Source organism: Archocentrus centrarchus, chromosome 13 (assembly GCF_007364275.1).
Source record: "Archocentrus centrarchus isolate MPI-CPG fArcCen1 chromosome 13, fArcCen1, whole genome shotgun sequence".
NCBI lineage: Eukaryota > Metazoa > Chordata > Actinopteri > Cichliformes > Cichlidae > Archocentrus > Archocentrus centrarchus.
The window spans coordinates 29,897,629-30,025,396 of record NC_044358.1 but is presented as its reverse complement, the minus strand read 5'-3'; the positions used below and the strand labels follow the sequence as shown (position 1 = coordinate 30,025,396).

General features: G+C 39.3%; 1 protein-coding gene across 2 annotated transcripts; it reads left to right on the top strand.

Annotated features, from left to right (window-relative positions):
* The first annotated feature begins 6,104 nt into the window (after nucleotides 1–6,104).
* gria4a (glutamate receptor, ionotropic, AMPA 4a) lies at nucleotides 6,105–123,336 on the top strand. 2 transcript variants are annotated; one of them, XM_030743849.1, is made up of 18 exons: nucleotides 6,105–6,288; nucleotides 10,740–10,898; nucleotides 52,405–52,644; nucleotides 57,576–57,628; nucleotides 57,893–58,024; nucleotides 61,329–61,382; nucleotides 62,186–62,344; nucleotides 67,502–67,669; nucleotides 69,461–69,565; nucleotides 70,432–70,542; nucleotides 83,974–84,180; nucleotides 85,406–85,621; nucleotides 88,169–88,329; nucleotides 101,134–101,332; nucleotides 106,181–106,428; nucleotides 111,576–111,690; nucleotides 113,309–113,446; nucleotides 119,733–123,336. In XM_030743849.1, the coding sequence occupies exons 1-18, from the start codon at nucleotides 6,195–6,197 to the stop codon at nucleotides 119,895–119,897; spliced, it is 2,724 nt and encodes a 907-aa protein (XP_030599709.1). In that variant the 5' UTR covers nucleotides 6,105–6,194; the 3' UTR covers nucleotides 119,898–123,336. The 2 variants fall into 2 exon arrangements, with proteins under 2 accessions (XP_030599709.1, XP_030599710.1); XM_030743850.1 differs by lacking the exons at nucleotides 83,974–84,180; nucleotides 85,406–85,621; nucleotides 88,169–88,329; ... (3 more) ...; nucleotides 113,309–113,446; nucleotides 119,733–123,336 and adding an exon at nucleotides 74,082–74,173.
* Nucleotides 123,337–127,768: the final 4,432 nt, after the last annotated feature.

Genomic DNA, 127,768 nt, shown 5'->3' with positions numbered 1-127,768 from the left:
ACACTGTACCTACTGTGAAACATAGAGGAGGCTCACCTATGTTCTGGAGCTGCTTTGCGGCATCTGGCAGAGAGTGTCTTGAATCTGTGCAGAGTGCAATGAAACCTGAAGACTGTCAAGGCATTCTGGGGTGAAATGTGCTGACAGTGTCAGAAAGCTTTGTCTCAGTCGCAGGCCATGGGTCTTCAACAGGATAATGACCCAAAACATGCAGCTAAAAACACCTAAGAATGGCTAAGAACAAAACATTGGACTTTTCTGATGTGGTCTTCTATGAGCCTTGATCTAATCCTATTGAACTTCTGTGAAAGGAGCTGAAACAACTGGAGCAGTTTGCTCACGTGGAATGGGCCAAAATACCTGTTGACAGGTGCAGAAATCTCACTAAGTGTTGCAGAAATTGCACAACTAAATATTAAGGGCACAATCATCTTTGTCCAGGCCAGTTTCATTAGTTTGTTTTATGAAATAATTCTGTTGAACCTCAATTCAAAAGCAATGCCTAATTTTCATTCATATTCATATTTTTGTCAGTTTTAAGTTATTTCAGTGACCATTCTGGGTCAATTATGTCCATGCCTTTATAATCTCTCCATCTTATCCTGGGTCTGCCTCAGGGTCTCCTTCCAGTAGGACATGCCCTAAACACCTTAGCTAGGCAGCATCTAGGATGCATCCTAGTCAAATGCTCAAACCATCTCAAGTGCCTACTTTTGATGCAGAGGAGTAGCAGCCCTAATCTGAGTCTCTCCCAAAAGACTGAGCTTCTCACCCTCTCTCTAAAAGAGACCCCACACACTGCTCAAAGGAAAATCATTTGCACTGCTTGTATCAGTGATCTTATTTTTTACTACCAGTATCTCAGGCCATAGGTGAGGCTGGGAACGTAGATTGCAGCCTCACCTTCACTCTCTACTCTCTCTTCACCACAACAGACCATGACAGCATCCTCATTACTGCAGACACTACACCAAACCTTCTGTCAGTCTCTTGCTCCACTCATGAACAAGATCCCGAGATATTGAACTCCTCCATTTGAAGCAACGGCATGTCCCGGGGGTTACTCCACCCTTTTACAGCTAAGCACCATGGCCTCAGACTTAGAAGTGCTAATTCTTATATACTCAGCTTCAAACCTCTCTAGTACAAGTTGGAGGTCAGTGCTCAATGAAACAAACAGAATCATATCATCCATAGCAAACACAGATGAGATCCTGAAACCATCAAACCCAAGACCCTTCATCCCTTGGCTGTACTTAGAATTTCTGTCCATAAAAGTTAGAAACAGAATCAAAGGGCAGCCCTGGTGGAGTTCAACACCCACTGGGAATGACTCTGACTTATTGCTGGCAATGCCAATCAAACTCTCACTGTGTTTGTACAGGGAACAAATACCCCATAACAATGGGCCCCATAGTCCCAAAGCACCCTCCGAGGGACACGGACAAATTCTTTCTTCAAGCTCCTCCCCCACTCCTGATTCTAGGAGTGGGGGTTGGTCCAGAAACCTCCCCTCTGTATCCCTGATCCGGGCAAGATTTTTGGACTCCTGGTTTCATAGTAGTCTTTTCAATCATACTTAGTCCAGCCTCTCATCCAGGACAAATGTGCCTTGATAGATCCTACCAGGGGCAAATTGCGTTTGACTGCATAATTCTTGAGATCACACAGGCATGCAAACCCCTCCACCACAATAATATGGTGATTCATGAACTTTTGCATGTGTAAACTTAAATGTTGCAACAAATATTTGCCAGCAATTTCAGGTGCCCATATAAACTCTGCAATAAGATCATGTAGTTTATGCATTAGCAGTAACATTTGTTTTTGACAGCAAAGTGGAGTGATGAACTGATGGTCTTACTGAATCCTACAAAAGATGTTATTTACAAAAAATAAAAATAAAAAATAAAATGTATGCAGGGTTAAACAAAACCTTTTATTCTGAACATTTTATAACATAAGCACTGATATTGTGTCTCAGTCATGATCTATTTTCTACATTTTGAGGCACAGGAAAATGTCAGACTCACTAAATGGGCAATACTAGAGATGCAAGGTTTCAACAGACAAACCAAATTCAAACATTCTTCTCTTAAGTGCATCAGTAAATATAGTTTAGTGGGTGTTGGTTTGCTTGATAACATTTTTTTTATTCTTAACAATCTCACTCTTTTGAAAAAAAAAACATTTGGTCAAAAAAATAAATAAAAGCATGTTTTTATGTAATATACTGTTTGTATTTGGCATACTTTTCTTTGGATACAGCTCACTTCAAGTTTATTTCATCTTTGATCTGCTGCATCAGTTGGCCAGGTACTAATTTAATAAATTAATATTCAATTGGTACAGCACTTTGATTCAGCAGCTGGTTTGTTTTGTTTGATTGTTTGCCTTACACACAAACAAAGTAGCTCATACTAACCCCAGTCTGGAAATTTTTGTGTGAAGGTTTTTTTTTCCATAGTTTGCATTTACTAACAAAACTTTACAGAAACAGATAAACACATTTTAAATCCTTATGCATGTGCACATGCATATGATAGTGTTTACAGTTAGTAAACACTTTGGTTCTGTGTTCTACTGCCAGCTTTGCCTTCTGTATAAATAAATAAATGTTATTTTAAGGTTTCATTTATCATTATTACTATTAAAGATTACTAGAGCAATAATAGGAAAATGTCAAGTGCTTGTTTTCTAAGCCAAAGTTGACTTCTAATGGTACTGTGCAGTTGCAGAATGTGAGTTTGCAAGTGACAGTGGTAGAAGCCATTATTACATTTAGTGAGTTTTAATTAAAAGACCCCATAATTTTACATATGCAGTGATTGTGTACAATAAATTTCTGTTACCATCCAACAAATTATTGGACAAATGGCTTAGTCCTGGACTGAAAACTCTGAGAAAATGTCTTCACTTTGGGTTCCCAGCACCACATTCTGTACACTCTGGCAAGTGACTTTTGTACAAAGCAGCACAATGGATCATTGGATCTGTTATGGCTGAGGACTTTCTTATACTGTGTCATTGGCACAAATTTGTAATAAGTTGCAACTAGGTAAAAGGTTACATTCAGTACAGTATATATCATGTTTCTACTGGGATGCATTTGTATTGTTTGCAACACAGTCAGAAAAATCCTATAGATAGTCCACATATACATGAAATGGCATGTAAGCCATCTTAGAGTATTGTATTTCTGATGAATGAGATGCTTTTCATTACAGCCAAATTGTAAAGTTTGGTGTATTTATGCATGTGCTTCAGTTCATTCAGGTGCCGTTTACACGAAGCCGTTTTCACTGGAAACGGTGTCGTTTTGATGCGTTTCAGCCTTTCGTTTACACGATGGCGTTTCAGAAACGATCCGCGTTTACACGAGGACATGTGAAACGATGAAAACGATGTAGTTCCCATGCCAGGCCACAAGTTGGCGTTGGTTTTCTCTTTGCAGTTTGTTTACGCAAGACGCGCATGCGTGGAGTGACACAGTAGGTAGTGCGGCAAATTGTTCATTACTTACAAAACGGCCAATGTGAGAGGTTTTGTGTGGACCGATGATGAGGTTGGATCGCTGCTGCACACAACGCTGAATTACAAAACGGTAAAAACACAGGAAGAGCATAAGAAGCACTCGTGAATCCGCGAGTACTGTTTATCAGTTTGCGCGTGCGCGAAAAACTGGCCGTCGCAACCATAGTGCGCATGTGCGAGTCGAGCGTTTTCAAATCACCCCGGTTTCAAGTGTTTACACGAAAACGCAAGCCGGTGCGTTTCTGAAACGCTCCACTCTGGACCCCGTTTCTGAAACACATCGTTTTCACTCTGTTGTCGTGTAAACAGAAGGGCGAAACGCATCAAAACGACACCGTTGTCGTGTAAACGCAAGGCCGAAACGCATCAAAACGACACCGTTTCAAAATGAAAACGGTCTCGTGTAAACGGCACCTCAGTTTACATCAGGCTTTATGAAGTAAATTACTAGAATTTGCATACTTGACTAAATTTAAATGTCAGAAACTGCACTGTACGTATACACAATACAGCAGTGCATGTCATGTGACATACACAATAATAGCCATCCAGGCCAAGTACAGCAATAGCCACAGTAGGAGGTAGGTACTAATTAGCACACCTTTATCCAGAGGGAAGTAACTCATCACCATTATCTTCTGGTATGGTGATTGTTTTCGGCGATACCTGCAGATTGTTTGCTCTCAGCGACACATGGTGTGAGAGCAGAGACGAGCCAGCCTGCCTGCAGCGCAGTTTGACTTCAGCACCATGGATAGAGTTCGTCAGTGCGGTGGAGGAAGTTGAGGCTGACAGCAGTTTTTTTTAAACGGTTCGACACTGGACGCTTTTCTGCTTGTGGATGCTGTGTTGTTTTAAAGAACTCTGAATATATATATATATATATATATATAAATATATATATATAGACAGAGAGAGAGAGAGAGAGAACCTGGAGCATTAAAGAGACACATGCGGCCACATGGATAAGTGACATGTTATGTAGTCCTATATCTCAGCCCACAAGCGTGTAGGATTTGCATATAAAATGCTTACATATGACACTGCCCCATGGGGGTAAACAACCAGCCAAGACCACCGATGCCACCCTGTCCATTTAAGCAGACTTCTAAGGCCACTATAAGTTACAGTGTTTTGGCTTCTATTTAAAATCTAGATTTCATTGAAATAAAATCATTTTCATGCTGACACATTGTCGAAGACAAATCGTAATCTTAAGTGAATTAAGGTTCCCAGTGGGTAGAGATGTGTCGTGGAAAATGTAAAAGATGTTGAACTCGCATTTTTCCAGGCTGTTTGATTTACTCGCATGCTCTTACAACCGACCGGGAAAATCCTTCAAAGATGGACAGAGTACATCTTTCACTGGGACAAGCCGTGAAGCAATCCTTGCGTTTTGCCATCTGGAAAAATGAAACTGTGCTCTCCACCGTGTAACTACGCGATCCCAGACCGTCTGTCAGTTTTACCGACCTGCTACCGGCAGGCTAGATTAAACGACTCTGAATGGGATACGGCATTAACATAATGCACTCTAACACGGTGTACTCCAGGCTATGATTATTTTTCCACCGTTTTATTTCCTTATTCTAAGCTATTCCGACTCTCATTATTTCAAGCTTTTATGAGTCGGTGTCCATGAACAGTCGCACTGCCTTTCTTGTGGTACTGTTTTTTTCCCCTTACCGCGGCCAGCTGCTTGCGCTCACGGGGTCGTGACGTTGAAATAACGGGGATTTTAGCATGTACTCATGGCAGGCGCCATCAGCGTCCCGCGGTCAAAGGGAGTTCGAGGTACTTTGTCAGGTGGCCTGAAAGCTGCTGCATAGGTTAGACACACATATTCCGCTTTGACAGCGAAGTGGAGCGCTGCGTGAGGATGGATTGGGTTCGTAAAGCAATTAGTTATTTACAAGCGCGCGCTTTCTGTTACTCTGCATCACTTTGGTCTGCTTCGCCACTTAAACAAAATGCCAAAATACCAGCATGTTATACGTTCACACACACACTTTGCATTTCTTACTTTATGCCATGTGCGGGCACACATTCAGTGAATCATTCATTCACACACAAAATGTGAGTTCTGTTCATGTGCGCGTAAACATGCACGTACACTCATAGGGATTCTTTTTTGTTTGTTTTTCCTCTACACTTAAACCGTCCAGACCTTACCGTTTGGGTTACAGCAAAGTTAAAGACTGCAGGAAGGAGAAGTTGAAGGTGTAGGGGAGACGATGAAACAGTCCGTCTAACTATGGGTGAGTGAGTGAAAGAGAGAACAGGGGAGGGTGTTTTGGAGTGTTTGAGAGAGAGAGAGAGAGAGAGAGAGAGAGAGAGACTGGGCGCGCATGTCCAGTTCTTCCATGCAGACTGTTCTCCCAGCTCGCCAATCATTCTGCGAGTTTCCCCTACTCTTTCTCTCTCCCTGTCTTCACATGTGCACCGGACCCACAGCGTTCTCCTGAGTGGACACTGCAGGGAAAGAACCTACCGAAACCACCATGGAATAGGAATACTACCCGGGAAACGGGGGAAAATTAAACCTCTCTTATCTTCTTCTCTTTCCCCCCTTTTTTTCTGGCGCCTTTCTGTCTTTTCGCATCTTCCCCCTCTCCCTCGATGTCTCTCAACAGTTTCTGAAGGGACTGAATGAAAGAAAAATGAGGATTATCATTTTTTCTTGGCACTTTCTCGGGGTGTATTCCGCCCTTTGGGGGCTGGCGACAGGGGCTTTCCCCAGCTCAGTGCAGATAGGTGAGTTGGAGGATTACTGATTTTACGCACGGACACTCAGATCAGACACGCTACACGGTATTTTAGTGGATTTTTAGCGGACAGCAGTCACTATGAAAAAAAGGAGTACGAGGACCCTCCAAACCATAAGATACTGTAAAACACGAGAAATTCACTTAAGAATGATGGAACAGAAGAACACATAACTACAGAAAATTTTCCTCTGTGGTGCAGCCTTTCTCACTTTTTTTTTTAAAAATCCAGGATAATTTACAGCTGGGCTGTGACTCATATGGTTAATAAATGCGCACAAACGCTTTCACTCTGTCCTTCTACTGTATTTGCGTGTATTTTAAAAGCTGTTCAGGTCTCATGAATGTTTCAGCGAGCTTTGTTCCCTTCTAGTCTTCTTCAGTGTTTAGACACTGCAGTATTCTCTCTCTCTCACACACACACACACACACACACACTCACTCTCTATCTCTCTCTGCCCTTTTCCAGTTACCCCGTGTCAGTGCGGGATAAGCCTGTATTTCAAACCATCTAATAGATCTGAGATGAAGCTAACTAAATCTGAATCATGGATTTGCTCATGTGGACCACACATGCATGGAATCTCTTTCTCCCCTTCATTTCTTCACATACACACATTCAGTCTGGCATGTGTGTGATAATGAATGCACTGCATCACTCCTTGTGGGGGGCAGGTGGGAGGTCCTATAATGAGATTCGGCTCCTTGACTCTGTCTTTCTACAGCTGCCAATAAACTTAACGCGCTAAATATTTTCTATTTCTTTCATACGCAAACATACACACACACATATTTGCACTGATGTTCAATCATGGATGTGTACACTTACACTGTGCATATACAATTATATTAATGCACACTTGGTGTATTCTGTGCATCTGAGCACTTACAAATGTTAAGCATGCAAAAACACATGTTCAGACTGAACATGCTTGCATGCCTCTACGTACTGTATAAAGCATACACGATCATGCTGAAGCACACATGCAGTCTTCCCTTCCCTCCCACTGACCAGCCTCCTTAAACACTCCAATATACATACATGATCATCCACTTGGCTCTCTGGCTTACTTGAGAAGTCATTTGCATATCTCTGCATTGCACACAAGTGTAATGCCAGTGGAAGCACTGTCTAGACCATTTCTTTTTACATATATATATATATATGTGTGTGTGTGCGAGAGAGTGAGACAGAGAAGGATGAAGATGGGAATATTTGTAAAAATTGTCTTTGAGAACCTGCTGCAATGATGTCCTCACCTAGTTTAAGTATGTGTTAAGTGTGTGTGCTCTCAGGTGGAATTCTACCCTATAACTAAAATATATTTTCATCTTTGGACAAGACATTTTGAATTTTTAATCATAAGCAATACAAGAATTCAGTTTTTCTCTGTTTATGCAAAATAATTTCTTGTCAAATTTGCACACTTCCCACACATACTCCAGCTGTAAAGTTTCTGTGTGTATAAATGTGTGTCTTAATATTTGGCTGTGGTTGCTGATTTATATCTGGGCTTCATATAAAGAAGAAACACATACACAGAGAGAGGGAGAGAGAACCTGGAGCATTAAAGAGACACATGCAGCCACATAGATAAGTGACATGTTATGTAGTGATAATTGCTTCGTTCAATATGCTCTGCCTCCCAACTCCTCCCCTGTCATCCCTCTCTCAACACCCCTTCTCCCCTCTCTCTCTCTCTAAAAGCAATGTCAAGACTTCACAGTCTGCTAGTGTAATCCAATTCAGTTCACTTAAGACTCACTTTAAACTAATTTGCATCAGTTTATTTCAATTCATAAAGTTAGGCAGAATTAATTTATGTCATTAGTATTACAAAATGTATTGATAACGCAAGAGCATGAAAATTTACCCCCCCCCCCCCCCCAAAAAAAAAAAAAAAAGTTTACATTTAAAAAGTTCCTAGTTATGTTTGGAAATAATTGACCTGCTTCAGAACCCCTTGCAACTTTGCAAGGTAGGGGGATTCTTACAAGATAGCTGAACCACAAACAGCTTGGATCTACTGGCCAATAAGCTCACAGCTACAGGTGTGTTTAGGTATGACATTAGATTATTTGTACAATCACTTACTGCATATTTTAAAAATATAAGAAAGTGATTGCCTGTAAATTCCTTTCATACATACAATTTTCTTACAAAAACAACAAGAACTATCCAACACAAGACAAAACTGCTCAGGTTGTGGCTTGTTTTATCTTCTGACTGCCAAGTACTTTTTGAAAGGGTAATACATTTCTAACAGTTTACGACATCCCAGATGGTTCTGTCGAAAAAACTGCCTTGCTCATCAGGTGCCATAAGCATTGGCTCTCTTCCATGGCATGTCTTTTGTCCTGTCTCCCTCCCCTCAGCCACAACTGCTCAGTTGACTGCCCCTGCCTGAGCCTGGTTCTGCTGGAGTTTTCTTGCTGTTAAAAGGGAGTTTTTCCTTCCCACTGTTGCCAAGTGCTTGCTCATAGGGCATTGTTTTGACTGTTGGGCTTTCTCTGTAATTATTGTAGGGTCTTTACCTTACTATATAATGTGTCTTGAGGTGACTGTTGTGATTCGGCGCTATATAAATAAAATAGAATTAAATTGAATAAGCCAATGTAATTTAGTCTAAGAATTTTAACTTTTTTGTAGCAAATTTGTATCAAACATAAAATACTGTTCAGTCGAACCAATTTTTAGAGATATGTTTTAAAATATGTCTGGAAGGGATTTGTAAATGTTATGTAAAGATTATTTTACAAGTCCTCCAACAAAACTCGAATAAAACTGCACGTTGGGCAGTTTACATCTAAAGTGCTGAACAAGCCCCCAGAAGGAAGTAGGTTGAGGGGAGGTGGCATAAAGACTACATTCACATTCACATAAAGACTTACATTCACTCACTCATGGTTTGATTAAAATGAAGAAACTACTTAGTACAATCTTAACTCATGTTTGGTAGATTTCCAGGCTCCCAAGTTCCGCTTCATCTAATGGTGAAACTGGTGCATAGTTTAGTTATTCTCTGGATATACAGTGGGAAAAAAGTAAAAAAATAAAATAAAATAAGTATACCCTTATTGTTTCCATGGGAATTAAGAGGGCAAGTAGCAGCCAGGAGCTGTTAATTAAATGCACTTGAATTAAATGATCATCAGCAAGTGAGAGCACTGTAAAAGCAGAGGTTCTGGCAGTTGACACAATGGCACAAAGAGTGGACCACTCAGAAAATAGTTGGAGAAACTGCAAAAAGAAAACCAAAAACCAATCAAACAAACAAAAACAAATCAGAACAGAGAAATACACCTCATTCTCTACAGGCTTTGGTTAGCATGTTAAGTTTATTACAGTACAGTTAGAAAAAAACTGAACAAGTATGGCTTCATCATTGCTATAAAGCATTTTCTCTTTAAAAGAAGAACATGACAGCGTAGCTTAGGTTTGCAAAGTTGTATCTAAACATATTACAAGACTTCTGAAACAAAATGTCCTCTGGACAGACAAGACCAAAGTGGAGATGTTTGGCTATTATAGCATCATCATCAGCATAGCATCATAGTTGGTAAAAACAAAAACAAAAGAACACAGCATATCGGTACAAACACCTCATACCAACTGTCAAGCACAGTGAAGGAGGGGTGATGATTTGGGCTTGTTTTGCAGACACAGTGGTCTATGAATTCCTCTGTACATCAAAGTATTCTAGAGTCAAATGTGAGGCCATCTTTACTACAGCTAAAAAATCTTGGCTGAAATTGGGTCATGCAAAAGGACAATTTCGTTTCTTTTACTCTATTCATACAACTACCTTTACTGTTTCTTATTACCTCTTCTTCCCCTTCTCATTCATTGAACTGCATGGGGGGATGCTCTCATTTGTAAAAGTCAGTGACTTTCAGCACTTGACCCCCCCCCACCGCCCATCATCACTCTCATCTGTGGTTTTTCATGGCCTGTTCTCCTCCTTTTTATTTGACTGACCCCTTTTGATCTGTTTTCTTTTATGTCTTCTCAGACTCATTATCTCTTCGATGGCTTTCCCGACAGCTCAGTTGTTTCGCTTTTCTTCTCCTTTCCTCTCCATCTCTCTTTCTTTCTCAGATTTCATCAATGCAATCTGCAGTGTGAGCCTCCACAAACGTGATGGTATTCATGTTTGTGTGCGTGAGACAGAGAGCGAGGATGTGCTAAAAGACAAATTACCTTTTATAACAAAGCTAATGAAGATCTTAGCTATCTTCTCACTTCTCCCCTCCTCTGTTTTTCTCTGCCCTCCCCATTTATCTTTCGTTTCCCTCATTACTCTTCTACCTGTCACTCTCCCTCTTTCACCACTTTTCCCACCCGACCTCTCTCCGCCTTACAATAACTGACTTCCTTTCTTTTCAGTCATGTTTCTTACCTCCTTGGCCTCTCTCTTCTTTCTTTGTCCCTCTCTCTAGGTGGATTGTTCATTAGGAATACTGATCAGGAGTATACAGCTTTTCGACTAGCTATCTTCCTTCACAACACCAGCCCTAATGCTACGGAAGCTCCCTTTAACCTGGTTCCACACGTGGACAACATAGAGACTGCCAACAGCTTTGCAGTCACCAATGCATGTAAGTACTTAGCTGGTTGAAAAAGAGATTGCAACACATGCATACAGTATGTTCTCCCCTTGTCTTTCTCTCCATCTCTACTGTGCCCTCTCCAATATTTGTTTAAATAGTAACTCAAGTAGTCCAAAAGCTCAGACTGTAGCCTTAATATTTTGTAATGCAGGGTACAGCAGCTGAATGGTGGATTTTGGTTTGGAGCTTTTTTTCGTAAAAGGTTTCTCGACAAATTGGTGCTTTGAAGACATTGTAAAATAAAATGTAACAGTCATAAATACTGAAGTCATTGCCGTGTAGCATTTTGAAGCACTGTCAAGTGGTTAATTCTGTTGGCAATTGTTACCCAGACTGATTTTTCCATTCGCTTCTATTCACATTATCACTCCCATCTGTAAAAAGATAACATAACCCATCACAAAATATTGCAGTCTGTTACAAGTATAAAATTAGTCTGGGAACTGTTGCAGACAGTGTTTAATATGGGTCCTTTGTGCTCAGAACAGAGGGGAACAGTTGGTGCTTGTGTCCTCTCTGATCTTTTGAAAGATGACAGCTAATCTTTCACCATCCCTGTCTGTTCTTGAGGGGATGACATCTAATCCTTTACACTCCCTGTCGACCTGGAACCCTACAAGAGAGATGTTTGCGCTGGCAAGTTATTGTTAACAAGGCTATATAGGCAGCTAGTTGGCGACAGGTCAAAACTGCTGCATGTAGTTTCACCACATGTAGTTTCCTTGATGGAGTTTTGCCGATTACGATTTTCTTTCTAAGAACTGTGACAGCATATTCAAGTAAAAATAAACTTTTCTTCAATGCAAAATATTATTTACATAATAAAATAAATGATTCAACTTTACAATTTCGCCTAGACTGCAGGAAGTTACAGGATCTTTGATCACATAAGGACCTGAAAATAAAGGATCCGCTACTGGAAAGAGGAGCTGAAAATCAGCCGCTGACATATTTTACATTACTGAACATAATCAGGTGCAACAGGTTTATAGAACAAAACAAATATCATTTAATTACATCTTTTTCCAATATGTTTATAACCTCAATAGATTGCTGGACATCCATGCTTTTCCCTTTTTCACACATCTCTGCTTTGATCCTTTTGCTCGTCCTTTGCTATAGCTTTAGTCACTGTTCCTTTGTTAGCTTTTTTTTTTTTAACATATCTGTCACACTTACATGTGTAAGATCATAAAACAAATCTGAATATTAGACAAGTAAAAGAAATGCAAAATTAAGTTTTTAAATCATGATTTCATTTATTAAAGGGAAATAAGCTATCCAAACCTACCTGGCCCTGTGTGAAAACGTAATTGCCCCTTAAACCTAATAATTGGTTGTGCAACTTTTGACAGCAAAAACTGCAATCAAGTGTTGGGGATTGAGCCATTTAGAAGTGGACTTTCTGGTGTGTTTTGGTTAACTTTTTGTCTCATCAGTCCATTTTAAAAATTACCATCTTAGTTTGGGTTTATTTTTAATTAGAAAAACAATCAATTTCTACTTATCCAATTTTGTTTCTTACACAGTACAGCAGTGTTTTTTATAACTTTATTCCTTTAGTCTGACTTGTGCCATATCCCCAATTCTGCCACCTGTTGCAAACAGTCGAGTTTAGTAAATATGAGCTAAGTAATTACAACATCCTTCTTCCTGTTTCACGTCATATCACTACCAGATGTCCTTACTTGCGGATGTCTGTCTATTTTGTACGATAATCATTTAGTTATTTGTTTTCTACACGCCTCAGTTTCAGTTAGTTGTGTGCCTGCGCTTGTTTACAGTATGAGTGTTTGCAATTGCATGTTTGAGTGTTGTTGTGCCAGTGTTTGAGGCGGGATAAAGCTTCACTGACACTCTCAGTGAGCTCAATCTAGACAGTGGGTCAGTTTGATAAAGCACAAAAGCAAAACATTTAAGTAGAAAATTTTTTTAATCATTTAAACATCTGTCAAACCTTTTGCAAATGTGAATGTGGATGTGAATATGATGCCGAAAGCTGTTTTTCTCTCAAGGGCATCATCACATCACATACCATCATTAATACAGCTCTAAGGTCCATCCTTCCCATTTTAGGGAAATCCTCAAGAGATTGTGTTCTAATGTTTTACCTCCTTATCTCATTAAGCTTTAACAAATTGACCTCTAGGGTTATTAACTAGGTGCTGCGAACAAAATCAATATAGTATTTTACAACAATGCAGCGCTTTGTCTTCACAATATTATATCAATTTGCTTTCCAGGAACAAATAAATGCTTCAGAATCTGAAATGTTTAGAACATCACCTGACAACAGTTTTCTGTTTTCTTACACGGGTGAAATGAATTTAAAGATTCAATATCCCCTGAAGGATATAACTGCGATTCAACTGGAGTCAAATTCCAATTACATTTAATCATAAATCAAAAGTGTGTAATGCAATTTCCAAGTTTGTTTGTACACCCTGCATCACAGAGCCACATAAATGGATAGATTAGTTAATACAATTTACAATGACTGGAGAATTAATAGTCCATCTACTACCTCCCAACCATAGATTCAATCACACGCTGCAGCTATTCCTGTCCATTGTTAGGCTGAGTCAGTGAGTGGGATGGTGCACAATAAATAAACATCAGGTTGCATTCTTTTAAAGTAAAGGGAGGAGTGTGAATTTATTAATCTGAGAAAAAGGTATAATCAATCAGCATGCACATACATAAGCCTTCCTGACTTAGTGACCATCAGAAACCTTGTTCTACCCTAAAAAATGGGGAGATTTGACACTGAATATTTCAGTGTAAATATTATATGGTTGCTTAGAGAAGAGCTAACATTACATGATATAGAATTTTTATGTGATACTGTCAGAGTGGATTATTCTGTCTCAGTGTGTTAGCCCTGGGATAGACTGGTGACCTGTCCAGGGTGTACCCTGCCTCTCTTCCAGCTGGGATAGGCCGCAGCCCCAACCCCCACCCACATGACCCTGAATTGGATGGCAAATGGGAAGTGAAGGTTTTGTGAAGTAAAACATCTGCAAACGTCACACCTCTGCTATCCAGTAGCTAAAGAAGCATTCACTCTCAACTGAAAATATCAAACGCCAAATGGTGGCTGTAAATCCAGGTTATCTCTAAAGTTATTTGGATTCTTTCTCTGGATTCCATTGATGATGTTGGAACTAATTTCATGGGAATTCACATTTGTAAACCAGAAATCAACAAGCACACTGTTGTGCTGGCTGACGTTTTCCTTCTGTGCTATGAACACAGCCGCTGAAGTTTATTTTCAGTGAATCATCTGTATGCCTTTCTCTTACAAGTGTATAAACACACACACACACACACACACACATACAGATGCACAGGTATTGGCAAGAAGAGGCTCTTCTATGTCAACCATCAGCTCCTTCTCTCTCTCTCACTCTCTCCACATAACAAGCAGAGCCACTTCTTTCTCTCTACACCTCTTCCTCTGTCTCACTTTCTTGCCCACTCTTTTCATTTCTGTTCCGTCTCTCCCTCTCACCTTTGCCGGTTTCCACTTCACTGTCTCTTCCCTCCTTGTCTTTCCATCTCCTCAGACTCTTCCTCTTCATTGCGTTTTGCCGTGCCTATCCTCTGCACAGGCGTGGCGAATGGATCTCTAAATTAATCCTTGACTCTTGCTCCGGGTGGCGAGCAACACTTTGAATTTGAATAGGGAATTCTGCCTCTGACCTTGGCTAGTTCCTCTCTATTCTAGTATTCATAAAGTGTGAATGGATCATGAAAATTCTTGGTCCCATCACTTCCCCTGTTCAGCAAAGAATACAAATCATTTTCTTGTACCATTGTCACAATCCATATATCCTTGTCTGCAGTCAATCTTTGTATTTCTTTCCATATCAGCATGTATATCTGTGGAGGATGTGAATTTGTCTTACTTTGCTAAAGCTGTGTGTATTTCTGAATTAATGTGCTCCGCTTGGAGAACCACACTACTCCACTGGGCTAACAGCTTCATCTCTTTTCATGGGTTTATTGAAATCAAGCATATGGATTAGCATGATCAAAGGCTGCATTAGTGTGTGTGTGTGTGTGTGTGTGTGTGTGTGTGTGTGTGTGTGTGTGTGTGTGTGTGTGTGTGTGTGTGTGTGTGTGTGTGTGTGTGTGTGTGGATAAACCTGTGCATCACTGAGTTGCGTGACTGTGTATGTATGAAAAACAAAAAATCCACTGAGACAGAGTGTGATGAAGATAGTCAGAGAGTGATAAGGTGCATTAGGGACAGAGACGGAAGAAATTGAGAGGAAAGAATTTGTAACAATAGGTGGTTATGCCTGGTTTGTGGTGTCAAAGCTTAAAGGCATAATGATAAGTCATGGCTGTAAGTGTGATTCTATTCTATTCTATTCTATTCTATTCTATTCTATTCTATTCTATTCTATTCTATTCTATTCATTCCTGCACAGCTGTAAAGATGATTTGGTGGGATGTGTGGTTCTGTGTGGTTTGGTTGGTTGATTATTGCTGCAATGCATGACCTCATTTGCCACCTAAAGTTAATATAGATTGTCCCTATAGTCAATTATTCACAAATCAATAATTGACTGTCACAGTTTCGGTTTATACGCTGGCTGCACCTGATTATCTCAGCAGTCTGCCTGAGTCAAAGAGTTGGAGTCAGAATCTTCTTGATGTGTCTGTCTTGTTTTGTTCCGAAATGAATCAGCTAAGACCTGTGGCGGCAATTAGTCGTCTAAATTAAGTAATGATTTTTCACCTGCACATCACAAAAACCAGTGTTCACATTATCAATAAGGTATATATGAAAATATTATGAAATGTTTACACATTGGTGCAGCCTTAGCTCTGATACCAGCGGTGGTGCCACTTTTAGAATAAATTTCACAGTAACAGCATAAAGTGCCTCAGTAGGATGGAAGCTGTGCCTTGACATTGATTCAGCAAGCTTCTGGACCTTTGATGGAGTGATGAAACATCAAATATGGTGCCTTATTTTGTATTTTGAAGTTATGGTGGGGAGGGCTGTCTAATAAGTCAAATCCCTCAGCTTTTCAGTTGGTTTGAGATTTGGTTACTACGAAAGCCATAGTAAATTATTTACATCATTCTCATATTCATCAAACCATTCACTGACCCATGGTGCCCTCTCAGTAGGGGCACTGCTGTTCTAGAAGAGACCACTCCCATTGTAATTTGAATGTGTTATAGGATAGAGGTCAGCACTCAGGACAATTTTTAAACTTATCTGTAGTGATGCATTCCTGTAAAGGTGCGAGCAGACCCAGCTTTGGCTGGTGTGTCTGCTTTTTTAGTGTTGTCTGGTGCAAGGTGTCCTTTTTTGATTGTCAAAGGGTTCCCTTACATGAAAAAAAAAGTGTTGAAAAAAAGAGTTGTCTCCTTTTCAGTACTACATTTCTTGTAAAAACATCTCTGCTGCAAACCTTGTGCTCGGCACAGCTGCTGCTCTGTATGAATAAATAAACAGAAATACCGCAGTTGTAGATTACAGAATTCTCCCACAAAAAAAAAAAAAAAGCATGATGGTGCGTGCATGTAACTTTTTTTGGGCAATATTTCATGTCAAAGTAAATAAAAAGGATATGATGCAAATCTGTCATAGAAATGTACAAGTGAACTCATACGTCAGGCAACAGCAAGTGACTGGTAGCTTTAAAATGATTGCAAGTGTAATTGCCAAGGCTCCAGTTAGCTCAGGTTGGTTGATATCATTTCTGTCAACAGCTCTCAGTGCTGCTGTTTTTCAGGGGCTTGTTTCCAACATGTTTCTTTAAAGATGCCAGGTGGAAAGCAGCCTGATTTTCTCTTATTGACAATAAAATTACTGATACACTGCACTGATTTAGTTGGCGATTGCAATGGTGTTGATACACCGATGACAATAAAAGCACGTGAGCTCTGTGTGTACGCATGTAGTCGCACACCTCAAAAGAGTTCATCAATGTTTAAGTTTCCTCTGCATATCCAGGCTCAGAGCTTTGATTAAATAGATTCCTGGAACAGATGGCTACAACTCAGCACCACCCACACACACACATAAATACTAATTTTTACACAGTCTTTCTGACACGCATTGATTTCCCAACCTGTTCTTTCTCTGTGCTTTTACCTCACTTACTTCCTTCAATAAATCACTCGGTCATCTTATAAATGATTTGAGTGGCTCAATAATGGCTCTGTACCATCATTTTTTATTGGTGATGTTTTGCATGGTTATATGTCTTCTTGATGACCACACTAGGGAAAATAGACTGAAATCATATCTGAAACCCTGGCAAAGCAAGGAGACTGGCTTTGGAACAAACCTGCATTTATTCATGTTACTTGTGCTGAATCATTCTGATTGTGCTGATGTTCTCATAGCACTATCAATGCTTTTTCCTGGTATCCAGATACAATGTCAAGTTTATTGCTAATACCATGGCGATAATTTCATTTAAACATCACAGGAAGCTTCCCTGAAGCATTATTTTGTTTGCTACCAGTTTGTAATAAATGTATATTTTAAATGTTTTATGCGTTTTTATTTTTGTCCTGAGTTAATATCAGCTTTTGTTACTAGAATTGTGATGATACATTAGTGAAGAACAGCACACCACTGTACAACTCATGCAATACTGTACTTGGTGTAGTGCTGTGAGTCCTGAGGCTGTGAGCTACAGCGTGTGATGACAAAATTCTGTGAACTGTGATCATCTTCTTACTGTATGAAGTTCCAGACAAATTTCACACACTACACAATTCAGATTGGTATCCATCCTTAGATACTTTAAAATCTTAACATTAGAATCCAGCACTGACAGTCTCAACTCTAGGGGGAGGAATTCATAGTTTGGTGTTGTTCCGACCCACTGCCTTCAGACGTTGAAGTGAACTCTTCTGCTCAAAAAGGCTCAGTTTTAGCTGGAGATCCTCATCCTTCACACACAGTCTGGGTCCATTTGAAAGTGATGTCAATGTCTGCACACAAGTTTGGGGCCCAGGTGAAGCTCTAGAGTCCAAAGTGCAAATAATGCAAATTCTATTAACTACCATACTGGCCCCAGCCAAATTTATAACAGGTAAGATCACACATTGTATATACTGTACTGTAGGTCATCATGAGGTCCAAAGCTGGCTCTTGAATTAGATTGGTCTAATTTCACTAGTTTTCATTTGTTATGCTTAGAGAAATTCTCTTACATTTCACTCGACATTGGAAGCTATGACTTTGCTAAAAGCTGCTGACTCTAAACGAAAATTTAATTAACCGATTTTGATGATAAATAGCAGCTGTAACACAGTGAGTTATATTCACCATGTGTATCAGTGATGATGCGATCTAAACTGACTATGGTTCATAGTTGACCTGTGAGTAGTCAGCTGTGCATGGCTCACAGTAGGGTCAAAAAATTTTGGCGCTCACTTGTGCGAGCAGCTGTGCTGTTCACTGTTGCAAGTTGATGCGTATAATACACTGACATAAAACAGGAGGAGTTCAGTGAGTATTCAGTGTGTTTTAAGTCAGTTTATAACTGAATTTCAGTAAGAAGAGATTGTTTGGAAGGAAAGTGAACATGAAAAATTTGATTATTTTTGGTGGTTAGATGCCAATGAATCATAGAGCTAAATCCCAGATGAAGAGAGTTTGACTGCACCCCAGGGTGTCTAGAGACTGGATATAAGCGGGTGGCTGAGAGAAACTTTCAGTGCAATGCCCTGGAAAACCCAGATGAGATGGAGGGAAGCACAATAGACAGCCTTAATAGGCCGAGCAACAGGTCAGAATGATTTTAGGGAACAGGGAAAACTGAGGGCTCAGAGGAGCAGTAACATAGAAAGGTTGAATATGATTAAATTGATGATATGGGAAAATGTGAGTAATAAAAAAAACAAAGAGGAATGCAGACTGAACATGACCATGAAAGTCACATCTCCCTTGCAAAAACAGTTGCATCTTCTAGTTCAGATACTGAGTGTCTTAACCATATATATATATATATATATATATATATATATATATATATATATATATATATATATATATATATATATATATATATTAGGGGTGGGACTCGATTAAAAAAATTAATCGAATTAATTACAAGCTTTGTAATTAATTAATCGAAATTAATCGCATTTTAATCGCATTTCAATATTTAACATGATAAATATTAATTTAAGTTTGGTTGATGAATGAATCAATATACATAAGCTTAAACTTCAAAATCCATCCATCCATCCATTTTCTTCCGCTTATCCGGGGCCGGGTCGCGGGGGCAGAAGCCTAAGCAGAGAAGCCCAAGCTTCCCTCTCCCCAGCCACCTCCTCCAGCTCATCCGGAGGGACCCCAAGGCGTTCCCAGGCCAGCCGAGATACATAATCTCTCCAGCGTGTCCTGGGTCTACCACGGGGCCTCTTCCCGGTGGGACATGCCCGGAACACCTCACCCAGGAGGCGGCCAGGAGGCAACCTAATCAGATGCCCGAGCCACCTCAACTGGCTCCTTTCGATGTGGAGGAGCAGCGGCTCTACTCTGAGTCCCTCCCGGATGGCCGCACTCCTCACCTTATCTCTAAGGGAGAGGCCAGCCACCCTTCGAAGGAAACTCATTTCTGCCGCTTGTATTCGCGATCTTATTCTTTCGGTCACTACCCAAAGCTCGTGACCATAGGTTTAAGAAGGGAGACCGGAGGGTGTGCTCCAACTTTCGGGGGATCACACTCCTCAGCCTCCCCGGTAAGGTCTATGCCAGGGTGCTGGAAAGGAGGGTGCGTCCGTTAGTCGAACCTCGGATTCAGGAGGAACAATGCGGTTTTCGTCCTGGTCGTGGAACGCTGGACCAGCTCTTTATCCTCTCAAGGATATTCGAGTGTGCGTGGGAGTTTGCCCAACCAGTCTACATGTGCTTTGTGGACTTGGAGAAGGCATTCGACCGTGTTCCTCGGGGTGTTCTTTGGGAGGTTCTGCGGGAGTATGGGGTGTCTGGCCCATTGTTGCGGGCCATTCAGTCCCTGTACAACCACAGTGAGAGCTTGGTCCGTATAGCCGGTAATAAGTCGGATTTGTTTCCTGTGGGTGTTGGACTCCGTCAGGGCTGCCCTTTGTCACCGATTCTGTTCATAATTTTTATGGACAGAATTTCTAGGCGTAGCCAGGTGGCGGAAGGCTTCTTCCTTGGTGGCCTCAGAGTCTCATCTCTGCTTTTTGCAGATGATGCGGTTCTGTTGGCTTCATCAGGGGGGGGCCTCCAGCTCGCAGTGGAACGGTTCGCAGCCGAGTGTGAAGCGGCTGGCATGAGAATCAGCACCTCTAAGTCTGAGGCCATGGTCCTCAGCCGGAAAAGGGTGGAGTGCCATCTCCGGCTCAGGAACGAGTTCTTGCCTCAAGTGGAGGAGTTTAAGTATCTCGGGGTCTTGTTCACGAGTAAACTTCAAAATGTTGTTTATTTTCCCACCAGTCTGCTACACAGACCAATGAAGGGTGGAAGTGCTCCTGTGATAAGCAAACTCCTGAAATTAAAGTTAAGCATCATAACTGGATAGTTTTATTCTACATTAATGTCTCACTTAATATAGTTGGAAATTAATCATTCACTCAGCTGTATTCCTTGATGTTGAAATGCTTGTTTTAACAGCTTATTTTGAATTAAAGACTTAAAATTAAACCACAAAAAGGAGAAAAAGTTCGTTCTCTGTTTAACCAGCTGCTTTTACACAGCTGTGCTTCGCACTCACGGTTGCTAGGCGACATGAGCTACACAGAGGTGACGGCAGGTGACGCTGATATGAAGGCTAGCCGCTCACTTCCGGCCTTTGTGGTGTTCGTGGGCTGCGAAAGACGTGGGCCGGGTCCTTCGCAGGATGCGGCCCCTAATTTGGACATTGTGCGTCGATATAATCTGTATGCCGGGAACTCGCGCACTGAGAAACGTTCCACGGTGCAAAGTGCGATTAAAATGCGTTAAAATTTTTAACGCGTTAATTTCCCCGTAATTAATTAATCGAAATTAACGCGTTAAAGTCCCACCCCTAATATATATATATATATATATATATATATATATATATATATATATATATATATATATATATATATATATATATATATATATATATATATATATATATATATATATATATATATATATATATATATATATATATATATATATATATATGTCCAACTGTAAAATGTTTCAGAACTTTTTGCACAAGTTGCTGTTCTCTAACGAGGAGCTTAACTTCAAAATTCACAACAGGTGTTTGATCCTCGAATCGACCAATAAATGTCCTGGTTCATGCTGAGGATGACTGTTTAAACACCAGCTCTAATTGAACCAGGACATTTATTGGTCGATTCGAGGATCAAACACCTGTTGTGAATTTTGAAGTTAAGTAATATCATTAGATCGTGCAGTGTGTTGCAGTGATTCAGCATATTGCCACAGGTAATCTGATTTTATTTAGTGGTACAATAAAACATGCAGTCTCTCAGTGTTTTTAACTTATTTCATTAAAAAGCCCACTTTTAGGGAGCACAGCTCACTTCTTGCAACACTAGTGAGATCGGTTCTAATGGCAGTAAATTCTGTCTCCTTCAGAGTTACAGTATTTTGCCAAAAGTATTCACTCATCTGCCTTCACATTCATATGAGCTTGACTGACATCCCATTCTGAATCCATAGATTTTAAATATGATGTCAGCCCACCCTTTGCAGCTAAAACAGCTTCTGGGAAGGCTTTCCAGAAGGTTTAGCAGTGTGTTTATGGAGATTTTTGACCATTCTTCCAGAAGCACATTTGTGAGTTCAGACACTGATAGCCTGGCTTGCAGTCCCTGCACTAATTCATCCCAAAGGTGTTCTATTGGGTTGAGGTCAGGATTCTGTGCAGGCTAGTCAAGTTCATCCACACCAAACTCACTCATCCATGTCTTTATGGACCTTGCTTTGTGCAGTCATGTTGGAACAGGAAGGGGCCATCCCCAAACTGTTCCCACAAAGTTGGGCACATGAAATTGTCCAAAATTTCTTGGCAGGCAAGTACCATTCTCCTGTCAACTGCTAAACCCAGACTCCTCCATCAGATTGCCAGATGGAGATGGGAGATTTGTCACTCCAGACAACACATCTCCATTGCTCTAGAATAGGGGTGTCCAAACTTGCGGCCTGCGGGCCGATTCCAGCCACGCCCACTTCCGGTCCGCGAATTGATGTCAAAAATAACATACAATTTGGCCCTTGTTACTTTTTTGACATTTCCTTCCCCTCCAATTAAGAGGGTTAAGTGAAATGTCAAAAAAGTAACTTAAAGGGCCAAATTGTATGTTATTTTTGACATCAATTCGCGGACCGGAAGTGGGCGGGGCCGGAAGCGGCCCGCGGCCGTAAGTTTGGACACCCCTGCTCTAGAGTCCAGTGGTTGCGTGTTTTACACCACTGCGTCCGACACTTTGCATTACAATTGGTGATGTAAAGCTTGAATGCAGCTGCTCAGCCATGGAAACCCATAACATAAAGCTCTCTGCACACTGTTCTTGATCTAATCTGAAGGCCACATGAAATTTACAATTAACTCTGCAGAAAGTTGGTGACTTCTGTGCACTATATGCCTTAACAGCAGCTGATCCTGCTCTGTTATTTTACATGTCTGGGGCCTTTTTTTGTGGAGTTTGCATGTTCTCCCCATATCTGCATAGGTTCTCTCCCACAGTTCAAAGACATACACGAGTTAGGTTAATCTATGACTGTAAATTGGCCTAAGGCATGAGTGTGAACGGTTATCAGTCTCTCTGTGTTAGCCCTGCAAAAGATTGGTGACCTGTCCAGAGTGTAACCTGCCTCTGGCCTCTCAGCGGGGCCCTGCATTGGATAAGTGGAAGAGGGTGGATGGATTGTGATGGTAAATGGCCTGGTACCTATAGCCCTTTTGTACTCAATTTGAGCACTCAAAAAGCTTTCTTACTATAAGCCTCATTCACCCATTCAGACACAAGAGCTTTTTTCTATGTCTAAGAATTTTTTACCTAATGTTCACACACTCACATGCCAATATGCATCGAGGGCAACTCGGGGTTCAGTTTCTCACCCAAGGACACTTCGACATACAGGTTGGAAGAGCCACGGTCCAACCACCGTCCTTCTGATTGGGTGGATGGATGGATGGATGGATGGATGGGGTCTTTGTGTCATTGCTATCTTAACTCTTTATAGCACATATGCAATTATGATGTTCCCTAAAAATGCCTCTCAGGACATTCCATAATTGTAATAGTTGCTTATGTATCTGTGTCAGAAAGAAAAAGCAAGGCTGGGAGGTGTGGTAGACAATGTATAGAACCAATATATTCCTGATCTGACAAGAAAACATTTTGTTATAAAAGTGAAAAGGGGACAATGGTGCCACATTTGAGGAGTCATACTGATGCTAAAGCTGCACTGAAACTCATATTAATGAAATTCTTTTTTTGTGGGTCTGCAGTACCTTGAGGCAAGATGAGACACTGTGCAACATTCCTGTTGCAGGTTTTGCAGACTACTAACCGAACGGCTGAGTTAAATCCTCCCACAACATACTGCAGTATTCTTTTGTTGTTTACTTCTTGTTCAGACAAGTGATGTGAAAGCAACAATGAGAAAAATATTTCAATTAACTGTGGTTAGGCAGAGAACATCAATCATGTGCATGGACCTTCTTTTTTTTTCCTTCTTTTTTTTTTTTGTGGATGTGATTTGTGGGTCAGCGCTGTATTCTCTTGCCGTTTTGTTCAAACCCCGGTAGTAATGAAGAGTGAATAATATTATTAGACCGTGCAGTATGTCTCAGTGAATAGCAATGTTCCCTCCAGGTAATCTGACTTCTCTCGGATGAAAGGCCGACTGTGTCTCTTAAACACACACACTGACCCACACCTACACACTTGTATGCACTCACACATTTAAGAGCCTCAACTGCCTCTATCTGTCTAATGTGTTTCATTAAGATCTCTATTTTCCCAGTAGGCATGATAGCTGTGCTGTAAACAGAAAAAAAAAATGTCTGTTTCCTCTGTGTTTGTTTTTCACGCTCTGGCGTTTGGAAGATGAAAAGCTGGAGAAGAGATGACAGAGGATTTTAAGTGTTACGCGTCGCCTTAGCAAAACACAGGGGTGTTTATACTGAATGGAGACATGTTCGCAGTAATTGTCTGTGACGTCTTTCTGTTGTTCTTCACTTTCTCTGCTTCACTGCTGTTGTTTTCATGTTCTGATCAAAGGATTTCCATTTGTCGACTTCTCTTCTCTTCCTCTCACTTTGCTTTTCTTCCGTCATGGAAGTCCATAATATACACATTTGGACATAATTACCAATGTAAACACAGTGCATTTCTGTTGCCTTATTAATCTTTTTATTCTTCTTTCATTTTTTCTTTTTTTCCATTTTCACTAAGACATGGTTTCACCTCACATTTACACTTCCTATTTTTTTCCTCTCTCACTTTCTATTTCTCTCTCACGCCATCCTCTGTCTGTCATTACTCTCATTACTCATTAGCTGTTAAAAGGCTTTTGGTGTCGGACAAAAGCTGTGATGTGTCTGTAGTGTGTTTATCTCAACTCAAGCTGACACCTTAGCTGCTAAAGCCCACACTGAACCTACACCTACGTTTTCACATCATCTGTCACCTGCCACAAACTGGAACCTGGAAACTAAGCAAAACTGCAATATTTTGTAAGATGTTTATTTTATAAAGCACCGTTTTGTCGTAAATACAGTGATATATACAATAAAGTATTCATTTTTTTTTTATATCACACACACACACACACGCAAGAACTTCCTGAGACCCACATGTGTGTTTGTTTCCATGGATTTATGGTGTGGATGAAAGGAAGGGCATTAGTTAATATTGATGAGTGCTGCCACTCAGCTCTTCTCACTGAAGCTCACTTAGAGATGAGAGACATGACCTTTACATGTGCGCGTGCATACACACACACACACACACACACCAAGTTGTGATTCTTCAAATATACACTAACATTCACAGATACAAAACCACACAAAAAAGTGCATTCGCTGGTGTGTTTTTGAAGCTGAACTAGTTGCACTCCTAAATTTTTCCCACTCTCACTGTAAATGGTGAAACTTAGAGAGAGAGAGAGAGAGAGAGTGTGTGTGCGCGCGTGCGTGTGTGTGTGTGTGTGAGAAAACACGAGTGTTGCTGTCTGTATCAGTTAAAACCATGTTTCCTCATCTAGGATACTCTAACCTCAAGGCCAGTGTCGGCCTTGAACCAGTTCATATCTAATGGCCCTTTGGTATTCTGCTAGGGTAACAGATTTCTAGGTAACCAGCAGGTAATTCATCACACTTACAAATAGGAAGAGGCAAAGAAGGATGCAAGAAAGCTATTAAACTGATCAGAGGAGAGAAAGCCTCTCATGGAAATAAAGGAAAACAATTAATTATGCACTCTCTGCTGATTATCATAGGGACGAATACACATCCAGTATGCACATATCCACACAGACATACACTCACACACACACACTTTGCAATTGAGTAAAAGCAAGTCATCTAACCTTCATACTATAGAAAGACAACTACAGTGCATGCTCGGACTTGTTGATTGTGTGTTTACCGACCTTAGAGGTCAATTCTTTTTCTGACAGCATTAGTATTTATCTCCTTAAACTCAGTGGTTTACCTGTGTGTGTTCATGTGCTTGTGTCTGTGTATGTGTGTGTGTGTGAACAGGCAAGATGTGCCTGTGTTTCAAAAGTCACATCACAGTTTGCCCACTCACATTCTGGCTCTTCTGTCTGAGGAGGTGGAGTGCATCAAATAACATGCAGACACACACACGCAATCGATCTGGCCCTTCAAACAGTCACGGTGATGGATGGCCACTCCTCTGTTTCTATTTTTACGCTGGAGCACTCTGTGTGTCTGTCTTCTTCTTTTCACAATTACACAAACATAAAGAAAATCCCCGTGTCATCAATACAAACTTGTCTGTATGTGTGTACTGAGAGGGTATGTGTGATAGTCTGCATCCTTGAAACTGGCGTTTCTTTTACGCCCTGGTTGCAGCCCAGCAGGATTTTCCTGGCTGAACCAAAGGCAGGCTTCTGACTCTGAAGCAGAAGTTAGGCACAGCACCACATGGCAAAACCCACTGCCTCACACGGAGGTTCCTTTGGAGTGTTTCCTTTTCTAATCATAAAGAAACATATCAAAGAAAACCCAAGTGAAACACAGATGCAGACTATTGTGGTGTCTGGATTTGTGGTTTTAATACTTCAGAATGCGTTGCAGTGTGCGTGTGCTCCAGCTTGTGAGCATATTAGAAATAGAGAGGGATGTCTAAACCACTAAATTTACAAACACATTACATCAGCATATTGACCAGCTAACCACTGAAAAACACCTTATCAATAAATAAGGATGAATGAGGAAGCACCATTTAAGGAAATTAAATTCAAAACACAAGGCAAAGGAGTGTATTTTTAGCTGCTGTTTTGAAGGCAAATTTTATGCTTTTTGCTACACATCTACAGTTACTTATTAGTACTTTGCAAATGAAAGATTCTGGACATGGATTTAGGTGTAATTATTCAGGATATTTCAACATCTAGTCACCTTTGGTGGGTCTATAGGTACATGACACTGCATGTGATAGGTTTAAAAAAAAAGTTTGAATCCGAACTGGCACATAATTTAAACCTATCACTCTGGACGACAAGGCAAACTTAAGAGGGACTGATTTTTAGAGTGCAATTTCTACACACCCAGACAGTTCTGTCAAAAGGTCTAATTAGTTAACATGAGATGAAATACATTTATGAGTGGAATATGGTTCACAAAGACCCAAAAAAGGAATTTCTACTGTATATTCTGTACAGTAATTGCTTAATTTACAGTATTAAAAAGCTGCACAAGTTCCAAATAGTTAAAAAAAAAAAAGCAATAATATATCAAAGCTTCAGCATACATTTGAGATTGTAGATTTAATTTTTGTAATTATTCTGTAACCTTTATATGCCATTTTGAATTCATGATATAGTTTTTTATCCTGTTTTTTTATACCCGAGGAACATCTTAATGCTTTTGCCATTATGCTTTTGCTACTGATGTCATTGTTACTGCCAAATTTCCTTACGATTATCATCCATCTTAATAATGTCTCTATTGTAATTTTAAAAAAATTTTGAATATGGGGCACCAAACAAAAATTTCTTCTCTGCTGACATACACTCACCGGATACATATAAGGAACACCTTGCTAATACTGGGTTGGACCCTCTTTTGCCTTCAGAACTGCCTCAGTTCTTCTTGGGACAGATTCAACAAGGTGCTGGAAACATTCCTTAGAGATTTTGATCCAAATCGACATGATAGCATCACACAGTTGCTGCAGATTTGCCGGCTGCGTAAGTCTCCCATTCCACCACATCCCAAAGTTGCTCTATTGAACTGAGATCTAGTGACTCGATACTTAATATCAAGTTCAAGAAACTCAGTGTCATGTTCATGAAACCAGTTTGACATGATCTGAACTTTGAGTTATTCTGCAGGAATGAGCCATCAGAAGAGAAGGTGGACATAAAGGGAAGGACCAATATATAGGTATTGGTTGGAAGGACCATTGATACAAGGCAGGATGGACCCATGCCTTCATGCTTTTTACGCCAAATTCTGACTCTACCATCCAAATGTTGAAGGAGAAATGAAGAATCATCAGAGCAGGAAGCATTTTCTTCTGTAGTCCAGTTTTACTGAGCCTATGCAAACTGCAGCCTCAGTTTCCTGTTCTTAGCTGAAATGAGTGGCACCCAGTGTGGTCTTCTGCTGCTGTAGCCCATCTGTTTCAAGGTTTGACATGTGTGCTTAGAGATGCTCTTCTACAGACCTTGGTTGTAATGAGTGGCTGTTTCAGTTACTGTTGCCTTTATCAGCTTGAAGCAGTCTAACCATTCTCCTCTGATCTCTGATATTTGCCTCAGCAAGCAGCTGAACAGGTGTACCTAAAAAAGTAGCTGTGAGTGTATGTTTGAAAATGTTTAAGTTGAATTAGACGCAAAAAATCAACTTCTACTTATTTACAACCACATTTGCTCAACTGATTCTCACTAAATTGCTAATATCACAAATATTAACCATGTAACGCTGACATATTTAACACTCAAGTACACTACATCTTTTTTTTTATTACTTTACTTCCTTTTATTATTTTTTCTTACTTTACTTAAAATCCACCATGTTTCCTCTCATGGTAAAGCCAATCAAAAGAGCATCCAAACAATAAAGCATGATTGGATGAATAAATGAATGAATAATGTAAGCAGAGTGGGCTCCAACCTACTTAAATGCAGTCAAATCATTTTCATAATAGAAATAAAAATAAAAATTGTGTGTGACAAACATGCTCAGCCTGTGTTACAATGACAATGACACAGTCACAGTCCTAACTCTAGAGAGGCACTAACTTGGGAAATGTAAACTAGATGAGCATTCATTCATACCTTTTGGCAGTGCCAAAAAAGTTCAAAATAAGGTCAAAGCCTTCCCATCTGGGACCCATTTAGTTCAAGGAGTCACCAGAGGGTGTTTACTAAACACAATCACAAACTGCCTTGATGATCCACTGTTGTTGCTCCTTTCTAAAGGGAACCTTTTGCTGTCCATTACACATTTATCTAGCCATGTAAAGGCTGTGCCTGTGAATATGTAGAATATTAAAAACAAGATGTGTTTGCACCCTTAACCCATCTTTGTCCATTCATCCATTCAATCATCCATCCAGCCATCCATCCATCCCCAGTTATAGCATTCCGTACAAGCACATATATATGTATTAACCATGTCTAGCGGACAGAAACATTCCATTCTGATGCCCCTGATTGGAGAACAAAGTGCAGTTTGCAATTCTCCCATTAAAACTGTAGGAATATGGTGTGTCATGGCTGAGCTGGGTAATTTTCTTCAAAACTTTTGTTTTGTAATCTTTCTTTCTTTCTGGCAGCAGGTAAGGCTAGAAAGGAAAAAAAGTATGAAAAAGACATAGGTCAGGAATGTGTTTATATCTTCCTGAAGCTCAGGAAGAAATGTAATGCATTACTTTGTAACATGTTGCCCTAATCACGCTGTAATTGTAATGTAATTCATTACTGTACTAAATTCAGGAATTACATTGCAGTTATGATTATGCCATTACTTTCGTCGCACAAAACAGAAAGACTGCTACTAGACTACTATCCGTTGATTCCAGTTCATGTAGGAAGGAGGAACATACAGCAAGTGGAGGCCTATAAGTTCTGAGTGGTTGAGAAATGGAAATTAGTTTTATTTTTATTGCAAGGAAAGAGAAACAACCTGCATTACATTGTTAACACGTCAGCGCTTTGCAAATATCTGCTCAGACAGCATGCTAACTCAAAGCTAGCAAAAAACCCCAGAGTGATGTCAAAGCTGTGTGTGTACTGACCTCAGCCCAGCAGCCAGAGCCTGATCTTCAACAGGTAACAAAGGCAGTGATGAGCAGCCAGACTTGTAGAACTGTACCTCCATTTCTATCTGTGCACACTAGAATTTCACTAGTGATCACTCGAGAGACTCTTTGGGCTGGTTTTCATCTTTGCTTTGTGTTGCTGGCTTTGTGTTCACACTTAAATTGTATGCATGTCCTGATTAGGATAGGGATTTGTATGAGTGTGTGGGACTCATATTGTTAACTTGTAACTATGTGACAGTGCATTTCAGGACTATGCTATGGAGTAAAACAAAAGTAATGTAAATGGTAGTGAAACAAATTACTTTCTACAGGGAGTAATTACATTACTCTCTGCTAAACAGTAATAAAACAGAGCTCTTGGTTGTGGCCCCCAAAGCCCTACTTCAGAAATCCTGAGACCTACTCAGTGATATAGATGTTTCCCCCATTTCACCTTCACCAGATGTTCATGACTTGGGTGTCGTCTTAGACTCTACACTTTCATTCAAGAATCATACTAAAACAGCCTTTTTTCACCTTTTGAACATCTCTAGACTCTGGCCTTTACTTACTGATTCTATAGCAGAGACCATTATCCATTCCTTTGTCACCATCCGGCTGGACTACTACAATGGGGTCTTGTTCGGGATCTCTGGCAAAGCCCTGGACAGGCTCCAGTATGTCCAGAATTCAGCTGCCATGCTTCTAACCCGCACTAAGGTCTGGCAACACATTACCCCCACCCTTGTTAAGCTACAGTGGCTCCCAGTAAAGTCTCGCATTGTGTACAAGATCCTTCTCCTCACTTACAGATCCCTCAGTGCTTTGGCCCCTCAGTATTTGTCCGACCTCTTGCACCCATAAAAACAGCCTCGGACACTATGGTCCTCAGCCATGGGTCTGCTCTTTGTCCCTCACACCAACCTCCATACCTTTGGGGATAGAGCCTTCAGTGTGGCAGCCCCTACTCTCTGGAACGCTCTCCCTTCTCAACTTCGCAAAACCCCATCAGTGGACACTTTCAAGAAACTGTTGAAAAATCACCTGTTCAAAAAGGCATTCAATTAACAGGGTTTTTTGTTTTTGTTTTTTTTTTTCCTTGTTTGTTTTTTTTTCCTTCTTTGTTCAGTGTCCTTGGGTTTCTTGAATGGTGATATATAAATAAAGTTATTAATATTAATATAATAAATTACTTTTAGAGAAAAAGTAATACATTACTGTAATGTCTAACTTTAACCCCAACACTGCTGAGAATGGAAGAGGAGGTGCTAGAGGGGCTGCATAGGCTGAAAGAGGTCTCCTGATGCCAGTTTCAACATTAGGCATGTTGTGGTTGTACAATTTTAATATTGATTTAATCAATTGTAAATCCCTGCATTTTGTTTTTATTTCCATTTTAACAGTGTCCTAAACTTTCAGAAAACAGGTTGTGCACAGATGAATTATTGGCATGACCTAATGGGACTTAAATTCCCACTCCATCACACTCATTCACTCGACTATAAACATGCACATGCATGCTACTCTTTTTGCTCATTTTCCCACAGGCTCTAATCCTCACACAAACACACTCAGTCACACGCTCAAGGGGATGATAGGATGATAGCCTAGTACAGATGGCATACTAGAGTAATATTCTCCATATGGGAAGGTAATATTGTCAGCGCAGTCATGTAGGGAGAAGAAGAGGAAAGAGAGATTAGATTTGCAGAGGGTGAGAAAGGCTGAGCTTCTGTTGTACATGGCCAAGGGATAGCACAAGACTGCATTTGGCAATGTAGAATAACTTCTGTTTATATCAGATAATAGAAAATATAGTTACAATTAGGTCCATAAGTATTTGGACAAAGACACAGTTGTTTTTATAATTTGGCCTCCAAACAGTAGCACAGTGGATTTTAAGTCAAACAGACAGATGCACTATCCCTGACTTCCATGCAGTGTTGCAGAGGCTACTCAACTGGGGCAGCCCTAACAACATGTAGAGCCTTGCTTGAAGAACTACTCCGGGGAACATGCTACTGAAGAGTTTTTAACAACCTCGTTGACGTATTACACAATATTGGCTCTTTTCTGCAGCATGTCTTTTGTCCTATCTCTCTCCCCTCACCCCCAACTGGTCACCGGAGGTCACGTTTCTTCCTGTTAAAAGGGAGGTTTTCCTTCCCACTATCGCCAAGTGCTTGGTTTTCTCTGTAATTATTGTAGGGTCTTTACATTACAATATAATGAGCCTTGAGGTGACTTTTTGTTGTGATTTGTAAATGAAATAAATAAAAATTGAATTGAATTGAACTAAACTAAACTAAACTAAACTAAACTAAACTAAACTGAACTGAACTGAACTGAGCTAGCCCCATGGAACACAATCTTCAGCCAGACTTTCACAAACCTAAAGTTAAATGTAGAGGCTGTATATAAAACACAGATGAATTGCAGAAGTGACTTAAAACTGCATTCTTTCTGTTATCTGGTTGCAAAAAGAGGTTAATTAATATTAGTGATACTGACCCCACTTATTGCTTCATTTCTGACCTCACTAAACACTTCCCTGGTGAGTTTGTGTAAGGTCCATCTCACTGTCTTGGGAGCAGGTCTGGGTACTTCTACTCTTGATTGGTTGACTCGGTAGGGCAATCAGCTAATGCATGTCACCTGGACCTCCCAGGATATAAAAGCTAGTCCAAATGATTTAATCTTTCTTTAATCTGTTTTATCAGGCATCAGCCCACTTTGATGATGTAAATATCTTGTGTTGAAGTACACCCTCTGTCAATTTTAGGGTTTAACACCTCACAACATAAGAAAAAATTATCTAGTCCTTAGCAGGTCATACAGTTACGTAGGTAAATATAATCTCAGATGAGCAACGATGCATGACATACTACATCAAGTTATTATTTATTTAACAAAAACTAAGACAAAATAAAAAAGTAGCATGTGAAAAACTAAGTCTGCCCAATGGTCCAGTAGCTTATAGAACCACGTTTAAGAGCAATAAATTAAAGTAATCATTTTCTGTATGACTTTATCAGTCTCTGTGATTATTGTGGAGGAATTCAGGCCCACTCTTCTTTACAACATGCTGTTCATTGAGGTTTGTCAGCACTGATTTATGCACAGCTCTCATGGTCCTGCCAGAGCATTTCATTTGGGTTGAGGTCTGTAATTTTACTGGGCCATTGTAGCACCTTGATTCTTTTCATTTTCAGCCATTGCATTGTTTCTTTTTACCACAACGGAGCCAGTTTTATTTGTTTAACTTTTTTGCAGAACCAAGATGTTGCTCACAATTTCCTTTTTTCAGCATCTCCCCAAATAAATTTAAACAGTCATCGTACCAACTCACAGAGACTTGAGGGTATAGATCGTAGGATCTTTTTATAGAGCAAATCTATTTTTCATGAGGAGACACTGCATTCTGAGCTGCCTGGACTTTTGAGTGTTTGCCTGCTTTGGGTGCTACATATGATGCTGCCAACCAAGAAAAAAAAATGAAAGCTGGAAGACGCGTATGACATCAACTACAAATTCAACTTTGGAAATATTTATTTTATTAACAAACTTTCTCTTCTCTTTACAGTATTTCTGTTTCATCCTGATTTGTGTTCATGCAGCATCTCAGCAGTTGTTCACATAATGCACGTTTTTACATGTTTTTTTATTCATATTTTATTTTGTATGTTGAGTTATTTTCCATGTTTGTGGTTATCTGCCTGCAAATGGTTTTGCCACGAGAGAGACAGAGAGAGACAGAGAGAGACAGAGAGAGACAGAGAGAGAGAGAGACAGAGAGAGAGACAGAGAGAGAGAGAGAGAGAGAGAGAGAGCGAGAGAGAGAGACAGAGAGAGAGAGAGAGAGAGAGAGAGAGAGAGAGAGAGAGAGAGAGCGAGAGAGAGAGCTCTCAAATGCAGCTCCTGAAAGCTCGATGTACAGAAAGGGATTTCAGTGTGTATCTGCACATGTGTGATAATGTGTGTAAAGCAGATAAACCCAGTGGCGCATGTAAATGTATGCTTGCTGCTTTGAGGAAATTTTTGTGGCTGACCTGGGCCAGTTCATGAATACCTACTGCATTACATAAAAACACTGTTTACCATGGTGTACAGTGGTTACCACTCTCATCTAACAGCAAGGAGGTTGTGGGTTCAAATCCACCCATTGGCTGGCTGAGACCTCTTAGTGTGAAAGTAGTGTGTTCTCCTTGTGTCTGGATGGCTTCTCTGTGGGTACTCTGGCTTCCTCCCACAGCCCAAAGACTTGCAGTTAGTGGGGTTAATTTAAATGGTGATTCTAAATTGGCTGTAGGTCTGAATGTGAGCATGAATGGTTGTCTGTCTCTCTGTGATAGAGTTTTGACCTGTCCAGGGTGAAACCGGTGTCTTGCCCTATGACAGCCAGCATGGGTTCCAACCCCAAAAGAAACTGGATGGATGGACACTGTAAAATGCAAAATATTTGTTCTGTGTGTCATAACACAAATAAGCCAGTTCGAGCAGTTTGTTATGTATAAATAACAAAGAACTCATAACTGAGCATAATGACAATGGCCTTGTTCACCAGTGACAAGCATTGTATTGACATAAATAATTCTTCAACTGTATCATTAATTTGGCCCAAGTTCTTCTAAATTCATTATTTGTACAGAACTTGCAGGCAAAACTATCACCAGTTACATCTTTCACTGGATGTTAATGCATGTTCTCTCACTCGCATGTGCTTGCCACAGCTGTACTGCTAATTAAAAATTTCTCTGTCAAGGACAACTGTGCTTCAGACAGCATTGGAACTAGGACATTCTGCTGCTGTGCATTTCTGATAAACTTTATTCATTGTGTTCTTTGCGCAAATCCTCAACATCCTCAAAAACTTACTTAATTTCCGAAAAACATTGTGTGAAGAAAATTTGAAAGAGAAAGCTGTGCCTATAGATGCACAATGTGGCTCACAGCATAGTCAGAGAACAGTACAGATGTAGTGCATCACAATTATGTTCATTGTCACCCTAATCTAAGCATGTGATTACTCAACAACACTCAGGTTGTCATGACTACAGCCATTTAAAACTGCAAAAATCAGGACTTCAGTTCATGGCACTATGAACAAGCACTAGAGAATTTTTTTTTGCATTCTTACCTCCACTTTGAGTGCATGAACACTAGATCAGCTGCTTCCACAGTCTGTACTGTATGAATCAGTGAATATCAGTGTGTTCCATGTATATCTATTCTGCAAACATCTCAAAGAGTATTTCTTTATTTTTACTATAAACGATAGCTGACTCTGCCCGAGAGAATAAAATCTACATATGTTAATGAGAGATTCTGTTAATGAGAGATGAGTCTCTTCTGAGTTTCTTCTTCTGTAACACTAGCTGTCTGTGGGATCAAACCAACTATGGGAATACTGAGCATGCACTGGCTGTAAGCAAGAGGAAACAACAGTCCCCTTGCTCTTGGGGGTCACACATTGACAACCCAGAGCCTGCACTAATGTCCCACTTCAATGCCGCAGCGAAGTCTTGTGCAGTTATTAGATGTGCACATATAATAATTCTGCTGTGCCAACTGTTTAGTCTTCATATTGAATTCACTGTGAACTATAAAGTTTGCTGTTATCTGTCTTTTTCATAGCTAACATCTCCTAAATTCAGTTATAAACTGTCCTTGGCAGTACATCAAGAAGAGCCCTCGGCGTTGTTATAGTAATCTTATCTAATTAACTCGGTGGATAAATTACTGATTCTGCATAATTCTACACAATAATTAAGCATGATTTCATTATACTGCCAATTTTTATAGCTTTTTTTCCCCCCTTAATGGGTCTCTTTTTTTACTCTTGTTGAAAAGTTTTTCTACCCATGTATGCATTAATGCATTGACAGTGTGTTTGCGATCATTGTCATGCTGAAAAACGAAACTGCTGCCAATCAGATGCTTTCCAGATGGTACGGCATGGCGGATCAAAATCTGATGATACTTTTTTGCATTCATAATTCCATCAATGTTGAGGAGATCTCCAACATCACTGGCTGAAATGCAGCCCCAAACCAAGACAGAGCCTCCACCGTGTTTTACAGATGGCTGTAGACACTCACTGTGATACTTCTTTCCTGACCTCCTTCATATTGATGGTAATTTGAACCCAAAATTTTCAAATTTGGATTTAACACTCCATCAGACCTTTTGCCACTGATTTTCAGTCTAGTTCTTATGAAATTTGGCATACCTCAGCCTTTTCTTCCTGTTTCCCTTCCTTAAGAATGACAGCCATTAAAGACACACCACCAGGCTGAGATGCCAGTTTTGGGCCAGTAACTCTTTCGGAATCTCTCTTGTGTTTTTGATAGATTCAGCTAAAGAAATGGGAACAAATGTGTTTATGTGACAGGCTGCTAGTAACAAAGTGCCTAAAGATACAATTTAAAATTGGTTCAATGCAAAGTTGTCTGTTATGTGTAGATGCAACGCTTGAGTTTGGTGCCTTTTTATGCTTGAATGATTCATAGGTGAGTGTTAAGTGGCCTAACACATAAAGAAAAGCCCAGAGAATTATTGCTCAAGACCACAGGACTTTCTTATAATTTTTAAAAAATTATAAGAAAGTTCAGCTGCTTGGAAGCAAAATATTAAAGAATGAGGAGCTACGTGAGACTTTTGCATAGTACTAGAGCACACTAGCTTGAAAACTTGAAAAATAATGAAATATATTTGAAGTGGTATGTAGTTTACTGTTTTTTCTTCTTCTTTACTATGAAGTTACATTGCATTTTCTTATTTTGATTTATGTGACCCTATTTAATCATTATTTGGATGCTTTACCAATGTCTTTATGTGGTGGAGCAATAAATACTCCAAGTCCAAGTGGATAAAATATGAATTTTGATATTTTGCAAAGGTAAGCTGTTGCAGGGCATCCAGCAGCCTCAGTACTTTCAGTCACTTCATTATCTATTCAATTCAATTCAATTCAATTTAATTCAATTTTATTTATTTAGCGCCAAATCACAACAAACAGTCGCCTCAAGGCGCTTTATACTGTAAGGTAAAGACCCTGCAATAATTACAGAGAAAACCCAACAGTCAAAATGACCCCTTATGAACAAGCACTTGGCAATAGTGGGAAGGAAAAGCCCCAGTTGGGGCTGAGGGGAGAGAGACAGGACAAAAGGCATACTGTGGAAGAGAGCCACAGATTAATAATAACTAATGATTAAATGCACAGTGGGGTATAAACAGACTAAAAACACCAGGGAACACAGTTGTAAGTAGTTGGGAAAAAATGAGACAGAGAAAGCAAAACTGAACAAAACACACATGACAGAATAAAAGAGGAAGTAACAAATCATGAAAACACCTTATACAAACAGACTTAACAAGACATGGGAAACAGGATAAGCTGCAAATTCACTTAACTCAAATATAGAAACCAAAAACTCAAACACATAATCCAAAACAAAACTGTAAAAATCTAGAAAATTATAAAAAGAAAAACTCTAAACTAAGGACCAAGAATAAACCCATAACACTGGGTCAAAGACCCAGGACCATGACACTGATGAATGTGTGAATTTTATTCATTTATGGCCATGCAGTGGGTGCACACCATTATGTTAACTTGTGCTCCCTCGTGGCCTCTTTTCCCATGACACAAAAATGGTTCTTCCTGCCACCATCCTGGAGAGTCTTCCAATTCCTTAAATGCAGCTTGAGGAGATGAAGAGCAGGGAGGAGAATGTTAGAGTGACAAATCGAAGGTGTCCTTCCTTATATCTTTCTCTCACACATCCTAGTGTTAAGGAGCTAAGACATGAGGAAAAGATGTGAGCAAAGGAAGTGGAGAGACCCATTAGCATAATGAAACGCACCCAGTGGTAGTGAATAAGACAGGAGTGAGTGCATGTGTGTGCTTAGCTTTCATCTGCAGAGGCTGACTTTTTGATTGAGGACAGGGACTGTTCACTGTGCTGCTACCCTGTAGAGCGTCTGTGTGTGAAGTCTCCCAGGGGGACAGAAAGTGTAGTTACATTCTTGCCAGAACTGTGGACGCTCACAGTTTATACACCCTCTATCCTGTTCAGCTCTTCTTTATTCAGTTGTACTTGACAAATGGTTTGAAAAGCTTCCATGTGTTAAATGCAGCTACACCTGTGGCAGCATTTCTAGTGACAGGTTGAACTGGGAATCTTGTTGATTTACATCATATCAATTATTAATAAACTGCGTTATAGGTGCAAACCAGTAAAAAATTGTTGAAGACTAAACTAGACTAAATGTGGATCACCTTGTTTAGACCAAACAATGATCCCTACTGCTCTATATTTGAGTTTTTTGAAGTTATGCTGCAATAGGCTTAGGCTGCTGGAGGGCTTCCCATGATGCACTGAGCATTTCTTCTTCACTAAAATCGTTGCACTCTCAACGAGCTTAAACACCACTATTGCATTTAATCATTAGTAATTATTCAACTGTGGCTCTTTCTCCCAGAGTGTCTTTTGTCCTTTCTCTCTCTCTCTGCTCTCTTCTCTTTCCCCCCACCCCGATCGGGTTGGCTGCACAGAGTACTGTATCTCCTTGACTCTGGTTCTGCCTGGTTCTAGGGAGTTTTTCCTCTCCACTGTTGCCAAGTGCTTGCTTATATGGGGTCATCTGATTTGCAGGATTTTCATTTTAATATTGTAGGGTCTTTACCCTACAATATAGTTAGCTGAGGTGACTGTTGTTGTGAATTGGTACTATAAAGCTAGAATTGGAGTCTCTCTTGAAACATGTATCGTATGATCAAACATAACTATAGCAATATCTTACAAGAAGCAGTTCCCATAATTCAGACTGTAAAAAAGCGAATCAGTGTTTTTAAAATCAACTTTCCAGAAGGATTCCCTTATGCCTGGGGTTCATTTTAGTACTTAACAGCTACAATAGGTATTGGAGTAGCATCTCTTTACCAAACAAGATTTTTTTGCATGTTTTCTTTAATGATTAATGTGTGGGTTTTAGATTCCCAAACCTTCTGTCTCACACAGTCTGTTTACTCATGCTGGGTGTTCAACAAACACACAAACAGTAGCCACAGTGTGGCTGTTGTGAGAATTTAGTTTCATTCCCAATTTTTGACATTCAGTGACATGTTAAAATGATTTATCTTTAAATACCACTGTTGCGGTGTGCTTTTTAACAGTAGGGCCAGGAAGACTGGTCAGGGTTAAAGGAAAACTGAACGAGCTGCTAAGTAGTAAATGAATCCTGCTCCAGGGCACCCAGAGCCTCAGACTGGGCCAGAGGTTTACCTTCCAACAGTGACCCTAAAGCTGTCATTACTGGACTTCATCTCAAATCGCTTCGAAGCTGACGGCTGATCGCTTGCAGACGTTCCAGGCTCCGGCTGCGTAGGTGACCCTCTAACGTATTTAATACCAGGTTATATGTCAATCAGCTGTATTCTTCACTCCCACTGGTAGTCACTTCAGTCGGTAGCCTGAAAGTTGATAAATGTTTATCTCAGGTCCCACCATTTCGCCTGTGGTCATTTGAAGTTGCAGAATATCACTTTCTATGGTTGCCGTGAATCACTTCTAGTGTGTACATAGTTTAACCATGCATTCGGTGCAATGTAGGGGTGGGTTAAGAACAACTTACATATTGTCCCTTATTGGTCAGATCAGATCTCTGACTTGAGCCCAATAGAGCATCTCTGGAGAGACCTTAAAAGCACTGTCTCTCAGCAGTACTCATCCAGCCTGAGAAACTGCTTGAGGTAAGCTCTGCAAAGAATAATAGCAGAAAATTCCCATGAAAATTCACGTCATATGCGTTTTTAAAATTATGCTTTTGCATGTTATTAGAGGGCTTAAGTGTAGATTTGAAGGGGCAAAGTGATTTAAAACAGTTTGAGATGAGGTTCAACAAATTCTGACTACTTTCTGAATGTACTGTACTTGTTTTTGTGCTATTGAGTAGGTGGTGAGCAGGAATTATTGCACTTGCAGTGCATGCAGCCGATGGCTAGATTTAATACTGGATATATTTCTTTCCCTTCATAACTAGCTAAATAAAACTTTGTGCTGTTAAACTGAAAAATGTACTGCATATTAAGGCCTTAAAAAGTATCTCATAAATTACAGACAGCTTATGCTGAACTGATCCAACTTCACAATGATTCTGTGATACTTCTCTGAGTGCAAAATACTTTCTTTACTTCTATGTGCAGGTCAGAGACTGCAGGTTCAGCTAGGGTACAATGCCCCAGGGATTTGAGTCTCTGCATCACTGAATTGGAATAAATACAAACAAATAAGATTTGGTTCTCTTAATTAAATAGCAGTCTTTGCTCATTCTGAGACAGATATGAGGCACTTAAGACTTGTGTCGATCAAGCACCTCTTTTTTTTTTTTAGCTAGCAGCGGCACTTAGCAGATGCTTGGGGAAAGTGCTAGTCATGGTTGTGACTGTTGCTATGAGACAATATGAGACAACTCAAAGCTTAAAGCTCTTTGGGTATTTTGTTTTTACTTGAATCACATTGGCACATTGAGTAAAAAAATATGCTCAGCTCTTAGCACTTAAAGAATCAAGGATTTTTTTTTTTCTTTCCAAACAAGAAGAAAAATTGGCCAGTGAAGAATGTCACATTGCACCAATTGTGAAGTTATTTACTGCTCAAACTCACTGGAGACTTCAAATATCTAAGAAATACATCTTCAAGAACACTATTATATCAATTCCAATAAATGTTTTAATTCACAGACTAGGTTAGAGCAATCATACCAACATCTGTTCTCCACATCTCATTCATGTCATCCATGGAGTTAATGGAACTGTGGCCAACATATTGTACAGAAATAATAGGCCAGGTGGTGTTTTTGTTGACTGTATGTGTAATAAGCGGACTATGACTAATGAGGGGAGATACACTAGAATGCATCTGTCCAAAATGAATGCTTTCCATCATTTAAAAAAAAGTGATATAAGCGCTGGTACCCTTTAGGAATTAAACGCCTTGCAGTATAATTCTGTGGAATTATGCACTGTCAGGATCACCAGACTTTCCATGTAAAATTGACTTATAGTAACATCCATGTTAAACATAAAGCCACTTAACTTCAGAGCCAAATTTTACACATTACAAGCATTTTGTATATGTTTGTACATCTTTTTTATATATCAGACCTGTGATGATCTTGAATAATCTTAATAGAGTCCAAAAGCTACTGCCACCTTAAGTAGTAAATGGGGACAAAGAACACTTTTTCAAGTCAGTTTTCCTCTCATTCATCCCCCAATGGCAGCTGTGTAATGGCTGTACATAAGCAGCAAACCCATATCATGGCAGCGTGTGTAACAGGCATGCTGGTCCACCATGTGAATGTCACACTTTGCCCATCCTAGGCGTGAAATCGACACACACTCAAGTTGCATGCTTAAGTTGCAGTTCCAGAGGGGGCTTTACTTTATTTAAAGCCAACAAGTCACTACCGCCTTTTTCATGATTAGCAGCCATTTCAGCGATACTGCACTACCAAGATTACCTAAGAAAAAGAAAAGACGAGACAAATGAGACAATAGGTGTAGGGAGGCCAAATAGAAATGCATATCAGCCATTTAGCTTGTTGGCTTTAAATAAAATATGGCCCCCTGCTGGTACTGCAACTTAAGCATGCAGCTTGCATGCCTGTCCACGTCACGCCTAGGACAGGCAACGCATGACATCGGTGACACGGTGTTATTACACTCTTGGAGTAATACTGGGTTGTAAACAGACATTTGAAGATCAATTTTATGCTAAAGGACATAGGACAATAAAACCCAGGGATTAAACCAATCCTTCATTCAACAGACATCTGCTTTCCTGTTTCTCAGTAGCTACAGCCAACTTGTGTTATAAATGAGACAGATGAAATTGACTTAGTTTGTTTAGACTCGACTTAATTTGACTTGACTCATTTCAGGTGGAAAATTTGATTTACTTGAATTTACATGACTTCATCTAGAGGGTAGAGTTACACTAACTGGAGGTGAGAGCTCAGAGGATGGAACGAGATGAAGAAGAGGACAGGGATCAGCAGGAGAGCAAGATAGATGGACTGAAGAAAGGATGAGGAATAGTGAAGGGAGCACCAAGACAGCAGGGAAAATGGATGATGGGATGCCATTACCTTCCTTACATTACTGCTCCGTTTATCTTGTGAGCACAGTCAATCACTGTGGACCTATACTCAGCTGGAAGGGCAGACACACACACATTGGTATCTGGACCAATTTTATTACTTTTTAGAATACACCATCAAGTAACATTCCTCCATTTGTTGTGGTCATGTTGATAGGAGAAAATAGATGTGCAGCACACACATTTGCAGTTTTTGGGTGAGTGTGCATCTGCCTAATCTCTATAGCCCACAATTCAACAATGTGTCTCTGTCTTGCTCATTTCTATTCATGGTATACTGTTAAATGTTATGGTCAGAAAAGAAGAGACGAGGTCAGAGATAAACACGAAATAGAGGCACATAAACATTTATATATATATATATATATATATATATATATATATATATATATATATATATATATATATATATATATATATATATATATATATATATATATATATATAAAACAGAGCAAATTTTGTCATCTGGAACACTAATAAGACACAGCACTAAATTTGCCAGTAGACATTAATTCGGATCCTCGTTGATCCTTTGGAAGTGGAAATAGAAGTCAGTAGAAACCAATGCCCTCTCAAGATCATATCCTCTGAAAGGACAGCATCAGCCATTTCAGCAAGTCCCACAAAAAAAAAAAAAAAAAAAATATAAAATCAGATTTTAAAGAGGGTATCCTTTCTTTTTACTATGCCTGTGCCTAAATTGTTTTTGTGTTTTTATTTGTAAACCAGTACAAACCACAACCATAGTTTAGAGTTTTGTCACATCAACTTATTTTATGACTGAAGATGAAGGAGAGTATTTGATGAGAGTAATTAGTTACTGTACTAGTAGTTTTATGTAACTAGCCATCCTGATGCAGTTCTGCAATAATATATGACCTAGTTAGCTCGCTGTGTGATTGCTAATTATCATGTTTTTGCAGGCACTCTTAAGACGCAATCACATAGAGCACACACGAGAAGAAGCAACCACTTCAAAAAACACCTAAAGTTGTCCGGCAAAAACGGCTTTATACACCTTGGGCTGTTGAATCAGAGTGTGAAATTAACAAGCTGAGAATATTTAAATGGCTTTTGCATGGCCACAAAACTGCAAGGATAACACAAGGCACATCACAAGAGAGAAGTACACATCAAGTGTGCCATACCATTGGAAAGTGGTGGTTTTTTTTGGAGATTTTTCTGTGATCACTCCTCAGGGGGAGATAAAAGCACGGTACTTACGTACAGTATGAGGCTGGCGTAGTGAGTTTCTCCTCTCCTCCTTACTTTCTTCTCCTGTCCTCCCTTCTCCCTTGTCTACTGTGATGAATGGTTTTGATATCAGCCGTGTGTGTGTGTGTGTGTGGGGGGGGGGGGGGGGGGGGGGGTGACTGCATTCGTACTGGACAGACCCAGAGGGCTTTAGCTACTGTTAGTAATGCTTCAAGATGACTGAAGTAAAAGGCTTTCTGTCACCTTCCTCTTTATTTCTCTCTCTCTCTGTCTCTCTCTCACACACACACACTCAAACACATCCCCAAAACACACATGCACACACACTATAGATTATCCCTGTTTAAAAGACTGCATCCCATATGGTAGCAAAGCCCTATGACAGGTGATGTGTAGTTTCCTTCATTCTTTCCCTCTTATCATTTCCCTCCCACTCCCTCACTCTATCTTTAATCTATGCAGTTGCAGACCTCACTGTTGAGGCAAAGTTTTTATAGCACATTGTCAGCATTGCATACTGTACACTGCTCCAACCCTGCGTGCCAGTGTGTGAGTCTATGTGTGCGTCCATGTTTTACTGGTGTATCAAGCTGTGAGCAGATATGCTTTGGGCCACAGTTTTGCCTTGAACCATTTTTATCAGGTTCTGCATTACAAGATTGATAACACGCCTCAGTGGAGATAATCCTGGGGACATTTTTTTTAATAATGTTGCCATGCATGAAAACAAAACATTGAATTGTTTCTTAAAGGGTAAAATATTTAGGAAGGTGGATTATTTATTGCAATTTCCCCTTAAAAAAATATAACTTTACATGGTGGTACATCAGTTGTGTGGCTGTGTGTTATTGTTACTTGTAAATGCAGCATCATTCTTAACCATGTTCGTTTTCAGTTACAGTAAAATTCCTTTGATGTGAGGGCTTCATGTTCCAAAGTAATGTGCTGAGCTAAGAGATATGAACTTGAGACACTAATGAGATGTCACCAAAATGTGATCGCTTCCTCATGACTAGACAGAAAGCAGAAGTGCTGATTGGTCACACCCATGGCTCATTGGACTGAGATAATACCAGTTACAACTCACATCAGTGTTCAATCACTTTTACATGTAATTCCCTTGCTCCTCATTTTATTAGTACTCTCTATTTTCACTGTTGACTAATGCAGAGAAATGCCACAAACTTAATATTAAGAAGCAATTTTTGAAGTCCATTATAGCCCTGAAGTGTAGGCTTCACACCACATTAAAACAGGGTATTACATTTTTTTGAAATCCAGAGCTGATTATGAAATGTCAGTTTCACATTTGTGCTATTTAAAAAGTAATGTGGTTTTTTTTTTTTTTATATACAATTTCCTCTTAAATTGTCTTTCTTTGCCAGAAGTTTTGCATGTGTTAATGTTCTATATCATCACAGCAGAGTGCAGAAACAATACACCTTTTTGATATTGCGTCTCTTACTGGACTCGGTATTTGGCAGGTCTTCTTTTCAATCGAGACAAAGAAAAAGAAGTTAAACGTGTACATTTGTAACACTTCCAGCATTACAATGCACTGCAGGAACACAACATATCACTGAAAAACAGCAGCACTCTCACCCTGAATGAGTATAGCTGGTGTCACGGAGAAATGCCCTGGGTGGCCTGTGACACTGGTGTACAATGGTGGTGTACAATTGTTGCAATATTGTGTCTGATGTTGCACTTTGTCACATGTGGACAATTTTTCAGGACAACTTGGCATCAAATGTAACAAACAGGGTCCTGTTACACTTCATTTTTTTGCACGGTGGATGTTGTTAAAGGTCTAATTTAACCTAAACCATGATCTGTTCCTAAATCTGACAAAGTAGCAACAAAGCAGTGAGTGAAAATAGCACTAAGCAGAGTGACAAACTTGATTGATACAGATGCCAAAAGACACCTTAGGGGGTATTTGACAACCATGAGAACACATTGTGCACACAACTTTGTTTAACCAAATGTATTTTGCAATTAAGTCTGGGGTTTCTGATTAGATTTATTTCCTAAGTAATTTGTGTAAAATCTTTTGTTTGTTTAGTGCAAAAAATTTCACACGTGGGTTGGTTAGTCTGTGTGATGGATCTGTAAAGCAGAGAATAGTGAGACCACAGATTAATGTTTACAAATGTGATTTAAGTGTTTTTTTTTTTTTTAAATAATGTGAATGTCATGTCCAAAGTGTCGACACTTAGACTAAACCTCTGGATCACCTCTGGCACAGGAATAGAATAAGCCAAAACAGGAAGCAAATTAAGCAAAACTATTGCAGATATTATTTTTAGTTTTCTCCAACCTGTCTCATCTTTTCAGGCTATTGCAACATCTCCCTCTGTAAAATCTGGGAATCTTTGAGGAAGCTCGTATACTGATATACCTTTGACACCTTAACAAAAAGGTGTCAGTGTGTACAATCTTGTCAGTCTTATCCATTTATACCAACAAGATCGCACACTCTCTCCAGGACGCGAAATCTGAGAGCTGCTGAAATAACAGCCGTTCGCAAAGGCTGCAACAGCAAGCATAAACCAGGCTTTATTCAGGTTCTGTGAGTACCTAAACACAATGTATTAATGCTTTTCTTTCTGCAAGTGGAAAAAAGAAGAAGAAACTGTGGGTTTGCAAATGAAATGCACTGTAACAGAATGATTCGCTATTATATCTACTCTCAATCTGCTAGCTATTGCAATTAATGACATTTTCTGAAGAAAATTAGTGTGGACAGCATTATATTTTCTTTAAGAAGATCTGTATATAAACATATTTTCAAGGTGACTGGGGTAGACAGAAAACTAGTCAGTAATGTTAAACAAGGCAAATGTGAATATGTTTTCAGGTGTCTGTTAATCAATAGAGGAAAACCTAAGAAAGGAGTGATAAACGAATGAGTGTGCTGTCAAATAATCTACACTGTGAAACAAATGTCGGAAATGTCGGAAACTTCAGTGAGGATCACAGCAAGTGTTATTAAATTTTCACCCCAATCATTTTAAACAAAAGATTTTAGAAATCATGACGTAGATACCTATTGCCTTCATTTTTTTCTTCCTTTTTTGATTGCTTTTGAATTTCCTACTACAACTCAGCTCGGCCTCAGGGTAAACGTTACATTGAGAGCTAAGTCAGATGGCTAATTGTGGCTAGGTGTATATATTTGACAGCACAGGGAGAAAGCCATATTGTCAACAACTATTAGTATTCACTAACTGTGATAACACTAAAGGCCACTGAGGTACTGCAGTTGCCTCCCTCTTGGGTACCTGTCCTCATTTTCCCCAGTCATTACTCTTATTCTTAGAAGCTTTGTTCATGAAGCCTCAGGGACAGGCCCTGGAGGAGGAGCTGAGGAGGAGTGAGGAGAGAGAACAGGTGCAGAGAAGCAGAAAGATGCAATCAAAAAGAATAAAGAAGTAACAGTGGAGTGTGGTAGTTCTACCCAGGAGTACTTTCTCATGATGTCCCTCACCCCTGACCTGATATTCAGACACGGGTCCTAAAAAAAGAGGCATATTCTGAATGCTGTTTGAGGCAGCTCTGTATGTGTTAGTTTAAATTTCAGTGTGTGCTTGTGTGTGTATATGTGAAGACCTAACTCCCAACACATTCAAATGGTTGTGAGTGCATTTAAGGACTAATTTTCAAGCCTTTTCTATTCCTTCGCTGGCCTTCAGGGCAGTATTTCCTCACTTTCTCTTTCTGCCTGTTTGTATATGTCTTGCTCTACCTCTTCTCCTCTGCTCTGTCTGCTTGGCAGACTTTACACTCTCTTGTTGCTGTCAGAGCCCCACATGGGTTTTGGAACTACTCTCTTCCTCTCTTGCTTTTTGCTCTCTGCATTTCTCCTTTCTTTCCCTCACTGAGAACAACTGAGGCCTCCGTTTTCTCTCTGCTTGAGGCAGTTTTGTGAAAGAGGGAAGAAAAAAGGGAAGACAGACAGAGATAGACAGATGAAGGAGGCAGACAGAGAAATGAATGGCCTCATTCACAAGCGCAGCAAAACCAGACACACACACACACGCGCGCACACACACACACAGTAGGACACATAGTAATCTATCATTCTCAATAATCACTGCCCCTGTTTATGAAGCTGTTGCAGCTCGGTTATCCTATTAACTATGTTCTACTGGAGAGGATTCGATACAAAATCCATAAGGTGGCTGAATGCCCTTCCCAGATCATTGATTTTCAAGGTTTATATTTTATCTTGTCTTTATAATGCTGCTAATTAGAACACTCGAGGCATGATATCACTGAAAATCCCTGATCAATTGTTTGCATGTTTGCAGATTTTGCATTGTGAATGTATTTTATTAAACCAGATAAAAGTGAGCTAGAATATATCCGGTGAGATTCAAAAAGGTCTTTAGGTAGCTCTTCTAGAGAGAAGAATAAGTTATAATAATGTCTCCAGGAAGGAAACCACAAAACTATTTAATTCTTCATAACTCGTTTATGTCTCTTGCTTATATTGCTTATGCTGCTATGCATATATCTCTATTTTGGTGCAGAACAATTGGCCATTGCTTAAAAAGCTCTCTGGATGCCTCCTAATTTTGATCTATTTTATAAAGTAGTGAGCATTCTCTCTCAGAGAATATTGATCTTTAGGCTTTTAGCCTGACTTCATACATTTATTTTTTTGCTTTTAAATAGAATGGATAAAAAGCTACTTTCTTGATTTTAAAAAAATGTAATACTGTGCATGTTACAGAAGGATCTGCAAACCTGTTTGGTTCTTATGAAGAGCTGTACTGAAAAGAGATATATGTGTTTGACTGCTACATGATTTTATTGAAAACAGTAATACAATTTTACAAGCATCTTATGAAATTCCTTTTCTAACCTCTGAGGTGCCGGCATCTTTTTTGCAAGCAGTTTCTCTATTGTTTCATGATCTACAGTATGTTGTAGTATAGGGGAACTAATCTAAAATCCATACAGTGACTGTGCTGTCTGCCAGATTCTATTGATCTCCAAACTTTGTCTTCTGTCTCATCTTTATAATGATCCTCTTTAACAGAGCTACTGATGTCAATACAAATGTAGTGCTTCATTGCATAATAAAAGAAACTTTTACAATGGTGCAGTGGTTAGCACTGTCACCTCACAACAAGAAGGCTCTGGGTTTGAATCCAATGGTGGCTGGGTCAACCAGCCACCAGTGCTCTCTTACTGCCTGTGTGGGTTCTTTCCAGCTACTCCAGCTTCCTCCCACAGTCCAGAGACATGCATGGGTGATTCAAAATTGGCCATAGGTGCAAATGTGAGTACGAATGGTTGTCTACTGCAGAGATAGCACAGAGTGATGGCGAAGGCCAAAGCACCACCACAACGCTGAATTGGATAATCAGAAGACAAATGGATAGGTGGAACAAAAATCCTCTGAAAAAAACTTTTTAAAACTTGTTCCCATATTGCTTTTTCTTCCAAATGTATTGTTTTAACCCCAGAAATACACTGTTTTCTTCTTTCTTAGCATATTATCCCCAACTGTGTTTTTTTTGTGAGCTGGTGCTACGTAAATAAAAATTGAATTTAAGAGACTGGGGCAACATATGCATGCACGTACGTGTGCGCACACACACGCACGCACACACACACACATGCACACAAACGCACACACACACACACACACAGAGGGCTAACTGGGGGAATGGATACAGTTGGGTAACAAGAGACAGGCAGAGACAATTAGGACAATGAATAAGGCACAAATAATTATCAAAGTAAAGCCACAACTGAAACAAGATGCAATGCTTTGAGTAGCAAAACTAATTCCAGATAGGCGCGTCAGCCACTATAGAAATTTTACTGCTTGCTGAAGGATCATCTATTCTTGCTATTCTTTGAAAGGGGGACTCTGAATATTTTCACAGTGCTGAAACAAAATTGTACAGGAGCTTGGTTCTCTAGAGGTTACCACTGGGTAAATGGGTTAAATGTGAACTTTCACATTTTGAAAGAACCCCTTTGTTCTTTCAGCGTAAGCCATTGCACAGTTCATTTCTCTATAATTATATTGCTCATAAAGTTGATTATTGGTATTTACCATGTCCCTACTCCCCACCCCCCACCCCCCACCCCCATCCTCAAGCACTACTGCTCTGCCCTGCAGGCAGCCCCAGGCAATGCCAGGAAAAATACACCTTATGGCTTTTAAACAAGCTTGTACTCCTCATTTACTCATGTGCTTGCTTTATTTTGGCCTTTGCCTCAAGGTAATGCAAGATCACAGACTGAAGACTGCATGTGTGTGTTAGAGGATGGAGGGATACTTGTGTGTAGAAGTGACTATATGGGTCTATATGTGTATAGGTTTGATGTTGTGATCTCTGGTGGTCTTTTCTCTCTGCTATGTAAAAAAGCCCCAGAAAAACAAGCAGGACGCATTCCTAAAGATATCACCATTAAGATGAGGGATATTAGAGAGAAAAGTGTAAAAGAGCGAACAACACTAGAGAAGCAAAGAGAGCAACTCTATTAGTCTGTAAATTATTGTACTGTTTCAGCAACATTTTTTCTTCCCTGTTATGCAAATTGGACAAATCTGAATGTGAAAACAAGAAATAAAGTGATTTTGCACAGTATGCAGATGATTGAGAGGGCTTTCTATAAGCACAGAGATACAAATCAGAGAACAACATGGACAGCCACAGAGCGAGATGTAGAGGCTGGAGTAATGCGGACAAAGGAAGGACATCAGATTTATGGAGAGGTATGCACAGGGAAAGAGAGAGGTTTGACAGACAGAGCAAGTAATTAAGAACCAAAAAACAGATTGTACATAAAAAAAAAAAAGGGAGATGGTACATGAACAAGTGAAGAGGGAGCAACAAGATGTGAATGTAGGAGAAATCCCAGGAGACCGATTGTGTCCAGTGCTTTAACTGTGGTGATGATGTACCGTGCCGCTGGTCCCCTTCTCTCATTAAAGCTTTATGAAGCAAGCTTAGCACACATTTTATTACAATGACGCCACTGTCTGGCACATTCCAGCCTTGCGGCAGGGTGGTGTTGGTGAAGGGGAATTCAGAAAAAAACAAGCCAATAGAGGCATAGATCAGAAAAGGAATCGTGGGGGAAAGGAACGTAAGTGAGTGTCAGAGATGCAAAACCAACATCAGGAAGCACAGATCGAAAAAGAGAAGACGTGATAGATAGAGAACAGAAACTGAGAACGAAAGAGCAGATGAATGGAAAAAATGGGATTTCAGTTATGCGCTCTGGGCTTGTGTGTATAGTTGCAGCTGTCTTGGTATTGTATAAAAATAGAATGGTTTGGGATTAAGACTATCAATATTTCTTTAGGTTTTGATGGAGGCCCATGAGGTGGATGAAAAGTAAAAAATTTGCAGACAAGTGATGCCGTGAGCTGCATCTAGGCCAGAAGTTTCAGTCAAATTTCAAAAGAAGTCATCAGTTGGCACAGGAGTTGTGCTCCAATCTGCTACTCAGGATGTCAGTTCACACGTTGACTGCTTCACTTCTGTTATTTTATTTATTTTTTTATTCTTTTTCTTCAAAAAGTTAATCCCTAAAACACAAATTCATCCAAAAGCAAGTTGGTTGTACTGTGCTTAATGCATACAAAAGGGTTTTCTTTATTATTTGTCAAAGATGAGCTGTTAAAATTACAGGTACTGCACATTTCTGGCATTCCAGTAAAAAATAGTCTTTTTTTAATAGCTTATAACACAGTCTCTTTTCTGGATTGCTTATTTTACGCTCATGTGCACTGAAATATCAAACGAAATCTGGAAAAGTTGTAAAACTCATTTTGGAAGACGCTAAGAACATTGACTTTAAGGACACCATGACTCAGCTACTGCTGAATGACGCATGCTAAGTACGTCTAGTATGGTAGTTCTCTGAATTGAAGACATTTAGCTCCTGTCATAATCGGAGACTAAATCCCTGCCTTATCGCCTCCTGGGTGCAGGGGCCTCAGCTTTGTTTAATTGCCACAAGCCAAAGCGTCAAAGCTGCGTCTCCCTCAGTGTTTACCCCCACTGAGGCTTATAGCTGATAATGGAATTACTTTGAGTCCCAGGGGGAGGGAGAGGGGGAGGAACAGGAAGAGGAGGCAGCCATAGATGAAGAGAGGGGGGAAGAAAAAGATGAAGGAAAGTGGATTTTGGAAGCTGAAAGAGAGGATGGATGGAGTGTCTGCCTTGAAAACCAAAGAAAGAAGAAAAGGTATGAGGTGATGTGATGCACAGCAAGATAAATAGAGGTAGAAAGACTGAAAAGAATTGAGAGTAATGCCTGACTGTTGCCAAAAGCAAACCCTGCAGTCTTCCTGTCTTACTGTTTACTCCAGTGTGACGTATGACAGGGGGGAGAGTGAATTATGATGCAGGATAGAGCTGAAGTCCAAAACATGGCTGTTTGAAAGAAAGGAAGAATGGGACTTAGGAAAGAAAGAGGAGGAGGAAATAAGAGGATAAAAGTGAAAGTGGGCAGTCGAAATGAAACATTAAATCCTATAAAAAGAAATAAGCGATGACACATTTTCTTAGACTTCCCTCTCTTAATTTCCGTGTCCCTTTTTTTTTTTTTAAGAATATGGAGGATCCCTCTGCTCACATACCAAATGCTTTTTTTGGGTGCGCTACAAAGATGAATGGCAAAACAAAGCAGAGGGTAGAATTTTGTAGAAGCGACATAGCGGAAGATGTCAGAGCTTTTTACTCTTCTCGCTGTCATGGTTGAAAGCTTCCGGATGTTTGGAGACTGAGCTGCAGTGTTGTAGCAGAAAATGACTATATTTGAAGTGAACTCGTGGCTTGGTCTCGGGTTTCGTATCTGCATGTGTGCATGTGCGTGTGTGTGTGCGTGTGTGTGTGTGTGTGTGTGTGTGTGTGTGTGTGTGTGTGTGTGTGTGTGTGTGTGTGTGTGTGTGTGTGGATTGTAAGGATCTGAAGCTTTCAGGAGTTTGGGTTTGATTCTCTCACAAATATATAAGACGCAGTGTCAGTTTTGGCTACCGGGAATGATTTTGTTCTAGTCAGAGCATTTGAAAATTTCTTGTCAGGGGCTTAGGATGCTGTCTGATTTCAACCCATCCGCCTGCAAATGTTTGTGCTTATAATTTATAACTACATGTGTAAGTACATATGAAGCGGGAGACAGGGATTTTGAATCTGTCTTACCCTGTTCTTGATAAAATAAGTCATTTTGCTGAGGCAGTCTAATATGAAATTGACTGATGTATTTTCAAGATCTATTCTGTTTCATTAGCCATTTGCAAAACCAGTCACATACACCACTCAAAAAAAAAAAATGCATTTTGTGGGTCTAATTAGGAGTGTGAAGTTAGTGCATAGCTGACACAAGTTGAAGCTGTTCCTCATTAAAATGGTTCACATGTTAAACCAGATTCCACAGTGTGAATTTAATTAAAGGGTCGTGTGTTCTTCTCCATCCTCCCCTCTTGCTGTTTTTTGACCATTTTTTTTCCTACCAGCTTTCAAAAACTGAGTCACTGAGTATTCTTTAGATTTTTGTGTCCCTAATATTTTGTCAACTTACCCACTCTTTTTTTCTTCTTCTTCCACGTGCATCCCTTTGTCCCCGACACCCCATCCTCCCTCCTTCCACCTCTTCTCTGCCTGCAGTCTGTTCTCAGTATTCAAGGGGGGTCTTTGCTATCTTCGGCCTTTACGACAAGCGTTCAGTAAACACGCTGACATCGTTTTGTGGGGCCCTGCACATCAGCCTAGTGACACCCAGCTTCCCCACTGAAGGAGAGGGCCAGTTCACGCTGCAGCTTCGGCCGTCCATCAGAGGGGCTTTGCTGTCCCTGTTGGACCACTATGACTGGAGCCGATTTGTCTTCCTCTATGACACAGACAGAGGTAAACACACTGGAACAAATGTGCTAACAGTGCATGTAACAAAAGCTTGAATTTATTGTGGTCTTATGTATGGTTTTCTATAGGGTGATGAATGAGGTTTCCACATTAGGAAGTACTGTATAAACTTCCATGAAAATCAACAGCCCATTTTATTAGATACTGATGCTGGAAGAATGAAATGTGTTGAATGTTATTATTTTTTTAAATTACCACAGGTTACCGTCTAGGTACCTCAAAAGCACTGTTATGACCAAGACAAAATCTGGCCACGCTTATTTGTTTTCTACTTCATTTTATTTCTTCAGGGTTTTAAAGCGAAAAGGCAGAGAAGATTTTGTGGAAAGTATCAAACAGGGCTATAATATAGTAAAATGGTCTACTTAATCTAGAATAGCCTAAAAGAATGGAATGTAACTGGAATTACATTATGTATTTATGGAATTATAGGTGCTGTCATGATGCACAGAGGGAAAAAACTAACAAATTAGAAAATCAGATTTCTTCATTTTAAAACGGTGCATTGTACAGTGAACCCTCGTTTATCGCGGGGGTTACGTTCCAAAAATAACCCACGATAGGCGAAATCCGCGAAGTAGTCAGCTTTATTTTTTACAATTATTATACAGTACTAAAGAAGGAAACCAAAGATCAAAACCTGTTTTCAAGCCGAACACATTCTGTGCTGGACAGAGACAAGGGACGGAGGAGATTGATTGACAGCCAATCAGGATGCGCGTTCATAGACTGTTAAAAAAAAAAGAAAAAGAAAAAAAAAAGCATAAAAAAACTGCACTAAAAAAATCTGTGAAACTGCGAGGCCCCGAGAGGTGAAGCGCGTTATAACGAGGGTTCACTGTACTGTATTTTTACAGATTTTTTTTTACAGTGTAACAAGAGCTGATGGGCAGGTATGTCATTAAACAGTCCTGTGAAAAACAAAGTTTTCGCAGAACTCTATGCCATATAATCATGTATACCCCATGATTCAGTAGCCTATATACCCATCTTTAGTAGTAAAAACTTGAAGTAATCATTTTCTTTATGATTTTCAGTCTTTCACATCGTTGTGGAGGAGTTTTGGACCACTCTTTATGATGTTGCTTCATGTCATTTGACATTGCATGCATTTGCTTAAGGTCCCGCCACAGCATTTTAGTCTGATTGAGGTCTGGACTTCGACTGGGCCATTGCAACAACTTGATTCTTTTCTTTTTCAGCCATTTGCTGTTGTGCTTGGGATATTTGTCCTTTTGAAAGACCCAGTTTCAGCAAAGCTTTAGCTGGGCCAGATCCTGTGGCTGCAAAACAAGCCCAAATACTCACCACTCCACCACAGTGCTTGACAACTGGTATGAGGTGCCAAACATAGCACTGTGCATTATGGCCAAACATCTCCAATTTGGTCTTGTCCATCCAAAAGATATTATTACTGAAGCCTTGTCATTTGTTCAAATGCAATTTTGCAAACCGAAGATGTGCTACCATGTTCTTTTTACAGTAGATAGAAGAGGCTATCTCCTGGGAACCTTTCCAAACAAGCTGTACTCATTTGCCAGTTAGTCTACCTAATTGTGCTGTCATGAACTTAACATTTAACAAACTTACTGAGGGCTATAGACTCTGAGATTCTCTCTTGGAATTTTTGCATTTCTAACACTGAGGATTGCATGGTCTGACCTTGGGGTGATTTTGCTGGGACATCGTGGTAAGATTGTGGCATCGAGCTAACACACACCTGAATCCTCCAGACCATCAAACTGCCAAAACCTCTGCTTTTATGGTGGTGCTCATACTTGCTGATGATCAGTTAATCAAATTCATTTGATTAGCAGCACCTAGTTGTTACTTACTTTCTTAATTCCTATGGAAGCAGTAAGGGTGTATTTAGTTTTTCACTGAATGCAGTCTTGTGAAGTACACCCCTTACCCTAAACCTTTTCTTAAAGTCCATAAAGTCAAAAGCCAGTTGTGTAAGATTAAAACTTTCCATATTTTTTTTCTTAAAGTAACTCCCAGATTTAGCCTTGTCTTATCATGGAAGTACAGAGGTTGTGCCAATGGAAATGAGCTGACTTTAAAAAGATGGCTGCTGAAACAGCCACATTTGGCACTTTTTAGCCAGAGACTAAGGTTTGGTCTCAGCTCTTGCAGCATTCACCTGCCTTTGATTCAACCATGCCATCATGCAGTGCACATAAGTTAGTGGAGCAGGCGCAGCTGATGCCCTCAGTCCCTAACCACTGTCATGGGGGTGCTTGGCACGTTATTTCTCTCACACACACCGACATGTGGGCACAAAGACACACACTTACACTCCCACACAGACTAATCCCCAGCCACAGGGAGTGAAACACAGGTCAAACATGACGTAAAGTCCCCAGACCATACTATAGTGGTGTGTTAGGGATTCAGTGTGTGTGTGTGTGTGTGTGTGTGTGTGTGTGTATGTGTGTGTGTGTGTGTGTGTGTGTGTGTGTGTGCCCGGATGTGTGTAGGTGCCTCAGCCAGCATCCCTGTAGCCTACGTTGTCTAAGTTATTACCCAGGGGAGCAAAGGGAAAAAAAGAGGAAGGAAAAGGGGGAGCAGTAAAGACAGGTTAGGTCAGTCGTGCTGGTGGCACAGCCAAAAAGATGGAAAATTAGCTGTGAGTCATGAGAGGAGGAGACAAACAAGGTGACGGGGAAGGGCTAGGAAGAGGAGAAACTGGAGTTAGATGGGAGCAATGGAGGATGGCAGGAGGAACATTACAGAAAGGAGGAGTAAGTGGACAGACAAGATCACAAGCTTCTGTGGATGTACAGTAGCATATAGCAGGAGAAGGAGGGGGAATGTTTGAGAAAAAGGGTGGATAGGAGAGAGAAATGGAGCGAAAGATGGATGCGTAAGAATTTGGGCTGTACTCACCCATGACTTGGCCAAGGCAGGGCCCTTCATTATAGTCTCCCATCAAGACCTGCTGCCTGTAATGTGCTGGAAAATGGGCAGTAACACTGTGATCTGTTTTATGCGCCCCGCTCTGCTCTGCAGACAGCTACTAACACACACCCACGCAGGCACAACCTGAGGATCTTCACATACCTGCACAATTGCATGCAAAAGTAAATGCATACACAGACAAATTCACACAGACTAGATTAATACATGCCCATTTGTGAAAGCAATAAATAATGTATGTAAATGTAGAGGAAAGGAAGGAACATATACTGCAAAACACCTGAGTTATTATACAGTAATTTTGTATTTTCTAATTAGATTTTATTTTCATTTCATTTTGATCTTTTGTGTGTGTGTGTGTGTGTGTGTGTGTGTGTGTGTGTGTGTGTGTGTGTGTGTGTGTGTGTGTGTGTGTGTGTGTGTGTGTATGTGTGTGTGTGTTCAGTTCCGTTTATTTTCAGATGATTTCCAGGTTAGATTAGGTCATTTCACTTTAGTGTTTATTCATTGATCCCAGCTGCCATAATCATCCTTTAAAAAAATGACCTCATAGGTCATTCCCGTAGGCCTATTTTTATGACCAATACCTATGTTTTAAAATGAAGCGAGCTGTCACACACGAAAGGGAGTTTTAATAACGTGTTCAGTTTTCTCTGGCAAATTCAGAAGAAATGCGTTAATATGGATTTTCTCTGATTTCTGTATCATTTCTTTTAGGTAGTTTTGGAAGGTCGCAAAATCCTTTTTATCAGTTTATTTTTTCCACAGTTAGCTAAAAAAAAAAAAAAAAAAAACCACACCAAGTTTTGATTTTTACTTTAGTTTTAGTTTAGTTTTAGTTAACACTCGAAAGCTTGAAACAGACATATTTTTATTTAGACACAGACATGCCAGTTGAGAGGTTAGAGAGGTAAAACGGGGGCGTGTGCTTTTTTGTGTTGTAGGTTTTTTTTTAAGCCTGTCGTGTCTGGCAGATCTTGCAAGCAGAACTGTGATCTGAATGCATTGTTGTGCCAAACATATTTGCTCTTTCAAGATGAGCTTTATAGGTTCTCTATAGGCTCCTCTTGTTAGTGTTTGACCCTTTATTTATTTGAGTTATTATTCACATTCTTATATCTGTGCCAGAGTTGACAGGCTTGTGTTGTGTTTTAAGAGACGGGTCTTTCTCCACCTCTGTGCGCATTTGACTTTCCCTGAATTGTGATACAATTTTATTTTTTATCTAATCTGCTCTGCTCAGAGAGCTAGCAGCACAGTTTGTCATCATTATAGGAACATAACTGCATGCCATTATTAAAAAAGAATGTTGCTGTGGCATTGCAGTATTACTTATTACCACATGTTTTCTGTTTGTCTTGACCCAACATGACAGCTGTTCAATGTAATATTATATTCCAAGTCACTCATGTTGTCACCTGCTGTGTGTGTGATCAAGTTAACTTGATCACACAGAACTCTCTCCTTTATGGTTTTGGTTCCAGACTATATATACTAAGTAGTGCACACACACGAGTTGCATTTTTGAATCCTATTTCACAAAAAAAAAAAGGGTAAAAATTTAATTTCAATGAAATGTCAACATTGACATCAGTTAGAATTAGACAGAGAATTCAGACATTATACTTTGTGGGTTGGAAGATAAAATGACACTGAAGAGAGCCCTGCCCCATGAGGTGCTAAGCATTTTGCCCCTACTTTTGAAGTCATGATATGAGAGTATTATTAAGGTAACTGAGATACGCTGATGAATTTGCTGGAAGATAATGGCCACCTGAAAACAATTAGCTGATTCTGGTATTGTGTATAAAAGTTTTGCTTTAGCTAAGATTAAAATAAAATATTTTTCAAATACAGGTGCATCTTTTTTTTTACTTGGAAAAACTGTGAAACGTAATTTTTTCATTTTCCAACTGCATTATCTACCTACTGCTGCTTTAATTTTCTCTCTCTCTCTCTCTCTCTCTCTTGTTTGCTGCCCTTACTCTGTTGTTTAGGTTATGCAATACTGCAGGCAATTATGGAGCGAGCGGGGCAGAACGGGTGGCAGGTCAGGACACACACAAATGCACACATTCTTGGAAACCTGCTAAACCACACACACACACACACACACACACACGCACACACAAAAATGTTCATGTTCTCTCAGGGCACACATACAGTAAGTAATATAAACAGCCACATGCACACTGTGCACTCACTTTGTGTACTTACATTTAGTTTCTGTTATCAGTTCTTCAAGCACCTTTGCTAACTTGCTTGAGGTTTACATGCATGATTTTATCCATGCCGTTTGCTCCTGTAAAAACAGGTGAGTGCAATCTGTGTGGAGAGTTTCAATGAGGCAGCATATCGGAGACTCTTGGAGGACCTTGATCGCCGGCAGGAAAGAAAATATGTCATTGACCTGGAGCCTGAGAGACTACAGAGCATCCTAGAACAGGTACTGTTATTGATTAATTTAACCACTTTAGCGTATTAACGAAGAAGACTATGAATGCTTTAATATAAAACCACAATGGCGCTTGACCTGGACTTAACAGCACTTAGCACTTAATGAGGTACAACCAACCCAAAACAATGTGTTTTTAGATCCTTTAACTGCATAATAGGATTTGGTAAGTAATGAAATGAGACCCTATGAAAAATAGTGGAAACAATTAGAGTCAGTATTAAGTTACTAATAAGTGTATTATTGCATAGTGGAGATTTTTCACTGCACTGCTAGTGTCTGCCGACTGCCTGCTCCACTCAGCTAGTTGCAGCAGCCCGCCTGATGCTTTGTGACATCTGGAAAGAAAACAAGATTTGAGTTTTTCCCTGGAGTTCATAGTGTGGAATGAAAAATTGTGACTTCTCCAAGAGCTACATCAGTGTGTGATTGCAGTAATGACAGTAAATTGTCCTATCACACACAGATTTTGAGCATATACGCACACAACAAATGTCAAGGCATGTGCTCGGACACCTTATGGCTGTCTAACTTCATCAGATTGTCTGTCTTGTTTGATGGGTAACTCTTGAGCTGTGACAGGTGGCGTGTCTGTGTGTATTTGTATGTGGGAGTGCACGTATGCAGCCTTTGACTCGGGTTGGAGTGTAACGTCCCACCGGTCCTGCCGTTCATCATTACATCTGACTGTTACAGCCTTAGCAGGGCCTCAATAACAAACAGACTCAACAACACACAAGCATATTCATTAATATACAGGTGCTGGTCATAAAATTAAAATATAATGAAAAAGTTGATTTATTTCAGTAATTCCATTCAAAAAGTGAAGCTTGTGCATTATATTCATTCATTCCACACAGACTGATATATTTCAGATGTTTAATTCTTTTAATTTTGATGATTATAACTGAAAACTAATGAAAACCCCAAATTCAGTATCTCAGAAAATTAGAATATTACGTAAGACCAATACACAAAAAGGATTTTTAGAAATGTTGGCCAACTGAAAAGTATGAACATGAAAATTATGAGCATGTACAGCACTCAATACTTGGTTGGGGCTTCCTTTGCCTGGATTACTGCAGCGATGCGGCGTGGCATGGAGTCGATCAGTCTGTGGCACTGCTCAGGTGTTATGAGAGCCCAGGTTGCTCTGATAGTGACCTTCAGCTCTTCTAAATTGTTGGTTTGGTGTATCGCATCTTCCTCTTCACAATAGCCCATAGATTTTCTATGGGGTTAAGGTCAGGCGAGTTTGCTGGCCAATTAAGAACAGGGATACCATGGTCCTTAAAGCAGGTACTGGTAGCTTTGGCACTGTGTGCAGGTGCCAAGTCCTGTTGGAAAATGAAATCTGCATCTCCATAAAGTTGGTTAGCAGCAGGAAGCATGAAGTGCTCTAAAACTTCCTGGTAGACGGCTGCGTTGACCTTGGACCTCAGGAAACACAGTGGACCAACACCAGCAGATGGCATGGCACCCCAAACCATCACTGACTGTGGAAACTTTACACTGGACCTCAAGCAACGTGGATTCTGTGCCTCTCCTCTCTTCCTCCAGACTCTGGGACCTTGATTTCCAAAGGTAATGAAAATTTTACTTTGATCAGAGAACATAACTTTGGAGCACTCAGCAGCAGTCCAGTCCTTTTTGTCTTTAGCCCAGGTGAGACGCTTCTGACGCCGTCTCTTGTTCAAGAGTGGCTTGACACAAAGACTGCGACAGCTGAAACCCATGTCTGCATACGTCTGTGCTGGTGGTTCTTGAAGCACTGACTCCAGCTGCAGTCCACTCTTTGTGAATCTCCCCCACATTTTTGAATGGGTTTTGTTTCACAATCCTCTCCAGGGTGCAGTTATCCCTATTGCTTGTACACTTTTTTCTACCACATCTTTTCCTTCCCTTCGTCTCTCTATTAATGTGCTTGGACACAGAGCTCTGTGAACAGCCAGCCTCTTTAGCAATGATCTTTTGTATCTTGCCCTCCTTGTGCAAAGTGTCAATGGTCGTCTTTTGGACAACTGTCAAGTCAGCAGGCTTCCCCATGATTGTGTAGCCTACAGAACTAGACTGAGAGACCATTTAAAGGCTTTTGCAGGTGTTTTAAGTTAATTAGCTGATTAGAGTGTGGCAGCAGGTGTCTTCAACATTGAACTTTTTAACAATATTCTAATTTTCTGAGATACTGAATTTGGGGTTTTCATTAGTTGTCAGTTATAATCATCAAAATTAAAAGAAATAAACATTTGAAATATATCAGTCTGTGTGTACTGAATGAATATAATATAAAAGTTTTACTTTTTGAATGGAATTACTGAAATAAATCAACTTTTTTATGATATTCTAATTTTATGACCAGCACCTGTACATACTCTTCAGAATCTCCTATACAGTAGTTACTAGTAATACACAGAAATCTAATATATGTAACTGTAATCATTACAGCATTACAACGCACATAGTCATACAGCTACACAGACACAAACCCACACCAGTAGCAGCATCTCAGACACACAGACAGACAGACAGACTGTTTCTTAATTGGCTTCTGTGCTGAGTGAACAGACAGCCGGAGACACGCGCACAAACGCACACTCCCCATACATGTGTACTGAGACAGGCATACAGACTCAAACACACACTAGTCAGCTCTGCAGAGTTGGCACTGGCTTGTATCCCTGCTCTGAGACAGAGACTGCTCTGTTTGTCTGCCCCTGCCAGCTGCAATCTTTGTGTGCACGCGCGCGTGTGTGTGTGTACATCTGTCTGCGTCAGTACAACACTGTTTATATGTGTGGGTGAGAGAGACAAAGAAAAATGTGAACAGTTTATTAATTAGGTTTACGCCACTTGTAAATCTGGATGTATTCTACTCCTTTGTCGGAATTCCCACAGTGTGCCGCCATATTTTCACTTCATACCCCTTTTACAGATATATCAGTGACCAAAAACTCATGGGTTTCAGATTTGAGCAGAAATATTTTCACATTAGAAGTCATATTGGAAGCTAAATAACAAAAAAAAAGTCATCTGAAGTTCTTTAAATGTCTAAAGAAGCTGCAGAGTTTATAGCCAGCATGGTACCAAAGTCCTCATGATTTTGTCCACATTTAATCAGCATAATAAAATAGCCACAGCACCACTCTTAAGGAAGGTAATGGAGCAAGAGATGGAAGAAATCTCCTTTTTTGTATTGGACTCCCCTGTCGTGCTCTTTAATGCTACTTTTCCCCTGGTTTGCCAAATTAAATACAATACACAAAGTAAAGTTTTCTCTCCCTCTCTCCCTTTTCAGGCTGTCAGTGTGGGGAAACATGTAAAAGGATACCATTACATCATAGCAAACCTGGTAAGAACACTGACATTGGTGGCATTGTTTTCAGCTGTTGTCTTGCTGTTTTCTGAAACATATTTCCTAGGATGTTGGTGTAATGCTTTATTTTAATAGCCTACTAAAGAAAACACAGTAGACACACAATACTAGACACAACAATTTGGAGCTTTGAAGAATTCCTCTTTAAGTCTTTTAAACCAACACTGGGACATGTTGTTACATTGTTGGAGATTTGTTTTGTGTATTCTATTTAGCCAGAGGCTATTATTTATTTTATTTCAAAATTAGTATTTTATCATTTGTCTCTCCTTGATAAATTCATAGCTTTGGGAAGCTGCTGGATCCCAGGCTAGTAAATTTAGTATTGTTTCAACCTTAATTCCTGAAATCTGTTCAACAGCAGTTCTTTCTGGAACTGTGTAAAAGGGTCAAATAAGCTCAGGTCAGGTTAGATAGGCTCTCATTGCTTTTAGCAATTACAATAGCACCAATAGGCCTAGAATAACCCTCACGTGTCTTTACTCGTTACCTCTGTCTATGGTTCTATCCCAAATAGACTCCTCTTTACCACCACTTCACTATGAAGTGACACTCTGCATAATGTCACACTTTCCGCAGTGGAAACCTTGCAATGTTAAGTAGTGGTATGGATAATCAGAAAAACTGAGTATTTGCAATATGGAGAGTATATCGAGCTCAGTGTGTGGGAGGAGTTTTGAACTTTTAGACTCTACATCGTCTGGTCTGGGATGGTTTTTATGTTTATCTGTGTTACATTATCCCAAACAAATTTCTGTCCTGCTTTTTGGCCTACCCAGGGCTTTAAGGACATATCTTTGGAAAGGTTCATGCATGGTGGGGCCAATGTGACTGGATTCCAGCTAGTGGACTTCAGCAAGCCAATCGTCATAAAACTCATGCAGCGCTGGAACAAACTTGATCAGCGTGAATACCCTGGATCTGAAAGCCCGCCTAAGGTAATAAAAGCATGATGTCCCTTCCTTGAACATGCATTTTGGAAACCCGTGTCAGCTCTCAATGCCGGAAACATCGTCATGTGTGGCAGCTGAAATGGTGAAATGAGTTCTAAACCAAAATATGGAACAAAAAATGCAGGATTTCCATTGAGTCTTGCTTCAAAAATGCATAGTATTCAAATAAACAATTATTTGCAGTGCGCACAGACACATTAGTGGCATTGATGTGCAAATGCTCTTTTGTACCTGAAATTCAACACAAAAGCTGCACAGAGAGTTTTCAATCAGGTATCCAGCCACAGGGGGATACACAGTATTTGAACTATTCAGAGTGTGATGTGGTGCATGTGTTATAGCTTCTTAGCCAATCAGAGCATGACCTCAGAATATGGCAGAAATGAAAAAGGCTTATCTGCGATTACGTCTCGAGGTTAACGTGATGCATACAGATTATTCAGACTAAAGACTTCTATGTTATGTCGGTTTAGAATAAAATTCCTCTGTGATACAGAGATAGCTCTCTCACCTTTTTCATGTGTTCTGTGTAGATATTCACAATTAAATCCTTTGATAGGACACTGACCTGCAGCCAGTTGTATATATTTACTGAAAAAATGTCCACTTAATTATTAAAAATACGTCATACTGCAGTTCTCAGCCCTTTGCTATCTTGCTGGAACTGTGATGTATTATTCTCAAAAAACACACAAAAAGATGGCACCGTGTATGTGTTTTTTTCAGCTATGCAAACATATATTTATGGTGTTATAATTAATTATTGGCAGGCTATTATTCACCCAGTCCCAGTGTTAATTGGCTAATCATCAGTTTTAGATTCACCTAATGAATTCTCATTAGTAGATGTCAGGTTCATCAATCGTCCCTTAACATTTACACAACATTTAGTGTGTTAATTGAGGTAAGACTATTATGCATGATTGTGACAGATAAACAGTGAGCATATTTTGATGAGCAAAACAGAAGCCAAACACACCTGCGAGTGCTCTCAAATTTCAGAACTGTAAACATCTTTGTTGAAGTGCATTCAGAGGTTTTTATTTCTTTTTGCAACATTTGCCTTTCCTGCTTTGCAAACATGGAAAAAAATTATTTTAATGATTTGAACACAATAAGAGAAATTACCTCTCGTGAAAACAGATGCCTCCAAATTGCTTCTGGCTAATTTGGGCTCTGTAAAAAAACACTGAGCTCGGTTAACCTTGGGGCAACTGGTAGCCTCAGGCCAAATAAAAATGTGGCCTAATAATGTGCAGTGTGGAAAACGCTACTGGGAATTGTCCCTTCTACACTGGAGGCTGGATTTCGAGCTGGCCATCAATCAAACTCTTGTAACTGCTGGTGTCTCTTGAAATGAGCTTTGCTGGGCCTGGAGATTTAGTTAAAAAGTAACTTGTCAGTACCCTGTCAAAGAAATATATTAACTTAATTAAAATTGTGTCGTTTTACCAGAAACACACATTTTCCCAGTCTCTTCTGTCACATATTTCTTCCAAATGCATGTTAAGAATTTAGTTTGCAACATCTGTGTTAGCAGATTTTACCCTTAATAAGGCTGCCTTTATTTGCGCATTTGTAAAGCATTCAGTGTTTTCCTGACACCTATGCAAAGCAGATTGTATGAAGTAAATTGCTTGTCCAAATTGTTTAAAACCAACTGTCTTGATTTTTATTTCTATTTTCCTTCTAACTTGCCATGAAAAACAAAATTGTTTAATAATCATAAAGATGATAATGATCTTAGTAAACATCAGATTTAGAGTTAAATTCTACTTCTTGTAATTATTGCTGATATCAAATTAATCTTTTTTTTAAATTTACAAGTTAATTTATTATGTTGTCTTTTTCAAGGGAGGGTTTAAATGGTTTTTTTCTCTTTGTTTTTCAACTTCTTACAGCATCCCAACATTTTTGGACATGCTTATCCACGGTAGTTACATGGTATACTCATATCTGTTTTCTTCAGTCTTTTACTTCCACGTGTTGCTGCTTTCATCAGCAGCAAGAATGGGGTACCCTTAGGTTCCTTTTGCCCATTTCAGTCACTGCTGCTGCATGCTGTTGCAATGCAGCGGCTGCAACAAATGTCAGCATCAAGCATTGGACAACTTGTGCCTTACCTGAAAATATAAAAACACACAAAATTCCAGCTTTCTAGTCATTCCTCTTAATCGACTCAAATTTATGGGTTTTTATGGTGCCCTGTTGTCACAAATCATAAGCACCCAAATGCAGGACTCACAACTAAATGAGACAAACAAAAATTTGCCTTTTTATTAGGTGGTAGGTAGCAGTCCAAATAAAAATAATCTAAATCCAAAATGCACAAAGGTCCAAGAAACAAACTTCTAAAGCAAGAACAAAACTTGAGGAGCACACAAGAGTGAATACACAGACTCTCTGACAAAGACTGAAAGGACACGGGGCAATATACACAGAGGGGTAATCAGGAAAGAGTGGAGGCACCTAGGGAACTAGCTGTAACTGAGATTAATCGAGACAATGAAAAGGAAGTAAAATTAAAAGCAAGGCAAAAGAAAAAAAACAAGAAGCAGCATAAACATGCTAACAGACAAAGACTCAACAACAAGATAGAAGGAAACACTGTGGAGACCAGACAAAATTAGAACACAAAGAAACATATAAATAACACAAAACTCCAACAAAACCAGAATCCAAAAGTATCAAAGAAAGACTCAGGCACAGGCATTACTACAATTACAGAAATAAAGAAAAACTTGACAGCCATAAACTCAGAACTCTAATCAACAAAACTCACAGACTATAACTAAAGTGGAAAATGCTTAAAAATAAACCAGAATTCCAAATACAAAAATACACACGGCAGTTATTTTTAATGCTATAGCTTCCGGTCTTAAACCCAGTAAAAGCCATCATTCACAGAGCTTACCTTTCGTACTTACCTTTGTACCTCTGCTTAGAGACAAGGTCTTGCTCAGCCAATCTTGTTCAAGATGCCACTTTATGATTTGGAGAAGTCAGACTCAATAGACAAAATTTCCAAGATTTGTCACTGTTATTTGTTCAAACAAGCATGGTCAGACTAAGATCCCAGAAAAAAGTTGTCAGTTCACACAAAACAAGACCTTTTCATGATGTCCCAAAAATCCCTCCTCTTTCTAAATTCTTGAAATTATACTTTTAAATTTCATCATACAAGGACACATCTTCATCACACTCAACATCCTTGGACAGCTTGATTCTTCTGGCAAGGTCATCAATATTATCAGCTCTCTGCAAAGCAAACACACTTCTGAAAATATAAAAGTACAATCATGCATGGAATTAAGGCATTAAATCTTATGAAATTTAGTTTATAAGTAGATTAAGATTTTATTACTATATTATGTGATCTAAAAACAACAGCAGAGCAATATGCAGAGCTACAAAATGAGGATTGCATCCACATTTAGATCAGATATGGTTTTTGCTTATTATGTATAGATCCATTGTTTACCACTGTTTGTCATCATAAACCTATTGTGTTAGCAAGATGACATTTTATTAAACATAAAGTACAGCTGATGCTACTTGGAATAACTTTAGTTTTGCACATATGTGATTATACCGGACAAAGTCAAATGCAAGTCTGTCCACTTGCAATATTGCTTAACATCACAAAGGTCATTTCACTTGTTGCAAAGCTTTATTGCATACATTTTTTTTAATATAAATATGTTTGAAAAGTGAAAAATATTTTGTTTTCTGTATACATACATTATCCTATTTGACAAGCCACATTTTCTGAGGTGACTGTGTTGACTTAGTGAATTGTAATAGAACTTAAACATTGAATCTGATCCTGGGAATATTATCCATAATTCATCCATAGTTTTTAAAGGGTAATGCTGTTTCTATCTATCCCAAAAATCATTTGTATGCAGCTCCTGACAGAAACAGAAAGTTAGAAAGCTACTTGGCTCAGTTTTGCTGTTTTCTCCTTGATTTGGAGAGTCTTCATCTGTCAGTCACATGCCTAAAGGCTTTCCTTAGTTTCAAAGGGTATAGATAAAAGGACGATGACACGGTTGCATAGCCTTGCAAAACACACCTTGTGGGATACAAATCAAGGGATGTCAATAAGAGAGAAACTACCTGCAGAGGCATGGAAAGTGTTGGCAAAAGTATCTCAGCTTTTCTCAACTGACTTCCCTCTATCCTTCCATTTTCATCTCTCCACTTCTCTCTGCCATGATGTGAAGGCAGCCTGCTGTGTGTTTGACTGCCTCCGTCTGTGTGTGTCCTAGGTGGGGGTGTTGCTGCTGAGTGTGTGGTATTCTTTCCTGCAGCGCTGTGTCTTACCTATAATGAATTTGTCAAGCAGTCTGTCAAGACCACCGTCACTTTGCAGTTTCATTAGAGCACAGAAACTGATAATGTCTTACATTTCATTTGAATTAATGGTAAATCATTTCAAAGGTACTAAAGCCTGTTTTATAATTTAACCCAATGAGACACTAATAAACATTTGTAAACCTCTGCAATTTACATTTCATTATCAAAAAAAAAAAAAAAACACGTTTATGATATATTTTAAGCAATTTTAATGTATTTTTATTGGTTTCCAGATCGTGCACAGTGACTGTATTTAAAAACTATAACTCTGTCTAATCCTGGCACATTTACAGTGATGTTACATTTATAGTCGTGTTGACTGATATTTATTGGTGTTAACTGTAGAAATCACATAAAAACCAGAGCAGTGAGACAGACTGTGGCGCTGGTCACAGTTTGCAGAACGACCATGTTCCCTTATGTAGAGTTATGATGGGCTAAGTCCTTAGAACAGTCTTAATAGCCCTGTTTTATAATGCATTCCTATACAGTTAACCTGGTCTGCTTCACCTCAGAAGATAAATGAGTGGCAGTTCTGTACAATGTATTTGGGTGGAATAAGTGGGTAGTAATAGTTTTTGGGAAAAATACTCTGAAAGCAATATTTCTGACTGAAATATAAACACTTCACACTAAGGATTTTAATATCAAATAATGATGAATCAGGTTTTAGGCACTTCGCGTTATCAGTTACAGATAAGCTTTTATTTGTAGATGTATCTAGATATAAAGTTTAAAGACTTGTCAAAGAGATAATCTTTGTCTTCTCTCTGTTCTTCACAGTATACCTCATCTCTGACTTATGATGGTGTCCTTGTAATGGCTGAAGCCTTCCGCACCCTTCGCCGTCAAAAAATTGATATCAGTCGCCGTGGCAATGCTGGTGACTGCCTGGCCAATCCAGCTGCTCCCTGGAACCAAGGAATAGATATGGAGCGTGCGCTCAAACAGGTTGGCTCAATTTCAATCATAATACAAAGTTTAGAATGGAAAAAGTGTTAAAAGATTCTCCGAAATAGGCACACACAACCTTATCCACACACAACCTTATCCACAAATACATAGACCAATATAATCAACAAAAGAGAGCTGGACTATGTCATTTCTGGAGAAATCACGGGTTGTTGCTGATGCTGGGCTTGGTCTGTTGCTTACTTCTTAAAAGTCGGAGGTAAATAGGTTTTTATTTAAAAAAAAGAGAGAGAGAGATAGTAGCTGATAATTTTATAGTAAAAATCTTTTTAAAAATAAAATGCTTTTATTTTGAAATTCTGAGACACGAAACCATTCAGATACACTCTTAGCTGTGATACTTCTATTTTGAAAATCTCACAGCCATAAAGGTGGTTATCATTCAATTAATAAATGAATTTAAAGCATTTTGTTGAATTCCCATAACTATCTGGGGGCTTTTATTTTTGAAAATGAGACATAGGCCGGGTCAACTTTCCCTAATTAATTGTGGGCTTTTATTATTTTTAAAAAAATCACAATTTTTAAAGTATACTGCCCTTCCATTTTAAAAAGGAGGACTTTTATTTTGAAAATCTCCTGTTAGTCGCTGTCAGGGACTGGGACTGTTGAACATCAGTAGATGTGTATAGGAAAGAGGCAGCAGAAGCAGCTCTAAATTGTGAAGAAGCTTAAATAGTTGATATTGTGAAAATTTATCTTTAAATTGCAGTATGACCTTGCCTGAAAATACTACTTACTTGAAAATACTCATGTTTGTTTCCCCTACTGTAAGTCCATACTCAAAAACACACAGGCACACAGATGGATAGATTGGTTGAAATGTGTGTAAGCCTTCTAATCTTAATCAAATATTTGTCTGGGAGATAGAGACATGCTTTTTTTCTGTGAACAAAATATGCACCAATCAGAAAGACAGAAGAATCAAATCAACCAATCAAATAATGAAAGTCAGATGATCCTCATCAGCTGTCAATTGTTTACACCTGTGTCAGTTAAGCAGCAGTTAAATTTACCATTGCAATGGCATTTCGCATAACTGACAGTGAGAATTGTGCAAAGTGTTGCTCGGCACACCTCCTGAGTGTTATTGACGTGGTTTAAAAACTGCTAGCGCTCCAAAAATCAGCTATGTTTGGGTTTCTTCAATGGATATTTAATTTTTGTATTTGTCATGCTGAGTGAAAAATGTGGACCCATTTATAAACAAAAATAACTAATTAGACTCCAAGAGCTAAAGCCTAAGGATAACAAATGAAGAGCAACCTAAGAAGCAACAGAAAAACATTAAATAATAAACAGAACTTTATGGTCCACAACTCAGAAACACTGGGTCAAAAAGTCAGGACCATGACAGTTTTCACATTAATTGCTCACCTTTTCTACTGTATATAGTAGCTTAGTGGCAGCAGCCAGCATGCCCGCACTCAATTGAGATTTTCAACTTGAACACAAAGTATTCACAGGAGACAGTGTAAGCATGTAATTTGGCATAATAGAAATAAATGACAGATATCAGTCTTAATGATAACTGTGCATCAAATTATTGCTAATGAAAACTCAATTTGTCCTCTGCTGTGGCATCCTGTTGCAGTTTTTGAACCATTTGTTTAAGCACTGCTTGCTTGGCTTCAGTATAAACACAAAAAAGAAACCCAAATGCTCTTCTGTTGTATTCCTGACTGTTCACTGAGTGTTTGTGAGCTTAAGGATTACTTCTGTATCAACTGTTTTCTACTATTCACACCGGCACTGTTGCAATTCATGCAGGTGCGCATTCAGGGCCTGACTGGGAATATTCAGTTTGATCACTATGGTCGGAGGGTGAATTATACAATGGACGTGTTTGAACTGAAGAGCAACGGACCACGCAAGGTAAGCTGTTCTCCTGCATTAAAAACAAAGAAACACTGATTAGAAAGTCAGAAGTCAGAAAAAAGCAAATAAAAAGCAGTTTATCAGAAATTTAACAAATGTGATGCCTCAGCGAGATACATTCATAAATCACAATTAATATGTATAGTATGCTTACTTTGAATTCATGTAGTGCTTAATTGTTCTTGTTTTATCCTTCATTCATAAAAAAATTCATTTACTCCATAATTATATCCATAATTCTTAATTAATAACTTCTGTTTGCAATTATAAATAATGTTAGATTACTGCAATCAATCCAACATCGCAGCTTGTGCATTAATAGCTTTTTGGAGTCTGCATTGGAGACAACCTGGGGTAGATAAAAAAATCTGCAGCGATATAAATAAGTAAAGTTTGAACATAATCTGTCTCCATAAGAGCAAAAAGTAAGAGGATGCGATATAGTTTGAAAGTACTTATAAATTCTCTATACTGGAAAAACACATACATGGAGCCCCTATAATAAAGATATAGCACCATGTTCCAGCATCTCAATTGTTCCTTCGACAGCAATGTGTGTTTATTGAAGGTCCTTGGCTCACACTCAATATCTTCTACAGTTCCAATGGGAAATTTCCTGGAGTTTGCTCAATCTGATTTATCTTTCTCTCGGTCTCATTTTTGCCTATTTCTCCTTTTCATTTCTTTTAATGTTCCTGTTTTGCATTCTCTACCTCCATTGTATTGTTGAATTACATTTTGCAGGAATTTTGCAAGTGTTAAATTGATTAAATGTTCATTAAATGATATTTTCATTGATATTTTCCTCTTATCACTCTCATTCATATTCTCTTACTCCCAATGTATCCCTCTGTTTACCTCAGATTGGTTACTGGAACGACATAGACAAACTTGTGTTGGTCCAGAATGAAAATGCTCTGTCCAATGACAGCACAGCCATGGAGAACCGCACTGTTGTCGTGACAACTATCATGGTAATGTACTATCTGACTGTTTTGATTTCTCCATAGTTTGGGTGCTGTTTGAGATTTGGGTGAAGCTCTCCTTCAGCACTGACAGTCACTCTTTCCAAACTGCATAGCCTAATTGAGCTCTTATGTAGAGACATAAGGTTTATAGTGAAAAATGAAAATTACACACAGAAACATTATTATAACCCCATGAAACAAGTTTTTATTATGCCTGAGCAAGATCAGCAAATGAAAACTGAATAGGGAAAGCTTGGTTTTTCAAAAAAATGGGTTCTACAAAAACAGAGTCGGAGAATTTCTAAATAATAGAACTCCCACTTACAATACCTCCTGTTCCACAGTGGACTCTTGCAAGATAGGGTCAGGATATACACTCACAGCCACTGCAATAGGCACACCTGTGAATCATCCAATCACATGGCAGCAACTCACTGTATTTAGACATGTAGAGCCAGTCAAGATGATGTGACTGAGCATCCGAATGGAGATGAAAGGTTATTTAAGTGACTTTGAATGAGGCATGGTTGTTGGTGCTAGTTTGTTGGTGGTGGCTGTTTCAGAAACTGTTGACCTACTGGGATTTTCCCACACAACCATCTCTAGGGTTTACGAGGAATGAACTGAGACAGAGAAAATATCCAGTGAGTAGCAGTTCTCTGCGTGAAAATGCTGTATTGATCTCAGGCTCGAGGAAAATAGCCCACCTGCTTTGTGGTACCTCCAAATAACCACTCATTACAACCAAGGTATGCAGAAGCGCATCAGTTCAATTCAGTTCAATTTATTTGCATAGCCCAATATCACATGTAAAGGTTCAAATGGATTCACGGGCATAAAAATATATTAACACACAACATGTCCAATCTTGAAGCAGATGGCCTACAGCAGCAGAAGACCACACCAAGTGCCACTCCTGTCAGCTAAGAACAGGAAACTGAGGCTACAGTGCGCACAGGCTCACCAAAATTGGACAGCAGAAGAATGGAAAGACATGTCCTGGTCTAATGACTCTTGATTTCTGCTGCAACAATCAGATGACATGAACAAAATTAAAACATGGATCCATCCTGACTTGTATCGACGGTTTGGGCTGCTGGTGGTGTAATGGTGTGGGGGATATTTTCTTGGCACACTTTGGGCTCCTTAAACAGAGCATTATTTAAACACCACAGTCTTCCTGAGTATTGTTGCTGACCATGTCCATCCCTTTATGACCACAGTTTGCAAACTTCTGATGGCTGCTACCAACAGGATAGCACACCATGCCACAAAATTCAGATCATCTCAGATTGGTTTCTTGAACATCAACAGTGAGTTCACTGTACTCAAATGGCCTCCACATTCACCAGATCTCAATCCAATGCAGCACCTTTGGGATGTGGTGGAACGGGAGATTCTCGTCATGGATGTGCAGTCGACAGATCTGCGGCAACCGTGTGATGCTGTCATGTCATCATGGACCAAAATCTCTGAGGAATGTTTCCAGCACCTTGTTGAATGTGTGCCATGAAGAATTAAGACAGTTCTGAAGGCAAAAAGGCTCCAAACCAGTAATAGCAAGGTGTGCCTTATAAAGTGGTGAGTGTATAATATTAATTTATTTGAAAACTTTAGATTTTACCTTTATTTTCTAGAAGCAAAAGTAAATAATTATTTTTTTAAACTTTTCACTCCTATTTATTGAGGGGTATTTTTGCAAATGCCCTCTAGGTGATTTGTGGCCAATTTCAGTGCAATGAAATAAAGAGGAAGTGGACGTGTGTCATCCATTGCTGCTAATATAGTGTGACATGAATATAGCACAGTTTACTGTGGGGAAACAGTTGGCACCATATTAATATGATTATGCAAGTCTAAAGGGCCCTTTTTATATGTTGCAAGACTCATCTAATGGTTCACAGGATGATTGAACCCTTATATCCACACAATGTGGCTGTCACTTTTTACTTGTGCTCTGGCTCACCCATCTCAGTTTTTTTTTTCTTTTAAGCTTGTACGCTCTTTTTTTTTCTTTCTTTTTCTTTTTATACATTATTGAAGTGTAACGGAAATGCATCTACTGATTACTGATTACGCTCGATCGTAATCAGTCAACACATGCAATCAGTTTTTTTCTAGTTTTCGTAAAGGGAAGTTAGTGTGCACTGTGTGGTTACTGTAGAATTGATAGAGCTTGGAGTCCAGCTCAATGGTTAGGTTTACCTGTCTTTGTGGTCTTTTCGAATAAATTCAGCGTCAGAAAGCTAGGAGAAGTCCAATAAGGGAGTGACACGGCACCATTTTAACACTGAAAGAAAATCAGGCTGGAAGTGGATGAGCTGAATGAGTTCAATAGAGCCCTCACAGTACAGCCAGGAGGGAGTGGCACTTGTCCAGCTGGAAGATTTCACTAATGTCTCATTAGCAGGCAAATCCAAAAGTGACCTCAGATCACATTTAAAAGTGACCTCAGTCCAGTCTTTTCTAATAGCTTTCACGTAGACACTGCTCTGCAACCCAGTTTAATTATTCCTCTTTCTTCTACAAACAAGGATAAAGGAGGGCTAATCGGTGGATGTGTGCACATCCTCTGCTTACATTTGATTTCACTTCACCCATCTGCAGCATTTTTATGGTGGCCATCCCCTTCCTGTAAATGCAATCAGTGTAATTCAATTTGGCATGCAAAGTGATGCAAGTGAAAGCAACTCAAAAGACTAATTTCAGCCCAGAGATAAAACAAGCCACAGATGCTTGAGCTTTAATTCACTACTTTGTTTTAAGGCACATTGCAATGCTTCATCCAGAAAACTCAAATATGACTAAAATATCTGCAACTGTACTTACTGTTGCGCTCATGCAAATACCTATAAACAGCCAACTGTCCAAAGATGTCGATTTGATAATGCAGAGAAAGTCTACAGTGCCTCTGGTGGTCAGATCCACTAATCAGTCAGGCTGGCACAGACCCACATGCTGCTGTAAAGCGTTCACAAGCACTAAATCAGCTGTACTAAGTGTCCCCTATTAGAGTTTCACCTTCAGACATGCACATTTCAACTGGCGACATATCAAACCACACTGCAGTGTTTGATTTGGTGACTAGAGTGAGCTGTAAGTCACACATACAAACACATCAACATGATCAGATAATTAAAATGCCAATTTATGAAAATGTGACAATGATAGCTTCTGTTTTTGTATAGTATGTCAATACATAAATGTCATTTTGGTTGAGGGCTGGTGTTCATTTTGTGTGGTTATAAACAGATGAGTGTAGGGAACAGATTTTGGTAATACTGTATACATGTTTCCAGTGTTTGCTTCCTTCTGTATTGCTCCCCTTCTATGTCTGTCATTCATCTGACTTTCCAGAATGTCTGTCCTCTCAGTCTCCTCATCCCTTTCTGTCTTCTTGCTTCAGTGTAAGTGTACTCACCTCTTTCACCTCCCACACCCTTTGTTTTTACCTCCATGCCTGCAATCCTTGCATATTTCTCTGTGGATGGTGACCTCAGCTGGCCTTGACTAATGTTAGCTCAGCCACCTCCTCCTCTTTGCAGCCTCTGATGATGAGGAAACCTCTGCTGCGACACTGATGCCAAGTCTGCAGACAAACCGACAGACTGAAAACACAGACTCACCTGAGTTGCAGACCCTTGGAAATGACTGAGAACAGAAAAACTGCTAGAGTTTCTCTAAAGGTTTTAAAGGACTGTTCTTCCTTTGCTGTTTTTCTTTATCTATATCTTGTATTAAAAGGTGATTTTTTTTTTGGGGGGGGGGGGGGGGGGGCTCTGATATCATTGATTTGCTTATAAGCAGTTTGCCAAGAAATAATGGCATAGAGAACAGATGAAAAGCAGGCTCGTGGGCCTGTGAGGTTTTGGGCTGACTTGCTTATTGTGCTCCTGTCTTCCTCTTGTGACAAAGCCACAGCTGGATGAAGGCTCTGCAATGGATTCTGTGGCATCTGTCAAGGTTTGGCATTTGGTCGCACAAAGTCACCGGACTGCGGAACAGCACTATTTATTCAGATTCTTCGTACTTTTTGGGGACACCACAGCTACCACCTTCCTCTCTGTTATACTGCCTGCAGAAGAAATTGCCTTAATCAGATTTGTTTTTTTCTTTTTTTTTTAATTTCAAGAGAAGATGTGGGTGGAGAGTGACAGGTCTGCATGTCAGTCCTGATTTTTTTTTTTTTCAGTGCTCACCTTGCTCTCCTCTGTCTTCATCTTTCTGCTGTGTCACTCTGTAAATCTATTCAGTCATGCCTACTCAGTCGACTTTCCTTTACTGTATTTGAGCTCCTCTGAGAAGTTGTTTTTAATCTCTGCACCAAAATAAAAGGATAAAGTAAACACGTTCTTTTAGTTTTAGGCAATATGTTCAGCATTTGTGTGAAACAATGCATTTGTTTATCTTGATTTATTTATGTTGTGATATGTATTTAATGATCGTTTTTGTACCCTACATGTAGAAGAACAAAACGATACCAAAAAATACTCCCACAGCTGACAGTATACTCAAATGGAAATATTACAGTGATATTCACTATCCAAAAGCTAAACTAAACATAATATAAACCCAATTACAGAAGCACACAGTAGCTGCCATATATTTCATTTTCATTTTCACACTACAAAAAAAATATACATGAGTACATGTGCATCTACAAAACCCCACAGATTTCAGAACAAAGATGGGGGCTGATAGTTGGATGTGTTGCCTTTGGCCTTTATTAATGTGCACTTAACTCTACTCTAGATACACCCTTAAGGACATGACTGTGTCTTGTTTATGCCTCTGCTTTATAATTCCTGGTAGTGCATATATCTGATTTCATACTAGTGAAATTCCAACTTAATGTGTCTTCATTTGTATACTTAAACAATTATAATCTTAAAAGAAAAAAAAATCTAAAAATGTTGTCCAAATAACCAAATCTGTAACTAGGCAAAAGTATTGTGCATGGCTGGTTGGTTAGACTTAGTCTGCCTAAATGTCAAATTAGTTGTCTGACTGATTCATTTGTTGACAGACAAACTGACTGACTGTAACTAACAAACTGTTTAGTAGAGTGGCAGTCTTTGTCTTCTGGTCAGTGTCTGGCTGCTCAAATGACTGTGTGATTAACTGCTGAACTGCCCTGCCTTCTGTATGGCTAAATAGCTGGGAGATGATCACGCTGACCAACTGGCCAAAAATGTGACCGGATAGATAATTATGTACTATGATTGCAGTAATTGCTTAATAAATGGACTGCCTGACCAACTGACTGACAAAGGGTGTGACTCACTGACTGGCCTGCTTCTCTGGCCATGTGAATAGATTGCTCACAGGCTGATGAAATGTCTCAGTGGCCAGCTAACTTGATATGTGAAAATCTGGCTTTTAAAATGCTGAACTGATTGAAGGTCTGGGTGGGGCAGGGGCAGTGGGTGAATGAATGGCTGGACAGTTAGGTGGCTGTCTGCTAGGGTTCGTCTTCTCACTAGACTGGCTAACTGGCTTACATAGCAAGTCATTTCTGCCTTTTTGGCATGAGTGTGAAGTGTTTCATGTCTTATCAGCCCCTACCATTTGCTTCTACAAAGCTGTTCTCCCTCTTTCACACACCCCTTTCCATCCTTTACTTGCTCTCTTCTTTCTTCTCCATTTTTCTTTTTTGTCATTTTCTCTCTTTCTCTTAATCTCTCCTTCACACTTTTCCTCTTCTCGTTTCTGTCGTCTATTCTCCTTGTAGCGATCCCTGTTTGTATTCGGATCTGCTCCCTCATCTTTCTTCTGTAGTTTCAGACAGCCAAAACGCCCTGCATCCCTCTCACTTCTGCTAGTCTCTTCCCCATACCCTCCCTTCTTTGCTTTCAGGCTCCTGATTCTTATTTCTTCCTCTCTTCTCCCCTCCCATTTCTTGCACTAACTCATGATGCCACATTAAGCAACACCCAAACATGATGCTTTCTTCCCAGCAGTAAATACATGCACTAACATCTTGTACACACACAAACACACTCACTCACAGCAAGACAAAGTGTCTGGAGCAAACTGATAACAAACCTTAAGGAGGCATTAAAGTGATACACTGCCACTTTTGCTGGAGCTTGAGCTAATATGTGTGTGTATGTGTGTGTCTGTACGTATAGTATGTCTTTTCATGTGTATCGGCTTACAAAAACTAAATTAACTTAACAAAGTAGGCTTGTCAGATTTCAAGCATTTGACCTTGTAAATGCGATGGCTGCATTCTCCTTAACACAAGCTGACTAAATGATTCCCTTTGAGAATCAGTGATTAAAGATGAAGCAAACAAGCACTCAAGTTTATTTGTTTAAGGGAAAGACTTGATAAGGCTCTTCCATTTCAGGGTCAGCAAAGAAACGTGTTTGTGCTTCTGGCTCACTTGGACATGACAAGATCAGATTCACAGAATTAACTATAAAGTTTATATTTAAAAAATGCATTAATAAATAAGCTCATTTGCTAACGCCCAAGAGTTTGATGATAACATTAATGCTGCTGCGCATTTAACATCCTCTGCAGCATGTGTATGAACACTTGTGGATATGATTTTAAGTTATTAAATATAACTTAGACAAATTATATCAGAAATGTTCTCAGTGGTCAGTGGTTTCTATGGTACTGTGAAAAAGACTTGAGCCACTGCTCATTTCTTTGCTAGGAAAATGGGAAATCGATGGAGCAGTTTATTGAAGCATGTGCGACGATACATGGAAATATAGTATTTAAGGCTAAAACTGTTTGTTCAATTCTAAAGACCTTGAAAGTCAATATTTGGTATGACCACCTTTACTCTTCAACACAGTCTGAACTCTCTTAGGCAGCTTTCTTGTAATTTCTTTCCGTAGTATTCAGGAACAGTTTCTTCAAGGGCATTAAAGCTCTTCTTTGGATAGTTTTCCATTGTGTGTTTTTCTATCCAGGTATGCTTTTACTGCATTGGTAGTGTGGAATCATTGTCATGCTCAAAAATGAAGCCATTGCCAGTCAGTTGATTTCCAGATGATATTGCATGGTGGATCAAAATGTGATCGTACTTTTCAAGGGCTCATAATTCCATTAATTTTGATACGATCTCCAACACCACTGGCTGAAATGCAGCCCCAGATCATAACAAAACTGCTACATTTTACAAATGTCTGTAGATTCAGTAGCTTACCTGAAGGGCCAGATGCATCTCTCAGCTCCTGTGTTAGGTCCATCCATCCATTTTCTTCCGCTTATCCGGGGCCAGGTCACAGGGGCAGCAGCCTAAGTAGAGAAGCCCAGACCTCCCTCTCCCCAGCCACCTTGTCTGGGGGGACCCCAAGGTGTTCCCAGGCCAGCCAAGAAATACAATCCCTCCAGCGTGTCCTGGTTGTACTACCGGCCTCCTCCCAGTAGGACATGCCCGGAACACCTCACCCAAGAGGCGCCCAGGAGGCCTCCTAGTCACATACCCAGACCACCTCAACTGGTTCCTTTTGATGTGCGATTTCATTCTTTCAGTCACTACCCAAAACTCATGACCATAGGTGAGGGTAGGGGTCTAGATTGACCTGTAAATTGACAGCTTTGCTTTCACGCTCAGCGCCCTCTTTACCACGACAGACTGGTGCAGTGTCTGCATCGCTGCAGACGCAGTCCCAATCTGTCTGTCAATCTCCCACTCCCTTCTCCCGTCACTTGTAAACAAGACGAGATACTTAAACACCAAGGCGGAAGCCTTCCGCCACTTGGCTACTACCTAGAAATTCTGTCCATAAAAATTATGAATAGAATCGGTGACAAAGGGCAGCCCTGACAAAGTCCAACACCCATGGGAAACAAGTCCGACTTATTGCCAGCAGTAAGTCCTGTGTCAGGTCTTTTTTTTTTCCCCATTTTTTCCCATTTCTGAAGGACATGACTTCCAGATACTGTTCATCTGCTGTATATAGTTACTTTAGGTGTGACACTCCTTTTGTCCTCCACTTGACCAGTTTCCAGAGATTTTTTTTAAGGGCATACTGCACACTGTACTGAGATATGCCATGTTTTTGGCTAATAGCGCTTTAGGAATTCTCTGTCATGTGTAAACACAACACAGGTTCATCCATTGAGTGAGGTACCTTTTTTATGACATTGGTTAAGCCATTCAGTCAGAGAACATCTTAACAACGTTTTGTTGTACAGCACTATGGCTATGTCCATACAAACACAGGTATTTTGGTAAACATAGCTTTCTAGGCATTTTGGCCTTTTGCCTCCATGTAAACATTATTTTGGACCACTGGAAATGGAGCTTTTGAAAAACTCCTCCAAGGGGAAAGATTTTCAAAAACTCTGTTTCTGCATTTACATGTAGACAAGGAAAATTATATTTTTTTTATTACAAAATCAAAGATATGTACCTGTACCTCCTGTATCGCCGATCGTTTTTAAAATGTTGCCGTCTGCACATTACTTTTTGAAAACAAAAGGCATGAGTAAATAATGTATTCACAATACACTATGGGTTAATGGCTAAATATATAGCTGAAGCCTGCTATCTTAGGATTAAAAAAATAGTGCTTCAAAGCTTACTATTTAACATGAAATACCTAATTTGTTAAATCTTTTTGAAAAGGGAAGATAAAAGAATGACAAGAAGTATGTTGTATTTTTCAGCTAATCCCCTGGTTGCCTTCATTCTCATGGACAACTTGTTGTGCTGAGCTAACCATCTCGTGGATGCAGTGTCATAATTAACTTACACAAAGAGTGGTATCAGTCTTCAACTCTAGCTCTGAGCACAAAAGAGAATAAACATATTTCATCACCAAAACATATTTAATATCTCTGAATGGGAATTAACAGTAAATAAGGTCAGTGTAGGTAGTGTTTATCTTTTTTGTCTGTTAAGCTGGTGAATAATGAACTCTGTATAAAGTTGGTGCAAAGTACATATAGTTCCCATATTTTTGAACTGCATCATATTCAACAGAGTCTGCCCACATCTAGAGCGTGCTTTTGATATTTTATTTTTAAAGAATGTAATTGCATCCATCTAATTACAACTTAAATAATTTTCACATTCTTTTTTTTTAAGTCTTTTTTATACTGTATGCAAAAATTCAATTCAATTCAATTTTATTTATATAGCACCAAATCACAACAAACAGTCGCCTCAAGGTGCTTTATACTGTAAGGTAAAAACCCTACAATAATTACAGAGAAAACCCAAACAATCAGACGACCCTCTGTGAGCAAGCATTTGGCGACAGTGGGAAGGAAAAACTCCCTTTTAACAGGAAGAAACCTCTGGCAGAACCAGGCTCAGGGAGGGGCAGTCATCCGCCACGACCAGCTGGGGCTGAGGGGAGAGAGACAGAACAAAAAACATGTTGTGGAAGAGAGCCAGAGATTAATAATAACTAATAATTAAATGCAGAGTGGGGTATAAACAGAGTAAAAAGAGGTGAATGAAAAGAAATACTCAGTGCATCATAGGAACTCCCCCATCAGCCTAGGTCTATAACAACATAACTAAGGAATGGTTCAGGGTCACCTGATCTAACCCTAACTATAAGCTTTATCATAAAGGAAAGTTTTAAGCCTAATCTTAAAAATACAGAGGTTGTCTGTCTCCCGAATCCAAACCGGGAGCTGGTTGCACAGAAGAGGGGCCTGAAAGCTGAAGGCTCTGCCTCCCATTCTACTCTTAAGTATCATAGGAACCACAAGTAAGCCAGCAGTCTGAGAGCAAAGTGCTCTATTGGAGTGATATGGTACTATAAGGTCTTTAAGCTAAGATGGGGCTTGATTTTTCAAGACCTTCTTATGTAAGAAGAAGCATTTCAAATTCTATCTGGATTTAACAGAGAGCCAATGAAGAGAAGCCAGTATGGGAGAAATCTGCTCTCTCTTTCTAGTCCCTGTCAGTACTCTAGCTGCAGCATTTTGGATCAGCTGAAGGCTTTTCAGGGAGCTTTTAGGACAGCCTGATAATAGTGAATTACAATAATCCAGTTGAGAAGTAATAAATGCATGAATTAGACATTCCTGCAGTTTAACTAAGTGATGTCATCTGGATTCATGGATAGATAAAGCTGTGTATCATCTGCATAACAATGAAAATGTATGCAATGCTTTCTAATAATACTGCCTAAGGGAAGCATGTATAAAATAAATAATAAATAAAATTGGTCCTAGCACAGAACCCTGTGGAACTCCATAATTAACCTTATTGTGTGAAGAAGACTCCCCATGTACATGAACAAACTGGAGACTATTAGATAAATATGATTCAAACCACTGCAGTGCAGTACCTTTAATACCTATGGCATGCTCTAATCTCTGTAATAAAATGTTATGGTCAACAGTATCAAAAGCTGCACTGAGGCCCAACAGGACAAGGACAGTGATGAGTCCACTATCAGAGGCTGTAAGAAGATTATTAGTAACCTTCACTAATGATGCTTCTATACTGTGATGAATTCTGAAACCTGACTGAAACTCTTTAAATTCCTCTGCAGATGATAGTTAGCTGTTTTACAACTACTCTTTCAAGAATCTTTGAGAGAAAAGAAAGGTTGGAAATTGGCCTATAAAAATATATGCACCAAATGATCCCAGCCACAAAAAAGCAAACTGAATCTCATTTTTTGGAGGATCTTTGTGCAGTCAACATCACACCAAGTTTATGTGAATAACTGAAGAATTAAAAATGATAACCATACAATATATAGTGCAGTATGCACAGCACAATAATTGTGATAGCTGTAAGTAACAGTCATCAGGTTCCAGCTTTCAGTGCACTTGTACTTTAAAAGACAATTTTCTGCACACATTCTCATTCCTCTTCTCTGGTACACAGTAATGGTGATGGCTCTGTACATCTGTTTAATTTACCTGAAACTGCTTCGCTTTTCATGATTCATGTTGAGTCAGTGAAATGTGAACCCTGAAAGCTGCTAATATGCCTGATAATAGCATTTTGGGAGAAATGTTTTGTTTTTTGTGTTTTTTCTTTGTATGTTCTGAGATTGAGCACCAAAGGGCAAATGTTTGTATTTAATGATGATGATGATTGTGTTGGTAGTGAGAAACATGCAAATATTCAGCATTAATGTTCAAGATAAATTAAGAACTGATTTGAATGCCTGGTTTTTTTAATAATCTTTAACTGATGAGGTCAAAAATGCCATATAAGAAATATGCAAAGGCAATGCTAAAATGTGTATTTGTTTCTGAATCACTGATGTGCAAGTTTAATGTTTTTTCTTTACATGCCCATTTATTTGTTTAAATGGGCATGCACTTCCTAAAGAAACATTTAACAACTGACAGTGAAGGATTAAAAAAAACAGTTTGCAGCTATCCCAGCAGCTTGTTGAGATTGTACTTTAGCACAGTGGTGTTTTCTGCTAACTGCAGCATGTCAACATGCTTAAAATGATGATAATATTTTCATGCTTATCAGTTTTATTTATTTTTTTTTATTTTTGTCTTTTATTTTGGTGGTGGCTAAAATGCCAGACTTGAGTCTTCAAAATGTTAATCCACAATCCAATAAGCATTGTCAGGATCGATCCATCCATCAGTTTTCTTCCACTTATCCAATTAAGGGTCGCAGGGAGGCTGGAGCCTATACCAGGAGCCATGGGGCAAGAGGTGGGGTACACCCTGAGCAGTTCGCCAGTCAGCTAACAGAGAGACAGACAACCATTCGCACTTACACCTAAGGTCAATTTACAGTCACCAATTGACCTAACCCATGTATGTCATGTATGGACGGTGGGAGGAAGAGAACCCACACAGACACTGGGAAAACACATAAATTCCACACAAAAAGGCCGCAGCCAGCTGGTGGATTCAAGCCCAGGCCATTTCTACTGTGAGGCAACAGTGCTAACCGCTGGACGACTGTCACAATGTCCACATTTATTTCTTTTATATAATCAGTGTTAACACTAAACACAAAGTCCAGCAGAGGCTGAAGGGAATCATTTAAATTTTGAAGATGTTTAATCATGGGCTAAATTACTAAGCAGATTATATAAACTAGTTCTTCTCAAATAAAAATCATTTTACATTTTGACAAATATAAACTCATTAAATACCCCAACTGCGAAGAATTTCTCCATATTTCACACCTTAGTCATACACAAATGCACAAGTAAATGTTTTCATTTGAAGCTCTTTGTTTGCTGAAGAGAATAAGGATCAATATATAAATCCAACTTCCCTTTTGAAGGATTTGTTTGGATGGCTCAGTTCCTGTTGGGAGATTGTTTTAATCCCTCTTCATACCTACCTTTGAGCTAGACTTTTCCCTAATGTAATTCAATTTCTGGGATTGATAATTCTTCCACTGATTCCACTCAGATCTGTGTTCAGGAGGGCTTTATTGCTCATTTGACCCCTTTAATACATGTCAGCATAAAAATTCCCTTTGATTAAACTGTACTTGTTTTCAGTTTCCTGAATAGAGAATTCAAATGTTATTGTTTTGTATGCTTTATTATCTGCATAAACCATTTCATAGTTTGGGAGTGCTGGATATTAATATAGCCTGTTTGATCAAACAGACGAGATTAGTCTTTGATTAAAACAGGTTTGATAACATTTTAACAGGCTTTGTTTCATGTGGATTACAGGGTAAGCTGCCTCGGGCATAATACCATTACTCACTGCTTCTGATAGAGGCGCTGTCACTCAAAAGTCTGTGTGTGTGCGTTTCTTTTCTCTGTGGAGCAGTGTATTTGTTCCATTCCTAATGCACCCACCATCTCACATTAAACTCTCTCTTTTTGCTTTCATCTTTGATAACTACATGCACAGAATTCCATTCGCCTAAGAGCACCCGTCTTTTTTTTCTTCTTCTTCTTTGTATTTTTCTGCTCTCTTATACATTTCACCCTTCTCGGTGTTAGTGTTGTACTAAGTCAGGCGAAGGTCCCCGTGGAGTCGTGTAGACGAAAGCAGAAAACACGGGGCTGGAAGTCAGAAAAACAAGTTATAAAACATCAACTTCAGACATTGCCTTGTAAAAACCAGCTCTAATATATGTTTATTTTTCCCCATTTTGTCAACTGTGCATCTTTTTATTAAGTTCTGGCTTCTGTGTTTTCCTAACAAGATAGTTTATGTATGACATGCTATGCCACAATTACTAAAACATGAATCTGCGTATGTGATAGTTGGTTATATGGTCCAACATGGACAGTAAAATGTGCATGTAATTTACTAAATTCAGCTTTCAAAGGTTCTGATATCCTCTTTGGTCTCTTATTCAGGTCTGCAGCAATGCGTTATATTTGTATTTTATAAAGCTTTGCTCATAAAAATGTATATTTATCTATTTTTCACAAGAATAACATCACTTTTCTTTTTATGGGATTTATACATGGTACCACACTGGTTCCTCTTAATTGCTGCCATCATGTTCCTCCAAACAGCTGTCCTTCTTCCCTTATGCTGGTTTTGTAGGAGGGGCCTTACGTGATGCTGAAGAAGAACTGGGAGCTTTACGAGGGCAACGACCAGTATGAGGGATACTGTGTGGACTTGGCCTCTGAGATCGCCAAACACATTGGAATTAAATACAAGATCTCCATTGTACCAGATGGAAAATATGGAGCCAGGGATCCAGAAACAAAGATATGGAATGGCATGGTTGGCGAGCTTGTATATGGGGTAAGGATGTAAAAATAGCAGCATACAAATAATGTTTTGGATTTTATTCTGGTTTTTGGTTAAGGATCAGAGTGTGGTGTTTAAATGAAATCACAATGACATTGCAGAAACTTGTTATGTTGGCACAAGACCAACAACACTTGAAACTTCTTTGTAGAGGTCGTGCGAGCTGCAGAGCCAATGCATCACGCAATGACTGAGAAATGCTCAAAATGACTCCCTGCAGTATATAGATTCTCACAAGTGCTACATCTCCTTAGTTAGCAAGTTAGTTTCCCACAGAGATGTAATGTCATGGTGGGTTCACTCATTTGTTCAAATTTGCCAAGCTGGTTAATTATGCCATATATTCCCAGGCACAGTCTGAGATTTCACAATGCTGTCTGAATACGAACTTTATCAGCACACACAAGACAATGTCAGTCGTCACTTTGACGAGCAGTGAAAGTGGAGACATTGCAGCAGAACACCAACAGAATTAATTACCCTCCAGAATCTGGAAGGTGACACAGCAGAACACTGACTAATCAGGTTTGATTTGCATCAAACACTCACAGTCCTTTCTGATACCTCTTCTGCCACATAGAAAATATTGTAAGCACTTCCAGTCGTCTTTATCTTTTCATTGCTATACCCCCCCAACCTCATTCTTGCTATAATTTATTTAATCTGTCTCCGTATTGTGCATTAAGTTGAGTGGGTATTTGATATCCCCCTGGCCCATCCTCATTATTTTATTTTCATATCACTTCTGACTTCCTTGTCTTTCATTTGCTCTTCTTGTGTCGCGACATCTTCACTCCTTGTAGTGATGTGCTGTTATTGTAGTTTGTTTCAGTTACCACTGTAGACTATTGTTACCAACTGTATCTGTGTTGAAATGCGCAGCCATTCATAAACTGATGCTGAACGAATGGTATTTTTGACTCTTCTACAGAATTTGTATATGTGTGTATGTCTGTGTGCAGACATACACACATATGTATGTCTGCTGTATGAAATACTCCTCTATCATTCTGGTTTCCCATCACCCCCTTTCAATCCTTCCACTCACCCCCTTCTCTGATCTTTAAGTCCAGTTCCTCTTTGTTCTCTCTTTGCTTTGCCCCTCGACAGTGCCCATTCATTATAGCTTATTTGTTTTATATGCAGTTGCTGCAAATTAACTGCAGGAAAAAAACATCAGAGTGAACTGAAATCTCAGCCCCACCCCTCTACTTTGCAGAAAGCAGAAATTGCCGTGGCCCCACTGACCATCACCCTGGTGAGAGAGGAGGTGATCGACTTCTCTAAGCCTTTCATGTCTCTGGGAATTTCAATCATGATCAAGAAACCTCAGAAGTCTAAACCAGGTGTTTTCTCTTTCCTGGACCCGCTGGCCTACGAGATCTGGATGTGCATAGTGTTCGCTTACATTGGAGTCAGTGTTGTGCTGTTTTTGGTGAGTGATTGTTACAAACTAGAAGTCAGCGCTTGACTTGGATAGCAGGACTGAACTAGAAGGGTTACTGAAGTCTCGGGTAGAGGGATGAAAGCACATACAGTAGCTACAGGGTAATAATACATCTGAACCAGTGAGCTACAGGATAATAGAAACAACATTTCCTGTTGTTCAGAAGTCAGTTTTTATTATAAGGTTCTTTTTTCTGATGAGTCATCATGAATCTTGATGTTTCTGACAGTATATCATTTTTATGTTTTACAGATTATTAAAACCCCACTGTAGCGTACTGCAGCTAAAAAATTTTCGAGTATGACAGTATTGCCTTTACACTCAGCTGAAATGTCATTTACAGTGCTGAAGACAGCTTCAAGGCAGGAAATCATTAGATACTTAAAGGCATCCTCTCTGAACAGAAATAGCTTAATAGTGATGCATGCAAGACATTTAAATGCTTCATGTCAGAGTTTGAAGACAGCTCACTTTACCATACACAAGATCACCCTGTGATACCAGATTTTCTGAATATTCAAGGAAATGGTTTTCTTTTGTATCAATCAGAAATTCACCCTCCAAAGTTGTCTTATCTGTTGTGAGATGTTAAACAGATGTCTCTCACTATTTACTTGCTTCAGTTTGCCTTTGAAAGCATACATGTATTTGTTGCTTTTTTCATGTATTAACTGCTTTGTTATTATAAATGTGTGAATAGATTGCCGCATGACTTTAAAAAATGTTGGGGTGCCCGGGTGGCTCAGTGGTGAAGCAAGCGACCACATGCATATGCTGAGCTACAGTGCAGGCAGCGCAGGCTTGAGTCCCGGCCTGTCGCCAACCTGCCCGCGTGTCCTCCATTGTATCTTTCCCCCATTTCCTGTCTCCCTTCCCTTCCAATAAAGCCGCTGTGGCCAAAAAAAAAAAAATGCGACCCCCTCTGACTCTCTGTGTGACCTCTGGACTGATCTGTACTACAAAAAGAACTCTTTTAACATATTGTACTGCTTTGTGTCTTGTTTTATTTAATAGAAACAAGTCCATAATCAGTACTCATTCTTAGTCTTTCCAGCTTTTTATTAGCACTACTTGTGCAGTACGTTATTAAGCTAAGTTTTTAAAAACTCGTAGTGTACACTACAGCCCGGGCTGTACTACATTTTAGAAAAGACTCTTGGGATGACTCGGACTCAAGTGTGGACATTAAGCTGAAGATCAGGACTTTTTCAAAGCGACTAATCCAAACCCCATAGGAACACATTAATGACTAACCTTGTGTTGTGGATGGATAATGTCAGAAGTTCTCCTGACTGAAGTTTGACCCGTTTTCAGTGTCTTCTTCCTGCCATGTGATAGCATTTGTCTCTGCACATCAAGGACCCTCAACATGATCTTTTACTGACAACAGTTTAACCCTCATCTTCCACCTTCCCTGTGTGTTTATGTTAGCCTAACCATACATCTGTAGGTGACAACTAGGTAGCACATGATTATTTGTCAGCTACCCCAACCCACCAATCCTCGCTGTTATGTAGTTTTCCATCTTTGTCCGCATCCAAAGTTATAGCAGAGCTGTACGTTTTAGTTTTTTAGAAATACTACAGTCAGAACATGGTATGTCATCTTTAGGTTGAAACTAGCTAGCTAACTTCTTAGGCCTCTAAACCTTGTAAACGCTCTTCTTCATGGATGGGAGAAAGGGGAGACAAGGGAGAAATGATCCACTGATCTTTTTATTGGAGAATTTGGGCTATTTTAACTCTCAGTGGTGCTCCATTGTTTGATTCTGAGAACTCAAGGAGCATTTGGAGCCAAGAGTGGCTAATGATCAGATTTAAGACGTATATTGACAAATAATAATAATAATAAATAAATAAATGGAAAAACTGATCTGGAATCGAATAGATAAGTAATTTGCTAACTACAATGTTAGTGAGGTTGCAAGCAAAGGATATCCAGCTTGTGGAAGATTTTTAAATGTAACAAAATATTGTCTCTATTAAGGTAATCTAATTCATATATACTGCCAGGGAAATAATTTGACAGGCTAACATCAGCTGATGTTATAAAATTACTATCATCAGAGTCATGTAACAAAGTTACAGGTAGCAAGAAGGCCAAGATAAGGTTAACTTGCTAAAGTTAACCTTATCTTGCTGAAATTATAGAGCTAAAATAATGAGTGTAAATATTAGCTGGCTACCCTGCCAAATTACTTCACTAGCTAACATGTAACGTGATCCATGGTACTGTACTGTGTATTTGCCAAAGTTTGATTTTAGGCCAAATAAAAAAATACCCCTTGGTTTTTTTTAAAAAAAGAAAAGCTTGAGACATTTTTGTTTTTCTCAATACATATGATGATGAATATGATGAAAAGGCTAGTTTGGAGCAAGGATCTGCTTACATGGTCTGTACCAGTACTTTTGCTCACAAAAAAAAAATGGGTGGCTTCAGACAAAAAAATGTTTTAAGTTGTGATTTTAATGTATCTGTTCTGCTCTTCTTTTACTTTAAAGTTTTCTGACACTTTTTCTGCATTTGCTGTCTTAGGTGAGTCGCTTCAGTCCATATGAGTGGCACGCAGAGGAACCAGAGGAGGGTGCCACAGAGCAGGGCCCCACTGACCAACCTCCAAATGAATTTGGCATCTTTAACTCCCTGTGGTTCTCACTGGGAGCCTTCATGCAACAAGGCTGTGACATCTCACCACGGTAAGGGAGGGAAATGATCAGTGAGAGATAAACAGAGTGCATTTGTGTATGCATGTTTGTCAGACTGAGCGAGATAATATTTAAGGCAGTATGCAGGGTGAGTGTGTAGGCCGGGGAGAGCATGTGTGCTGGTCTAACTGTCTGTAATGCTTGAGTGCTGTAGTATTAGACAGTGGTGATTCAGACTGTTGACAGTGTGAATCACCTCTTTTAGCACTTTCCTATCTTTAACTGAGCCTGGCTGATACACCAAGGCACACACATGCAAACACAAAAATATAAAAGTGAGAAGAAAACACCTGCATACAGTCCAGCGGTGATGTCCATGTGGCTCTGTTATGTTGGAAGATTTAGCAGTTTGCTAGGTGTGTATGAATCTTTAATGCACCACAGAAGAGGCAGAGTCCAGCTATATTTTTAGAATATTTATAAGAATATGCCATTTTATTATTGATAACCTGAGAATGCAGTTTAGTGAAATATTCATTGCCAGCATCCTCAAGACCTTTAGGGAGCAAGTCTAAGGAGAGAAAGAGCAGCAGGGAGCACTTCACACTAAAACAAATGAAAGAAAAGACTGATGAGTGACGAACGCAAGAAAGACACAGTGTGATCAGTTGTGCTTGGGAGAACAGTAAAAACTGTTAGGTATGCATTCATACATATGTAAATGGAAACTTCTCACTTTATGAAGATAAAGTGGTTGCTCAACTGACTGCTGTTCCACCTGCATGAGTACACACAACTCTCCAACATGAGTTTGTATGTTACCTGAAATAGTTAAAACATTAAGTGTGCCATGAGTTCTTCTGCCTGCGGGAGAGTTATACTCTGTTTACATTTTTGGAGATTATCTTTATAGCTCCGAGTCTTCTAAGAGCAAAATAGAAATAAAGGCTGGCTGACTTCAGAGGAAGTCCAGTCAGTAAGAACTTCACGGATCAAAAGATCCTCCATGCTGCAGCCCAAGCAGCAGCCCATTGCACATACTGGGCAGTGAGTGGAGCTGTGTGTATGTACTGATGTGGTAGTAAGAGGTCAGAGATGTAGCTAGGAGCGAAGGCTTTAAAAGGCATCAATATACAGTGCAAAGTAAAGCAGTCGCTTTCTTTAAATTTCATCTTAAAATATACTTTTATGGGAAAGCGTTTACTGATTGTACCTGAGTTTCATATTCCTTTAACCATCTTTTATGTCCCAGTTCCTGCAATCTTTTACTACAGTTCAGTGGTCTCCAGTGTTTGTTTTATTTTCCCCAGAGTTAATTTTGTTTTGTTGCTCCTGTGAAGCAATTCATATCACAGATTTTGATTTTGCTGTATGGTAAACTTTATTATTATTTTGCATTTTCTTCTACTCAAGTATCGCTCAGACATTTGTGCTGCATCTCCATTTGCGTTTCTCTTTTGGAGAAAGAACAAAAGTATCTTTTCAGCTCCCCGAACTTCACTTTCTTCCTCCTCCTCTTTTGCTCTTCTGCCCTTCTCTTCTGCTCTTGCATCCATCTCTTTCATATCCTCTCCTTTTCTCTCTCCACTTCCCGACACATGTCGTCTCTGTCTTCTCCCCACTTTACTGTGACTGACAGGCCAATTCCAGCCCTAGCGCACAAAATGGAAAACACTCACATCAGCTGCATGCGCAACAGACACTTCACAGTCTTTGCTTTCCTCATACACACATATGAAAAAAAAAAAACACCCACTGTACACTTTCACAACAATACAACACACACACATGGACCTTTCCGTCACTTACAGGTCCTGTATATAAGCCACAGCTGTCATAGCGATAATGCGATACTTAACATGAAGCCAGTGCTCGTCATATAAATCACACACCCTGTCACTTCCAATACGGCACAACTTCTGCATAGGCCAGGATTACAGCAGTCACAATTGCCAGATTATATTCTTACTGCAAGAAATCTGTCTCTTATATAGTTTTTACTTTTTTCCCCCTTTATGGCATTTTATCTACTGGACCTTTCAAACAAGACTGGATAATTTAGGTTTCAGATTTTTTTTTTTCTCATAATGGCACCTCCTACAGTGACAATTCATCAAGTAAATGCACTGTGATGTCTGTTTCATCACAATTTTAGTCTCACGGGAACAACAACAACAGGTACATTTTCTGTATTCAGCAGTGTTCTACTCTGATGGCATTGTGCTGCGGTTGTGGATCAGGGTCTTTAAGCCGCTGTTGTATACAAAAGAGAGCTTTAGAGATGCATATCTCTTAATTGTAATATTGACAATATGGGGACATACTGGGTGCTTTCTAATGAGAAGGAAGAGGCCAAGGAACGATGAAAGCACTCAACGAGCAGCAATACAGTTAATGATGGAAGCACAAATGAAAACACCAGTGTTTTAACTCTTGACCATACATATTTAAATAGATAACACCATGATCTCAGTATTATAGGGAGACATTTGTGTCTAATGCTGTTTCCCAGCAGCTTTGACCATGTACGCGATATGTGTGTGTGTGTGTGTGTGTGTGTGTGTGTGTGTGTGTGTGTGTGTGTGTGTGTGTGTGTGTGTGTGTGTGTGTGTGTGTGTGTGTGTGTGTGTGTTTTTTAAAGACTAAAATATTGGATGCCTGTGCCTCTCCAGCTAAACTGTGCATCCCTACACCATGATTAGCACCACAACCTTTGCTTACAGCATTAAGTGCCAAAACATTAAGGTTGCTGATTGTAAGGGAGGAGAAATTTGTTCCTGTCCCTCTTAGTCTCTCTTCACGTGACCTTAAAGTGCTCTCCCTTGTCTTTCTCCCTGTATTTCTTTTGTCATTGGGAACCACGGGTGAAAGAAGCCAAATTTTTCTGCTTTCAATGTTGGATAGTGCTGTCTGTGACTATAAAGCTTTTAGATTTAGCTTGTGTTCACGTAGTAGCATTATTGTGGAATCACGGTCAAAGAGTTAGTCATTGGACTCATTGATGAAAAAATGAATAAGCCAGGCAGCCAGGCTTTTTGCCATAAAGTCATGTGATGGATGAGCCTCTTTGACACTGTGCTCTGCAGAAATACTAGATCATGTCCTTAGAAAAGGAGACGTGTCCTGCATATCATACTGTCATATCACTTTTCTTTCTCCTCAGTTCATTTCCTTTAATCTCACATCCTCTTGTTCACCTTTGCAAGCAGGCAGAATCATAATGCTAAGTCAAGTCACACCTGACAGCAGAAATGTGCTATAGCTACTGCGGAGACAAGGTATTAATGTATTATCATAACACAGAATGTACCCCTTTATTCCTGTGATGCCTTCCAGTTTCCTTGTGACAGAAATGTCTAATAATCCACATTTTCTTTTATTTCAAATTTATGGCTGTCTTATGCATATTGTTACCAGGCTATGTATCTGCAGCATCACATTCTCTCTATTAGCCATATCAAAGAGCAACAAAATGAACTAAGTGGTCATAAAGGAGGACACATAATGGGATTTTTTGCTGCTTTGTTTAGGCAAGAGATCACATCCACAGAGTTTCAGTTACTGTGTATAAAACTCTTTTTTATGTGGAGTTAATTTAGGCCAACAAGTCATGTATATGTGTGCTATGTACATGAGGTTTTTTAAGCGTAATGACAGAACCATGCAGAAAGTTATCTTTTTAGTATTGTCTACTATAAGTAAAAACCTTTTTATCCCAGTTGTATGACCAGTCTCTGGCACCATTCTGCTGAAATCGATTATCTATTTTGAGTGCTTTTAACTGAGACATTAACTAATTGCAGGTACACCTTTAAAACTTAACATGTTATATTCATTCTGTTATGTCTACAGCTACATTATTTTCTCTGCACATCATTCAGCTTAAGTCATTTAAAAAAACATTTAAATTTGTTGATGGACATTGTGATGCCAGCCACAGCGCAACTCACAGCCACATTTCCCTGCGCATCATCATTACATTTTTCTTCGCCCATATTTCTGTCCTGACCAAGGGACGCCTGTTTTTTGTTTTTTTGTTTTTTTTGCTCAGGCTTTATCCTCTCTTTCCTCCATCCTTCCAGTTGTATTGTCCCCGGCCAGTCAGCGGGGATCAGAATATTGAGGCTGACATTTACTGTGGAGTTGGGAATAAAGGAAAAGAGGCAGCCTCTGCAGGAAGAGATATTCTTACTGACTGGTTGAATGCTTTCTTGTATGTTGTATATGTTCCCTTCTGTCTGTGTTCTTCTGCTTTCCAGTCTGACTTTTTGGCTATTTACAGCGCATGTTTTTTTTTTTGGCAGGTTTTATTGCTGCTTTGTAAACTATGCATCTCCCCCATCCTACATTATGCTTTGTCTTATAGCATTTATGAGCATCTGTCAGTTAAGTGTCCATGTGTCAATACTGGTTGTTTGACTCTATATACTCTGTGTATTGACTGTGTATGTAGTAGTGAGCTGCCATAGTAAGTCCATTGGTATTCAGTGTGGGTCCCTCTCTCTATGCTGCAGTCATCTCTGCAGTCTAGGAGACACAGTATAACAAACACTCCTATTCAGCTCTCTTCTTTCTTCTTTCTTTCTTTCTTCTTCTTTCTTTCTTTCTTTCTTTCTTTCTTTCTTTCTTTCTTTCTTTCTTTCTTCTTTCTTTTTCCAGCTATGTTTCTAGCTATCTATCCTTTGACTTTTTCATCTTTCTGCCTCCCCTTTATGTTCTCTGATGCTCACTTTTGCTAGTTGACATTTACATAGCTAAAAACTGCTGTGCACATGTGTGCTGACATGTCTACATGACAGCACTGACTACTTTCCCTGAGCAGCCCACACAGTCTTTCACTTGGAAACACACCGACTTGTGTTTATTTCACCTTTCCATTCAAGCACAAGGTAATGGCTGCCACGGACGTATTTATACACCCTCACACACATTGTCAGAGTGACCTTGATCGGGCATTAGCCCCACCCGCCTGTCATCTTTTAGCCCAGGCTTTTGGGTTTCTAATGATAGTGATTGGCCTGGTCATAACATAAAAGGTGGCAACAAAGTGATGGATGATTAGGTTATAGTCGTGGATTTAAAAAAAAAAAATAGCATGAAATAATGGTGGAAATGTTTGTCCTTAGAATGAGAAAGACCAAGAGGGAGTGCAGGGAAGCAAAATAGAGGTAAAATGATCACCAGTGAACATCTCACAGGGATTAGATCTGTCTCTGTCAATAAGCATATGAAATTACAGCTTCCATGTCTTGTGTGTATGTGTGTTGAGAGGAGCTGCATGTGTGTATTTTGGGGTGTGCACGTGTGTCTACTGTCTGGGCAGTTGTGCACTGGAGTGCGTATGGTTGTATATAAATGTGTGTTTGTGAGTGTCATGTGTATTGAGCAAATGGCTGTGGGTGTGTTGAATAGTTAATGGTAGCAACAGATCCAGCTAATGGCATGACTAACTAACTGCACTGGGACACCGAAGCTTACTGAGTAATTAATGATTAGTCTCAAGGTCAGTGATTAGAACTCAGTCATGCTGACAGACTGCATGTTTATGAATTTCACAATTAATCCCTTATATTTTATGAACAGTCTTTTCAAGACCCCCCCCCCCCCCAATCTCTCTAAGTAGCTCAGATCTTTTCTGCTTCACTTTTACAGTTCCTGTTATTTTCTTCAATTATGCCTTTCATTACCTGCCTGTGGCACCTACTGTTTAATCGATTAATTTGATTTTTTTTTTTTTTATGCTTGCCTTGATGCCCTTTATTCTGCCTTCATCTGCTGTGGCACCTTTCTGCCTGTTTCAGTCATTTTGCCAATTTACTTTGTGTCACACCTGTAGTCATTGTAGGAAAAAGATGAAAGCAAGAAGAGCCAAAGAAGAGAAAGGTTGTATTATGCCTCCTATCTGCATTATTCAGTCTTTTATTGTGCCAAAAGCAAACATTTAAGCTTCACTTTCTTAAAACATCAGTCACACTGCCAGCAGACTAGCTGTTTGATGAAACTGGTCTCATTCCCTCCCCTACTTAAAAACAGCATTGCTATAGATGGTTCAGGGAGTGTTTAAAAGAATCTCTACTGTTGACTGATCAAAGTAAAATCACATGAGGTAACTTTTTTCTTTGCTGCTGACATAATATTTAATAAGTAATTGATTATGGTTTTCAAGTGATCTTCCTAGCTGATCTTCAGTTGATCCTTACGGGAATGAAAATAAAACACATTCTAGATATTATGCGCACACCTAATGCCTAAAATTGCAATCTCTTCTGTCAGGTGATAAAATCCAGATGTATTGGATGCAAACAAATTGCATAGCTCAGAAGGGTTTGAGTGTTTGTGTGTGACAGTGTGAGTACGCATGAGTGAGCGAGAGAGAGAAAGATGAACAGCATGCCATTAATCTTTCACACACTGGATTGGGGAGGCAATCTGTTGGCTATCATAGATGATACATGACCAGCTATAGAATGATTCGCCTGTTGCATACCAACACTGTGAAACTGCACACACAGGCGGCACACTCATACAGATGCATCACATAAAGAGTCAGACACTACTGCCAAAGATCACCCAAGTATATACCAGCATGCACTCCTAGAGCAGCAAAATGCATCCACAAATCCACATGGAAACACATTTGTATACATGCCTGCTTGCACATATTGTCACACATGGTTTTTCTGAATCAAGTGCCAGAGGGCAAACGTGCTCTCCAACTTCGCTCCAAGGCCAAACACTAGTTAATACCTCCTTTTCTCTTTTTCACTCAGTCACACTCACACGCTCACGCGCACGCACACACACACACACACACACACACACACACACACACACACACACACACACTCAACCAATCTATTTATCTTCCCTCAGTAGGGTGGATGTCTATCAAGCCGCCTGAGATACCATTTTTAGTAGGTTTTTAAAATAAAAGCTCCAGTCAGCCACATATAATCTGGCGTCCCACCCCCAGCATAGCACAAAACAGTGGCGGCGCCGGGGTGGGGGTGGGGGGGCTATAGCTCACCCTGGAAAAGTCATAGCACCCCCGTAGCAAGAAAATAGCCTGTGTCTGTGTATGTTGAGAACTGAATGAACAAATGATCCTTCATAGCACCCTCAGTAAAATGCTTACCCCCCCCCCCCCCCCCCCCTTAGCACCAGCAGAAAAATATTTCTGGAGCCGCCACTGGCACAAAAATATGTCTGTGTGTAGACTCAGTGAGCCCCCTTAACGTTTACAGTATTTCTGCCATTGTTAAGTCTGTATGAACAGCTCAACCAACAAGAGTAAAACAGTGCACCGGAGCTGTTACTGTATAATTGTAAATCAGTCTTAACACAGTGAAAGTCTGCACAATCTATGTCTCTTCCCAGTGTATTGTAATTAGTGTGTTAAGCTTTACTGTGAGGTTTAACGACATTGCTTTATGTCACAGATTTGTAGGACTTCATTAAACCTTGAGCTGTAGTTAAGTGGGGAAAGTCATCTCTCCCTGGCTGCTGTACTAAGAAATCATCACTGTGTTGCTGTGTTTCATAATAAAAGAAAGTCCTCGGTGAGAACATGTTTAGTTTATATGTTTTATTTGTAGAATAGGGTAAACTGGTTTGCAGCAGATATGTTTACTCTAGGTTCATGCATACCGAAGATGATTTATTCAGAGAACTGCACAGGTTTAATTTTAATTAATTAATTATAAAAATTCATTACTTGAATTCAATATTCTGTAGATAAATTAATGGACCTCAGAAATTTGTCCATCAACAACTACAGCTGGAAATGCTGCCCAGCGTTGATGATTGCAGTGTTTAGACAGATAACTATACCAATTGGGTGAACATACATTGAAAGATAAATATTATTCTATTATTCTTCCTTCAAATGTGCACGTGGCATATACTATATTGCCAAAAGTATTCACTTGTCTGCCTTCACGTGTACTGCATGACCAGCTGCCTGAAAAGGAGTTATAGTTATAACACCAACCTCTTTTTATGAACAGTATGCATTTTGTATATTTAAATGGTCATTTTAACCTCTTTTAATCGACCAGTGTTGTTTTTCTAGTGAAGTCAGGATGAATTTCTCGTAAGTACAGTGCTTAACAAGTTTATTAGACCACCTGTCATAAAAACTAGAAAACACAAATATTTTAGAAATCTGTTGAAAACTAAAAAAATTACTGAATAGACTGAATTACCAGTACTGTGTGGTACAGCTGTGGCATAGACCTTTCGCTGGGTGGTGGTCTAAAAAAGTTGTTAAGCACTGTACATTTTATATTAGAGATGTGTTTTGCTACAGTGTATTGTCATTTAGTATCTGTTCATACCACCACTTGCAGGTCCCCCAAGAGGAGTTGTCAGATGAATTAATAAATGCTGCTTAAAAATACATTATAGCATATATTGGTTATTAAAGGTTTATATAATGCTTATGAATACAAGATATGCACAGCACGAGTAAAGTTTTACATCACTTATCTTGACATTGATGTTGCCCAAAGCACTAGCCACAGAATTAAGCACTGACCTGTGGCTGCCAAATGCCCCCTGTATTTATAATGGGTCAGTTACAGACGACACATTTTCACTTGTTTAAAAGTGTTTATTCAACACACAAATCAATGCATGGCCTCCTTTCAGGCTCAACAGATTCATGAGATAGAAGCTGCATATTTTTTTTATAGTTTGTTAATAATGTTGTTATAAACATTTAATAGTTGATCAACATATTCATTTATTCTGCCTTACAGAAATCTGGTTACAGCAGCATGATTCATTTGAAAGTCTGGCTCTTAGCCTCGTCTACCCTAAATGAAAAATTCAAAAATCACTTATTTGTTGTTATCTATCATCCAACTGGCCCTTACTCAAAGTTTCTGTCTGATTTCTCAGCCTTTTTCCTGATATTTACATTGTCATTGCTATGCAGATGATATTCAGCTTTATCTACAAAGCCAGATGAGTGTCCAAGTGTCCACTGTAGTTAAACTGCTGGAATGTCGTAGCCCCTTAACTGGCAAGGGCCCGGTGACGGGCCGTTTGTAGTCCCTTTTATATGGCAGGCTAGACCCTCCCATTTTTATTGACACGTCTTTCGGCCAATCATGTAACTGGCTGCACCAAATCACCTGACAAAGCTACGTGACGCCCTCTGAGTATTATTGGCTCTGGGAAACCCATTTCTTAACATTATTGGCCGAATGAGGTGTCAGTCAAAATGGGCGGGTCTAGCCTGCCATATAAATGCACTTCATTCGGCCCGCGGACCAGACGCAGCCGATTAATAGGCTATGAAATGGGTTTTTCAGAGCCAATAATAACCAGAAGGCGTTATGTAGTTTTTGTCAGGTGATTTTTTTGCTGCCAGTTAAGGGGTTAAAGACATAATCTCTAATTTTCTGTTTCTAAAATCAGATAAAACCGAAGTTCTTGTACTCGGCCCCACAAATCTTAGAAACATGGTGTCTAACCAGATACTTAATCTGGATGGCATTACCTCGGCCTCCAGTAACACTGTGAGGAATTAAACATCCTGTCTCAGAATGATGCTGAAAAGCTACTGTAGTTCATTACTAATTCATTACTTCTAGGCTGGACTATTGTAATTCATTACTATCAGGTTGTTCTAAAAGCTCCCTGAAAAGCCTTCAGGTGATTCAAAATGCTGCAGTCAAAGTACTGACAGGGACTAGAAAGAGAGAGCATATTTCTCCCATATTGGCTTCTCTTCATTTGCTCCTTGTTAAATCTGGAATTGAATTTAAAATCCTTCTTGTCACATACAAGATCTTGAATAATCAGGCCCCATCTTATATTAAAGAACTCATAGTACCATATCAGCCTAATAGAGCACTTTGCTCTCAGACAGCTAGCTTACTTGTGGTTCCTAGGGTATTTGTCACGGATGGTGCAGGCAAGGCAGGGAGGACCCCAGTGCAGGACACGACGAGAGCAGGTTTGGCGTGCAGGTTTATTTAAAACAGGCTTCAAACAGGATACAGGCGGATGGGGAGCCCGCAACATAAAGACACATACAACTCGAAACTCGAAACACTCGAAAACTTGGAAAACAAAACACACAGCCGTTGTCACATACACGTGGACAAGACGAGGACCCGAAAAAGGAACAGAGGGAAAACTAAGGGCTTAAATACCCACAAGGGGATTAGGGCAAGTGGAAACAACAGGGGACGACAGGTGAACCAAATGAACCAAATGACAAAGGGGAAGCAAAACTAAACACAAAGCACAGGGAACACGAGACTGTCAAAACAAAACAGGAACTGACTAAACTTAACAGACGCAGACCTAACACTGAAAACTTGACAAGGGCAATATTACAAAATGAAACAACAAGGGAAACCAAACCACACACTCAAACAACAAACAGAGAAACCAAAAGAACCACCAAGAAAACAACCTGAAAAGTACAACAAAAGAAAGCTACACAAAAGTACTCAAAACGCTGGGCCACCGGCCCAGGATCATGACAGTATTTAAAAGTAGAATGGGAGACAGAGCCTTCAGCTTTCAGGCGGATTGTTGTTGATGGTTGGGTTTCTCTGTAATTATTGTATGGTCTTTACCTTAAAATACAAAGCACCTTGAGGCAACTGTTGTGACTTGGCACTATATGAATACATTGAATAAACATAGTGAGGACGCACAACAGGGAAGTGTACGGCTCACTGACCTTCTCTCCATCTCTTTTTGTCTGCACTCTTGTCATCCTCTTTATGCCTCTTTATTTTTCTGTCACTCTGCTAGGTCAGCTTAATAAATTATTGTTATTTACCAGCTAACCAGTCAGATCGCCTCTCCCGTTTTGGCTTCTGAAAGAAATCCAGTAAAACCTATAAAACTTCTGAATATGCCATTCGCACTTCCTCTTCTTCTTCAGTCTACTAATCCCTGTCACCAATGTATTTCCCTTTCTGAGCTCAAAGACAAACATTACATCAAAGTGTCACATGGTTAAAAAAAAAAAGTTTCTATTGTATCCTAATAAGTATAAAACTAAATCTAACAACTGTTTCCTCGGAGAATCCATCACGGTGTATGCCAGGTTCATTATTTCAGGCAAACAGATCAATGCCTCAAGGACAAACACTATCAATTTCTGTGTATGTGTGTGTGTGTGTGTGTGTGTGTGTGCGCGCGTGCGCATACACAAGGATTAAGTGGTGTGCTGCGTTTGAACAGCAGCATAATGCGGAGTTGCTCCAAAAGGTGACAATTTATGCCGCGTCAGGCGTCAATGCATCTCTCGGCTTTCTCACTCCTCGTTTTCTCTTCAGCTCACACTCCTTACAACCAAGCCCTGACTAAAAATAATTTGTCTACCATTGCGCTCAGAGTGTTGATAGCACCAGGCTACTGCCTGTCTAATAAATATTAGACCATTGTCTATTATTTGTTGTCTGATTGCATGCAAGAGGATATGATTATCACCCAAACTTTGAGTGGCTGCAATCAGTGTTTTTATAATAATAATGGATCAAATGATTATTTGCACTGTGGTGGGAGATGCTCAGAAAATTTTCACCCAATTTAGAAGTTCACCATAGCACCTTTCCATGGCTTTATTTCTATTTGGTGCAATTATACACCAAAGAGAAATTGGTTCTTGAAGTAAAAAATATCAATTAGAGTAAACTGGAAATTTTATAATTTTTATCAAATTTTATTATTTAGTTTCACAGTCATTTTTGAGGTTTATCCCTGTGCATTTTCTGCTTTTCTTGTGTCATTTCACATCATGTAGTTTCAGTGACTGACACCCAAACCCTGCTCTTAAACCTAATCATTACATGTGTCGGTAAACACCATAAAATAAGATGAGAAATCCACTTGAGGTGCTCAGTGTCTGGGTGAAATTCTTAAATAACTAATTTCCAAAGGATCCCAAACAACATGGACATGTTCATACTTACCGTGAGTGTTCTTTAAACAACACTTTTTTCTTGCATCTTTCGATGCAAATTAGCAGAGGCCTGAAGTGATGGTTTTTCTTTAATATCCTTTTATACCTTTGAGAAAAGTGCATATTCGTAATTGTACGGCTTGTAGTGTATGTCCAGCACGATTTTCACTTTGTCAGTCGCTCCTCTGAAGTTAAGTTGTTTTTTTTTAAATATTTTTTTTTCTAGTTGCTGTTTCTACCCATTAGAATTTCAAGGTCTTTTATTGACTGCAGGACTTAAAAGGAAACATTGTGTAGCCTTCATCTACCTTTCTTTGAGTTTCTCTAATAGGTTCACTCTCTTGCTTTCCTTCCCTTTACTCAGTGAAAACAAGTTCATGCAAAAAAAAAAAAATTGCCACTTACTTTGATGCTCATGCTCACAATTGGTAGATAAACAGAGTAAGCATAGAGAAGAGGAAAGGAGGGAGTTTGGATGAGAGAGAGAGTTACAGGATTGCCCCGATTGCAATCTGTTTCATGTAGCCTCTGTTGCTGTTATTGCTGAATTGGTTTGCAGGTTGAAAGACAATTACTTTGACAGTGCTGTCAGTTTTGTCATGCACACAGTGGAGTCAAAAATACTTTGTGAAACTACAGTTTTCTGTGTTGCATATCTCTGACTCTGGAACAGTAATTGTGTTTCTTTCGCTCTCTCTTTTTTTAATCCCTTTAACGTTCACTGTCATCTTTACCTGCACCATCTCCATGTCATCCATCTGCTGATTTCTCATCTGTGTTTGCTTTCTTTCATCTCACTAATCTTACCATCTTGGCCACTTTGTAAAAAAAAAAAAAAAGACTTTATCTTTCCACTTCTTACTCCTCGCTCTGCTTTGCCTATTTTTTCCTCTCTGGCTCACTCCCCACTCTCTTCTCTGCAGGTCTCTATCTGGACGTATTGTTGGAGGTGTGTGGTGGTTCTTTACTCTTATCATCATCTCCTCTTACACAGCCAACTTGGCTGCATTTCTCACTGTGGAGAGGATGGTTTCACCGATAGAGAGTGCAGAGGACTTGGCCAAACAGACAGAGATAGCCTATGGGACACTGGACTCAGGCTCTACTAAAGAATTCTTCAGGGTATGAACACAACACACATGTTTTACTTGATTCCTTGAGACTGTTCAGGCTTTGCTCTTTTAAGTAAAGATGACTTTGAGGAAGTCCTTTTTAATCCTGCTGGTGTCATTGTTATACAATGTTATTTTGAGTATATCAAACACTCACAAGGATACCCTTTATGAGATGCACCTCTTCAATAGCTTGTTAATGCAAATATCAAATCAGCCTCTCACATGGCAGCAACTCAGTGCATTTAGGCATGTAGACATGGTCAAGAGGACCTGCTGAAGTTCAAAGCGAGCATCAAAATGGGGAAGAAGTGTGATTTGAGGGATTTTGAGCATGGCATGGTTGCTGGTCAGAGTTCAGAGAATGATCAGGCTGCTTTGAGCTGATAGAGAGATTGGAAAAACATCACCTGCTCTGACGAGTCACTATTTCAGCTGCATTCAGAGGGTAGGGTCAGAATTTGGTGTAAACGACATGAAAATATGGATCCATCCTCCAAAGGTTCAGGCTGGTGGTGATGTAATGGTGTGGGTGATAGTTTTGGCATGCTTTGGGCTCCTTAACACCAACTGAACATGGTTTAAATGCCACAGCCCACCTGAATATTGTTGCTGAACACACCTATCCATTTGACTGCAGTGTGCCTATCTTTTGATGGTCTAGCAGGACAACATGCCATGTCACAAAGCTCAAATCATCTCAAAATGGTTTCTTGAAGCAGTAAGGTGTGCCTAATAAAGTGGCCACTAAATGTATATTTAAATTTGCATAGAAGAGTATTTAAATTATTGCATCTACACTGCTTAAAACAATGGCCAGAAAAATACTTAGGTTTGAATTAGTTAGTTAGCTAGTAGGGAAATGAGTGTGTGTTTTGAGTTTTGGTTGTGTCCATGTATCCATATAAGTAAAAAAAAACAAAAAAAAAACAACAACAACAACAACAAGCAGATTCTTAAAATCATCTAAATATAATAACCTAGAGAGAAGAAGCAATGTGGGAGTTATCGCCTCTATTAGCTATGCAAATCCAAGCAGCATGCAGGTACTGTGACTGTAGGTCAGGGTAAAACAGTGTAAATTAATCTACAAAAGCCTAAGTGGGAGGGAAAAAATGAATAGATTATCTCTTACTAAGCTTGACTTGAGAGAGACTTAAAATGTGATGCTAAGCTGAAATGGATTTCTATTTTCAGGTAGCTTGTGTGTACAAATTGATCACAGTAATGTTTAATAGGATTACACGGGACACAAAGGTTCCATGTTGGAGTTTCTCAAACATAATCTTGATTTCAGTGGAATGATGTTTGTTTCCCTAGTCCTTAGCATTTAATCACTCTGCTATCATGTAAAAGAAAGTAATAAGACCATAATAATTATAAAAGTAAATAGCAAGGTAAGTAAAGTCGAGGTGAACTAGCTGGACAGACTAGGACGAGTAGGATATACTACAGAGGGCTGTTACAATGAAAGAAATGGGATAGAATAGCCGAGTGGGGTGAAGTAGCCCCAAATGAACCTGTAGTGGCTTCACCTTTGACCTTTTCAACTATGTGGATCCCAGTTACATATGTGCTGCTAATTGTAGACAAACATGCACATAAACACAATGCTAATAAAATCTGCTTTTTTCTGCCCCTATTGCCACACACAATTATTCAGATTTGTTTTTGTTCTTGTGCATGTTACGTGTATATAAACAGTTCTGCTCTGTAAGAGTGTGTGCACTAGTATTTGTGTCTGGAGACAGAGGAAGGGGGGGGGGGGGGGGGTGTAGCAGACAGTTTGTGCTTCTGTTAGTAGCTCTGGCATCATCAACATAACGAGCAGGCTGAAATCTGTGGAGGGTGAAAAAGCAATTTACTCTCCCACAGCTGAGGGGGATTCGCCACCACCATTAATTATCTTTGTGTGTGCATGTTGGTGTGTTTATGTGACTATCTATGTGTACACATTGTGTGTATGTTAGCATACGTATGTGTTTTATATGTGTAAGCAAGTTTGCGATTCCAGCATGTAATAGACACTGTATGTGTGCGTCTATGTATAGATATAGCGTTTCCGTATTGTGTATGCCTGAAGGTGACTTGCAGCTTCCATTTTCCTCCTTCACAGCTACGCTCATTGTTAAAGAATCTGGAACGAGTCACACCTTATTGTCACACATCCATCCTTCCAAGGCTAGATGGTGCTTTGTAAATGCACGTTTATTATTGGTGTCTCTCAGTTTCACTGGCTTTGATAGGTGGATGGAGGTATAAAGAAGGGGATGCGAGACTCTATGATAGACTTTGGCAGACAGGGGAAGAAAATGAAAGGAAAAAAATGGAGAGAAAGAGAGGGTAGAATGAAGAGAGGCGGAGCCTTATGATGTGTGTGACATTATTATGGGATAGGTGTCCGTCATGCACTAGCAACACACTCGTACGCGCACGTACCGTTCCCCGGCTGCTGGTTTCAGTGGCTGAGGGCCTTGCTTGTTGCTTGCAGAACGACAGAATAACACTTTATCACCAGGAGTGAAAGAGAAGAAAGAAGCTGTGCGCTTGTGGCGGGTGACAGTTTGACTCCTCTGCTTGTTATTTTCACTCTTGAGTACACACAGTCCACACACACACATAAACACAGACAAACACATTAGTTCACATATATACACATAGACTGACACACAGAATTACAAGACCACAGACATATGCAGGATATATACACAATATAATAAAATAGATTACAATTTATATACAGTGCTATACAAAAGACTTGAGCCACCCCTCATTTCTATATATTTTGTGAGGAAGCTGGAGCATTGATTTATGGAAATGTGAAAACATACATGGAAATAGAGTATATAAGGCAAAAACAGAGTTAGTACAATTCTAAGAAGCTCAAAAGTTAATATTTGGTACTGTATGACCACCTTTATTCTCCAACACAGCCTGAACTCTCTTCGTCAGCTTTCTTGTCATTTCTTTTAGCAGTCTTCAGGAAGAGTTCTCCAGGCAGGACATTCAAAGCTCTTCTTTGGATGTTCACTGCCTTATACTTTACAGATATTATTGTATGCTGGATCAAAATCTGATGGTGCTTTTCTGCATTCATAATTCCATCAAGTTTGACAAGAACCTCAACACCACTGGCTGATATGTTTTACAGATGTGTTACAGACACTTTTTTGTTGTATCTCTCACCTGACCTCCTTCACCGTCAAGTCGATTGAACCATAATAAAAATTTAATTTGGCTTCATCACTCCGTTTGACCTCTTGCCACTGATTTTCAGTCTGCTTCTTATGTAATTTGGTATACTTTTCTTTCTGTTTCTCTCTGTAGTTTTTTTAGGCCACATTTTCTTTTGTCCTCCACTTGTCCAATTTCTTCAAATATTTTTAAGGACGCATTGCACACCAGGCCGAATTATGCCAGGTTTTCACCTTCACTGGGAATCACCTTGTTGGTGCAAAAATTCTATTTTATGCCTGTCAAACTGGGCTGCCGTTAGATTTTTTCATAGATGAAACAAAAGAAATGGGAACTTTTCTTTTTATGACACACTGCTAGTAACAAAGTGCCTAAAGATACAATTTATTATGTGTAGACACTGGTTCATCTCTTGAGGTAGGAGCCTTTTTAGTGCTTGAATGATTCATAGATCATAGTGTTAAGTGGCCTAACAATAAAAAAAGGGGGTACAAGGACTGGACTGAACATGAGTGAAAGTCTGGCTCTTTCGAGACAAAATATGAAGAAATGAGGGATTGTGCAATACTTTGGCACAGTACAGTGTTCTAAATTCATAGCCACACGGCTGTATAATATGCAAGTATTCTACGCTAAAAAGTGAGATTGATGCTTGGTTATACAGTAAATGTCATTATATGCTAAAGGATAAAAATTGAAGATAGAAGAAACAGCACCCCATCAGAGGCATCATTTTATTCAGGGACTAAAAGAGGAAAAGTCAGCTTCAAATCATACGAAATTGTAGCAACAAATGAGATCAAGTAAAAACGTATTTAACAATCTCTTCATACAGTACCCTTCATCAAGTGCAAGTTTAATACTACACAGTAGAGCACATTGGTTTCATCCTCTACTTTCTACATCTCAGATTTCCTTTCCCTTTTGCCTCAGTAAAGTCAGCATGTTGATTTGAATAAATAATTAGACTGTGTCCATACAGTGTTCAAAGTAATATTTATAAAAGAAAAGACTGGCAGGCATTGCTCTGTATTTTCTTGCTCGTTCTTGCTCATTCCTGACGCATTAATCTTTGTATGGAATTTATTTTATTTTTTTTTTTTTAAATATTATGTTATTGTTAGCTTTTGTTAACCAAATCAAGTGTAAGAGTAATGTGTTTGGCGCCTTTTTTCAAAGGCAGATTAGTACATATTCAACTCATTTAAGGTGGGATTGACTCAAATCCTGTGTTCAAGGCAATGAAGGAACATAAGCAGGGCAATGATGCAGCTCACTAATGTGAAAACACATTAGTGAGCCATTAACTTGGCTACAAAATTGCAGTATTTATTAGTAGGATTAATTTATGCTTAATTAATGCCGTATAAACAGCAGAACCGCTGAAATATATACAGTGAACAACTACAGTGACAGTTTTTGTCAGATGCTGTCTCATGGATTTACGTCAGTGCAAACAGCTGTAATGTTACCAGTTCATACCTAGGTCAAATGCAGTTAGCTAATATGAGATGTGGCTCTCTTCTCCTGAATCTGCCTACTTTTTTCGAACAACTGGCCTACACCTCATCTCAGGGAAAATGTGGTCCTATAATGGTAAAATGATGCCCACTGATTCCCAATTAACCTTTTGCTTTCTCATTTTACCCCTCTTCTATGCTAGAGATCCAAAATAGCTGTATATGAGAAGATGTGGTCTTACATGAAGTCTGCTGAGCCAACTGTCTTCACCAAAACCACAGCAGAAGGTGTGGCAAGGGTCCGCAAGTCCAAGGGGAAGTACGCCTTCCTCCTGGAGTCCACCATGAATGAATACACGGAGCAGCGAAAGCCCTGTGATACCATGAAAGTCGGAGGGAACCTGGACTCCAAAGGATATGGCATTGCAACACCGAAAGGCTCACAGTTAAGGTGGGTGGAATAGTGTAACAATAGGAAACAGTAACGACGCTGATACTGTACTATTGCTGCGATATTCCACCTACCCTGCTGTGCCTTTTATACTTAACCAAAATCAACCTCTGACTGCTGTCTGGTGAAAAATTCTCAACTGAAGAATTATACAAATTGACCAAACTGGATATTGATTGATTCTCACAAGCACTAAAACCCCAAATTAACAGTAAATATTATTGAATTCATGCAGTTTATGGGTTTATTATTTTAACCATGAAAGCAAAAGTCATGTTTTCACCCAGCAGCAGTGACTTAGATAAATGTGTTAAATGTGCAAATTATTTGTTTCATCATAGTTTCTTTTAATCCCTTTTTTTCACTTTCTGCCTTCCTTTTCATATTGTTTGTAATTCTGTTCGATTTGCTATTTTTTTGTCTCTCTTTTGCCATAATTCCTTTAAATCAAAGCGCGTTACCTCCCTGTCTTTGTCCTGCGTCACTGTCATCTATACGTCTCTTTATGCTCGTATAGTTCCTTTCTTTTCTGTTCCTTTTTCAATCACCTTTTCTCCACAGGGCCACCTTCCAGGTAACTCTGTTCATCTGTCTGCACTCATCTCATTGTTCCTTGATATTGATGATGACAATGATTACAAGAGAGATTTATTACCCAAGTATGACCATGAGGAGAGGTAGGACCTCAGACTGTTGCCACTTCATCCAGAGCCACGGGGGGAATTTATAGACAACCAGGAAAGAAAAAGTGAGGAACAGGAAGCAGAGGGGCCTGTCCAATGGGGGGAATTCAAAGTAAATATACAGGATTCCACATGAAAAATACTGAGCCACAAACAAAAGAAAAACATAGTTTCAATCTTTGAACCAGTTAAATTAATAGATAATTGAACAATCCCAAATTGAAGTCCAACAAACAGAAAAATAAGTCGTACTTTTTAAAGAAAATGTGCGTAAACATGAAAGAGAGACCATAACATGGAGGAAACAAATGACAGAGCGACTTAATACAAGTTCTAAAGTTGGTCGTTTCATCTTGTTTTCTCCTCAGTAGACACTTGTTTCTCTGGCTTGTTAACTGGAGCTTACAGTAGCAGTCTCAGTAGGTTTCACTGAAGTATCCCTGCAATGCAAATAATTCATTTTCCAGGTAACTGTGACAGCAGTAAAGAAACTTTGTCTTCTCAATGTGACAAGTGCCTACTGAGGAAAAAATAATTGACCAAATTCAGCAAAGCTGGACCACTTGCTCACTCCTCTCTCTTCCATCTATCTCTGTCAGCACTTCAGATTTGCCACATAAAAGGCAAAGCACAAACAGCACATCAGCCTCACACCGTGTCCTATAACTTTCCCCTGTGCATGGTGCAAAGTTCCTCAAGACCCCTGGTGCCCTGTAGTTTACCTCTTTTTTTTTTTAACAAAAAAATTGTTTTTCTGTTTATGAGGGAAAAGTGACAGACAGCAAGTGGATAGGTTCCTTTGTAAGCTCCCCCAGAAACACATACCTGGGACTATCCACGGTTGTCTCTGGCTTCTCTCAATCTGCAGAAACTCATATTTGCACATGGCTGCGAGTGTGCACGTCAGAGGAGCCTGCCTCTCCTCCTGGTGCGGAAATCACAGCGCTAACTTGACGTGATGATGTTAATGAAGAGCATGAATACTCTGATGACTGAGCTGAACATTAATAGTATTGTATACTTTCTGCTGTATGACTCCTTTTGATATGACTTTTAATATGTGACTGTCATTATCATGCTTTACAGATCTGTTTGAACTGTTTTCATCCATACCTCTTATGTTGATGAGATTAGTCATGGCCAGCAGATTAGATCACCCCAGAGAACGCTATCTCTTCTTGAATCTCTTGAATATTATTTCTTAGCTCTCAACGCCAGTGTACCATCAGACCATCAGAGATGAGATTGTACTGTACTTCCAGATAGGGAAGTGTACAGACAAAGGGCTAGACAAACAATCAAGTAAGCAGTGACTGCTGTGACCTTTTTGCAGAGATTAGTTTGGCTGATCAGCATCACAAACAAAAGCAGAATGTGGTAGCAACAGATGAGGAAGACAAGATAGCCTTCATGGGCAGCTGTAAAAGAAGAAGAGAAAAGGACTTAATTCATTCATTCAGCTCCTGCAGGCACATTTGGACACTCACAGCCACATACTACATACAGCCCTAGTGGGGGGGAGGGGGCTAATTACCAATTGCAAGTTTATTTGAAATATTGGCAAGTTGATTTTAATGACATACATAATCATGAAAATTATGCCAAGTATACAGAGCATAGGTGATTTGCACACACACTAAAGCTGGATAATTAGCTCTGTGTCCCTGAATTTTGTTTAGAGGTCAGGGTAAGCAGAAGGGCCTTAGGAAACTGAAGCCACACAAACACAGCCACATGCACACACCTGTACAGAGCAGCAGGAAGGCAGGGGAGCAACAAGAGGGGACAAGCGCCTCATCAGTAGGCTGCAGAGACCTGGTTAACACACTTCATACCAGCAATCTGACACTCACTGTGGTAGCATCGTCTGTTAGTGCAGCCAGATACAGGAGAGTAACACAAGAGGGATACAGTGGAAAGTACGAATGTATAACTAGAATTGTTCAGGTTTTTTTTGTAAAAACATAAATTATTAACAGAAACAAATTTGAAAAGCAAAAACAGGAAGGAAGTCAAGGAGTAATTGTAAAAGAGAGTGTTGTCTGGGGTACATTTTTCCCCCTCTTACTCACCTGTATGTGTGAATTCAACCCACCCTAATTTCTGCTCCCTCTCGTCCTCCTTTCCCTTTCCTTCTCCTGACTATGGTCCCCGTCCATCTTGTCTGTTTGTCCCTCCATCCTCTGCTCTGACCAAACTATCTTATCTGTTCCTCCTTTTTTACTTAAAGAAACGCGGTCAACCTGGCCGTGCTAAAACTCAACGAGCAGGGCCTGTTGGACAAATTGAAAAACAAGTGGTGGTATGACAAAGGAGAATGTGGCAGCGGGGGAGGGGATTCCAAGGTTAGCCCTCTCTGTCTGCCCCCCCCACCACTAGGTGACAGGGGCTGCTCACCAGCTGAGCGGCTCGCGACAGCCCCCGTCCTGGGAGTGTAACACATGCATCTGCCCTGGCAAAGAGTCAAGCAGCGTGCAGGGAGGATAGAACAGATAACTAAAATCTCTTGAGACAACCTGCAGCTACAAAAATAGGCACAAGGTTGCACTGGTGGCCATGGTGTGTGTCTTTATATATAAGTTCAGACACAATGACAAATGCACTTTGGAGTCTGTTGATACACATAAAAATGAAACCCTTAAAATAATGTCTTTTTAAATGAATCAGTTACCTGGAACTGGTAGAGACCCGGAACCAAATTGCTTGAAAGTGTAAATATATCCTACTTTTATTTTCAATCATTATTGAAAAATGCTTATTTTCTTTGTAATGCATAGAAAAAGTCCCTATTCTGAGTGATGAATCAAGCGCATCTTGTGAAGATAACATTTCAAAGGTGCTTTGCACTGAGCTGGTAATGTCCCTCTTACAGGACAGAGTGCAAAGAAATGGGCAGAGGTCGACGTGATGGATAGCTGGAATAAAGAGAGCAATTACTGTCAAGACAGGAATATTTGCCCCCTAGTGGCAGCTCTGGGAAGAGTAGAGAGAAAACATACAGTCAAACAGAGGCACCCCTGAGAGACTCAGGTTGACAAGAGGAAGATGGAAAGCTGAATAATTAATAGAAGCAAAATACAATCACGGGAAGATCTCATGTTCATATATCTGATTTCAGCCATTTGAAACTATTTTCAATAAGAAATGTCTTCATTATGTTAAAGAGTCAACCATTTATAATTCTCTTTTTTCTAAAAATATTCATCTTACTCTGAGAAAAGTTCTAGTTTCATTCTTTTAATAAATTTGTAAACTGAAGAATTTTAAATGCAGTCTATCAAGTTCATTTGAACAGGAATAAATTCTGTTAGTGGCTGTAATTAGACATGGACTTTGAGCTAAATGCATGCTAATAAGCTGATGTTTGTCATGTAATTAATATTAATTATTTTAGCGTGTTAGCATATTAGAATTATCTGATGAGTTTATCGGAGGCTAATGAATTCCTCATTAGTACTTTACATATTTGGATGTCTGGTCATAAACCAAAACACTGAATAGAATAATATTTTGACTTGATGATGAATTATTTCAATTCATCTTTAGAAGCATATGAATTTCATTGCTTAGTTTCATCCAAATTTCGTAACAGTCCATCCAGTTGTTAGATATTTCCGTCACAACCCAAAGTAGTGGATTGATGCTAACCTTCCTGTTATTGTAGTTTTTTTTTTGGTTTTTTTTTTTAAGAGTAAATTCAAATAAAATGATTTTGGAAGGTTTTCAAGAGCAGCTAAATTTTAATATTATAAGAATGTAAATATTTCATTCAAAAGTTCAAATGCCAGCTTTATGAATGCTGTTGCTGAAGGAAACTCAAACAATCATCTAGGAAGCATGAATGCCTGTGAGGGTTTTTGTACCAGTCCAGTATTGTACATGCTGAGATGTTTTGCTAGAAAACTATAACCTGCTGCTAAGACTAGGTGAAAATTCTGGATTAACCCTCTGATGTCTGCACCAAATTCACCAAAAACATCTAAAAGGTGTCAAAATATTTCAGTCTGGACCACAACAGTCAGCCAACCAACCGATAGACCTGCAAATTGCTTTTCTCTGAAGATATGCATTAGAAAGTCCAAAGTAAACGTATCTTTGTAGAGTTTATGAAATTCTCACTCTCCTAGTTGTGACACAGAGCTAGCCTGATGCCAATAGTCCCGGCTTAACAGTAATTGCCTCTATTGTATTGTATTGTAGGGTCAGCTGGGGCAGCATGGGTGTGTTACCTGAAGTGACAAAGGTGGGTCCCACTCATATGTCTGTAGCTCGCCTTAGCTCCTCGCTCCCCCCAGCCCCTCCTCAACGAGCATACACACATGTATTCAGTGGGATCCATGCTAGGTCACTTAATCTAAACAGCAGTTTCTTTGTTACTGAGATGTGCAATGCAAATGAGAAATACCTTAATAACATAAAATAACATGACCTATGATGTTATTTATGTTATTTTTACACGCGAAGAACCCCGGTAAACCTTGCAGTTTTGAAACTGAGCGAAGCAGGCGTCTTAGACAAACTGAAAAACAAATGGTGGTATGACAAGGGAGAGTGTGGACCCAAGGACTCTGGAAGTAAGGTCAGTCTCACGCTGCTGTGGCCCACAGAACGCTAGCCTGAAACTCTCATTATGAATACGCTCCAGATTACTGCAACTACTGTCTTAGAAATAGCATTTGAAACACTTTTTAAATTAACCTAAAACATTTCTTGAACGTGCTCCACATTGAGCTTAAAGATGCACAGTGGTTTCCCACAGCATTTTATTTCTGTTTGGGATGGTGGACCACATATACTTGATTTTAAATCTAAATAAAGACAACAGCGTTCTTCAGTCTCTGTAGCAATCTGCGGCAATCCCATCTTCATGTTAGTTACCATTAGAAATATATAATATTTTTATATATATATATTGTTGCAATTACTGTCTCTCCCTTTTATATTTGAGATTTAATCGGGGCTCAGCGCCCTTGTTTTTCATAACTTTGAGAATTGTTTGATAATGCCTAAATTTAAATATCTGTAATGTTATTATTTCCTTAAAACTTTCACTGAAAGAAATCACCCAGTCAGTTGCTACACGCATTTGGTTAAGCAAATTTAACATATTGTAAAATCAGTCCTGTAAGGTGGACAGAAGGCCAGGTATAGATGCAAAAATTGTGTAATGGAAATTTGTAATCAGGCTTTAAATAGAGTTAGTTCAGAATTCAGTAATAGCTAAGCAAAAAAACAAAACTATATTGTGCATTACACTTTAGTTTTTGTATAATTGGATCTAAATCACCAATTAATTACTTATTTTCAGGAATATATCTACAAAAAAATGGAAAATGTCGGACCAATGAGTTAAGGCATTGTCTAATTTACGCTAGTATTGCTAATTAAGTGTTCCAGTTCATTCTGCATACCTCCCCAGATAACAACATTTATCAAAATTCTTTTCTCAAGTATAAAAATTGTTGCTAGAGAGATTTTTAGGATTTTTGCAAAACTGGACAATGGAGTTGCTTTAAATTCTTATGGTACACTACTGAAGCCTTTCCACTTAGGAATATATAAATATATATATGTAGAAACCGCTCAGATTAAAAACTTGCTCTACAAATAATTCACTCTTGCTGCACTAATTTGCACACTGTAACATTTCTAGAAATGTTGATTGTTTTGTAGTTGTAGTGATTGTTGTAGATTTGTAGTATACAGTATGTGTGGAGTAGCAGATGTGAAAGTAGAGATTGTAGTTTATATGAGTAGTATATAAATTTATATGAGTAGTATATAAGTATATATGAGTAGAAAGCATTACCAATAATACCATAATTTCAGTACCTGTAACCATGTACATTTTTCTAGGACAGTCTCGATTTCTCTGGGTCTAACTTACTGTATCTGGTTTTCTCTGTCTGCTTTTTCCCTCATTTTCCCTTTCCCTCTGATCATTCCCTATTCTGTCTCCACCTCTGTCTCTTGATTCCTCATTGCATCATTTTCCACTTACTGTGCTCTTTGTGAGCTTACTCTATATCTCCCCTCACCTTTCCATTCTTCTCTGCTCTTTCTTCCTCTCTATCCACCACTTCTCCTCTACTGCCTTTTGCTACCCATTCTATTACTACTGCCCTTTCAACTTTCAAACATACATTCCTTGAATCCTCCCTTCCTCCATCCCTCCTCCCGCCCTCCCATCTCTTCAGGACAAGTCATCCCAGGCTCTGAGCCTGTCCAACGTGGCTGGGGTCTTCTACATCCTTGTGGGTGGCCTGGGCCTGGCAATGCTGGTGGCCCTGGTTGAGTTCTGCTACAAGTCACGGGCCGAAGCCAAGCGCATGAAGGTGGACCTTAGCCCCCCCCACTGCCCCAGCCCCTCCCCCAGCACCCAGAATCTAGCCACTTATAGGGAGGGGTACAACGTGTACGGCTCCGAGGGGGTCAAGATATAGGGGTAGGATTTAGAGGCTCCCGTATAGGTGGGGTAATGGTGGTGTTGAACATGGTGGTGGTGCTGTAGATTTTGTACTGATGAGGCTGTCACAGCAGCCCCACGCAACCGTGTTGTTCTTCATGTGGTTATGAGTATGTGGTCAAGCATTGTGGAACCAATGTCCTTTTTTTATGTTTTCTGTATCATTTTGGCTGTTTTGTTTATTTATTGGCAGAATATTTTCTTAGACTTTTGGGTTTAAAATTTGCTTTGCGTTTTGTCATGGCTGTCACCCCGGGCTAGACTGGGGTTAGATTTGTGCGACTACAGATTTGGTTCCATCGTCTTTGGCTGCAGATGATGATAGTGATGATGATGATGATGATGATGATGATGATGATGACAGTGGGGGTGGTGATGCTCTTGGTTAATGACTTGTCTAGGCACCTGCATTGTAATCTTTAGATAATAGTTAACATATTGAAGCAGTGATGCACAACTCCAGCAAAGCATCTTTATATATATATATATATATATATATATATATATATATATATATATATATATATATATATATATATATATATATATATATATATATAGTCCCTTAGGTTTGAATATTTTATGTAATACTGCTCTCTTATTGATGCTGACATTACAGTGGAATGGGACATCTTGATTCAGTTCTTAATAAGTTTAAAGTTTATTAATTCTAAAAACATTATCTATGGATGTGCTAGTGTTTTCTGGGTTAAACTTTTACTAGGTTTTAAGGGTAGTCTATTTTCAGTATTTCGCAATCCTGAGAGCAAAAGTTTGTTAATTTGGTAGTCCTCATTAAAATCTGTGACTGCTTCTAGCTACAAATTAATTACCTACTGTGTGGACACCAATTACCATGGATTTGAGTCTGACTTAAAATATTTTTACCCAAAATGTGATAGACATCTTGTGAAGAAAAGCATTATTAAGATTTTTTTTTTTTTTTTTTTTATCAGGAGATATCCAGTCTTTCAGCATAACTAGACATCTCATTACTCCCTCTGGCACCACTACAATGCCAGAAAAAGTAGTAGAGTGGGTTGTTAATAGCGCACGAGCACAGATAGAAATTTGTGTTGTGTTGTGTTGGGTCCCTGTTTGGGCCAGTTAGCATTGAGCCAATTCAAACAAATTAAGAGTTCGTCTGGTCTTCTGAAAGCTTCGGCAAGGTTTCTGCTACACCCTGAAAAATTACCTTAATCAGTACAAGTACAAATTCTTGAGGGAAAAATAACATAGCAAGGTGATTATTTTTTTTAAGCCAGCAGCAGCTTTTAATTGCTTTTTTTTTTTAACTAATCAGCCTACTTCTAATTTTGTTATATCATTCAGTTGACTCAGTAACCCAAAGGGTGGCATTTATCTGATTTGTGGCCATAGATGTACATTCACCTTTGTTTCAAGAGGATTTATAGGACATGAATATAGGTATTTACTATATACTGCATACAATTACTATGCAGTATATATGCAATATATACTATATACAATTTTTTTCCACTACCAGCCAGGGTGTATACACTCACTGGCCACTTCATTTATTAGGTACACCTGTTCCTCTGCTCATAACACAAATAATCCAATCAGCCAATCACATGGCAGCAACTCAGTGCATTTAGGCATGTGGACATGGTCAACATGCCCTCCTGAAGTTCAAACTGAGCATCAGAATGAAGAAGAAAGGTGATTTGTGTGATTTCAGAAACTGCTGATCTACTTGGATTTTCCCTCACAACCATCTCCAGGGTTTACAGAGAATGGTCCATAAACAAGAAAATATCCAGTGAGTGGCAGTTTTCTGGGAGAAAATGCCTCGTTGATGTTAGACGTCAGAGAAGAATGGCCAGACTTCTTTAAGCTGATAGGATGGCAACAGTAACTCAGTAAGCATCTCTGAACACACATCATGTCAAACCTTGAAGCAGATAGGCTACAGCAGCAGAAGAGCAGAAGAAGGTGCCACTCCTGTCAGCTAAGAAGAGGAAGCTGAAGCTACATTTCACACGGGCTCACCTGCCTTGTCTGATGAGTCTCAATTTCGGCTGTGACATCCGGATGGTAGTGTCAGTGTTTGACGTAAGCAACATGAAAGCATGGACCCATCCTGCCTTGTATCAATGTTTCAAAATACTTGTGGTGGGGTAGTGGTGTGGGGGATATTTTTTTGGCATGTTTTGGGTTCCTTAATCCCAACTGAACATTGTTTAAATGGCACAGCCTTCCGGAGTATTGTTGCTGACCGTGTCCATCCCTTTATGACCACATTTTCTGATGGCTGCTTTGAGCCTTATAACACACAATGTCACAAAGCTCAGATCATCTCAAGCTGGTTTCTTGAACATGACAATGAGTTCACTGCGCTCAAATGGCCACAGTCACCAGCTCTCATTCCAATAGATCACCTTTGGGATGTGGTGGAATGAGACTTCCTGCAGCAACTGTGTGATGCTTTCATATCTTTATGGACCAAATCTCTGAGGAATGTTTCCAGCACCTTATGCCATGAAGAATTAAGGCCATTCTGAATGCAAAAGGGGGTCCAATCCAGTATTAGCAAGGTGTACCTTATAAATTGGCTGGTGGATGTATATTGAGTTCCCCCCAGGGGTGAACACAGCAGAAATCCTTTATGTTAAAAAGTATATGCAGACAGTGTGAATGTAATTAAACTGTGTACAGCAGCTAGAGTTAGTTTATTCCTTTTGAATTTACTGATTGGCCCACTGTTAGCTTTTAGCTGACGCTGTGTATTATCTATTCTATTCCTGTATTGTGTCATCCATTACCTGGAGTTGTGCACCCTTACTGCAGACAGACAAAAAAAGGCACTTTGGCTTATTCCAGCTCTGACAATTTCAAAACAGCCCAGTTACTTACTTAGTTTTAATGCAGAGGAATAATTGATGAAGCAAATACTTCATATGGAACAGCTACTCGGTGATGTGGTTGCAACATGACTCATGTTTATTGTTATATAAAAGAGCAATTAACTAAAGTGAAAAGAAACACTGAACTCCATTTTTATTGGCCAGCCTAGCAAACCATTTAGAGGCATTATGAGGTCATACTCGGTGCTCACCTTGAGGAAAGTAGCAGAATCAATACAGAGGATGCAAAAATAAAGAGAGCTAAATGCACACTGAATATTGGCTATTAGCATACATTGCCTGTTTCGAATAAGATATAGATAAACCACTTTCAGAGTAGACCACTTTGGACCACACTCAAAAGCAATAACACTGATGTTAACAGCAATTCCCTAAATGATTATGGTCTGTTATCCATCATCCAAGAATATTTCAAATAGCAATGGTACCACAGAAAAGAAATGAAATTTATAGGTTCCTTAAAAATTCCATATCTTCTCTTCTAAAATCAGCTTGACTGTCCTTAAAAAGGAAGCCATAAAAAAGAAAGGGGAACACATTTATTTTGCTTTTATTACCATAAACAGTATTATTTCCAAAAATTGTCTTCCAATTCAGGTATACAAACCTTCATACAAGAACATTTTAAGAAATGTATTTTTGAATTGGAACAATCATTTAAACAGATTACTGTCTCTGCATGGTCAGTGCCTTCAGTGTAAAACCCTGTAACATGAGTTAGTGGGAGAGAAATTTTAAGAAAATGTAACATCCCAGAGTAGCTCATCTGTGTGAAGTGTCACCCGACTCTGAGCAGTATAGCCAGTCACTCCCTCTCTATAAATCTGAAACCTTGGAAGAAAAACCACTCTTTCCTGTTTTCCCTTTGTCTTTACAAAGTCCTCACCATTCCAATCCTATCCTTCCAAATCCACACCTGAGTCTTTCAGGTTACTGAAACCCAGAATCCAAAAATGCATGGTCACCTATGAAATGCAGATGTCTACAACACAAACCCTATTGTCTACTGTGTACATGTTTGTTGATTGTTGCCTGCTTCTGTATGCTACAGTAGCATTTGTAGAGTGTGGTAGCCTTTTAGTGAGATTTGAATGTGCAGTTTACGGTGCTTACACACCTCATCGGTTTAAAATAATTCAAAAGAGGATTAGAGCAGTTTTTCAAAATACAAATGAACGCTAACATCATATCATAATATTTTATGTTTTCTCAATAACCAGTGATTTGGAGTTTAAAAAAAAATTCTTAAAGGTTGCCTGTGGAGTTTTTAACATTAGTATCACAATGTATGATTGTTGTTTTATCGTTTATTTTGTTTGCATCATGCACAAGAATGCACATGGACCTGTGCAAGTAATCGCTTAGCACAGCAATTCAGAAAACGGGGAAGAAGTGCTAGCAAGTAAAATGTAAATTAGAGTTCAGTCAGCACCACTGTAGTGTAAAGATGTTATTTCCATTTGCAGTGGTTTATAGTTGGAGGGCATGGCTCTCTTCTGGGACTCCCCCGCCCTTTCTCACGCATATGTGGAACGCATAAGGCAGGGAGAGCGCACCTCCCCGCCGGGCCATCTGCAAGCAAGAGCCCTGATACAGAACTGAACCGGCATTAAGGATAACAGCAAATTAATAATTAAGTCAGACAGAGCAAGAAAGGAGGAGATGGGGGGTGGAGGTGGGTTGCAAAGCTGCTTGCAGACGTGTGCACCTTCATGTTGTATCAGAAGAAAGGAGAAAAGTAAATGTAGATGTCACAATGAAAGATGAAATGGCAAAATGTTTTCCTAATTCAGGCTGCTTTCTTGGGCACTGCTTTAAACATTATTAATAAACACAAAATATCCCTGGCTAATTGCTCTAAAGGTCAAACAGTTTTTTTATTATGATTTTATATAGATATAGATATAAATATAAATATAGAACTTAATTTAAAAAATCTATAATCAAAAAATTATGTGTAATACACTGAACATGTATTATGAGCAAGATACAGGGTAGGCTTTTATGCAAGTGGTATAAGTATGTTATAGCTCTGTGACTGAAATTTATTCCTTTGAGCTACCACTCCTGCCTGCAACAAATAACAGTTTGCAAACCCACAACCTCAATGGATGAACATGCTTAAAAAAATGTTAATTAATTAAAATAGTTTTTTTATTTTTAAGTACAAGTTTGTTTCCAATAAAACTCCACAGGTCACCTTTAAAAAGTATAATTTAAAAACTTGAAATTTTCCAGTTAGCTAGCCAATGAACTGAAATCCTTTTTTTTGTTGTTGTTGATTGTTTGTTTTTTGTGGTTTGTTTGTTTAAGAAAAAGAAGCTTTATGGCTACACCTAGTAATATTTGGTCAACATTTTACAATAAGAGGCTCAAAAACGTGTTTAGCTACATATGATCTTTTATTGATGGGACATCCCAAGGGCAGGTAATGGTTTGTGGTAATGACAAACTGCCATGTTAAGTAGTGTCTCCCAGCGGGGTATTTGGTAAATAATTATTCTTATATTATAAAATCCAGCATCCAGAGTTATTAGGAAATTACAGATGAATTACTCATTAACTATTGGCTCATTCCTCATTCGTTCATTTAGCAACTAAACAAGTGTTTGTGTCTCTTATTGTAGTGTTATCCATATATTAATCTAATGCTCTTTTGGAGGAATCAGTGTTCAAAAATAGCAAAAAAAAAATACTGACTGGAATTTTCCAGACCTCAGGCTAATGTTTTTGCAGTGCTTCTTTCTTCTGATAAATAGTTTTAAATATAAAGACATGTACTGAATAATAATCAGTGTAACAGAGAAATGAAGCTCATTCTCAATTTGAGGAACTGAAAATGTTTGGAATTTTCATTTGAGCAATTATTTAAATGAAGAATCAACCATCAGAGTTGCTGCTGATTAACTTGGTAATTAATTAAATAATGTTATTTATAGTTTGTTTATGCAATAATCCAAATGTTAAAACAACCACAAAAATGCAAACAGTGAAACATTCTCAGTATAGTTTTTAAGTATTCAAAATATTTCATATATCTATGTGATTGTGCCCTCAGGCTTTTTTATTATTTGTTAGCCTACTTGTGTGTAGTGTGTGTACAGGCACATGCATGTGTAAGTGCTTTTAGTGCATGTATTTCTCTTTTCGATGCATTTGCTGTACAGATTTTATGTCTATGAGATTTGGGGGGTTTTCTCAAACGATATCTCCACTCTGCTATTTCCACCCCTTTTCCTGTCCTCCCCTTCATCTCTCCTCATGTAGCTGTCTTTTTCTGAAGCCATGCGGAACAAGGCTCGTCTGTCCATCACAGGAAGTGTGGGGGAGAATGGCCGTGTCCTGACGCCAGACTGCCCCAAAGCTGTGCATGCTGGCCACGCCTCCCTCCGACACCCCGGCCTTGCAGTGGTCTCCTCTGGACTGCCCTGAAAACCAAAAAACACCTGCCGTGCCTTAACAACACACAAACATTCACAGACTTTGACAAAGACGCCAACACACACTTGCATACAAAAAAAAAAAGAAATGATTCTCTCACACCCGCACGTACATGATTATAGCTACAGAAACTCAAATATTCAGATACAGAGAAACACATTTTTACACAAGACACACACACCATGCATCATCATTTCACTTTCCTGCTGCCACTGACTCATTTTACAAAAGACTAATGAAATACAGCTGTGGAGTAAACGTGTAGAAACAGAAAAATGGACAACTATGATGACACACTTGCCTGCAGCGTTCTTTTCTTTTTAATTTTTTTGAGGATGCCATTGTCATGATATCATCGAACCAACGGGAAAGCCAGCACAGATTTCCATGAACTATGAGCTGTGAACACAACCATAAAACCGATCATGATGATGATAGTGATAAAGATGATGATCACAGTTGACAAAAAACAAAAACAAAAAAATAGACAACCAAACTACTGCTCCTGCTCTCTCTTCATTGGACAATAAGCCACACCCCTTAACAACGCCTTACTAAGACGACAAACATTGTTTTCGTCATCATCATCATCATGGTCATCATCCATTTAACTTGCCTGCGAAGACTGAGTGCCAGCTAGTATAACCCTTAGAAGACCAGAAAACTGTAAGCTTGAACATTTGGACTACTCAGCCATGGACTGTTCAAAATGAATGAAAATGCTTATAGAACGATTTCTAACCCCAATCCAGCGAGTTAATCGATATAGAACAGAAGTAACCTCCAAAACACAGAATACACAGGGGTTTGTAAAAGAAAAAAAAACATGGTAATTCATGAAGCCCTTCATCAATAGCATCATCATGACAGTAGAAATTCTAAATAGCAACGTGATGAGTACTTTTTTTGCTGAGTGGGTGAGGTTGAAGCTGTATATTCAGTGATCAATAGAAAAAAGCTTAACTACATGGGCAGATCTCAAATGGCTTCCTAACAAAGTGTGTCTCAGCCTGAAAACTAGGACCTCACAGTAGTTTGCAAAATAAATAAACAAGAGAGAAAAAAAATACAGAGTTTAAAATATGTGGTGTAAAAGAATCTTTAAAATGTGGGAACAGATTCACTTTCCATGTGTATCTTGAATAATTTATCCAAATAGTCCACCAATGGAAAAGGCAATTGATATTTCAACTATAAAGACCAGCTGGTACAATTTCCAGTTTTTGACTCTAATGGGCAGTTTGGTTGTTATTTGAGATCCTCCATCTTTTCCAGTCACTGGGAAAAGGTACCATATCAGAAAGCTTGCTTTTTAAAAACTCTTGTAAATAACTGTGTAGCAAAACAGAATTCACTTGTCTTTTTTAATCATCTTAGACAACAGTTCATTGCAATAATGAATATTTAAAAAAATGCCACTACTTGTAATTAAGAGGAAACCTTTTTTTATAAATCTACATATTATATATAATACAAATAAATATATAGAGAGAGAGCTATAGAAGACATTGATCACTGATTGTCAGAGGCCATGGCATACATTCTGTTATATGGCTGTTTTTTTGATACCTTGAAAATATTTAAATACCACAGTTTTTGTGTGTCCTAAACAGTAGTGAATGTCCATCTGGCACTCACAGAGACACACACACACATGGAAACATGTGCACATACTTAGTTGCATACACAGGGTCAACTCAGAGTAATCACTCAAGCACCACTTTTCATTGTCTAATAGTGTCTTTTCCCCCCAAATCTTTGTTTTATTAGCTGCATAGGCCGTTGAAACAATGTAAAGATGCCACTATTCATGACTGCAGCCTACACAGTGGCAATGCATTTAGGTAGGCGTGTAGAGTCGGTGGACCGGTGTGACAGCTGCACTGCTGGGAAATTATTTCGGGCATTTTCAAGAGTGTAGCATTAATGTCGCATTTTTTTTTTTTTATCACATTTTGTCATCACATTTTGTTACGTGTCTTCTCACCATCTGTGAGTCAGTTACATGTTCAAACTGAACAGGGTTTGAGCTTCAGTAAGTAGTTCATGTTTTTTCCCCCAAATCTATATGGTACGGTACATTTTTTGGAGGGGGACATGAAAATAGAAAAATATTGCATTAAAGGACAAGTGTGTATGAGTTAGTGACATCTAGCTGTGAGATTGCAGATTGCAACCAGCCAATTACTGTAAAAGAACCTGCAGTGGATGTCACTTCAACAGAAAAACACAAAGGCTCTCTGGCATTTTGGTCGGTCTGTTCAGGGCTTCTGTACAAACATGACAAGATCCACTGAAGAAAACCCACTCCCTGTGTATATGTGAAGGGCTCATTCTATGGTACTGAAAACAGTAAATCGTGATTATACAATGATGAAAGTAAAATTATTAATACCATACTAAATGTCTGCTAATAAAGCACCCTAAATCCTGCATACTGACCCTTTAAGATTTGAAAAAAATCTTAGGAAAAAAATGATGGAATTAAAATAGTGCCGTTCTTTTGTTGTAATACAGCTAAAGCATGATGCTTAGGATCTGTGTCATAATACAGTATGATACTGTATGTGAGAATGAAATGTTTATGTTTTCTGCCCTTTCTCATTTCTCCTGTCTTTCCGTGACCTTTCAGCTCCTCTTAGTTTTTTATTTTTTTATTTTTTACAGTTTGTCCTTTACCCTACCTCTCACCTATTTAGTTCTTCATTGTTCCTTTCCTTGTTTTGTCCTCTCCTCCTTCAGCTTGCATCTCCCCTAACACGTGCGACAAAAAGCTCTGTACATAGCGCATCTCAAGAATGACAAGTTTATTTTATTTCCTGCCCTAATCCACTGCAAAGTAACCGGAGAGAGATTAATCAAGAACCTGAGACACCAGTTGACAATCTGAGTTTCAACGTTTGTTCTCAACGTTGCTTTCCTTTTGTATCATAACCTTCTTTGTTAACTGGCACCTCGTCATGTATTAGTCCTGCATCAGATTATTCCAGCCAAACACATTAACAGAATAGAATATCTTGAATCAAAATGTACTTCATACAGCTGATTTAAACTATTTATAAATGAATTCAATAAGGTAGACATTTTCTATTTGCTTCTCAGCTGAGTGGATCAGTAGCCAACAGCAGTACTGTACCAATCCAGCATGAGAGAAACTGCTCAAATAGTGGCTTTTCAAAAGCTATCACTAATCCAGCTCACCAGACCAGAAACACCAGACACTTCAACCTCACATGATACTGTTGCCTTTTTTTTGTTTTGGTTTTTTTGTTAATTTATTTAACTTTTCACCACCAGAGCATTAGATTTCATACAAAGACAGCAAAAAGCTGGCTGCCGGGCTGTCAACAGTCTGGCTTTAACACTGTTTCTTTCTTCCTTTATTTCTTTTTTTTTTTATTTTCCATGGGTTTTCTTTTTTCTAGTAAAACATCAGTGCTCAATCTCCTGTCTCTGTCTGTGCTTATTTATCCAGTAATCTCAATCCTACACTTCTTACAGCTGACTGCTGGGTTTTCATTTTCAACCAAATCAAACCAAAAGTCCACAAAGGTTTGATATTTCAAATGTGGTACAAACTTGAATATCAACTAATATGAGTTATTAAAGAAAGAATCAGAGGAGTCCCACATCTTATGCAGACAGGTTTTTATTACATATATATACAGTATCAGTCAAAAGTTTGGACACGTATATATGAATGGGTAAGTGTGTCCAAACTTTTGACTGGTACTGTACAGTTAGGGCCATAAATATTGACAGATTTTTTTTCCCCAGTTTTGTCTCTGTACACCACCACAGTGGATTATAAATCAGGTAATCATGATGTGATTCAAATGTTGAGTTTCAACTTTTTAACAAAAGTACAGCATTAGCTGTTTTGGAATTGCAATCATTGTTATACACAGTCCCCCATTTACAGAGATTCAAAAGTAATTTGTCAAATAAATACAATTTTATTATTTACGTATTTATTTATTGGAGTTGATGACTGCCTGAAGTCTAAAACCAATGAGGAGTGTTCACTCCCTTCAGCTGCACTTGTGAGGGCTTTACTACAGCCACCTTCAGCTGCTGCTTGTTTGTGGGTATTTCTGTCTCCAGTTTTGTATTTAATAATTGAAAAGCATGTTCTAATCAGATCAGGTGGCTAACTTAGCCATTGAAGAAAATCTAATTTCTTTGCCTTGAAACTCTTGGGCTGCTTTTGCAGTTTTGGGTCATTACCCATTTGCACTGTGATGTGCTGTCAGATTAGTTTTGCAGCATTTGACTGAATCTGAGCAGAGAGTACAGAGGGTATGCTTCGGATCATGAACTCTTTCTCTCCTTCTACATACTTTTTTCTTCCCATCATTCTGGCACAAGCTTATCTTGGTTTAATCTTTCCAAGATCTTTTTTTCCAGAACTGTGCAGGCTCTTTTAGCTTTTTTCTGGCAACAGTCTTACTCTTGGGTGTAACCAGTGGTTTGCACCTTGTTGTGAACCTGATGTATTTATATTCATGCAGGCAGCTCTTGATTGTAGACTTCGACAGTAAAACACTTACCTCCTCGTGAATGTTCTTGACATAGCTTAATGTTGCAAAGAGGTTTTTCTTAACCAAGTAAATAATTTGTGAACATCTGCTTCAGTTGTCTTCTGTGGTCTTTCAGACCTTTTGGTGTTGCTGAGCTGGCCAGTGCATTTGTTCTTTTTGACTGTACCAGATTGCTGATTTGATCACCCCTCTGATAGATTTTTTTTTTCAGCCTAATGATGGCATTCTATACTTGCATCAACATCAACTCAAGAGCATTTATCTTTTTTTATGTATAATGTGTTATGGAATAATGAGGGTACAGACTTCACCTGGCAATGAAACTGCTTGTCAGTCAACTGTCCAATTATTTCTGAGAGGCTGAAAATGAGGGACTATGCATAAAAATGGCTCTAATACTTTTGCTAATGCCCTTGAATTAAAGCTGATAGTCTGGTTCTTAAACAGCGCTTTTCTACTCTACGTGTCCCACCATCTTGAATACGGTGGCTGAGATGATCACCTTTCGCCTAATCACGTTTTACGTATGTGGCTAGAGACCGGCCACATATGTATTACGCCTTATAAGTTACTTTTAATTTAAACATCACAAATCACTCTTTCAAACCACATATGACCATCATGATTTCATCATGTCTTTCTCATTAGGTCTATTTCCTACTGCCCTCTCTCCGCCATCATTTCCACCCCATCCTCTTCACCTCAAGCCTCATCTCCTGAACTGAAGTCAGAACATAAAAACATGATTAACATCCTTATTTATTCCCAATTTTGTCACAATTGCTTATTGTCAGCAGATTTGACATGCAACCCTCCTGTCTCTGGACAGCTGACAACGAGCCAGCTAAACAACAACAGCCGGTTATAAGCTGACATTATGCCAGCTAATGTTAGGCTCGAGTGTCCTAAAAAAAGAAAAAAAAATCACACTTTCCCTCTGATAAACAGCTTGAGTACCTTCTCACATTATATGAGAGTTTATTCACTAAGTGTTACAACCATTTTAGATCCACTTCAAAGAAGGTTTCAATAATGCCACCTAACTGCAGCAAAAACAGCAGCACTTACTGACAGAAAAGTTCAGGATATCCTCAACAGCTCACTTCAGTATCACTGTCATCAGACAGACGCGAGCGTCACTGACTCATTGACTTGTATCAGGCTCCTTTCACAAAGTTTTACTGTACAGCCTCCTCCAGAGTAAATAGACATGGACAACTGGCATATTGACACTGCAGGCATAGTGGCACCTGAGGACTGGCAACATACACTCACCACAGACGAATGGTGGCCAGGTTTGTTTGTTCTACAGCAGCCACCTTAGCCAGGATTATGTACTTGAACTGGGAGGAGCAAGAAAACACATTTCAGTTGAATGAAATCTACTGACATCTAGTGGTGATATTTTACACGCTGTATCTTCAAAATCCACTGTGGTGGTGTACAGAGGCAAAACTACAAAAAAATGTGTTATTGCCTTCCTAAATCTGTAAATCTACCATATGTACTCAATTCTTCACCAAGTTATGTGAATAGGACTTAATGTTGATGAAAGCTAATGAAACATTTCATTCCCAAACTACACTAGCTGCAAGTATATAACATCTCCCCATAGAATGATTTTAAGAGTCTAAAGTCATTTTGACACATGAACTACATACAGTGTCAGGAAAATCAAGTGCTGACATTGTCAAAAGTTGCTCTTTCTCACATATACCGGCCAGCAGGTCATAGTACTCTCACTGAAAATACTTTGTTTTAGGTATGGCTGCTACCTGGGTAGAGTGTGGAGGAGGCAGGACACATGATTCCATGACTATCCGACCCAACCGAGCAGGTTACAGTTCTACCGAAGATTACCGAGAAATGTTCAATTCTCCAGTGAATGTAAAAATAAATAAATACATTCTAGCAAGTAGCAGCATAAATCTGCTCTTGTAGCACCGACACAGTGTGACTGTAGACTGTAAAACCAAAAGTTACTGTGCCTACTTATCCAACTCATTATAACACAGTGCACTGTGCATACTTTTAAACTTTATTTACAATAATTCAGTTCAGTTTTTTTTTTTGCAATTTGTGCTTCATAAACTTACTAAGTTCATGAAGAGTTTTTTTGGGGGGGGCTTTACTGTTGCACCACAGCCTTGAGTTACATGCAAATCCACACCTACATGGCTAAGCATGATCTTTATTGAGAAAGCAAAAATTACTAATAAGCTTAATTAATTTTGTGCTCATTGTATATCTCCAATGTGACAACACAGGTATTGTGGAGGATTTAACCAATTAAAATAAATTCATCTATATCATCTAATTGCCTATGAATAGTGTGCAGCTTCAGGCACTAGTTGAGTGTTTCATAGCTATGCATTTTCAGCTTTTTGCTCAGCACTTAATAAACAAAATGATCAGGGCTGGGGAGCAGATCAGGGCTATCGTGTCCTTACAACTTGAGTTAAAAACTAAAATGTTGAGAAATACAAAATAACTATTTATTATACTGGCCCATTGTTGTTTTTTTTCATTGTCTTCTTTGCTTTTAAGTCAAAAAGGTTTTTGTATGCTCGTGTCATTACATGATATTGGACTATATCAGGGGTTTGGTCTTCAAGGACAGATTTACTTTTTTTTTAGGTTTTACAAGAGTTTTTATGTCTCTGCTCTGTGTGATGCCAACATGCCTGAGTCTCAGCTTGTGGGTCTCTGCTGCTGTAGACCTGTCACTGTGGGGTTAAAAATTCCCTGCTGTGATTTTGTCATTTGGGTTCCTTCTTTTCAATCCTCTGGGATCTAACACTCCTAATGCAGAGCTATCACCAACAAGCATTTCCCATTATTTCCCACCTCACTCACACTCTCACAGATACCCAAACACGCACTCACGCACCATGCTGTGTTATTACTGACAAGTATTTCCCATTTACTTGAAGATGAAGCAAAATAGCAGTTTTGTGGAGTTCCACCACCCTTTTAACCTTGCACCTTCATGTGCAAATGCACACACATGTACACTCACATGCCTCCGATCTGCCTCTTTTATTGTTACTGCAGAGCGACAACACCCTTTTCACCTTTTCATTTTTATTGGCTTGATTTATCTTTCTCAGCCTCAGTCTTACCTTCTCTCAGCTCTGCATTACCCCCCCCCCCCCCCCCCCCCTTTCTGCCCCTCCTCATTTCTCCTCTCCTGTCACTCTGCTTATTCTTTTTATCCTTCCCACCTCTTGTCATATCTCATTTCTCCTGTTTTGCATCCCTCTCTCAGGGGAACCCCTGTCGCACCGTGATTTGTCATCCGCAGCTTCTTTCCCATTCTGA

Coding starts and splice junctions, on each gene's coding strand:
- gria4a (XM_030743849.1), top strand. CDS start 6,195: ATGAGGATTATCATTTTTTCTTGGCACTTTCTCGGGGTGTATTCCGCC. Junction 52,645..57,575: donor CCTCTATGACACAGACAGAG/GTAAACACACTG, acceptor TCTGTTGTTTAG/GTTATGCAATACTGCAGGCA. Junction 57,629..57,892: donor CGGGGCAGAACGGGTGGCAG/GTCAGGACACAC, acceptor CTGTAAAAACAG/GTGAGTGCAATCTGTGTGGA.